Here is a 119443-nt window from a genome sequence, read left to right on the forward strand (position 1 = left end):
CTTGTTCTCATTTCATGGGTCTACTGATCTACAAGACCTAGATCACCCCCTCAAGGTTGATACATATTCATCTCTAACTAGTGAGGAGAGGGTTTATGTACAGGTCTGATGTTGCTGTGTATCATTGTGGTAGCGAGCACAGTAATATACAGCTGTGTCTTCAGTCTGCAGACTCTGTCCTGTCAGAATCACTGTGCTGCTGGAGGAGTCTAATTCGATGCTGAACTTGTTTTTCAGTGAATCTTTATAGTGTGAGTCTCCCGTATATTTAATTCCAATCCACTCCAGTCCTTTCCCTGCAGGCTGTCGTATCCATGCTGTATAATAGCTACTGACAGCGTAGGAGACCTTACAGGTGATGGTCAGTGCTTGACCTGGCTGAACAGTCATAGAGGCTGGCTGGGTGAGTTGTTCACTGTTCACACCAGTTGAAAGACAACAGTAACACCAAAATGAGGCATAACAGCACCATGGTATCCTTAAAATAACAACTTTACTCCTGTTTATTCCACCTGTTTACAGAGACACTCACAGGAAGCAGCTGCAACCAACAGCAGCAGCAGGGAAACAGAGAACATGGTTGATGGTGTTAAAGATGAACTGGAGAGAACTGGTCTTCTCTACTCCTACTGAGAAACAGAGATACTTCATGGCTCACACATTGGAACAGTTTTTATAAGGGGAGGTGGGGAGGGGAGAGGGGGAAATGTAATTTGCATGGTGAAAGGTGTCAGGTGGGCATATGAAAGGATGATCAAATGATGGTGTTAAAGTCCACTTTTTTACTTGTCTAAAGCTCATGGGTTCTTTGTGTGAACACAGGTCATGCATGTATGTATAACAGCATGTTTCACTTTGTTACATCGCAATGTGGGGTGTTACATGTAATCTGTAATCACTTATAGAGGTTCAAGTAAAGTCACTCTGAGGATCAACTAATTCCCCTCCAATTGTTCTAATTTCATGGGTCTACTGATCTATATTTTATTTGAAGCCCTAGACTGCCCCCTCCAGGTTGATACATATTAATCTCTAACTAGTGAGGAGAGGGTTTACATACAGGTCTGATGTTAGTTTGTATCAATGTGGTAGCGAGCACAGTAATATACAGCTGTGTCTTCAGTCTGCAGACTCTGTCCTGTCAGAGTCACTGTGCTGCTGGAGGAGTCTACTGTGATGCTGAACTTGTTTTTCAGTGAATCTTTATAGTATGAGGCTCCAGTATATTTCATTCCAATCCACTCCAGTCCTTTCCCTGCAGGCTGTCGAATCCATGCTGTATAATAGCTACTGACAGCGTAGGAGACTTTACAGGTGATGGTCAGTGCTTGACCTGGCAGGACGGTCATAGAGGCTGGCTGGGTGAGTTGTTCACTATTCACACCTGTTGAAAGACAAGAGCAACACCAAAATGAGGCATAAAGGCACCATATTACCCTTGAATAATATTGTACTCCTGTTTATGCCACCTGGTTACAGAGAGACTCACAGGATGCAGTTGCCAGCAGCAACAGCAGAGAAACAGAGAACATGGTTGATGGTGTTGAAGATGAACTTGAGAGAACTGCTCTGCACTACTCTCTTGTACTCTGACAGACTTAGTGGCTCAGACATTGAAACAGTGTTTATATGAGGAGAGGTAGAGAGAGAGGTAGAGAGAGAGAGAGAGAGAGAGAGAGAGAGAGAGAGGAGAGAGAGAGAGAGAGAGAGAGAGAGAGAGAGAGAGAGAGAGAGAGAGAGAGAGAGAGTGAGAGTAGGAGGGGAAATGTAATTTGCATATTGAAATGTGTCTGGTGGCCATATTAAAGATGTGAAAGAAAGATGCAATTTCACTTTTCTGCATGTCTAAGGTTCATGGGGTCTTTGTCTGGAAATTTGTCATGCATTTATGTAGAACAGCATGTTTTACTGTGTTACATTGCACTGTGGGGTGTTACATGTAATATGTCATAATTTATAAAGATTCAAGTAAAGTCACTCAAAGGATCAATTTAATTGTAACTTATTTAACCACATGCTCTTATGGTTCTTCCCTTTGGCATTTATTTTGGTTGTTCACAATATGTGCTTCATGTTTTGGCTACCCGCAATGTTTTTTGGGGTTATCTTGCTGTTATTATCAGTGACCAATGCACTTTGAAAAGCTCTCTCTCGGAAGTCGCTTTGGATAAAATCATCTGCTAAATGAATAAATGTAAGATGTAAATGTAAATTTAACTAGCATTTAAATCCGAGCATGAGATTGATTACCCAGCTTGGCTGATTTGATAGATGTCCTATAAATCAATGAACAACAAATTTGATTCACTTTGTCGAAGTATTTGAGTATGATTAACTCTTTAATATGCTTTAAAAATACACATCTTTACACCTGCATTTTAATTATCTGTAAATATGTTGGTCAGCTGGTGTGATGACTCAGAGGGTCCACATGGGAGGGTGCTAGTCTTCCTCTGTGTGGAGGCCGCAGCAGCAGCAGCAGGAAAACAGTTTACGAACACGCCGGAAGAATCCACGGAAGCCTCCTTTCTTAGGCTTTTTCGCAAGGTCCTGACTGACATCTGAAAAAGTCAACTTTTTGATTATGCATGCCACAGAAAAAACACATATATGTCATCACAAGAAACGATTTGGATGTTGAGGTCAACAAGGAGGCCCACACTCACTTCTCCTCTGCCACATCTCTGCAGACATCTCCCATAACCTGAATGTTCTAGAAACACAGAACCATATAAGAGAACAGAAACAATATCTACCCTACAGTAGGAACCATAAACATTATCAAGAGTGAATAACAATATGTTGTAATGCTATTTAACATTATACAAAAGTTGATACAAAAATAATCATGATATTTTTTCAGAACATCAATAGATTGTTGTGTCTCACCATGGGGTGCTGGAGACCAGAAGTGGTTGCTTGGACACAGCCGATGACCATGCCGGGTTTCTTATGTGACAGTTCAGGCTCCACCTTAGGAGCTTCCACCTCCAGGAGTCTCTTCTGAGAATCTGGATGCAGCAGTGGTCTTCGGAGACCTTGGGGAAGGCTGAACCTGGTCTGAGGTGACCTCAGTGATAACTGCCTTCATCACTTTATTATTGTAAGCCATGACTAGTTCCTGGAGAACTTCCTCCATGGAAACTGTAGGACCTCTGGCCTGGGCAGACACATTAGGGATAGGCTCAAGAACTTTGGCCTGGGCAGACATCTCGAGGGCAGTTTCATGACTTCTGGCCTGGGCAGATATTTCAAGGACAGCCTCAGGACCTCTGGCATGGGCAGACATCTCGGGGGCAACTTCATGAACTCTGGCCTGGGCAGATATCTCGGGGGCAGCTTCATGACCTTTGGCATGGGCAGATATCTCGGGGGCAGCTTCATGACTTCTGGTCTGGGCAGACATCTCGAGGGCAGCCTCGGGAAGGCCATTTTCCACTGTTAAGTCTTCGCTGATGTTGTTCTTCTGGTAACACATTATAGTATAAAACATTTTGGCACATATTACACACTGTGTCTGTCAATACGAGTCAATGGATTCACAAGGAAATAGTGAGATGTTTAACTTCTACAATTGGGGCCTTTACCTTGAGAACTCTAACGGTTTTGAGGAGGAGAAGATCTTTCATGGAAGCTTCCAGGGTAGCAGCTGTGGTGGCGATCTCACACATCAGGTTGGAGAAGTCCTCAGGTACATAATTCCCCATGTTGTCCATCTTCAGCAAGTATATTAGGAGTATTATTAAATTGTTAATAATACAATTATTAGTATTAAAACAATTATATGTGCTGCAGGTTTTTCTGAATTTAACGCAAATGCCAGGAAGACCTTGTCTTGAGATTTATTTACAGTACATGTATGGCTCTTTGGAGCAGCGTTGATGTACTGCTTGTTTGGAGCCCCTGCATCCCCAGCAGGTGGAGAGGAATCTCGCTCGCCCTTTGTGTCAGGCGTGGTGCTGCATGCCAGGTTGGAAAACAGGGGGAGGAGGAGATTCCTGACCTTAACTTCGGCTGATTGCCTTATCTTACACAGGAACATCTTAAGTCCCTCCAAGGTGACCTAGAACAGAGAGAAATAAAGAGAGAGAGAGAAAGAGAGAGAAATCAAATACCAGGATTTTCCAGGGTGTCTCATGAGAAAAGTCATGATGTAGTCTCATAGCCTACCTTCCTCCCAAACTGCTTAGAGAGACGTCGCTCCTTCTCCAGTTCTGTAAGGACCCTTTTCTCAACCTCCTCCAGCATAGGATGACTGCGGACCTGTTGAGGTCTACAGAAGAGGACGTGTGACTGGACACAAATTTCCACTGAATGTTATAGAATTGTCAAAAGTGAGAAGCGTAAAGCTTGCTTACGCTGGTCCGAATCCTTCCAATCTCAACAGCAAATCAATAACATGTTCCAAGTTGACCTGGTCAGGAACATCTCCCAGATTCTTGACGATCAAGAACTGTCGTATGATCATTTTCTGCAAGATACATACTGAATTTACTGGTCTATGGGGATAGTTGTAGTGATACTCATGCTACCAGTTCAATAGTACAATCTTACCTGTCCTTAACACAAATTCATCATTGATTCATCATTAAGCAGACTGCCCTAGAGAATAAGATCATAAGGATGTTTTGAATCAAAATTTGTTCCAGAAAAGTTAAACATCAGTATACCAGATGTAGGCCTAGAAATATACACATTGACGATATGAAATTTTGGAAATCCAACGTAGGTCAAACCCAACCGATCACGCAGGTTATAGGCTATGTTGAGCGCGATAGAGAAATGTTTGAGCCTGTCTGAAAGATCATCCTGCAGGCTATGTTAACCACGCCTAAAATATTGGGAACCGACTCGAAATACCTCAATGAAGTCAAATCTTAAATGTATGTGAAGTCAGAGTAGTCACGTGCTAAACCTACAATAGTCGACAGGTGAGAAGTAGTTTGTTGTGTTCGGCTGCCATAATTCCCTGTTTTTAATTGTCCTTTGATCAATGACACCGCGCAACATAAAATATTATTCAGTGTTACATTACGTGATTAATGAGAGTATACGTACCTCACACTAAGAAGCAAACAGAAAGCTTTGATTGGGGTAACTTTTTTCAATTAAATACAGGTATCGCACTAAATATGTTGTTTATCAATTTTGATTCGCCATTGAATGATTATACCGATTCTTATCAAAGTTCTAGATGCAGTTTTTGGAATGTTGAGTAACATTGTGACACTTTTATTTTGATCCGTATGGCCTTATGCGACGATGTCAACATTGTGGATAATGTCAGTATTCATCCAAATGTTATATCAAAGAGGAAAAGCATGCAATATCCTGATTCCTCTGTGTTACTTGATAAGAGCAGGCATACGTAAAATGTGGTGGCCCGTGAAATACTGGTTCACATTATAATTTGTTATACCCTGTTCAGTAGGATTCCAAGCACCTAAACTGAATAAAACATGTCAATGATTAAGTGATTTATTTGGGGTTCACAGTAACCCCATAAGATTCTAGGGGTCCTTCGGGCATGTTGATTGCGCCTCCAGGTAAGGACTCAGCAATGTCCCCATTCAGGGAAAAATGGATATCACTGTATCATTTCAGTCAGCAGACCTGCTCTCTCCCTCTTCCAGACTTCCATTAAGTGCTATGCCCTTATTCCCTTCCAATTGTTCTTATTTCATGGGTCTACTGATCTACCTTTCATTTGAAGATCTAGATCATCCCTACAGGTGAAGACATCTTCATCTCTAACTCGTGAGCAGAGGGTTTATGTACAGGTCTGAGGTTGGTTTGGATCAGTGTGGTAGCGAGCACAGTAATACACAGCTGTGTCCTCAGACTGCAGATTCGGTCCTTTTAGAGTCACAGTGTTGCTGGAGGTGTCTCTACTGTAGCTGAACTTGTTCTTCAGATTGTTATTTTCATAGAAGCTTCCACCGCCCCACATGTGAAAAATCCATTCCATTTGCTTTCCTGCAGGTTGTCGGATCCAAGCTGTGGCGTAGCTACTATCACTGACAGAATAGCCAGACACCTTGCAGGTGAGAGTCAGAATCTCTCCTGGCTTCACAACCATTGATCCTGGCTGGCTGAGTTCAAGACCATGCAAAGCTGTGGAAATGAAACAATTTTGGCAATTTGTATTTAGTATATGAAAATGGTAAAAAATAATTCTGTCCTAATGCATTTTATACTCAGAGACTCACAGGAAACAGCAGCCATCAGAAGCACCAGAGAAACAGAAAACATGGTTGATGGTGTTATGTTAAGATGAATTGAAAGGGAGCTGCTCTTCCTCCTCCCCTGGACACAGAGAGACTGTTTATATGGTGAGGTGGAGAGGAAACAAAGTGGAATATGTCATTTGCATAAAGAAAAGTTGGATGTGGGCAGATACATAGCCTATATCTGAAGAAATATCTTGATAATAACCTTCTGACAACTATAGTCATTTTTTAGAATGAAACTAGGAACTCCTTTTGACTATTGTATGGTAATATATATATATATATATATATATATTTTGAGCATATGTTCACTGTCTAAAGAACTTTCCTGATTTATCTGTGATGATATGCTTGGTACGTTCTTTTCAGTGAAAAAATAAAGGTTTTGTCTCTAAGATTCAAGATTTAATTGAATACTTTTTAATTGTATTCAATTCTCTGGTGTTACACGTAAACTGTAATCATGTCTTGATATTACTGTCATTACTGTAACATGATTTCAGTTTTACTTTTTATTTGAAGACTAAGGTCGCCCCCAACAGGTTGATAGATGTCAATCTATATTAGAGATGGGATGGTTCATGTACAGGTCTGCTGTTGGTTTGTGTCATTGTGACTGTTTAGCACAGTAATACACAGCTGTATCTCCAGACTGCAGGTTCCTCCCTTCTAGAAACGCTGTGCTGCTGGAGCTGTCATATCTGGAGCTGATCTTGTTCTTGAGTGAGTCTACAGTAGACTGGCTGCTAGTGCAGGTATACCCAATGTAACCCAAAGGTTTGCCCTCAGGTTGCCTTATCCAGCCAATGCAATTAGAGGACACAGAAAACCCAGACGGTTTACAGGAGATGGAGAAAGACTCTCCTGGCTTCACAACCACAGGTCCAGACTGGAAGAGTTCAATGTCACTGTAAACACCTGAGAATATACAGGTACAATATTATGCCTATGGATTGTTGAACTGAGAGAAAATGCTTGGAAAATAAAGTGATGTATCATTCCAGAAATCACTTGATCACACAATTGCACACCTCTAATACTCACAAGAGGCAGCTGCCAGCAGCAGCAGCAGAGAAACAAAGAACATGGTTGAAGAAAAACTGAACTACTCTCCTGTACTCTGAGAAACTTGATGGCTCAGTCATTGGAACAGTGTTTATAAGTGGACAGGTGGAGAGAGAGAGAGAGAGAGAGAGAGAGAGAGAGAGAGAGAAGAGAGAGAGAGAGAAGAGAGAGAGAGAGAGAGAGAGAGAGAGAGAGAGAGAGAGAGAAGGAGGAGGAGGGGAAATGTCATTTGCACAGTCAAATGTATCAGGTGGGCATATTAAAGAATGATCAAATTATGATGTGAAAGAAAGATGCAGTTCTACTTTTCTGCATGTCTAAGCTTCTTGGGGTATTTGTCTGGACACTTGTTGTGCATGTCTGTAACAGCATGTTTCACTTTGTTACATTGCAGTGTGGAGTGTTACATGTAATTTGTATTCATTTATAGAGGTTAAAGTAAAGTCACTGTAAGAATCAACTAATTCCCCTCCAATTGTTCTCATTTCATGGGTCTACTGATCTAAATTTTATTTGAAGACCGACATCGCCCCCTGAAGGTTGATACATCTTCATCTCTAACTAGTGAGGAGAGGGTTTATGTACAGGTCTGATGTTGGTGTGTATCAATGTGGTAGCGAGCACAGTAATATACAGCTGTGTCTTCAGTCTGCAGACTCTGTCCTGTCAGAGTCACTGTGCTGCTGGAGGAGTCTACTGTGATACTGAACTTGTTTTTCAGTGAATCTTTATGGTGTGAGCCTCCAGTATATTTCATTCCAATCCACTCCAGTCCTTTCCCTGCAGGCTGTCGAATCCAAGCTGTCCAGTAGCCACTAACAGAGTAGGAGACCTGACAAGTGATGGTCAGTGCTTGACCTGGCTGGACAGTCATAGAGGCTGGTTGGGTGAGTTGTTCACCGTTTGCACCTGTTTGAAATACAACAGTAACACCAAAATTAGGTATAACAGCACCATATTATCCTTAAATAAAAGCCTTACTCTTGTTTAGTCCACCTGATTACAGAGAGACTCACAGGAAGCAGCTGCCAGCAGCAGCAAAGAAACAGAGAACATGGTTGATGGTGAAGATGAACTGGAGAGAGCTGGTCTTCTCCTTCTCTGGTCTACTCCTACTGAGAAAGAGATACTTGATGGCCCAGGCACTGGAACAGTGTTTATAAGGGGAAGTGGGGAGGGAAGAAGGGAAAATGTCATTTGCGTAGTGAAAGGTGTCAGGTGGGCATATTAAAGGATGATCAAATTATAGTGTGACATGGTTGATGGTGAACTGTAAGGTGCTGCTCTTCGATTCTCATTGATATTTATTAGGACTCTCACATAGAGACCATTTATAGGTGGGAGATTGTGGGAGAGAATGTGCAGTTTTTCTGCATCCACAATACCAGGACATTTTTGACCATGCATCCATATTGCTACAGAAAAACTTTTGCATGTTTGACACACATATAGTTTTGTCTGACCACACATCTGGGGAAATGTACATTAGCTATGTTTGAGCTTGAGTATGATTTTGTCAAATGGGAGAGTTTTTCCTGTAATAGTCCTCCACTAGCCTCTCTCCTTTCTCTGCCTCAGTAATACAATTCTGTGTCTTCAATGTTCAGCCATAGATATTGCTATCTACAGTACTGGAGTAATCTGAGAAGAGTGTGAATGTACCCTGAACATACATGGAGTACTACATTCAGACACTACATTTACTAAATGGCTGAATGTGAACCCAGAGGTTGAGTGTTGTGAACCCAAGTCAGTTTGTGAGATTCTCCAGTCTTCTTGATGTGTGTCTGACCCTGAATACCTGCTGAGACAAATTAGAGACAGGTTTTCAAAATATCAGACAACTAATTCATGCTCATTGCACTGTGTCTGAGCCTGGCTTTTTATTACCATTGATTTCACAGGATAATACATTCTCCAAGACAGTTCTGTGACCTTCATTTACATTTTACATGGACATGGAAAAAAGATACAAATGTAACATTAAATATAATAAAGGTCTCAAGGTCTTAACTTTTTGCTAATATATGGTAACAAGTGTTGCACACTTGAAGAAAGTAACACTCAACAGTGTGCTGGGAAGGATTGTCTTCTTTTATTCAAACTTTAGAGTTCTTACAGTTCACTTTACAAACGACGACTGCTTCCTTTTGCTCTCACGCGACAACTCCGTTTAGCTTAGCTTTTCTTCTTCCTAACAGTCATGCAACTGCAGTATCATTTCTCACTAACAGCGTCATCTAAGGCCAAAACATGCAACAGTAGAGTAAATTAAGAAAATAAAAGGCCACAAAATCATGAAACGGGACCAAAGAAAAGACAAAATGGGGGTATGCCACACAAGCATTTAAACTATAGTTTACTTTAGACAAATTACACCTAGGTGAACAGATTAAATGTCAGATAGGTTAGGCTTCCTGTACCACATTATGTATTTCCAGTAATAAGGTCAGGGTTAGGTCACTGCCCACAACTAAATGGAACACTCCACTCCACCAAAAAATAGGGCAGAGAGATTCAAGAAAAACAAGAGTGCACTCTGAATGTTAACAGTGCCTATATGTACTGTGTGCAGCACCGAACATCAAACTATTGAAAGGGGGTAGCACAGGCTTACTTTGAACCTGACAGGTGCATTATCTTACTTTGTATTTCTATTTGTGTTTGTATTTGTTCGCATTGATTTTGAGTGATGGACATGCAAAACATTGAAATGTTTGTAATAGAAACTGATTATGACTTGGGTTGGGAGATTTCCCCAGGCACCGGGAATGTTCAGGCATATGAAGGAGAGACAGAAACAGATCAACAGGAAGCTGTTGTTGAGCTAGAGCAGCTAGATTTTGATATTCCATCCCAGGAAGAGAGGGTCCAAAACCAGGGATTCCATTTCAAGGACCACCTCTGTTGCTCCATATTCAATCTAATTTTTTGCAACTGTCTCTGCCTTGGATTCCTGGCTCTACTCTGTTCATTGAAGGTAAGACAGTTTGCTTAAAAAAAAGGTTGAGCTTATTTTTGTTTCATCTTTTGAATGTGTCTAATGGTACCAAAGTTTCTAAACTCACAGTCAACCGATTAGGAGAAAAAAACATTGCTGTATTTCACTGGTGGTCCTCTGCTAGTGGGATCAGATTTATTCACAGTACATCCTAACTTCTGTCTCAGGCGAGGAAGAAGATGGGGAAGAGAGACGTCGAGGGTGCACTAGTGTGCAGCCGCCACGCTTGCAGGACCAACGTAGCTGCCATCCTCATCACATGTCTGCTGACTTCTCTCACCATCTTCCTTTTCTATCAAGGACTAAACTACAACAGCAGCACCTATACTACTAATTCATGAAACAAAAAGAAGCCTAGTCAAGTCCTTGTGAAACCAGAAGTCCCATATCAACCGTCATACGACCACTACATACCACGATACCACCCACCAACATTTAAATCAAGTGAAACTTATAGAAATGTCAAGGTTCCTGTCTGGAGGAGAAGAGGCTGATTTTAAATCAAGATAATATGATGATTGTGTGTTTATACATTTAGCTTGAAATAGAATTTGATCCAAAAAAAGGCAACAACAAAAAGATTTTACTTGAAAAAAGTATAAAAAGCAAGTTATTCTGTGTTGTTTCCTGTACAGCAATCAGTCTAGCATGAGTTATATTACATAATCAAGTATCGAATCTTACAGAACATTTTGCCATGCTTGTGTTGTAGTTATGTGGATTTCTGACAACCACATGCTTTTGTAGAGGTGCTTTCTAAAATCATTGGGCAATTCTGTATCGCCTTTCTCTCATGTAATATCAACATTAAAACTAAACAGGTTTGTTATATTTGTAGTATCAGCCATTCATTTTGGTGTAAATCTGGTTGTGTTTTATCACTGTGTTGATTCTGGATGATTCGATTTCAAAAACTAATAAAGGTCATATTTTTCAGAACTCAGGACAGAAGATTAAGGTCTAAGGATCAGAAAAATATTTGAGTGACACATGTGTAAGTGTTTCTGATACTATACACTACACTCTGAAAGTTCAGTAGGCTACACAACTTCGGACAAGGTTGTAGGTTTCATTGGGACATGCCTGCCCACTTTGAAAATGGCAAATCATTCCCCACCACTTTTTATATGGGAAACTCATATTTAAGGTGCAACCCCAGTTATAAAAGAAATGTCCCACCCACATTTAAAAACATTTATGCCCTTGACTTCAGATGCCCCATGCTGTTAGAGGTATCTCTGGTGATTTATATCCTAGTTTAAACACTTTTTGCAAGGATAGCCCTTAGGAATGTGGTTAGTTGCAGCAAGTGTGTGTGTTTTTAAGTGTGTGTGTGTGTGTGTGTGTTTGTGTGTAGAGACTTCCCCTTAATGGATTCTTAATGGAGTTTTTGTGCATCTCCTCCGCTCGCTCACATCACTGTGAGTCTCTAGCACAATAGTAAACAGCAGAGTCCTCAAGTCTTAGGGCAGACAGCTTCATGTGCGTCACACTTTTGGAGTTATCTTTGGTGATTTCTATCCTTCCTTCAACACTTTTCGCATAAGAAGTTCCACTAGCATCACTCCATATGGCACCTATCCATTCCAGTGTTTTTCCAGTTGGTTGTCTTATCCAGCGCATGCCATAGCTACTGAAAGTAAACCCAGCTCCCTTACAGGACAGACTGAGAGTTTCTCCTGGCTGTTTCAGTACTGGACTGGAGGGAATGGACTCCAGAGTCTGTCCACTCAGACCTGGGGAAGAGAGCAAAACAACAATATTGATCAAGTAAGCAACAAAAGGGGATACAATGAAGGTATTTAGGTGGAATATTAGTATGTCAGTTGATGAAGCAGAAGAGTCCGTCAGCACTCACAGGGCAGACAGAGAGACAGCAGCAGGAAGGAGAGTTTGTCTGTCATACTGAGGGAGGAGATGTCAGCTCAGCTGCTCAACATGAGACATCAAGGCAGCAAGACAGCAGAACTTAAGTAGACACTCAGAGCTGGATTTGCATCAAAATATCATGAAGAAGGAGGGACTGTCTGGATTCATGGGTCAAGAATCAATTAATACAGTAACTGATCAGTTCATCCATCTATCCATCTATTCAATGATCAATCAATTACCTATAATGTATAAACATTTAAGGAAACAGTTTAATCTGATAATACAGGGACTTCATGAGAATGGGTCATTTTGTCTATACATGGGTGAAAGAGCAATAAAAGAAAATCGCCTATGAAGGTGAATGATTGTCTGTGTAACAGAAAGGCTGCTCTCCACTAGTTTGAGGAAATATGAACCTTCATACTGTATGTATCTTTTGTTAAGGAAGGACAGTTGTTTTAAACCTCTGGGGAATGTGTTCCGTAGACGCAGGGACGAACATGTGTGTTTGTGTTTTAGTACTTGACTGATACTATGCTGCCCTCTGAAGGTTCTACTGATAGAATCCCTGAGTGTTTATGTGCAGGTCCTCCACTCCCTCACATCACTGTGAGTCTCTAGCACAATAGTACACAGCAGAGTCCTCAGCTCTTAAGCCAGACAGCTTCAGATACACCATGCTGTTGGAGTTATCTCTGGTGATTTCAATCCTTCCTTCAACACTTTTTGCATAGATGGTTTTGCTAGCATCATACCAGATAGCTCCCATCCAGTCCAATGCTTTTCCTGTCGGTTGTCTTATCCAGTGCATGCCATAGCTACTGAAAGTAAACCCAGCTCCCTTACAGGAGAGACTGAGAGTTTCTCCTGGCTGTTTCAGTACTGGACTGGAGGGAATGGACTCCAGAGTCTGGCCACTCAGACCTGGGGAAGAGAGCAAAACAACAATATTGATCAAGTAAGCAACAAAAGGGGATACAATGAAGGCTGTCAGGTGGAATATTATTATGTCAAATGATGAAGCAGTTGAGTCCGTCAGTACTCACAGGGCAGACAGAGAGACAGCAGCAGGAAGGAGAGTTTGTCTGTCATACTGAGGAAGGAGATGTCAGCTCAGCTGCTCAACATGAGACATCAAGGCAGCAAGACAGCAGAACTTAAGTAGACACTCAGAGCTGGATTTGCATCAAAATATCATGTAGAAGGAGGGGTGGTCTTGATTCATGGGTCAAGAATCAATTAATACAGTAACTGATCAGTTCATCCATATATCCATCCATTCAATGTGTCAGAGAAATTTAGGATGCAACCTTATATTCTGAAAATACTGGTGCTAGCATTCCTTGCCAGCAGAGAACCCCCTCCTCACCTGACTTATAGATTAAACTAGGTTTACAGAAATAAACTGACCTAGGTCGACCATTTTAATCTTAATAGAGGTGTGCAATAAATGTGTTAAACCTTATCTGTGTTGGTTGAGTGAATCATATGGTCAAGCCTACGGTCAGAAAACTCTGTAAGTTTCCACGTGCACTCGCATTCTGGGATCGATCACATTGACAGCTGATAGGGGAGGGGACTTCTCACCAATTGGTTTAAATGGTCTGACATGATAACTTTTGAACCAGACAAACTTTGTATTGCGATCAGACTGTGTCTCCTTGCTGGGAAGCATTAAACTACTGTACTTACTTTGAATCCGACGACTGTGCATTACTGGATAAAGAAATTATCCTAACACAATGATCAATCAATTACCTATAATATACAAACATGTATGGAAACAGTTTAATCTGATAACACAGGGACTTGAGGACATGAGAATGGGTCAATTTGTATGTACATTGGTGAAAGAGCAATGAAAGAAAATCTCCTATGAAGGTGAATGATTGTCTGTGTAACACAAAGGCTGCTCTCCACTATAGTTTGAGGAAATGAAGCAGCAGGAAGGAGAGTTTGTCTGTCATACTGAGGGAGGAGATGTCAGCTCAGCTGCTCAACATGAGACAAAAAGACAGCAAGACAGCAGAACTTAAGTAGACACTCAGAGCTGGATTTGCATCAACATATCATGAAGATGGAGGGGTGGTCTTGACTCATTAGGGTAAGAATCAGTCAATAAAGTAACTGAACAATTAATCCATCCATCTAACCATTCACTCAATGATCCATCGATTTCATGTAATGTAGAAACATGTCACCAAAAATGTCACGTCATCAGCTGAAGTCAGACAAGCAGTCAACAGCAAGTGAGTTAAATGAAGTTCAAAGACCTTTGTCCTCCCTGAGGGTTTAGATTCTATGAGTGGGTTTGTTCAGCTGCTCCACTCCATCACATCATTGTGTCTGTCGAGCACAGTACACAGCAGGTTTTTGCAGGACTGAACTGACTGGTGTGGTACTACTGGCCATTTGCACCTGATGGAGAACATATGTTTTATTAATATCCTAAATTGATCAACTTTGTGACCAGGAGGAGGTGTAGTTTGACTAAGAAGTGTAGTTTGCCTGAGAAAGAGTCATAAGTACCCATGCTGAGGCTGTATGATTTGCATGACAGTGTGGATTGGGTTGTACTATCTTAACAGCTCACATAGAAGACTTGTTTAGAATTGGATGGAAATAGGGGAACGTCCTTTAGGAAAAAGTGCAGTGTCAGCGTCCCATGGAGTGAGTCAATAAAAACTGTCATTGAAGGTATACAGAGAACAGAAGAAAATGTTTGAAACTATAATGAAACTATAATGTTTGTGAGAAAGCCTTCATGGGAACCGTGGTCTCTTTTACTGCTTATATTTCAACATAGGATATAAATTAAATAACTAACAATACATTTGAGTATTGCAGTGGAAAATGAAACATAATTAGGCCTGTGTTCAAAAGCAACAGTGTCTACAGTATTTCTTGAGCCTTGTAAGGGCCAAGGGGTTGCCTAAATATAGGCAACAACAAAAAATCCTTTAGGAATGGTTTAAACTTTCTACACTTTTATGGTGTCTATTCTGTCATGGACCAAAATGAAAACGTGTTTTGCTGTACTAATGATGTTATAATTAATAGTTCTAGAATTCATTCATATTTTTCTAATAATCATTCATGTAAATTACATCAATAAAGGGAATTTGAGTAGGCCTTCAATGATGATTCTATATGGCACAATTCTCCCCCATTTTACTCACGTAAATGCTAGAAATAGATATTGAATGTTGTTGATATGAACAACGCTAAACATTTAAACAAAAAACATCAGAACTAAATATCTACAGGGGGAATTGATGAGGATCCACACTACTACCACAATAAACGTTCATGTTACATCAATCAATGAAAATAATAATGATGTATTTATTCAGTTTTGAGAAGCAGTAACTATTAGGAACACATGAGGTACTTTTTTGCTCGTTTGAAACGTTGTGGTAACTAGCTGACAATGCAAATCCTTGCAAATGCAAATAGCCTAAGTTTCTAGTAAACGAAATATGGTAGAATTTAGATTATGAAAATGAACAGGAGCAGTCTTTGTCATACTGATATTATATTTTGAAACGACTCACAAGCTGGAGTTCATGATGCATAGCACTGTATCACCATGGGGAATTTCCTGAATGTGTGTGTGTGTGAGAGAGAGAGAGCGAGAGAGCGAGAGAGGTGGAAAGAAAGAGCAGCCACCTGCAGCTGAGGCTCTGTATGTTTGTATTTGTACATTAAAGATGATATGCCCTGAATTAATTGGTCTAACAATAAGTACTATGTACACTATTAGCACATAATGTGACAACAATATGCTTAATAGACAATTAAGTAGCATACACCTTTAGGCCTACTTATGGTCTTCCTGGGATAGGTTAAAGGCTCGTCTTTCTAGTTCAACCAAAAAATGTACTGCTGTTTCCTTTCCACACCCAACTAGCATGACTAGTCATGATTTTTTTTTAAGAAAGGAAAATCACCCGGTAATCTACTCCATTTTCTTCCCAAACTCGGACACGACCTGGTTTGTTGAGACATAAAGGAAAGGCGTCGAAGTAAGATACCTTGCAGAAGCACGTGAGTTTAATGTTGTTGATGTAAACTTTTAAGCAAGAAGGGGAACTACAACCGATAAAATAAACTAATTGTATAAGATTGCATAAGAGGGAGCATGGGGACATGATGGTAGGTGTCAATTTGTTCCTCATAATATACTGTAACATTATTTATATACACATAGGCCGACCCTACGGTAGACTAATTGTTATGAAAGTAGCTTTCTTATTGAAGTCACGTCAAAATTCAAATGACATGGCAACGCCACAGATTTCACTTCTCCATTGTGAGGGACAAGTCGTTGGACCGATCGAGTTGCAAACTAGCTCAACATATACAGCTGCAAGCAATCAACCGTGATCACTTGGCGGTTTGGTGGCTCTGTCATTTGCATACGCTAGTAGGCTACGAATGATTGATTTCACGACGTCGTCAATTTCGGATTCGTTTTTTTTTATGGGGAGGGGGAGGGCCTTCTCTTCATACTCGGTATGAATTGTTTAATTGTTTTAGACACTGGTACTTTTGCGTGGGTTCCACTTGGGCGCAACATACAATTTTCATAAATCATATGGCATTTTATGAATGGCACTTCGGTCAGTGATTTCTAGGTCAGTGTTTCTCAGCCTTGGTCATGAGGACCCACTGTTTTAGATGTCACTCTTTCAACACTCCTGATTCAAATGAATGGGTTGTTATCGGGCTTCTGCAGAGCTGGATGACAACCCATTGATTTGAATCAGGTGCGTTTGTTGTAAGAAAACATCGAAAACATTTGGAGAAATCCTGATCTACTTTAAACTTGCTGTGCTGTCTTTTGAGTTTTTTTTAATCTACTTCTGGTAACTACCCTTCCCCAATGCATGTCTGTGTCATTTGTTTGCTCATTTTCAACAGCCTTGCAGAGATGGACAGCCAGAGTAAAATTATGGATAGGCTGCGAGCTACCTTCCGCTCTGGTGTGACTGTTACAGAACAGTTCCGTAGAACCCAGCTTAATAACCTTCTCTCACTAGTAACAGAGAACGAACAATTGATTGTAGATGCACTCCATAACGACTTGAATAAGGTGAGGCTTCACATATTAACCTACCTGTAAAAAATAAGTGGGAGTACTCTATACTATGCAATGTAAATGTAAATCTATTATTGTCTTTCATAAGGAAAATGAAGAGAAACATGTCTACTTACACATTAGTGCGTATGTACTGCAAATGGTGGCCTGTTAATGGCAGCCTTAGATCTTAAACTAATGATGCACATATAATTCCCCCCAGCCCAAGTTTGAAGCCATTCTATCAGAAGTACATATGGTTTTGAATGACATTTACTATGCATTGAACCACCTGAAGTCCTGGATGCAGCATGAATATGTGGGCAAGAATATGGTAAGGCCTAGTCTGTCGTTTGTTCAAAGTTCATGAACGTTTCACGGAAGTTCATGTTGGTTATTCACTACAAACACACATACAAACGTTCTTTAAGGTTAACTAATGCCTGGCAAAGTGTGAAACCACAGTTTTTGATGCATCTGTTTTTCTCTTTCTCTAACCATCAACCCATTTCAAGGCCACAAGGCTAGATGACTGTTTTATCCGTAGAGAACCCTTAGGAGTGGTTTTAATCATAGGAGCATGGAACTACCCCCTACAGCTCATTATCCTACCCCTCATAGGGGCAATTGCAGCAGGTAAACTCTATACTCATCTTCAGAGGCTGCACTAGTACCTCCAGTGTAATGTAGGTGAGCTCTGATTCCTTTTATTTGTATGTAATGCTGTGATTACATCATCGACCAGGGAACTGTGTTGTGCTGAAGCCGTCGGAGATCAGCCAGGCTACAGAGAAACTCCTGGCAGAACTCATCCCCAAATATTTGTCTCAGGTAAAGACAAGATTGTAAGATGACACAACTGCTGCTACACACTTGTCTGTGCTGATTTCGTGTCACACTACCAGACAGCGACCATTTCCTCATTCTTCAAGCGGTCGTTAAGTTTAGTTGTGATTTATATCAAGTACATTTGATGTGATTATGTCAAGTGGAAGTTTGTGATTCATCAAGTGAAGCATATGTGCTGTTCCAAGTTTTCAAAGGGGTTGTGAGACTTGTATTTCCATAAGCACATAGGACCTGTAGTGTCAGGGTTTGTGTTCTGTTGAGTCACTGAGACGTGAGTTGCATTAACAGATAATCTGAACACCACAGGATTGTTACGCAGTGGTGTGTGGTGGAGCAGATGAAACCAAGGAACTACTTGAGAAGAAATTTGATCACATTTTCTACACGGGTAAAGCCAACCAGAGAATACTTTTAATAAAGTAACACAAGGACATATAACTTCTTTTTTTCTACTAATGTTTTGAATGTGGAAGGTTTGTGTCTCCTTGTGACAACCTGCTTAGCTACATGAACTCCACTTTTGCTCTTGTCAATTTCACCTCCGTCTGTAACCCCCCTGACCTTCCTGCTGCCTTAGGTTCCCAGGTAGTGGCACGCATTATCCTGCAGGCAGCCTCGGTGCACCTCACTCCCGTCACCCTTGAGCTGGGTGGTAAGAGCCCCTGCCTCATCCATGGGGACTTGGACATCCCATCCGCTGCGCGCCGCCTGGTCTGGGCAAAGTTTTTCAACGCCGGACAGAGCTGTGTGGCACCCGACTACGTGCTTTGCTCGACGGTCATGCGTGACGCCCTACTGCCCGCCCTCCGCGAGACTTTGAAGGCGTTCTACGGGGAGGACATACGGACTAGTCCGGACATGGGGCGCATTGTGACGCCACGCCACTGGACTCGCCTGAAGGAGTTGCTGGGCAAGAGCAAGGGCAGGGTGGTGATTGGAGGAGAGAGCGATGAGGGAGACCGGTACATTGGTGAGTTGGGTATGGAGCGGAGGGGACAGTAGAGGAAGAAACACGTAGATTAAGTCACAAGTGTGAAACGGCATTGTGAGTGCATACTGCCACCTGCTGCTTTTCAGGGTAAACTGATCATTTTGTTGAGGTATGAAATTGATAGTTTTGGTGCTTTGTTTCTAATTGAAATATCTTTTGGATTGACAGTTTTGCTCGTTGGATCATTTTCAATTGGACTTGCCCTTTAATGACATGTTAAAAGCAGTATAGTTGTCAAGTCTATGTTTTGAAGTCACTTTATTTGGAACTAAAGTTTGACTCGACAACCTCCACCTCCTTTTGCAGCTCCCACAGTGCTGGTGGATGTTCAGGAGAGTGATGTCCTGATGCAGGAGGAGATCTTTGGGCCCATCCTCCCTATCATCACCATTGAGTCTCTGCAGGAGGGGATAGACTTCATCAACCGCAAGGAGAAGCCATTGGCCCTTTACGTCTTTTCTGACGAGAGCTCCGTAAGACAGAGCTGTTTGCTGTAATAAGGAAATGGAAACACTTTTTGAAGGATTTGCATGTCATCACTGTGGCCTTTGGACTGTTGCCATTTTCTTAATCATGGAAATTGCATTTTTGATTTTCAGGTGGTGAAAAATGTTTTGGAGAACACCAGTAGTGGAGGCTTCTGCTCAAATGATGGTATAGTCCACATGACCCTACCAGGACTGCCCTTTGGGGGAGTAGGTAAGTGTGTGTTCAAGTAGCTGAGCACGAATAAGCTAACCTACTCCCTATCCCCACACTTGTCCATGTATTTCCCCTCTCTCTGTCTTTTCCCCACCATCCTCTCTCGTCCCTTTCCAAGGAGCGAGTGGCTGTGGCAGTTACCACGGGCGCTGGAGCTTTGAGACGTTCAGCCACCGGCGGGGCTGCATGATGCGAAGCTGGGGCCTGGAGAAGATCAATGGGCTTCGCTACCCGCCCTACCAGGAGCGCAGCCTGAGCTGGCTCCGCTGGGCCACCACCGCCAAGAGCAGCTGGACAAGCTGCTCTCTCATGTGAAACTGTGTCAGTGGAACCAACACATGCGGCTGATGTTACAGTTCTTCAGTCTGTGACTCATTGACTGTTACATTTCAAATCAAATATTTGGGTCAAGTGTAAAATGTGATTTCTCATCAAATGTTTATATACCTCGTATGAAGACCCAAGTCAGGTCAAGGCATGTAGTTGACTGTTCTGATTAACCTGTTTTGTTTTTTGTTTTAAGTCAAGACACTTTGTTGGTTCCTGTTCTGCTGGGACTGGTTTTGCAGTTGTTCCTAATGTAACTCTTCATCCAATGACACCTGAAGAGTGAAGAAGTAGCACTTGTCGATCTGGTTTGACCAGCTTACGCAATCCTGGATTTTCTTCCCTGTACCTAAAATGGATGTTAAGCCACCTTTTCGATGTATTCACTTGAAATGCCAAGCTCTAAAGTTTGACCCATACATGTACATCTGTGGGGAAAGCTGTTGTCGAATATTGTAGTGTGCAACAGAAATAAACTTGAACTATCTCTAACCCTTGGACTTTTGACTCAGGGATACATTGACACATATGCACAAATGCCCTCTTGTGAAAATTAGGTGGTTTGTCCTGTTGGTGGATAAGGGGGTTTTGGTTCACTTATTACTTTGGGGTTTCACAATTTATTGCAGGTTTTTCTATATAATTGTCCAGTGTGGAGACTGGTCTTCTGTTTTTACCAAGTGTACATTAGATGTCTGTGTAAATAAATGAAAAATAAAATAAAAAAATGTGATCAATAAAATCACAATTCACATTTAGTTTGTACTTCTAAACATTTAGTCATTGCTAATTACCATTTTCAAATTAAAATGTCTTAAAACAAAAAGTTTCACAATTGTAATGCAAATGCTGCATACAGTCAGGATTCGTTGGGTGTTGGTGTTTCTGGGCTAAAACAAAGTAACACTATCTGGTTTAATCAAGATGTCAAATTGCATGTCATGTTGGGTTTGAGCTCAAAATACCAATGAAGAGTACAGTAGGTATCCATTATCATGAATTCACTAAAGTCACAGTAAGGCTTAATTGTGAAGATTTTTATAAGATAGGCTTTAATATAACCCATCGCTCCTAAATCAGATCTAGATACTTAAATCAAAAAGAAAGGCACACAAACTAGATCTTGAATATTTCAACTTAAGTTGTACCATATCAGATATAGAAAATCTGGTGTTCCATTTGTGATACATAAAAACCTAAATTACAATAGGTTGTCATGTTGGCTTCTACAAGTAACCACAGGTCAGTGCCATAATCATGGTCAGGTTGGGCCTCAAAAACTGATTTATTCCAATTTGAAATGGTACACACAACTGATGACTGTGTGACTCTATGTAAAGTATATAGTTATTTTATAGCCTAGTGTAAAAGTCTAGTATATATATATCTCTTAAAACAGATGAACAGTTCACATCAAAATATCAAATTCTTAAAAATGTTAATATTCAAATGTTGCTGTTGCTGCCTTCCATCACAAAGCCTTTCCAGGACAGATATATAGAACAGAACACAAATGGTGCATCTCGATAATCTAGTAGCTTCCTCATTGTGCATCTATCAGGGTTATGTTCAGTAGGGCAAGACTTTGCAAAGCAATCTGCATCTCCGCTATTTTACATTTTCCCGACATTTGTTGCTTCATGCCTACATAATGACACCCCAAACTGTGTCTTCACTTGTTTTTAAAGTTTTAAGTTAATGTATAAACGTTTTTTCTCCTATGGACAAGAAGAAGCCAGTTTTGACTATCAACATGCACCCAGCGACTCCTGTCTCAATGGAGTCTCAGTTCAGGGTTCAGGTTTGTAGGAGGAAGGGGGGTTGGTCCCAGAAGGTGCCTGCTCAGGAGTGGGGGAATCAGTTGAAGGGGAGGGACTGGAAGCAGTGGAGAGCTCCTTCTGAACCAGTTCAGGCTCATCCTGCCCTGCCTGGGGGGGGTGTACCAGCACCCGGTCTATAATACCGAAGTCCTGGGCTTCCATTGGGCTCATGTAGCGGTCTCTCTCCATAACACCCTCTGGAAGTCAAAGACAAAAAGGAAGGCAAGATTTTGGGATAGCAGTTATGATCCGAATGGCTGTAGTATGAGACGTTCCCCCCCGCCCCTTAACCAACAATAAAGTATACAAGAGGAGATGGCAATATGCCACACAATCATTTAAAACAAGTTTATACAAATTTTCAGATTACATTTCTAATCAAGCAGACATGAATTAACCAAATAATAGCTCTGTCAATTGGCTAGTATCACTATAGCATATAGGCAAAACCTTGATAGTGAATAATAGGAATAACAAGGAAACATGGGTGTCAGTCGGTCTTGGAGGCCCTTAGTTCATGGACAAAGGTTGACAAATGCAGAGAATCAATGATAACCATCAAAAACATAGAGGCTCTAGTTTCTGTACTGATGTAAGCCTTAGTAGGCTTTGTTATATGACAACATTCATGCTGAACACTTAACTCACCTATTAATTTCAAATCTTGGCCAGTGTGTTTGGCGTAGATAATGTTGATCTGTTTCTTCAGCTTGAGGATCTCTTCAGCCTGAATGGCAATGTCTGTGGCCTGACCCTGAACACCAAAACCGCATGTCACAGCCAGCATCATTAGTCTAAATAAAGTATGTCGATTTAGCATTCACTCTTTTTTGGCCACCTTAACCTGCAAAACAAAATGAACCCCCATTCACTCAACCCCTTGCAGCTTTCCCTCCCCCAAGTCCATTGGCACTCACCCTGGCACCTCCAGAAGGCTGATGCACCATAATACGAGCATTGGGCAGGGAGTGCCTCATGCCAGCGGTGCCTGCAGCCAGAAGAAGGCTGCCCATGCTGGCCGCCTGGCCCACACACCAGGTCGAGATGGGGTTGAGGATGTACTGCATGGTGTCATAGATGGCCAAGCCTGAAGTCACCACACCACCTTGGAGAGAAAAGGCATGGGCATGCGGATCATTAAAAACGAATGGGAACGGTCAGGTTTTTCCATCCCAAAAATCTTTCATGCGGATCTCGGCTTCAGAGAATTTCCCTGCGGTTAGACAGTCTCTAGTGTTAGCCCTCATATATTCTAGGAATTTGTCACATTTTCCCTCATAGACCTCTGCCTGTCTTTCTATCCCCACACCTGTTTCTCACCAGGGCTGTTGATGTACATGTGGATGGGTTTGTTGTTGCTCTCTGACTGCAGAAAAAGGAGCTGAGCAATTACCAGACTTGCCACGGAATCGTCAATCTGAAGAAGGGAGGGAGTGGGAGGGCGGAAGAGAGAGATAGACAGAAGAGAGGAGAAAAAGACAGTACAATAAAAACATATATTTCAAAATACACACAAACTGTGCCAAAATTAAAGTGTATATGATAACATGAATTAACAGATCAGAAGAGTGAGATGTCTGGTGAGCCATGCTATCCTTAAACAGGCAAACTCTCAGGCCATGCATGCAACATGGGGATGTGACAGGTGATCGTGTTGATGCCACAATAATACTCCACAGTTACACAGCAAAACTTACCGGACCCATTACACAGATTATTCTCTCCCTAAGGAGACGGGAGTAAATGTCGTATGCTCGCTCTCCTCTTCCCTGCAAAATGAACAGAAGGGGTGAGTCTAGCATTTCAAAAGTACAATGCTGTGTCTTGTATGGAACTCTGGGGAAGTAGCATCCTTACAGTCTGTTCCACTACCATCGGTATGAGGGGGCTCCTCCATGGTGGACTATGATGGATGGATCTCCTGCCCTTTAACACCGACACCCCACACTGCAAGACCCTCTGACAAACAGATGGATGGAAACGAAGGGCAAGAATGAGAGAGGGAAGGATCCACTTGCAGGAAAATACATTTCAACCCCTTTTTTGCATTCACCCATTTAATTAATTGAGTCGATACCAAATAATTTAACTATGCTCATCACTGGTCCCAACATGTAGGCTTTATGAGTTATTTAATAAGATAATCTACTCTTTAAAATGGAGTTGCAGAGTAATCAGCAAATAATATTGGCTATATCACATTTGATACATCCCAAGCAGACAATATGCTGACCAGTGATGGATGACATTAACTCAATTTTAACGTTTTTGTTGTGGATCAGCTAAGCAGCAAACACAAGTTAGCAGATACAAGCTTTGGTAGCTAGTGTGACTGAGTTACACAAGTACATATCTCATCATCGTTCATGTTTAACACGTAATTGACGTTAAAATCAACGCTTGCGAATGAGAGCATTGCATCGTAAACCATCGCCCCTTTCATTTAAATCGCTGAAACATCGTTGAAATGTGTTTATACTGTTTCTTACTCGTATAAGCATAGTCAAATCCTGTAACGTGCAATCCCCTCTGTCTGACCCCGATACTACCGGAAGCAGATTTTTGAACTTTCAACTGTTGTTGAAGTCGCTTTGAGGGAATCGTGTGTCACGTGACAATTACATTAGGTACGTTCGACTCCATGCAGCGCCGGCGTCGCCTGCAGCCCGGCTGAGTTGAAGCAGCCAATGACATTCTCAGCCGGCTGTCGGGCCGCCGGTGCTGCTTGAAGTCAAACACACCTACTGAGACGTGGGCCCTTCTCATGCAAGTAAAAATGTAGCAAAAACACAAATTTGCATTGATTGAACAACAACACAATTCTGACGAACAAATGACAATGTATTTACCGAATTGCACTGCTGTTTTTGTTGAATTAATAAAAAGCTACCAATGCCTAGGCTACTATGAACAGTAGGAAATCAAATCAATTCAAAAGCAAGAAGGGTCTCTGTTCATGAATTTAATGCGTAATAGCGGGTCTACATAGCCTATGTAACTTGACAAATTGAATGATCATCCGAAAAATATGTAGCCTACATACGCTATATGTCCTCTCCCTAACCTATTTTCTCAGTTAAGTTGAAAAATAGCATACATAATAATTCCTTTGTAGCATAAGGATGCCTGATGGACAATAGACAGCATTTGATTTGTTAATTATTTTAATTATTTGACTGATCGTTTCAGTGATGGAAACGTTTCACGGAAAACTGGTCAGGAGAGGGATAATCTCCAAAAGGGGGAGCAGTTGAGGCAAACTGGTCCCTAGAGTTTTTCGCTTCTGTCTTTGAAGTTGTAAACCACTTTCACTTGGTCGATGAGTTGCAGACATGTCGAATAACAGCGCAAATAGTAGCAATTTAGTAATCGCTCAGAAGACCGTCAAACAATTGCGCCTTGAGGCCAGTGTTCGTCGAATCAAGGTAAAATTCCAGCTGCTATTCTTCTGATAAACTTTTGGGTGTGACAGTTCAATAGTGACTCACTCCACATAAGCAAAGTAGGCTATAGCCTGTCTGGAAAATGTGTTTTGAAAAAGAGTTGTCATGAACTGTAGGCAAAATTAATATCTGCTTCTTATGAAGCTAACTCCCTGCAGTAGACAAGAAGTAATATTACCTTCACAATAGTGTCATAAAAAGCTCAATTAAAATTGTATTTTAACCTTTGTAATAATGTGACCGTTTTTATAATGAATTGATCAAATTATAGTTCTAAAAATAATCTTAAAGAATGTGAGTTTATTTCGCTAGGCTCTGTAATGTAATGAAAGCAAACAGCTGGTTGTTTCCGTGCTAGTGCTGCACAGTGGTGGGCTTTGTTGATTGTGGGCGTGTGACAGTGGACCGATTGTTAGCCCTGCTAGATTAGCCTCTGTCGTAGACAAGGCCGCTGTGAATAAAAGGACAAATTAGATCATGTATGTAAGTCATGAAGAATAGTGTTATAACTTAGGTCCGTATGAGCTCGCAGGGTCCACAATGATTTAGCTATGCATGATGTTGAACACTTCTGATGGGACCAAAGGACGCAAAAATGACATATTAGAATGATATGAATATACACAGCTCAAAAAAAATAAAGGGAACACTAAATGAGCACATACTACATCTGAATGAATAAAATTATCTAATTGAATACTTTTTCTTTGATTCCAGTGATAATTGATGATTTTTGTGTGATTGTGTTGTCGGCACATTCAACTATGTAAAGGACAAAGTACTTAATGAGATTATTTCATTCATTCAGATCTAGGATGTGTTATTTTAGTGTTCCCTGAATTTTTTTGAGTAGTGTATATTGGGGCAAAATCGGTTTGAGGATTGCCATTTTTCAAGATTATCAACCTTACACAATATGTTTTCAAATACAATGCCTGTTCTTTATTTAACAGGACACACTCATGTCAGAATAAAACAATGCATAAAAATACAGAAATTATAATCATAATATATTATTAACAGTGGCACAGTTTAGCATGATTATGGTTGACTACGTTCTGACCTCTCTTGAAAAGGTTTTCTTCTCTGTGGACAAGGGTGTCCAAGTAAACACATCTAGGGGAATGTTTAATCTGTTTTTATCTTCCAAAGGTATCCCAAGCAGCAGCCGACCTGAAGACTTTCTGTCTGCAGAACGCCCACAAAGACCCTCTCCTTATGGGGGTTCCTTCCAGCGACAACCCCTTCAGACCTCCCAAATCCTGCGCCCTATTCTGAGGTAATAGATAATGACCAGGAGGCTGCTATCTCTCTTTTACAAAAAAAGTCAATCACATCAAATAACAAAGTGTATTCTTTAGAAATGTCATTGTGTCCAATCCATGTTCCTTTGTATGCTATTAACAAGGATCCATTCTGTCTTCTATAGGGAATGCAACTGGTTATAGAGAAGCTCACCCTCAAACATTTCCCAAGCCCCTCTTTACACTACCTTACCATGTCCAGACACTGAAGGTCACAAGGCCAGAACAACACAGTCAGCTGTGACACACTACACCCTGTCATACCAAGTAATTGTAGGCTGACCTGAACTCGGTTAGCTATACTTTTTCCCAAAAACTCCAGATCATGGTAATGCTGAATGGTGAATGAGTCAATTGTATTACAGATACGTTTTGGGACAGAGCATTGACTTGTGCATTTACTGTGCAATATGTCAAGATAATTTAAAACAAGCAACAGGGCTCAATCTCAGGTTAGTCTCCACATTGGTTTGATGTTGCTCACTGTAGGAGATAAGATATGAAGGAATATGACATGATTATATTTATTGTTTGAACATGTGCCATTGCTGTTTAAGGTCACTGAGAAGATGAATCAATGGCTGCAGTCTGTGTTACTCAGTTGGTGCATCTTCTACAAATTGTGATATGTATTATGCTACATAAATCCATGATGTCTCTGGTCCTTTCATGCCTTTGCTGTTAAACCAACTGTCCAAGCAAAATGCTTTACTCTAAAGCATTACTCTAAAGTGTTTTAAAGTATTTTTTCATGATCATCACTGACATGTAGCTGGCTCTTTGAAAAAAAAGTTATAATCTCACAATGTAATGCTTTCAGTATTTTTAATAGTTGTAGGTGGTAGTTTTACAACAAAAAAACAGCATAAACATTAGCTTTTTTTATCTGCCCAATATTTATATGGCAATACAGATTAATTAAAGTACTTCCACAAAGCCAGAAAAGAAGGCATGTTAAAGACATAGTTTTGAAAAAAATTATTAGCAGTTTCTTGTTTAAAATTGTAAACAATCTGGTTATTGGATGCCAAATGCATGGGTTACAATTATTGTTTCAACTCTAGTTGAATAATTGATTAAATGTTTTTGACCCTTCTATACCATCTTTCATCATTGTCTCCTGTGTAGACTTGGTTGTCCATGTATTCTGCTGACGCCTTCTAGTAATTTTTGTGGATATCAGAGGGGAAATTCTAATAATAACTGATAACTTGGTAATCACTGGTATATATAGTTGATGTAAATGCTGCTTGTGTGTTAATATGGAAATATATTATTATTAATATTATTATTATTATTATTCTTTGTGCATGGCGCCAACTCCGCTAATATTGATAATATACTTCGGCCAGAAGGTGGTGGTAAAGACACGCATGTTATTTTTCCTTGTGATGTGAGTCTAGCGGTGAATAGAGTGTTTGGATGTGAGCGCGACTGTGAGCTGTCTCTTCCCCCAGATCGAAGATGGCGGTGTCGGTGTTCCCCGGCGTGCGACTCCTCTCAATCGGAGACGCGAACGGAGACATTCAGCGTCACTCCGAGCAACAGACTCTACGACTGGAAGTAAAAACCACACAAGACGCTGCCTTGATCAATTTGTCCAACGGTGAGTGTATCTGTGAGATGGCTCATCCCCGGCTCGGCCTGTGCTTCCTGGCTAGTGCTAGCTAACGTTCGCTAATTTCTGAGAAGCTAGCTAGGCTAACGTTGTGCTACCTGACTGATCTAGCACACCTAGCCAGCCTTTTACTTTGTCTATGAAGTATGGCATGTTTATTATATGTTCTATGGTAGAATGGTATCCTGCTTGAGAATTTAAGACATATAATGTCAAACAAAGAAGCAAGTGTACTGTTTGGCCAGTCTCTGTAGTTAGCTTACGTTAGCTGCTGACCACGTTGCTTTCCCTGTTTGTCTTGACTTGAGAAAGCCCAATACACTAGTCTTTAAATTTAGCATCAGCCAGGGATAGCAAGTTTAGTTGTTCGCTATCGAGCTAGTGTAATGTAGCTACGGTTAATTAAGGGTGTCATCCTACCACTCCAAACTTAATAATTGTTGTCATAATTTCGGTAGCTATGTTGAGGCTCGCTACATTGTTTCAATCGCAATTATATAGCTAGCTAGGTACAGTAGTAGAATGCATTGCAAACCTACCACATACCTACGCATGTATTCGCCCTTCATGCACGACTACCATTAATTGCGTCACTTTAAAATATGCTGTCGTTTTGGCTACACTATTTACAAAAGACCACAGAAATCGGATCTAGGTAACTAAAGTACTCCATCATACGTTTTGTTTTGGAGTGATCGGCTTTGCAATCGGATGGTTGTTAATTAGCTGACTAGCTAGCTGCCTGCACTGTACACCGTCGCTGAGCCAACCTAGATAGATGGCTAGCGCGTGCACTTTTATGAGCTTGGCGATATTCAGCTAAATTGAATATGTTTGAAAACTATTGAAGAAATAATATATGATGGAATAAGTCAGTGTTTTTCCTCCTAGCCACTTCAGGCCTGTATTAGTTTGCATTCATCTTTGTTCTCCCACGAACAATAGCCAGTTCCCCGCCTCCCTCTCTTGTGTGCTGGTGGCCCTCGCGCTCGTTCAGCTTTGTTGTGCTCTGCCATAGATTTGCATGCATGGATAAATATCATCTTCATTTTGCGTATATAATTTTCCTCAATTACAGATTTTATCTGATGCGGTATTTTTAGATATTACTATCTCGGACAACTTCAGCTAGAATTTAAGGGGGTTGCCAGGCCCAGAAACGTAATATTCCAGTTTCGTATGATGATGCTGGGTTAACGTTTCTATACTACATGTCTACAGGATGGCCAGCTATTTTGAATAGTGCCAACGGACACAATTTGTTCCACCCTCTTGAAATAGCATCTCATTAACCTCCACAATAATATACATCACAGTCATTATAGACTGGCTGTTGACAAAACTATCAGGCCCACTGATATTACCCTTGTGGTGCTGCACAGCTTTTCTGAATGCTTTTAACAGCACTGTCCATCTCGCAAATTGCATAGTCAAGTCTAGGGCAGGGGGAGTTTTCAGTCAGTGAGGGGTAATGATTGTAAATATGTTAACACATGGACACTCGGCACAAGTTCTGAGCTGTCCCTCATACAGTCTTCCTCTCTCTCACTCACTCACACACACACACACACACACACACACACGCCATGTAAAAACACACAAGTGCACACTGTCATTTGTCCTATATTTGCTGTCTGAAGATAGTTTGAGATTGTAGTGGTTGGCAGTGTGACATCAACATGCTTCAGGCTAATCTAAGAATTGCTCTTAATCCCAGATAATGGATTAGCTAAAATTAGATTATAGGAAACACCCGGGACTGACATCGAGCTTCCCATCAAAGTAAATAAAATGCAGACAAACAAAGGTCACTGAGCTAATAAATGTGTATGACACTCCCCCTGCAAGCACACAGTGAGGTCATTGATTTGATGAGACACTCAAGAGTCGGAAAGGTGACCTTCCTGTTTACCTTCCTGAACCTCATACTCTGTTCTCCCTCATCAGTCCTTTTCGAAGGGAGCACGGGCAGATAGAATCTGACCGTGTTCCATGATGGGATGGGTGGATGGGCCTGCTGTTGCTTCTGCACTCACAAATACTCAGTTGCCTTTAATGGTGCCCTCCGAAATGGTCATGCAGCTTGTCTGAAATGAGGAAAGAGCTGAATGCAAATGGTCATGGAAAGGAACAAATCAGGCTTACTGCTCGTGTCAATTTTCCGAGGTCAGGGCTTACATTACTGAAGCAGGCTAAGGCAAATGCATAATTCGTTCTTAAAACATAATGACATATTTTACTGTCCATGTTGTTGGGATTGATAGCAAATCCATTGAACTGTGGTACTATTGGTGTCATGTTTTGATTTCCCCACACACACACACAGCGGAGGAGACATGCGTGTTCAAGTGCTCGGTCTCCAGGGAGACGGAGTGCAGTCGCGTGGGAAAGCAGTCCTTCATAGTCACCCTGGGCTGCAACAGCGTCCTGCTCCAGTTCTCCTCACCCGCAGGTATCCGCCGGCAACGGTTTACCCTCACACACCATCACCCAGCCACAACTGTCCATAGCCTGACTTAGCTGGGACCTGTGCCATTAGTACTGAATATGATCTGCGCCTTTGTACCTAATGCACCACCCACAGGTCATTATTCTTTCAAATTCTATGCATATGGAAAGTTTTGGGAAAGTAACTGATCATCTGGAGGGGGAAAACTGAATAGGGGAAAATGGCTTTCTTGTTCCATTTGAATCAGAATGGGTTTTATTTGTCATGAAAGTTTGAACAGTCAAGGAATTTGCTTTGGTAGGAAGGTGCATACATTAAACATATAGGAATCTTGAATTTAAATATGAGGACTAACTATTTCCAAGGGTACTAAATAGCAGTAACTAAGTGGAATTAGAATTAAGTAAAATGTACACTAAAATCTAAGATAAAATGTGCGTTTCATAAAATAAAATATACATTTAAAAAATATACGTTAATGGGTTAGAGAGGATGTCTGTGGTGTGCCGGCTCTGTGAAGGTCAGTTTCTGATACATGTTGACTGTGTTCTCTTCAGACTTCTCCTCTTTTTATAACCTGCTGAAGAACTGCCGTGGTCACAGTGGTGAGCGGTCTGTCTTTAGCGAGAGGACAGAGGAATCCTCAGCTGTACAGTACTTCCAGGTACACACACACACGTTACACTCTCACGAACACTGTACGGTTGGTATTGAGAAAAATATCACTCTACTGGCTGGTACACAAACGTTTAAACGAACCAACTCTAGAATAAATCTCGAGGGAGGGGGGTTCCACGCACACACAAACGCACACAGAATCTATGCCAGGCAAAATAGTTTCATTTTACGTAATTGTAAAGTGTTTTTATTTTGTATCTCAGTGACATAAAAAATCATCTTGCTTTAGAGCATGGCATCCCCGTTTTCATGCTTCCTCCTTCTCCTCGTCCTGTAGTTCTATGGCTACCTCTCCCAGCAGCAGAACATGATGCAGGACTACGTTCGGACCGGAACCTACCAGCGGGCCATCCTCCAGAACCACACAGACTTCAAAGACAAGGTATCGAGACGTTTGAGGGTGGTACTGTAGTACTGAGGGTGGTACTGTAGAGCCCAGTTCCATTTGAACTCTTAGAACCGTAACTTTCTATCACGGACGTAGATAGATGTGGGTCAATGACTGATGGAAGGCAATCTAAGATTCCCGGTTCTTTTCAGTTTGGTCATATATTTCCTGTCAGTTTGCCTTTTATTTTTATGGAAGGGAAACCAACGACATGGAAGCACCTAGAAGCTGAGATGGTGAATTGGGCGTATATCGCCGTACTGCATCGCCATTCTGTAATCAGTGACTCATTTGTCTCTCTCCTTCTCTCTATCTGTAGGTGGTTTTGGATGTCGGGTGTGGCTCTGGCATTCTGTCCTTCTTTGCAGCCCAGGCTGGGGCCAGGAAGGTGTACGCCGTGGAGGCTAGCACCATGGCCCAGCATGCAGAGGTGAGACACACACACAGCCTTCCCCTGACTTAGGGCTGGGCGATATATTTTTTTAATCGATTTATCGAAGTAAGGACTTCCTTCAATAAAGACATAACATTAATTTGTTTTCAATAATAGCGATAATGTTGATAGAGAATAATTAGGAACAACAGTTCATTTAATTTCTGGGATGCAGCAGGAAGTTGTGGAGAAATGGTAGCCTGCGCTCACTAAAATATACGGACTGAGCACCTCGAGTGGAGTAGCTCATGTTAACCGCGGAAAATGAGTCTTATTGCCGAAAACAGTGGCAGCAATAGCCATGGCGAGGGAGCAACTTCCAATGAAGAAATGATTGATAAAAAAGGGTTCGTCTTCTTCAGTTATTTGGAAGTGGTTTGGCTTTTTGAAATCCGACAAAGAGCATAGCAATGTTCGGTGCAAATTGTGTCGTAAACAAACAGGTGGCTACCAAGTCTGGTTATATGACAAACCTTTTTTACCACCTGAAGCAAAATCACTCGTTGGAAAATGCAGAAAGTGTGAGTTTGCGCCAAGGTCTTGATAAAAAGCGAGTTTAAAATGCTTATGTTACTTGACCCCAGGTACGTGCTCCCTGGTCACAAACATTTCTCACACCGCGCTGCCTAAACTTTATGCCGAGTGTAGGGAAAAGTTGAGAAAGAGACTTATTTTGCTACTACTACGGATCCGTGGTCTATCGTCTTAATTATCGTTATCGAATGTAAATATAAATATCTATCGTGATGATATTTTACCCATATCGCCCAGCCCTACCCTGAATGCCAATCTCCAGGTGCTAGATAACGATAGCAGGTCATCTTCCCAACACACAGACACACACACCGACAAATCTCTCCCAGTGAAACCTTGCTACAGATCGCGCCTCTTTCTCACACGCTCTGGCGTCACTGTCGCACGCAAACCCACTCCCTGCTGAGCTTGTCCTTTGCTGTGGTCCCAGGTGCTGGTCAACAGTAACCGCCTGGGGGATCGGGTGGTCGTGATCCCAGGGAAGGTGGAGGAGGTGACCCTGCCCGAGCAGGTGGACATCATCATCTCGGAGCCCATGGGCTACATGCTGTTCAACGAGAGGATGCTGGAGAGCTACCTGCACGCCAAGAAGTTCTTAAAGCCCAACGGTGAGAAGGGAAGGGGGGACGGAGGGGGAGGCGGCAGCGGGAGCGCGCCGAACGGAATCTTTGCACCACGAACCGTGGCCTTATTGGCCGACTGACTTGCTTCTGCTCCCGCCGCGCGCGTCGCAGGTAAAATGTTCCCCACCATCGGAGACGTCCACCTGGCGCCCTTCACAGATGAGCAGCTGTACATGGAGCAGTTTACCAAGGCCAACTTCTGGTGAGGACTGATGGAGGGTGGGGAGGAAGGGAGAAGGGGGGCGGGGGGGGCAATGTAAGATTGAGGAGGAGCAGGGGGCTGGTAGAACGGGGGATGTTTTTTCTAAAAAAAAAAAAAACCATGCCCTGTTTAAAGGAAGGCAAGGTAGCTGAATGTGATGCGTGACGGTGTAAAAAGGGGGGGAGCCAATAAACAACCGGAGGCCCTCCGATTCGCTGGTTCTGAAGTAAGACGTTTCTCTCTCAGGTACCAGCCCTCCTTCCATGGTGTGGACCTTTCTGCCCTGCGGGGGGCAGCAGTGGACGAGTATTTCCGCCAGCCTATCGTGGTACACACACCCACCCACCCACCCCCCCACACACGCACACACACACACAAACGCACACTCTATTTCTCGTCCTCCGAGTGGGGAGTGAGAAGGTTAAGTAGTTGAAAGAGCACATGAGGACAAGTCATGTTTATGAAGTGTTGGGTTTCGTTGTGTGCGCGTGCAGTACAAGAGCAACTTGTTTATCAGCTGTAAATAAGCTAGATGCTTGGAAGCCGGTGTGTTTACTCTGCCCTCCCTGCCTTACGCCACAGAATCAACACGACCAGAATAGCTCAGAATCCCGTTCTGTCAGTTAGACCCCCCCCTCCCTGACCTCCCAGGTCCGGTCGTACACCGTTCCCCGCACACTCCCACGCCTACCCCGGAGAGGATCCAGGTATGGACCCAGCCGTAGTCCTCTGTGCTGGCGTCTCCCATGCCCGTTCAGGTGTGACTGTGCTGGGAGAGTACCTCTTGGGACAGCGGGTCTGTTCCTGCTGGAGCTGTTTTAGAGGCTCTGCAACAGCAGGCCCCTGCCCAGTCCCCCTGAGCGCAGGCTGCACTCTCTTCCTATTCCCCCCCCCCCCCCCCTCCTCATGGGACAGCCTCAGACAGGTGGCCACGCACGCACGCATCCATTCACGAGAACACACGGAGTACCCTGTTGTCCGTCAAACTCATATTAGCCATGTATGGTGTTTGTTTATGCGTCTCATGTCAATATGTGTTTTAGCGAAAGCCAGGGAACTGCCAGGATGCAGTGAGCCAGCACGGCTCCTCAGAGCAAACGGGTTCGCTTTGTGAATGTCGGAACGATTTAACCACGAGACGGCGAAAGAAGAGGGCTCTATGGTTTGTGTTCGCATGAACAAGAAACTTGATTCTCTGTGCACCTCTTCCCTTTTTATTATTTAGGACACGTTTGATATCCGTATTCTGATGGCCAAGTCAGTCAAATACACAGTCAACTTCCTGGAGACCAAAGAGGACGATCTGTACAGGTGTGTTTGTTTACTTGGACGATGTTCAATATGATTGCGTGTGTGTGTTTGTTTCAGACCCACAAGTGGCAGTGTTCCACAGCGCAAAACGTGTATTTCCTGCCTGTCAACTTTTCCTCATCGACTCTGTTGTTCCCCCCCCTCTCTCTCTCTCAGGATAGAGATTCCCTTTAAGTTCCACATGATGCACTCGGGACTGGTCCACGGCCTGGCCTTCTGGTTCGACGTTGCGTTCATAGGATCAGTGTAAGCAGTCAATCATCAGCCAATCGTTGACGCGCGGGCCCCTCGGGCGGCCCGTCGCAAGAGCAGAAACGCCTAACCTCCCCCCCCTCGCACCCGCTCGTGTCCTCCGTCCCCCCATGCAGGATGACGGTGTGGCTGTCCACGGCGCCCACGGAGCCCCTCACACACTGGTACCAGGTGCGATGCCTGCTCCAGTCGCCCCTCTTCACCAAGGCCGGAGACACGCTGTCCGGCACCGCGCTCCTCATCGCCAACAAGAGGTGAGGGCCAAGAGTGGAGGGAGCCCGCGGCCATTGGGGTCCGCGTTTCGCCGCGTTTTTTTTTCGACGTGTCGAATGCTAATAGCTCCCATGCTAATATGTACCCGTCGATCTCTTCAGCTCGCCTGTCTGTGCTTTTCTCTCCTGCCCCCCCCCCCCTCCCCCATATTAAAACCCCACTATCTTCCTTCCTCAACAGACAAAGTTATGACATCAGTATTGTCGCCCAAGTGGACCAGACAGGCTCCAAGTCTAGCAACCTCCTAGATTTGAAGAACCCCTTTTTTAGGTGAGTTGGTAGCTCCCGCCGTGCTGCTGGTTAGGCGGACCGGTACTATTGAGGATTAAAGGAAGGAGGAGGAGGAGGAGGAGGGGGCAGAGAGGAGGAGGTGCCCTCTCATTGGCGAGTCTGCTGTATGTATGTATGTGTGTGTATGTGTGTGTTTTTGTAGGTACACAGGCACCACCCCCACCCCCCCTCCTGGGTCGCACTACACCTCCCCCTCTGAGACCATGTGGAACACTGGGGGGGCCTACAGCATGAGCCAGGGCATGGCCGTGTCAGGTAAATACACACACATAGAGAACACAAACGCGCTGTCGAGGCTCACTGCATGGGCGCACACCAGGGTACAAAGAAAGCACCCAGACACGCACACACACACACGCACGCACACACACAAGGAGAAACTGTGTCAGGTTTTGCAGTGTTGAACGTACACAGATGCATCCAGATGACCAGGGACCGCAGAGCGCTCGTTAGCCTCCGCCAGTCTAGCGGTGGCTTCTCGTGAACGCGCGCCATAGATCGACACCGTAGCTAACGGGTGGGGGGGGGGGGGGGGGGTGCATGCGATGAGGGGACTGCAGGTTGTGTTGAGGAGGACTCACACTTCTCTTCTTTGTGTTTTCCCTCCATATCTTGTCCCCCGTCCCTCTGTTCTTTGCTTCCATCTTTTCTTGGGGGGGGGGGGGGGGGGGTCTGTTTCTCTCTCTTTTTTTCCCCTCGTCTTCCTCCAAACAGGGATGCCTACAGCCTATGACCTCAGTACAGTCATTGGCGGCGGCGGCTCAACTGTGTCCCACAACAACCTCATCCCCCTGGGTATTTGCACTCCTCTACTTCGGTTCCCCCCCCCTTTCCATTGACGTTTTGGTTTTTTGTGTGTGGCGTGTCATTCGAATCTCTCGACATGCCCGTGTATGTGAGTGTGAAAGAGAGCGGGAGACTGGCTGTGTGTCCTGGTATAGTCCCCTGACCCCTGTGTCCTCTCCTCTGCTGTAGTGAACACAGGGATAGTGAATCACACCCACTCCAGGATGGGCTCCATCATGAGCACAGGCATCGTCCAGGGTAACGGCCCCCCTTCTTTACTACACCCGCTCGCACCTCTCTGGCGTTGCCTCGTGTCCTCCCTCCTTGCTGCTTCCTTCCAACTCTGCTGCTCGCTTGCCCTCCCCCTCTCTGCCCGTCCCCCCCGTCGCCCCGAGATGTTAGCATCCAGTAGGTGTGGAGCAGGAAGCAAGGGGAAGAGAGGACACAGGAAATGTCTTGGGGAGAGGCTTGGCCCTCTTACGTTGGGATCTTTTGTTTAAGCGGGACAAAGACCTAGTTTTCTCCCACTCAATCTCACACTCACACACACTCACACACATACACTTGCTATTGATTGTGTCGGTCTACCTCATGTCCCTCTCTCTTTTTGCAGGAGCTACGACTGGCCAATCGGGTCCAAGCAGCAGCAGTACTCACTATCCTGTCACCAACCAGTTCACCATGGGCGGGCCCGCCATCTCCATGGCGTCTCCCATGGCGATACCTAGCAACACCATGCATTATGGGAGTTAAGAAGACTTCTTCAGAACCACCCCCCTGCCCTGCATGTCTAGGCCCCCACCCCTCCCAAGCCCCTAACGACCATAGCCAAAACCAGTATACCAAAACCAGTGCTGCCCAAACCCCTTCAGCACCACCGTTTCCCCTTTCCTGTTCCCCCTCCTCCGTCACTGGTGTAATGCTCTCGTATCCGTCCCTCCAGCCACCACAGACACTCTCTATCCGTTATCCGAGAGCTCGATCCCTCCCTCCTCCCTCTGTCGTGCAGTAGCTATTATGCTATGGCCCAGTCCAGACAGCAGGTGGCAGCACTTCCTCGTTTTTAAAATGGATAGGAACAAACGTAACGGAGAAGGTTTTTGTGAATGGAGATGTGATCTTTGTTTGACTGGACCTGTGTATGCTTCACACACACACACACACACACACGCGCACTCTCTCACACACACTCAGACTTTTCATTAAAAGAAGAACTCGTTGCACGACTGTACAGCAGCTGTCATCTTACCCCCCTCCCTTCCTCCTTCTGCCTCCCTCCGGATTGGAAGTTTGACCGCCTCCCCACACCACCTGTCTCCCGCCTCCAACTCCCCTGCCTCATCCCTGGACTGGTCATGACACAACCCCCCCCACCCAAACCTCCTGTACTGAGCTGCGCTGCGAGGACAAAGGGCGTTTATTCACTTGTCCAGTAGAACACTATCAACACCCACAAATGGACCTCGATCTTGTTTTGTTTTCATATCACAACTTCAAGGCACTTCTCCAACTCCCTGTAGAGAACACTTCTGTCTAGACAGACTCATCCCATTCCGCTCCCCCCCCCCCCCCCCCCCTTCAGCCAAGTACGGTTGACCATTGTTGTAGTCTTTTAGAAAGGAGTACTTAGGCTAGATGTCTGTTTTTAGGATCACCCACTAGAACTTGAATCTCAGATGAGAACATCTACAGGACCCTGAAAGTCGTATCCTGACCTCTCCACTGGTAGGACTTGCTGATTTGGGGCAATTGCCCCAATTGGCTCAAAGGACATGGCAGCATCCTCCCAACCTGAAGCCAAACTGGATGGAAGTGCAGTGGGAAGGTCTGGTGGCATTGGTGGAGGATATAAGACACACAGACAGGCAGAGGGATGGACTGTAAGGACCAAGGATAATTATGACGGCGTCTGGAGCAAGAGAACTGTGTGGATCAACTGTATCCTAGTTTACATCCTTGCTTCGTTCCCTTCCCCCCCCCCCCCCTCTCTCCGGCTCCTTCCTTCACCATACTGAGACTGTGAGAATGTCACTGAGACATTAAGGTGAGATAGGGGAGTAGAGTCACCCCCCTAGCCATCTTTGAGCTCCATCATATCGTTAACCCCCCCTCCCCTCTCTATTACATCCACTATCAGGCAAGCAGTTGCCCATACTTTGGACAAAGACTTATCGGACATGTATGCATCGCTTCCAGTCTCACTTTTTTCTTTTTTTTTTTTTTTTTTTGGGGGGTTGAGTTAATTTTGAATTCATGATTTAGCAAGTTTTTAAAGAGAAGACAAAACTGTCTCTTGTTAGTTTGTAGGGTTAACTATCTTTGTCTTGTTTTGGTTTCTTTTTTTTTTCCTTTCACAAAAAAAAACTAAAAAAACACTAAAAAAAAAGGAGGAAATTAAATGTTGGTGGAGAAGTTCCCAAAAACCATCCACGACCACATTGTCTTGTAGTATTTTGATTTTTATCGTAATTAGCATTGGGTAGCATGACGTTACCTGAACATGATGTTACCGTGTAGTAGCTAGCCTAGCATTCGCATAAACTTGTCAACAACTTATGCTCCATGTCCTCAAATAGTGGCATTGTTTTGATGGAAAGTGTATGAGAAAGACCTTGTTTCTCGTGCTGTTTGTCCCTTGTTCATTGTCTTTTTGTCAGCAATAACACCTTTCTCTCTGCCAGACCCTGTGACTCTTCTGAGACAGATTCTAGAATATAACCATGATTGTTTCTGATAGAGGTATAATGACTGAGAAAACCAAGGCTCCTGGTTGTCTTGGACCAAAGCATATGGTGTCACATTGATTAGTCATGGGAGTAGCCCCCGCCATTAGACTTTCTAGTTGAGTAGCAAACAGTGCCATAATTTTGCACTTGGTGTGGTTGCAAGTGTGAATGTGCACCATTCCCTCATGAATTCACACACCTCTAAAACAAACACAACAGCACAAACAACCTTAGTCTGGTGTTTCTCTTTCACAAACATTGTACCTGTGTAAGCGCTGGGCCATAAATCTCAGGGATCATTGCCGAGACTACTGGAGAAACTAAAATCCCTGACCATAACAACAAACCACTCATTTGAAGATTTTGGGATGGATCCCATTCTTAAATACTATGGACCAGTCCTAAATAGACTACAATATTTGAACCTCCTGATGAAGGCGTTTTGAATTATTTTTAATTTTTTTATTTTTTACATTGGAAGTATTATGTAGGATGTACACATGTGTAGATGAATTTTTCCAAATTAACCATATATACCCATTTTGCACTCAGATTTGAGGTTATATGGTTCACAAGCACCTCAGACAGGATTAGATAATCACTCAGATATTAAAGTGGTAGGTGAGGTGGATCCCAAATTGTGGTTACGTAGTTGAATCTTGTTGATGGAACAAAAGCCATTGTCCTACAGCAGCATATCTTGTTCTACAGACCAGGACGCACAACTTCACACTGAGGAGGAATGTTTATTCCCACAAACAAAACGAAAAAGGGAAGAAAAAGGCAACAAAGAATAAATAAATAATTATACTGACAAACTTTTTCCTCTTAATTTACAAGTCACCCACATAAAAGGAAAATCAAACTAAACGGGTAAGTAAATAACCGATTCGGGTCTCAGGAGTGGTTTGGGAGCCAGAACAACCCCGTACAGTCACAGTTACATCAGTTAAACATTCATTTAGCATTTCCCCTTCATCATAATGGTCTGAAATAGCTTCCTCGATCCAGTTGCTCAAGAGACAAAGATGTGTACACGTGAGCAAACATGGAGAATTATATGCCTATAAATGCGTCTCTGTAGATTAAGAGGATGTCATTTTTTACCAAACAGAGTATAACTAGAAATAATAATTTATTGCAGCAAACAAGTGCTGAGTAACATACTGGAATAATCTGCATAAATTAGACAATCATCAATTTACCCCAATGTATAAAGTTTCCCCATAATTTATATACTGTATTTCACTGACCAACTGGTCAGTTGGCGTCAGATGTAATTAAGTACATAGCCTTGCGGTTTATTTATTCATTTCATCCCTCCATCTTTTCCCCAGTTCCACTTGGTCAGTGGCTGGTGCTGGTAATTGGTGCTGTGCTGTTAGGGAACAGCGTAGGAGCAGTTAGGATTGTGTGAACCTCCGTTTGGAAAAAGTACATCTGGGGGGTAAAAAGAAACAATTGTTTAAAGACAAAAGGCATTCAAGTCCACTTGTGTAACACAAGTTTCTGAGTTTGCATAGCGTGTATTTATCTCTTACTTTGCAGCCAATAGCCAGTAAGGCATGTAGAACAACTATGGTGGCCACAGTGGAAAACGCTGTCGCCTTGGTGTCGTCCCGGACAACAGGCCAGAAAGTGAGGACCAGCACTGAGCCAGAGATCACCATGGCAACCAGGATCAACAGCCAGCGAAGCCAATCATATGGTATGATCCATAACACCTGAAACAAGAGAATGGTTTGTTTATTGAACAGTTCTTAACGCCCACAGAGCAACACAAGCGAAGGTGCATTTAAGTGAATATTAAGACAATAATAACATCCAGGAAGTGTGTACGATCAAAAGGCATCCTAGCAACACACCGAGGTAGGGATGTATATGAAGAGAGAGTATCCGTAGACACACACGGTCTCTAGAAAAGAGTATCCACCAATCTGCCTCTCTGTTCCCTGCCGCCAGGTTAGGAACCCCCATACACCCAGCGGAACCAGCCAAGCATACAAGAAGATCACGACAGCAGCTATCGTCACTGTGGGGGAGACAAGTGCACAATAACACAAACTGCACTGGAGCAGACCAAACGTGCTCAAGAAACCTTAACCCGCCACCCAAAATACTATCAAGTAGAACTAAACTCTTCAAAAAAAGTTTGGAAACGTGTTTTCGGCCGATTATTCCTCCTCTTCAGTAATACCAATTGGTATTGTATTTTGGTATTCACTCTCGTTTTGAGCTTCAAGCGGGATCAGCTTGGGCGTGCTGTACGTGCCAGAGTGACCAACGCAAACATGTTGGCTGGCTTGCGACAAATCCTGGTTGAGGAATGGGAAGCCATCCCACAGCAGTGTGTGACCAGGCTGGTGACCAGCATGAGGAGGAGGTGCCAAGCTGCGTATGGATCATCCACACGCTACTGAGGTCCCTGACAGTGTAAAATGAACAAAGTGTAAAAATGGCCAATATGTGATGTCTTTACCTTATTACTGTGGGAGAGTGCAATTATCCAATCCACCAAGCAACTCAAAACGAGAGTGAATACCAACAGAAGAATATTGCAGGGGATTTTGGAACATTTTTGGGGGCCACTAGCCACACGGTTAGCTGTGTTGCTCATTCCACGAATGCACGATCCTTACCTCGTTGTAAAGGTCACTAATCAGGCTTTCCAATTATATAAAATACAATACAAATTGGTATTATTGAAGGGGAGGAATAATCGACCGAAATAACGTTTCCAACTTTTTTTTGAGGGGTTTATTTGAGGTGTGAAGTGGTTGATGTCCCTCCCTCCTGTCCATGGTGGTGTCTTACCTCTGTGGAACTGGGGTCTGTAATGATACTGGGGGTCTCCCATCTTGCTGAGGAAGGTGGACAGGTTCCCACTGATGGCTACTGAGAACACCAGAGTCACACAGATCCAGAAGGGACCTGCTCACACCACGAGAGGGCAGAGCATTCTTTATCCTTGGGTTGAAGTGGGCGAACCTGAACCTTGTTTTGATGTCGTCTAGGACGTTATGACAGTGATGGTATTTCCTTACCGTATAGATCTGGATTTGTCCGGAGATGGTGTTTAATGAAGTTCCTCCCTGGAATTGGCATAACTGACCCCTTGACTCGGTCTAACACCTGCATTATATGACAACAGGTCAAGGAATGGTAGAAATTCACAGCAATGGAGGATATTATTAGCCCTTCTGTATGTCTTTAATGCATATTCTGTACCTGCATTGTGTCCACATTGAAGAATGACTGATAGTACTCAAAAGTCCAGAAGCCACTGGTCTCTTTTGATCCTCCTAGGAGCTATAGCATATTTAATATTTGAATGAACAGGGCTGTTTTAAAGCAAGTTATCACTTGTTTAAGAAAACAAGTGACAACTTAAAAGCTTCAACTGCTTGAGGATGTGATTCATAAGAAAAACGTTTTAGAGACATAGCCTAATATTTGCTGACCTCTGAACTTTCTTCTTGGCCTCCCTCATCATCTGACAGGTCCAGTTTGATATCTCCTCCGGATGGGGCTTTGCTGGGACCATCTGACACACTAAGGGTGGAGGCCCCTGGGTCCGCAGACAACAGGTCTGCAGCCTCATCAAACTCTGTCACCAAATTTGAGGGTCAACAGCAGAGATTAGACAAAATTAGGAAGGGATGGAGATAAAACAGAAGGAACAGGCACATAATAACAGTGAAATAAATGGGCTAGTAAACATTAGATCACACTTCAGGAAACTTAGTTCAAAGAGGCGAGTAGTAAGGGTAGAGGCCCCAAATTAAAGCAGGGTGCAGGATGTGAAAAGGGAGGACAGATTTAACACTCACCTTGGAATTTCAGATCATCTGGAGTTGCCATGGCAGCTCTGGAAACTTGACAACCTCATGCACAGCCTGTCAAATAAGTGAAATGTGTTATCCTACCTATGTGGTACAGGTAAGGAACTACAAGACAGTCAGGAACGTGATTATCAAGGCAAAAAGCCAAACATATGGCAGCAGTTCAGCGAGCTAAAAATCTCACAAACATGTCCATGCGTGTTGCAAGTTCCTACAACAATAGAGAACACCAGAACATATTTATTTACAATTTGTATGCTTTATTTTCTGTTGAATTCGACCTAACTAGTATTGAATGTGGTATTTTACTCAGTGCTCATTGCAGTCTCCTGTCACACAGGCCAACGTGTTTTTTGGCCAGAGGCTTAACCGGCTGTCTTGACTGATGATGCAGTTCCCTGTCTCTGCTAGCCTTCAAGGTTTAAGCCAGCTAGGTATCACAACTGCACAGTGTGATGACTCTCTAACTAGTTAGACAGACATATTCAAGCCTGAGTATATTAACTTACCGGTGAATCACAGGATACACAGCACTTGTCGAGATAAGTCAGTTTACGGCCAAATATACAAAAATTATGAGTCCATTTCAGCAAGAACGCACTCGTGTTACACGTCACCTATGTACAACGGTTGTTTTGTGTAGCAAAACTCGGATAATGATCACGTGATCGTTGATTACCCCGGAAGAAATATTTTCGGTGACACATGCTCGGATGACTTGAACATGGTAACACATAATTATTATTATAATACAGTGACACAAAGTCGTGTAATTATTTATGAAATGTAACAAATATTTGTATAAATAGATTTTTTTATATATATATATATATATATATATGCTGTTACTACCAATTTGGTTACTAGCAACACCATTTCCGTTTTTGTGAATTTGCTTTCAAAATAAAAGCAAAGTATATAAAGTGACTAAACGTGGTGCCCATAACCACCCGGGTATGGGTAGTGATTCACCTGGATCGACTTTTATTTTGAAGATATTGGAAAAATCTACCCGGATTTCTTTGACAGTCTTTATTGAGGCTGCTATTGCATCTACTCAACGAACATGGCCGCCTCGTGGGTGGTTAGAAGATTGTGCTCTACTGTAGCAGAAGTAGCAGCGCCAGCCAAAACCACCAGATGGGAAAGGTTAAAAAGCAGTAAAGCGGGTGAGATATCTTTTCTTTTGGTTGTGTATATATTGCGTTTGTTCCCCGGTCGCACGATAGCCAGCCTAGTGTCTTATCCACCTTTATAAAATGCCAGCCAGCTAGCAATGCCATTGACAAAGTCATTTCCAGATGACGTTACGTTATAGATCTGTTGACTTCTCATTAGATGTGTCAATCTAATGTTAGTCAGGAGGAGATGTATGTCCGCTTCCCTATTTTCTGCAACTCTTTGACAGCTATGGACATGTGACCAAGTGATCCAAAGTCAAAGAGGTTGTGTGACCCGTCCAAGGATGGTTTGGAGTTATTCATTTGTTTACAGTACTGCTGTGTTCAGGTTACAATGTTCCTCTTTAGAAGTAAATGGTGAGTAGGGGTCATACAAGCAATACATATTATACAGTATAATATTCTCTTTGTCTCTCAGCTATGTGGTGCCGTGGCCTCTTGACTGACTACAAGGAGGCCTGTCGCGAGGCAGTGGTTGGTGCTTGGGAGAGACCAGTCAAAGCTTCTGTATACATGGGCCTCATCGGAGGTACCTGTGCCTGCATCTATACCAACCCTGACGACACTTCCTTCAAGACCAGCCTCTTGGACCGGTCCAATCAGCTGGGCCTCCTGTCTCCATGGATACGAAGCGGCACCTCTGACGGCCATGTCCAGAATCTGGTGAAGCTTTGTAACGAGGGTCGTGTGCGCCACCTTAGCCTAGGTGTCGCTTCGCTTACCTACTGTGCTGATTACGACCCAGACTCAAGCCTCTATGAGGCCCAGTGTTCCAACCTCTCTGTTCCCTGGAGAGAGCTGCCTCAGCGGATACTGGATGTGGGCTTTGCTGGGTATTGGTGGATCCTGGACACTAAGATGAAGGACTACGACGTGAACGAAGAGGAGTTCAAGCATCTCCCTGTTTCCATGGCCTCCACAGCGCCCCCAAGTGTGCAAGAAGTGGAAAGGAATGAGAGTCTGCACAAGGAATCATGGCTGCCTCTAAAAATAGAGGAGGAAGAAGAAAAGGACAAAATGTCTCCAGCAACAGAAAATGAGGATGTAAAAGAAGAGAGTCTGGGAGAGGTAGAGCAGACTCCATCAGAAACACAGCAGACTCAAGCTCAGGCCTGAGTGTTATGAACTCTGAATATTGTTGGTAGATATTGGTGGTTACATAGTCAAGATGATGATAGGTGGACAATGGCATGTTAGAAAGATAATTATTTATGGACATGTTTATCTGAATGTTGAAGGTTTGCAAAAAGTGGTTGGTGAGAAATGTATGAAAGGAAATGTTTGACTGATATTCAAATTCCGTGCACTTCTGTTTACAAATGGTAAAGATAAATAATTTGAACTTGGTGTATATTCTGTTGAACTTAACAACATTGGAAAATCTGTAGTGATTTATCATGAATAAGGATATTGTGTAGCCAAATGTATTTGTGGTGGACAAATTAAAACAATCTTATATTTAAAGTGATACAGAATTATAATTGAGGATGTTATTTGACCTGAAAACGAGGTGATGTCTTGGTTCCTCAAAATTCCCCGGAATGACTTCAACTAGATTCCAGCATTTCTACAGGAATCCCTGTGCGTAGACTCTGTCTACTGTGATGATAGTGTCAATTTTGTGGCGACCAGGCAGTGTCTATGCCCTCCATTCCTCATTGACTGTTGTGACAGCCATGAGAGGATCAATGCTTTTTTTTGTCTGATTTCTCCAGTTGTGTGTGTGTGTGTGTGTGCGTGTGTGTTAGGTAAGTTAATCAGTCCTTATCCCTGTCCTTTCTTTAGGGATTAGAGATGCAGTGTTGGCCTTCTGGCAGAGAGAATGAGCATCTTTTCAACCTAATGAGTGAGGTTAATTATTCTGCTAATCACATTGCATTTGACTGCCCCCCACCCTGTGTCATTGAAGAAATCCTCTTAAAATTAATCTTTCTTTGCCGCTTTCTCCTCCATCTATTTCTGTAAGTCAATGGCTCCCTCCCGTCTCCATCTTTCTCTTAACCTCTGGCTCCCTTGTAAAAAAAAAAAAAAAACTTGATCTCAGTCAGTCTACTTTACCCTCATCTCTGTCTCTCCACATTCATGTAATTTATTGATTCTGTGGTTCTCTGGACACCGAGGCTGCAGTGGCGTCCGTTTCTGCTTATCTCGTGCGCAGGACAGGACCATTCATCCTGATCCATTCATCCAGGGTGGAGCCCGGGAAGAGACCAAACTGTAGATGCAGTGGAGGTCTACAAAAGAAGACAGGTCAAACAGGACATCAATGTGTGCACAATGATTCAAAACATACACTGTGCTAAATCTCACACACACACAACAATGTTAGACATCCTGCTGTATGAAGTGCCTTAGAGTAGCCATGGCTCCCGGATTGTGGGAAAAGGGATTCCTTTCTCCTTACACATCAATAGAAGGAGGATGGGGCCATAAGAAGGTGTAATTCTGCATGTAAGGTTCAATTCAAGTAAGTAGCAGAATCCTGAAGAATGGCAGAAGAAAGCTTTCTCCCTACTAAGTCAGGTGCTTTCCGTTTGCCTGGTGCAACTCGTAACTTACACGCCCTTTATGGAAGGAAAGGCGAACCTGAAACTGACCTTAATGAGGTCAAAGGTGAATCAATGATGTCACAAAGGTGCATTTACAAATCACTGGTGAGGACTATCAACTGTCGCCAGGACGAGATATCGGGTTAATGGCAGCCCCATCACTGAGGGACTACTGTGCAAAGTCTTTCAAATAGGCCTCACCCTAAACTGTCTACTAGGCAAGCCATCTATTATTGATTCACTGTTATTGATTGATTGATTTTATCCAGTATGTGCACACAGTTGTATCATGAACAGTACATTTAGTATCGGAGTATACTAGTATGCTATACTAATATGAAAATAGAATTGTGAAGAGTGGTGATACATGATGTTATATGTATGAAATACTGCTGTATGTATTGCACCTACTTTTGTTTGTATCAGTATTTCTGGGATTTCTTTGTCAGTCAAAGTCGGCAGTTAAGCCTCAGGCATATATTTTCTTTCATCCCTAGAACCACTTGATTTAATGCACTCTTTTTGCCATTATAGGTTTGGCTGTTGCACATTGTCTCATTATCAAGAATAATGTCAGAATGGACGTGAGTGCACATGTCCGAAAGTACACACATACACAGTTTGTGATTATTTTCTCTAATGAGACAAAAGACAGGACTAACACTTCATAGTTTAAAAATCTAAATGTCAGTACACTTAACATGCAACAAATATACATAGTTATTTCAGCATCTAATCCAGCATCTAATATAACTATAAACATATATCCCCCTCTATTCAACACTTATTACCCTCTCACAATTATTTTCCCTTTCTGTCTCTCCACAATCTCACATTTTTTGTCTATGGCCTCCATCGACCCTCAATCCTTACCCATCCCCCTCTCCTTACTTCCCGCCCTCCCTCCTTTCCACCCTCCATTGAGCGCAGACGGTCATTCTATCTGTCGAGAGGTCAGTGTGGTCATTGTCAGGTGGTGGACTCGGTCAGACAAACAGACCACTGCTGCTCCCCTCTCAGATAAAGAGGGTTGGGATGAGAACTATGGTGTCACACATAGCCCTATAGCCCTATTTTTCGCTCACTCTTTTCCTTTAACTTTCCAGTCCCGGCAACAACAAAGATCTGTCCAATCTTTCTTTCACCTCATTCTAGGTAATTGCCAGGCCTGGCTCCTGAAAACAGTGGGAGAGAGTAGCTTTGCGGAGGGGTGAGAGGAAAGTGGGGGAGGGTGCATGTCTGGCCACCATGTTGACCTCATTGACCACGGCAGTACTAGCCCTGCACACACACACACATAGACACACACACAAACACCCAGGAGGTTAGACACACACACATACTAGCTAATCAATATGTAACTAAGGAAGGCTGGAGGATGAGGTTGAGAGAGTGGCGGAGCAAGGAACACTATTGAAAAAAGTGTGGATTATCAGTATGCAAGATATTATTTGGCTTTTCGATTTAAAGACTGTTTGATCTCGGTGAGCACAGATTTTCAATTTGGCACGTACGAGCAGCGGTTTTTCAAAGTAAAGGCACCACAAAGCATATTAAATGCATTCGTAATAGCATTTCAATCCATCCTCGTTGTTCCTTTGTTTGAATTGAGAAACCAAGAGGATATATTCTTGGTCTCAATTTCTATCTTTTGTTTCTCTATGTGACGAGCGAATTGGATAGTGGCACAAAGTAAATACTAAAAAGATGACCACATGGGGCACATTATGCTGATGAAGGAAAGGGTTAACCTCCTAGGTGAAGGGAGTGTGAGAAGTGTTTCTGTGTTTGTTTATGGGAATGTATAGAGAAGGGAAGACAGCAGAACCACAGCCGTTGAGGCAGGCAAGTGTATAAATATAAATGTCTGTCTGTGCAAACATTTTAGAAAGTGGGATAAGACAAGAGAGGCAGACAGAGAGAGAGAGAGAGAGAGAGAGAGAGAGCATGCATGCATGCACACCAGAGGGTGGGAGCTAGAGGGTGGAGGAGGGGTAGTAAAGGGGAAAGAGGGAGAGAGGGGGAGGAGGGACAAGCCGAGCGTGCACAATTTTCATTCAAACTGACACAGGCTGTGTGTCCTGGTTTGCACTCCCTCTTCTCTCTCTCTCTGTTTCTCTCTCCTTCCTTCTTTCTCTCTTTCTCACACAGGCACGGAAACACCAGACAGCCTGCAGTTAAGTTTACAGCAGTGGGAAGAAGACATCGGAGATGTGGAGAGAGAGAGAGAGAGAGAGAGAGAGAGAGAGAGAGAGAGAGAGAGAGAGAGAGAGAGAGAGAGAGAGAGAGAGAGGGAGAGGGAGAGAGAGAGACTGGTAGACGAAGGACGGGAAGGAAGAAAACACAAAACAGGGAGAGGCACAGGGGAGGGTGGGATTTGAGGGAGGCGGATGGGTGAAAGATGAGAATAGAGACAGAGAGCGAGGGAAGACTTTTCAATAGAGGATGGAAGGGGGAGAAAAAAGGGTGGGATAGAAAGAGATAGAGGAATGCAGGACAAGGGAGGGAGAGAGGGAGCACGTACAGAAAGGGCAGAGAGGAGTGAAACGAAGTGTTTGCATCAGGGGCTGGACACGAGGACGGAGGGGGTAAGTGACGTTTTTAACTCAAATTAATCTTAAATCTTTTTCTGAAAGCATCCTTCTTGGTACTGTACTTGGTGTAGATGTATGTTTTGTCAGGACTAGGGTACATAAATGGGATTTGACATGTGAGTGCACAGTCTTTCTATGGGAGAGGCTCTTACCGGCAGACATAAATATGTGACAATGTGTCATGGGCTGTTTGTGGATGCAGACATAAATGCATGATGCAATGCTGGGGGGAAGGTCTACTGTGGACTCATACAATGGCAATGTTTTATTTATATATAAATACATCGACAGACATATAGATGGGTAGATCCATGTCAGGATCCTTATTTTACAATGAGTTCTATTGAGGTCATTTGCAGATTTTAATTTGTATTGAATAACCCATGATTGTGCCCTGTCATGTGATAGTGGTAGGGATTATTGTTTGGTATGTGTGAGAGAACATTGATTGTATTTGTGTGAATGTGTGTACCCAAAGTAATTGTAGTACATGCTGATGTTGCCTACCACATACCATAGGATTGTGTGTGTCTGTGTGAGTGTGTGTTGCAGACCCAATAGAAGTGAATGACAATTGGATTAAAGTATTGATCCAGTCTGGGGCAGGTAGACATAGACTCAGTCACCCAGACATGGGGGGATGGGCCATTACCATTCCCATTACCTCTGACATCTTCATCAATAACTCACACAAAGACACATGCACACATACTTACAAATAAACAAACACATTCAACCTAACACCCATGGACAGACTTGGAATTCACCGGAAAACGTCAAGGCACTCGTGCAAGCGTCCATATTCATGGCAGCACACTGTGCACACATCCCAGAAGATTAAAATACCACTCACTCGCTTTCTCACTTCAGAGGTAAACGAACAAACACGTGGCTAACTTGACAACCAACCCATCGCTTACATGTAAAAGCGCTAAGAAGCATGCACAACAGCAGTTCACAGTCACGGGAGTGCCTCCCTTGAACTCATTCACCCGAGGGTCATGGGTTCAAGTCCCAGGTGGGGGAAAGAGGGAGGGAGGACAAGGAAGGTGGTGGAGGAGGGGGGAGTCAGGCAGGCAGGCGGCAGGCCTGTCCTTCCTCTGTCAACCCCCTCCCCCACTTTTCCGCACCTCACGCTCCAGCCAGCACAACATCAGTACTAAGACCATCATCAAGGGTAACTTGTCTTCTCACTTGCTTAAAAAGCAAAAGACACACACACACCGATTATATGTCCCTAAACGAACAACTCAACACATTCAGATAGGGCCAAATACTACAAACCTTACCATGGTTAGGTGTGTGTGTGTGTGTGTAGGTCAGTGGTGCTAAATGTTTATTTTGGTTGCCGTTACCAGAGTTGTGCTAACAACAGGGTGTTAAGAGTCCCTCCACTCCATCACCGTCAGTGTGGACGCAATTAGCATGCTCACTCTGTCAAAAAATCTGTATGTGTGCTTCTCAGTGCTTGTGTGTGACTGTGTCTATTTGTGCATGTCAGTCTGCATGTCTATCTTTGTCTGCATACGACCATTCATTGTGTAAAAGCACACGTACCTAAACATAGAAATGTTCTGTTCATCGGTGAAAATATATGTGAATATGCATATCCATGTTTTGGAGTGTCTGTATGGGAATGCCTATGGATAAATATAAATATGTACGTGTGTATATCAGTGTCTGTTTGTTTCTAGTGACTGTCCATGTGCTTCTGTTACGTGAGCAGTCCTGGCCACAGCCCCGCTGCAGGGGGAGAGAGAGAGAGAGAGAACACACAGAGAAACGGACGGACAGCCAAACCAGACAGCCACAAGCACTCCATCACTAACACACACACACACATATATACATGTATAATAACACACAGACACACATATTTACCTACACAGTCGCAGAGACGCTCACACGCACACACAAGCGCACACACAGACAGCCTCTCTTTCATAGGAAACGAGACCCGGTGGCCTCTGACCTTTACCATTCAGCCTGTCTGGAAATGCAGAGTCTGGAATCGATCAACAACCCCCTCCGCCCGACCCACCCACCCAGACAGCCTCTCTTCATCCCTCCCTCCTTCTCTCCTTCCTTCCCTCCCTCCCTCCTTCCCCCTCTCTTTCTCTTTCTCTCAACCCCGCGACCCTCCCTCAGCATTCCCGCTCACCCTTGACACCCATTCTCCCCTCCCCCACAATCAGAGAATGGAGCTTACGGTCTGAGGCTATGCTATGGCTAACTCAAACACAGAGGCAAAGCAGCCCTCAAACCCTTTACCCCGGTTTAACCACATTCTGAACACAAGCCAGCTCCCTGAGGTAAGACATAGTTAGTCTGTCAGTATGAAAGTAAGATAGATTTGAAAAGGATTCCAAATTAGTAGCTTTATTGCTCACATAATAATTCCAAACAGTTATTAATGCATTTGTAAATTAATAGAGATGCTATGTAGTAGCTTGTTGATTCAAAATATACAGTATAAAAGGTGTACAGTGTATGTGTACAGCTGTTAGTAATCATTATTCCTTCTTTATTTGTATTAATATTATTTGAAAGCCGTTGGCCAAGATATTTCATCATTGCCTAGCCCAGTCCAATTGCAGCTTATAATGTGTATATTAATACAACACAGCAGTACTAAAATAGTAATTCACTGTGAATGTGAATTTTTCACTTTTGCCAATTTTGAACATCACACAGTCTCAGCCTTTCGAGTCCCAGTGAACATTCAACGCTGTCGGTGAGTTTGTGACTCAGAGAAACCATCGAGTGTTGAGTGTACCCTGCTGCTTGAGTTCACATCCTTGCACACGTGCAGGCACATCATCAGCATAGACCTTTGGCATATCCACAATGAGACATGCACATGGCCATCGTGGATATGCCTACAGTCCTTCCCAAGATGTCCACCAAAAAGGACCTCCGCTGTGCTATGATGCTACTGAACAAGGTGTGCACACGCCCTGACAGAGAGGGGTCCCGGTTCACATTCATCGCTGTCGGTGGGTTTGGATGGCTCTGACTCGCCGGAAGATGAATGACAACCGTGTCCAGGTGTGACCCTTTTTTCCTCTGATACTACATCTGTCATGTCAGCTGTGACAGAAGAAGAAGAAGGATTTCCAATGCTGGAAATGTTCCTGTCTAACTCAAGACCGTTCTGTCAAACACTGATACTTTGTCAAAGGTGTACAAAAAGGTCGATCAATAAAAACTTTATTAAGTAGCCAAGACCTGGAAATTGTCATGTCATATTTCATGAAATATGATGATGTTTTTGAAAAAGAGTTTAATTCAAATATTTCAAAGCTGCTTGTCAATATGATGAGGAGGAGTTTATGTGCTCATTTAGGTCAAGATTTATCCCTAAAATGTTTGTATGTATGTAAATGTGGTCAAAAAAACATGTGCCAGAAAGAGAGAGAGGGACAGACAGAGAATTAATTCAAAGTATTAAAGAGAGAAATATATAGTGTGAAGAGCAGGAAGACAAATAAGTATTTATAGAAATTCAGAAGGAAGCGAGTGAATAACAAACCAAAAGGGAGAAGAAGGATATTTGAGTTGGCAGGTGGCACAGAGCACTGTGTTCCACCCTCAAGGTGTATGAGTGTGCAGCCTCCAGAGTCCATAACATAACAAGGTCAAACAGGAGGCATTTGTTGTGACAGACACCTCTGACAACCAGGGAAAAACCAGGCTACCAAGAGCCTCTTCTACCGACCACAAGCAAAATACTGACAATGGCCCACTCGGCAGAATTCCATATATGAAAGTGAGGTGCTTCCTTTTTGACTGTGTATATGAGAACACACTACTGAGCAGAACAGATTAACTCATTTCAACCACATCAACTTGGTACAACTGATGATACATACCAGGTTTTAATTTTAATATTTAAATATATAAAACATGCTCAGTATCTACTTTGTGGGTATATGCACTACATAAAGGAAGCATGCAGTTTATGGTATTGAGATTCAGGCTTTGCCTACTATAGTCACAATCACAAAATTATTCCTATTCTTACTTCATACATGTTTCACTAAATCCAGTGTTGAAAACAAAAAACATCCGATTCCCACTTCATTAGGACCCATAATGGCGGCCACTGGTCATTACAACAATACCATTCTCCTACAGCGTGAGAGATAGAGAGCCGCATCGTTAAGGAAATAGCCTGGGGTCATAAGGGGTTATGGCGGTTCCTGGGTGAGACAAACTGCTAACGCTGTCTGGTCTATGACCTATGACCTGTTTGACCTTTCAACTATATTGGTTATCTGCCTCCATCTCTAGCCCAAGCAGCCACCAGGGCCCAGGAGCAATTAGGGAGAGCGGTGGTGATCACGCCACCACATGATTGGATCTTGACAGTCAGAGATGGAGTGATATTTTGAAGGAGAAGAGAGAGCAAAGGAGAGCAAAGAAACATGTGAAGTGGGGGGTGGAAGAAATCAGGAAGGGAGGCAACAATGGAGAAGAGAGAGAGAGAGAGAGAGAGAGAGAGAGAGAGAGAGAGAGAGAGAGAGAGAAATGAAAGAGACAGAGAGAGAGAGAGAGAGAGAGAGAGAGAGAGAGAGAGGGTACTGACTTGGAGGTCAAAATCATTATCTTTATAACGTCTGTCTCTCTCTCACTTTCATTCTCTCTGTCTGTTTCTTCCTCTCCTTCTTCCTCTGTCCATATATTTTCATCAATTTTGTCCCAGTGACAGAAAATGGGGTGGACAATTGAATTATGCTGAAGTCCTCCAAACCAAGCACGCTTTATCATTTTCACTCCTACTGGTCTTCTACCTACACCCTCGGTCATTTCTTTTTTATTTAGCTTTCTCTGGCTAAGAATCGTATTTTTGTATTATCTTCACTTCTTTCTTTCTTTCACTCTCTCTCTCTCGCTCTCTCGCTCTGTGTCTTTTACTTTCCAAATGCTCTTCTCCTGCTCTTCACACCCCCTCCCCCCCACACACCTTGTTAGGCCTTACCCTTGTAATCCTCATTTCACACCTGTGTCTATCTTTGCTACGTTCCTGTCTCTGTTTTTCACCCTCCTGCCCACCTCTTGCTCATTTGCCATGCTCTGTGTCGCTTCTCTTTCTCCCTCCTCTGTCACTCTTCTCCCCTTTCCCCTTCCCCCTCCCTGTCCCTCCTGCTCTCCTTCAGTTTTATGATGTTTCGAGGGAAGGTCCACCCTAGTATCCCAGACCCTGGAGGTGGACCAAGAAGTCATTGTCATGGTCAATGGCAGCAGCTTCGTCCGACTCAATACTGTCGGATTCTCTTTACTTCTTCTCCAAACAGTATGGTGGTTTGTATGATGGGCATATGCTGGGAACTGCAGTAGAAAAAGTAACCTCTGCACTTGAGCAGGGAAACACATTTTGTACAGTTTTCTGTTTCTATATTTTCATACCCTGTCACACCAACCTCGTTGTCTCAAGTTCTTTTATCAAGCCCTTTAGTCAATACTCAAAGTAGCACCACCCATAAAAGCTGCCACCATGCTCTAAATCTGCCACACCAGCCACATACCCAGCTCTGGAAGGCCTTTGATGGCCTGGGTCTCTGCCAGTGGCGTGAACCACACTGAACACCCAGTAAATGGCTTGCTCTTGATTGGAGTCATAACCCCTGAGAATTGAGACCACAAATCCCATACCGCCTCTGTACAACTGTTTCCCATACAGAAACACACAACAATAAGAGAAGTGAAATGTTTTAATCAACACCATCTTCGTCACGCTCTGTGCAAAGCTAAATAAACAAATATAAATGTCACAGAATAACAAATATTTACATATTTTTAAGAGAAAAAACAGCATTCAAAATATTTATATTTGAGGGAAGCGAGTAAATATACTAATATATTAATAAATGTGTAAATTTGCAGAACAGGAAGCTGACAAATTTGCTGGTGGAATTACAAAGGGTGGTTTAAATACATCAATATTATCTCACGTAGTACAATTTGACCTGGTGTTATTGCTTACTCTCCTCCTCTCCTCCTCCCGTCTTATTGTGTCAGTGTGAAACTTAATAAACATGTTGTTGTTATTTTGTGTGTGTGTGTGTGCGTGTGTGCGTGTGTGTGTGTGTGTGTGTGCACGCTAGGTTTGGAGGACAGAGAGAGCAGACAAGCCATAGACACACACAGAGAGAGAGAGAGAGAGAGAGAGAGAGAGAGAGAGAGAGAGAGAGAGAGAGAGAGAGAGAGACAGAGAGAGAGACAGAGAGAGAGACAGAGACAGAGACAGAGACAGAGAGAGCAGGAGAAAGGGAGCTGGAAGGCTATTATCCCAGTCTGCTCCGATGATGAACAGTGTATTGGTCATCCCTAGTCTGCACACGCACATGGGACCTGCATCACAGAGCAGCAGTACAGTTGAGCCAGGCCACAGCAGCCATTTCAGAAGCTCCTGGTCGTAACTCACCTCCCAGCCAGTGTGTCAGGTGGGGGTCGTCTGGGAGAAGACGATACATATGGATGCTGGGGCACGACAGTCTGCCTGAGGCAGAGAGACTACTGCGTCAATCTCATTTTAAACTGTAGCCTACAAGATAAGACACACACATACACGTGCACACAATCACTACTCATGCACCACACACACACTCGTGCAATAATTCAATAGATCATTAGGCCATCCTTTTTCTTCATTTCAAGAGGCCAGGGTGTCTTCTGTCATCACAAGAAATGGTTTCAATGTTTTAAAAATGTTTGACTTAGTTTCAATCACCCAGTATTACTGGGTATTACCCAAAGTATCAATTAGACAAACATTTGAGGTAAATATCGGCACAGAATATGAACATGACGAAACGTTCATGTTCATTTTCATGTTCCCTGCGCACAAAGGACGAGTTTCCTTTCAGACCAATTTCTGATTGGTTACCACTGTTACCATTGGAAACAGAAAGTAGCAGGAAGTAGATTTCAATTATCGCTGGAGAACCTGGTAATCCTCACACCTGTTTACTTTAAACAGACCTACAAAACCGTCGATTTGAAAGGTAGAAAGAGACCGGCATTTTCTTCTGGAGTCGCCCAGTTAGACTGAACGCAGTTTACCAGGCGAGGTTGTAATTGTATTTTCATGCAAGTGTAAGCTAACAGGTGAGCAAGTTATACAATACTGCACAGCTAACTAAAGTTACCTAACATTGATGGACGTTATTTATGAACTGTATACCAATGCAGAGTCTTGATCCAAATTATGATTTTCACTAGTTAAATATGTATGGAATTCATAATCATGTTATAAAGACATACAATTGGATTTTAACATCATAACGGTTTGACATCTCATCTACGGACCCAGTGTGCCGCCCTTCGACTACTTGGTTATTTGGTGTGTTGTCCTCAATTCTGGGCTGTCTTCTTATCTTAATTGGTTGTTTTACCGAGAGACAGATTGAGCTGGTTTAGAGCTGGCAGGGAGCCAGACAGTCCGCCTTAATTACACATTCTTATCCAACAGCCAGTTAAAGTGGTCACTAGTAAACTTTTAATTTCATAGTAGTTATGAAAATTGAAACAATCTTTGCCACCAGTGTATTAACTTCATAATTACATATCTTAAATAAACAACACAATGAAGTGAAAGTACATTTGAAACTCAGAGAGAGAGAGAGAGAGAGAGAGAGAGAGAGAGGAAGAGAGAGAGAGAGAGAGCCTATATAGGCTGGTATTAATGTATGTGACGCGTGTGACCTATTTTCCCTTTTAGCTTGCGTGTTAGCAGTGGGTCTGAGTCAGTGCTGCAGTCTATTAGTCTGGATGTTAAGTCATCCCCTGGTGTGACTAACATACGACTAGGACTAATACAGTGTCTGCAACAATCAGCACATCTCTGCTCAAGTGTCTTCATAATGGCCAGATATCTTCACTTCGAGTCAAGAGCATTTACAACCAAAGCATAATACTACGTCAAGGCCCGCCTGTCAGTGTTACACCCCCTTATTTGACCTGGCTCCTGTCCTCTCCTCACAGTGCACAAACCTTCTCAAGGACATAATGCGCCTTCAGGTCCATGTGAGACACACGTCACATGCGTTGCTTTTCAGTTTTGCTGATCTTTTGTGTGGCATTCCACACTGCTAAACCTCGGCCCTCCAGGCCTAACCTTCATTGGGAACATTGGGTATGTCATGGAGTCATACACACGCCCTCTGCTATCCATTGCGGTTGGAAGCATCTCACAGTGGGTTTTACACATCCATAAATGAGCAAGCTCCCAGTCAATACGTTGACCTGAGGTTAACTACTGTTATCATTGCACATTGCTTAAGACCACTTGCCAAGAAGTGGGGTACAGGAGAGCTTATTTGCAGACCATTTACCAATAACTTTTTACTTTATGTGTATTTCTTCTAAGGAGACAGAGCAAATCTTATGAGAGCTTTCCCTTTGTGTTTTACCATCTCCCCGTAATTGTAATGGAGATGAGAACCTGTATGCAGAGCAGAGTGGCTGTTGTCCAATAGGTGCTGTTCGCCGAACAAATACACACGCACAAGCACACCCACACTCAGGCTGCGTAATGAACAAGCTACTTTATCATTGTAATTTGTAATATAATACACAAAATATGCACCATAGAAGTAGAATACAGTGTTGTCTGTATCAATTGCTTTGTGTTCTTTCTTTGGGTAGGCTGTTACCCACTCCTGGGTGTAATGGTGCATTAAAAAGAAAAAGTCATCATCCTCAATTGTTCCTCCCCACCATCTGTCTCTTTCTCCCCATCCCTCTCTTCCCCTCTTCTCTTCCTCCAACGTCCTTTGCTCTTGTCTTCTCCACCTTAACCCCTTCACATACTCCTCCCTCCTGATCCTCTCCTCCTTTTTTGTCCTCCTCCTGTTGATCCCACCCTTTGAGTTTACCTGACCCAGAAATCTTTTTTCCCCAATACACTTTTCTGTGTTCTCTGGAGAGAGGTTCTGTGTTCTCCGGTGGTTCTGTGCTCCCCAGACGTTTTGTGTTCTCCAGATGTTCTGTTTTCTTCTGGTCCAGAGTAGTTCATGGACTGGGGGAACATGGCTGCTGTGAACGACAAGGAGGATGAGGAAGTGAGGCGATAAAAATAGAGATCAAGAGGCAGATTCGGAACTATTGGTAAGTTCAGACAAGGTAGAAGAAACTAGTCAGTCACAAGATAGGGGGCTGAATATCATAACAATCAATGAACATCAGTGGGAAATGTTTTTTTTTAAACAAAAATGTATTTCAGTACTTACACTTTTCTCTAATCTACTTGTTTCAGACCCAACTGAAGGAGTTAATGGGGGACTTAAATAAACAGGTGAACTCAGATGACAGCACATCAAATCCCTCTACCTCTGCCTCTATTGGCTTATCTGCTCTGGACTCCCGCCTCCTATAGAATTGACATGTATGAGAAGGCTCTGCAGACCTCTAACATCAAGAGGGCGGAGCAGTAGGAGTCTGCAGAAATGGGAAAAGACGGGGCATGAGACAGCTATGACCTATGCACTTATATCCTGTGTCGCTAAATTGGTTAAGTATGGTGCTTAGGTTAGGGGTTGGAATCTCACCGGACCACCTATATTGAAAACACATGAAATCTCACGGTTCATTTTAGGAAAAAAATATATGTTCATTCATGAAGGTATTAAAACACCAAAGTATTATTGTAATACTCTCCTCCTCGGTATGCTCACCTGAAATACATTTATTCTGAACGTTGCAAAATTACCGCCCCACATCCCCGCCACCAAATACTTAGAAATGAGTGAAGCCCTTAAAGGTATCACACTGACCCCCTATATAAAGTAAACGGTGGAGGCTACAGTCTTGATCTCTAAGAGCTCCTTCCCCCTGAAATGTTGTTGAAAGGAACTTTATGCTGTAAATCAACCATGTTTGATAACACACCTACAGCAAACATCATTTCACTTACACTTTATATGACGGGGTATCTATTGATTCTTACGTGTGAGACACTTGAATTCATTTACTTATCGATAAATCAATTGAAAGTAATTATGTCTGTAAGATAGATTGGCTACTTCACTGTATAAATCTTTATTATTAGGTTTTAGAGTTGTAGATTATTCAATAATAGTACATTCAGCTGCTTTATTTGACCTCAGTGTAAACATGGTTATGTGCTAGGTTTACAAATCACATTTCACTGTAACTATTGTATTATTTTACTGTCTGTCCCAGACCTTGCAGTCTATGTTGGCATCTGTAAAGATGGGCAAGCCAATCGAAGAAGAAGAAATCCCACCGCCAGTTGCCATAGGCTGCAACTCTACTGCCCTTCAAGACTCCACTGCACCAATCACAAAGGGAGGGCTAAGGCTCCAACTGCCCTTTGTGGCTGCTTCATCCAATGACAGTGGCCTGCTCGGTACTGAGCCAGTCTCTTCCCACACATACAGCCAACCAGAAGTCAGTCTCTCAGGTACAGTTCAGTAGCACACATCAACTGTAAAGCATGGCAAAGGATCAAAGACTGCTATCATAACTCTCAGTTGTTTTATTGCACAGTTTATAGAAAACAGTAGCGGATCCCTCGTTAAAGTGGATTTCACCCTTTACACACACCTTTAGGCTAAATATAAACTTCAATAAAAAACTTCACAGACACGTATACACACCTTGCACCAGTGCCAAAAAACTGACAGATTTGGCATCAAACAGTGTTCAGCCAGCCATACTTGGGAGTTGTTTTCTGAAAACCCCACTGTTCTTTATGATCCATTATACCCGTATGACTGCGCCTTCCTTTTCATAATGAGACAACTATTGGCTCTCAGAGTATGACCACCTCCCCCAACAGACATACACACACACACACACTTATATCCTGCAGTGATTTATATGTCTCGAGTCCTGTATCTGTGCAGGCTGAGAGTGAATTAGCTATTGATCCTGGCCTAGCCCTCTCCCACTGTGCTGGAAGACTGTGGCACTGACTGGCTGCCTGTGGTTTGTGGGGTGTGAAGACTCTCCTGGTTAAAGTAATGGAATGATGCTTTCCTCTCATACTTAATGAGGAGATGATGAATGGATGCTGGGATCTATGCAGGTTTTTTAGGACCATGCAGGAAATGGATGGAAGCTGTGAGAGTGATATTGTTAGTTCTGTGTTTTTTCCTAACTGACAACACAACCTAGTGTGTGTGTGTGCGTGTGTCTGTGCAGGTGTTAAGGACATGGTCTTGAGCAGACAGAGGGAGTTCAGACTGGCAGCGGTCCAAGCCAAACGGACTGGAGACGTGGAGTTAGCCAAACGTTACTATCAGACAGCCAAGGTACAACACACGGCACATCCAAAACACAAACACACACATTCACGTAAACACCCATCTGTCCCAACAGGCTGAAACACAAAACGCCCTTCTGTGCCAAGTGTTACACTGTAAGACTCGGTCTATGAGCCAAGATGCCACCAGCATGCTACCAACCAACTGACTTCTTGGCATGGCACTGCCAGGCTGCCATGCCAACCTGTGCCAAACCACCTTGATGAGGATATATCTGCCAAGGTTCTGGGTCACAGAAATAAATTCTGTCCGGTCACTGAGGGCAAACGCCCCTCGTAACTCACCTGCTGTCTCCGAGAGAAGGAGTGTGTGTGGGTGTGTGTGTGTGTGTGTGGGTGTGTGTGTGTGGGTGTGTGCAGTCCTCTGCTAGACTGGCCTGATGGATAGGTTCAACAGCATGCAAAATAATAGAGTCAATAATGAGGGCCATAAGTCAACTTAATGGTTTACGTGTTTGTTTTCTTGTGCTCTTCCTTTTTTTTCCTTCCTTTTTCTCTTTCTATCTCTCTCTCTCACTCACTGTATTTGTCCCTCTCTCTCTCAATCTCTTTCCTCTTTTCAGAAATTAGATCTGATGGTGGAAGCTTCTATCAAAGGAGAAAGTGTGGACATCAGCTCCTTACCTCCCCCTCCTGGTGAAGCATTATCAATACAGCTATTTAAATATAACCGCAACCCACAGTTTACAAAGGCTGTAGGCTCCCTCAAAGCTTATTCTATATGCATTTCAGTGCGTCATGGGATATACTGTTGCGCGTGGTCCTATGAGATGAGCAAACCTTTGACCTTTGGCATTTCATGTAAGCAGTTGAAAGAAACCAAAAGTTGGTAGCTCGAGCGGGTCTCCCTCTCTTCTGGCCTCCTCCTGTCACAGCGGCCCCAGGGAGTCTCTAACGAGAGGAGAGCAACGCTGTTTAATGGGGGAGAGGGAGCTTCTGATCAGCAGGGCCTCATCCTCTCCTCTGATCTCCCTCCCTCCCTCCCTCTTCTGATCTCGCTCGCTCCGGCGCTTGTGTCTCTCCTTCTGATCGCTCCTCTCTCCCTCACCCATATTTCTCCTCTCTCCCTCACCCACAGACGAGGGTGATGTTAAGAGCCAGTGTTCCCCCAGGTCTTTCACTCAACCTCTCCCTCAGGGCATTATCTCTGAGACTGGTAAGAGAGCTGTTGGTTTATGTGTGTGCGCGTGGTGTGTCTTTGTGTGGGTACAACATGTAAATGTTGCTCTTCCTAACTCTCTCTCATCTGCTCCCTATAAAGCCGTTGAACAGCAGACTGATTGTGACAGCAGCGTCAGTCCCGTGACCGACACCAACTTTGAGGGCTCCCCAACCCCCACAATCACGGTCTGACTCCCTCCTTCTACTGTCACCTACCCCAGGCCAGCTCAAGATTCGCGCCAACACCAATATTCAGGCACCACTTTGTGGTGTGTAACCTTGTTTGTGTGCCTGTCGGCCTGCTTGTCTGTCTGTCTACACGTAGGTGGCCGGCCCAGTAGTTCTGGAGCAGGACCACTTCCCAGACCTGTCCCCTTCCCTCCCAGTATGTTCTGAGCCCTCAGACCAGTACAGCCAGATCCTGGAGGTCCTGGATCAGCAGCATAAGGTGATTACAAGCTCCTGAACACCCACCATAACTCTAGTGAAATATTACTAATCCAACATTATCAAGGACTCCATATGACAGCTCATGGTCCCTGGATATTTCTGGTCCTTCCTTAAAAAAGTGAACGTAAATAGATAGACAATACAACATTGTGGAATCCGCCTTTTCACGCAGTTGCACCTTGTTACTGTAAGTGACTGTACAGTCGTTGTTTAGCAACAGAATGTTCTTGAACAAAGTTGCCCAAGCACAGGCTGTGCTGGTCACACCCCAGTGCTAGTACTGCAGTGACAGGTGTCTCCTCCTCCAGAGGTGTCTGTGTTACTGTCAGCAGTTTACCCACATGGGGAAGGTCACAGAGACGGCCAGGTCAGTGCTGCTACTTTGTTCCCTTCACACCCACCACACCGTAACCAAACAGGCCCCAAAGAGAAAAAGATACGGTTCTCAATTGAATTGCCTGCATAAGTAATGGTCAAAAACACCATTTTTTTCTCGTGTTCTCCACTGCGGAAAACACTTTAGTATAAAAGAGAAGTCTTGGTGCACTGATCTGACGTTGAAATGCAGTTTTTTGTGTGTGTGTGTGTGTGTGTGTGTGTGGAGGTTTGAGTCCTTGGCCGAGGAGTGTGTCAGTCACATGGAGGTGCTGAGGCAAGCGCAGGCGAGAGGGCAACCTGTTCCACAGTACCTCACGCAGCGACGCTCCTTCTCCATCTACAGGTTACCATTAAACAAGACTATACCACACACACGCCCATAAAAACACACAGACACTGATGAAGAATGCCCCCTCCTTTCTCAATCTCACTCAGGTGTGCTAGGCAGGAAATTGCTGAGGCCCTCTAGTGGTGGAAATGAATAATTAATTCATTTGAAATGATAATGAAACACTACACAGCCAAAAAGTTGTGTGTGTGTGCGTGTGTGTTCGAATGTATCGACTGCTGTAGTCAGAGACTAGAGCTAAGAGACATTGGCCCACTCTCTTCATCATCCTGCCATTGATAAACTACTTGCATATATCATACCAATGCTCCCTGACTGATGAATACCAGACAACTTTCTGTCACACACACACATCTTTATAAATACACACAAACACACCACACATACACCCACACACTGTGTGTACATTATACATCCACGATACATGATTCATCCAGTTTTTATCCAATAGGATCATTCCAACTCTAACAGGAAGTGACATGATATTGACGGTCATAAAAGGCATCAACCTTCCTGTTCCAGCAGGTACTTTCCACTATGACCACATTCTTGTTTACATGGAATCAATCAGTTTTTAGCATAAATAAATAAAAATAGTGCTGGCCCTATGATAGGCAAACTTAAGCCAGTACATTCAAGGTTACATCTCTAATTGGGATTGCAGCCTTTATGTTCTATGCTGAGTAGCTAGAGCGAGTTCTGGGGAGCACAAGGCACAAAGGAGGTAATCACACCAGCAAAAGTCTTAATCAGTTTGGTCACATCACTGAAAGAATAAAAGATTAAATTCAAATTTGCATCCTTTTGTTGAATCCGTATGATTGATTAACTTATAATAACCTCGCTCTAGGTGAGTTGAAATCACTCAGTTTGTGTCAGAGTGGGTTAAACTCTGTTCCATTTTCTTCAATCATTGTTTCTCCCTAACAGACCTTTCTCCTCATGACATGGACGTAAGTGTGCGCTTCGAGTTTGCCTTCCCTAGTTCGGTAAGCAAATACAATTCTACACGCACACACACACACATACACAGACGCACACATAGACACGCCAGTATGTTGACCGCTGCATACGTTTATGTCTGTTGGCTGTAGGAGGATGCTCAAAGGGACCAGACACGCTCGGTCAGAAACAGCAGCTGTCCAGGTACTTCTGTACCATGCTATCACCCCTCACCTCCTTTCACACCGTCCATCTCTCTGACACACGGTCTTTTGATCTCTCTTTCTCTCAGAATTCAATGAGCATTTTAAACTGCACATCAAACGAGGTCACCGTGGCTTTAAGAGGGTCATTCAGTCTAAGGGCATCAGGTTCGAGATTATACACAAAGGGTCAGTACCAGTGCCTGTCTGATGCACGATGCTAGCTAATTCTTTCATTTGAAATGTGTCGGTTGCTTTACCTTTAAAGCTAAGTGTCTTAATGGCATTTGTGAAAGTGCTTCTATGTTCTTTTTAAAAGTTTGCCCCTGTTTAATAGCTTTTCTCTCTTTCCGTGTTTGCAGTGGCCTGTTTAAGACCATAAAGGTAATTGGAAGTGCAATTATGAAGCTGGACTCTTTGGAGAGCCTATGCGAGACCAGACAGCTCATAGAGGTGATATCAGACATAGTGTATCTGTGTGTGTGTGTGTGTGTGTGTGTGTTTGTATTAGGCCATGTGCATCTGTGTGGGCCATCTGTGCTGTGTGATTGCCCACGCATGTACATGTACCTGTTACCATCTGTGTGTTTGTGTGTGTTTTCATCGTTGCAGTTGACTGATTTGTGGTTCCAGAATAAGCATGAAATAAACACGAAATAAGCATGAAGTACGCATGCTAACCGTAGTGAGCCTAACCATGCAGGTGCTGAGCAGAAGGAAGGCCACAGGAGCGTTCCTGGAGGTGGAGGTGAGGATCCGAGAGCCCTTGGGGGGGCCGCAGCTCCACACCGTGACGGAACCATGGCTGATCCTGCACCCCCTCAGCCTGCCCACCATGGCCGCACCCAAACACACGCCCCAGACCAGCACTGGCGGGAAGGTCAACTCCAGGTTAGTGTGTGTGTGTGTTTTTTAAAGTCCATTTGTCTTTGTTATTTATTTGTCTCCTTTACTTCTTCTTTAGTCTGTTCATCCTGTGTCATTATGTTTTTTCGTTGTCTGGCAGCTCCTCCATTTGCAGGGTGCTGTAACCCGCAGCTCCTCAGAGACCACTGAAAACCCCTCTCCCACTCAACATGGCCTAACCACTATGGAATACCTTCGGGCCACAAAGAAGCTTCAACACATACCATAACTGATCATGGAAAAGTCTTTAGATAAAAATGGAATAGGCTAGAGCCATCAAATAAATATACCTTATTTTTCAGATACTTAATAAGAGACGTATCATTTGATTTTTTTTATGCAATAGCCAATAGACATTTATGCACCTTATTTTTGTTTATAAAAATGAATTTGTGCACTAATTTCTCAATAAATTCGTTTTCCAAATACAATTATTTGCATGTATTTTCTGTAAACAAGAATCTTTTCCCAAATTAAGAATCTTTCTCTGTTTTATTCTCTGCTGTTCAGTTGTCAGTGAGACCTTTGTCCGGCCAAGAAAATTCTTCATCATACTCTACAACAGTAACCCCATCGCCGAGCCCAAATAGAAGCGTACTTCTACCACCAATACCTCATTGACCGGCACTTCTGTCACTCACAGTTAGTTTATGATTGTCTCCATTGAAACCCCATTCACACGGTTACCTGGCAACTCACAGCTTATGTCTGAAAAGACTTGTTAAAGCAGCATGTTGTGAAACGTTGGAGACAAAATGGGCAGAACTGATGGAGTTATGAAACACATAGTGTTCCAATTCGCTCCCTTGTTGGTCCTATGCATGACGAGGGGGATTGATTGATGATGAATGATGATGACGGCTGACAATGATGAGTGTGATTGGATCGTTTGAGGTGTCACAGTTGGTTTTGATGTGGAATAATGATTGCCCTTTGAAACCAAAAACAGCTTTAATCTACGTTCAGCTGCCAGCATGCCATATCTTTACATTATGTGTGTGTGTGTTAGGGGTGTAAGTGCCCATGTGCCTGCGTATGTGTAATGCCACTTGCTATAAAGCACTGTGGGATTCCTTTATACACTTTGGGCTCAGTGTGTTCCTGGAAAGTGGTGAGATGAGCTGTGATCACAGTGACACTCAAAATGGAACAAGCACAATGCTATTCACAGAGTGCCCATGACAGCGAGGAATCAACAGAGAGACTGAATGACAGAGAAGAGAGGGGGAAGAGAGAGAGGTGGTGCTGGGGGGAGGGGGGGGTGGCATCTAAACAAAGTTAGAGAAAAATGAAAGGAATCGCAGAGAGGACAAACGTGCCAGGATGAAGGAGTAGGTGGAAATTCACTGAAAAACAAATGTGCGATGAGGAAGGAAAGTTGAATGATAGGCATGCTGGCACTTACATGTGGTGCTTTTGGGACACTTGTGAATGAATGCCCTTCAAGTAACATTACCAACAAGTACAGGTTTATGACACTTTTCCCTTAATAGGTGGTCTAGATAGACGCTCAACCAAATGTCAAAAAGATCTGCTCACTATCCACCCAAAACTGACATGTTTGGACACATTCTACCATAGACCCTTGTGCCAGGTCTCCTGTTGGCATCTAACAATCCACCTCTGTGTCGTTTACTTTGGACCTGGTCCCATACACACCAGTTCCAGTCCCTCAGATGCCAAACTAACAGAGTTGTCTGAAAAGGGAAAAATAGTTTCCACTCACATTCTTCTCCTCTGGGTCCAATCAGGCGTGAGGTTTGTCTGTCATGCTTGTAGGGAACAGCCTGTGACAACCATTGCCAGAGCCTCAGGATAAGGTCCTGATAGGGTTGGAGTGCATCTCAATAGTTTAAACGGGTTTTCTTTCCTCAGAGTTTGCTTCACAACAAATGTCTATGAATGATATTGAATGAGGTAAAGTAAATACATCATCACTAGGAATGGCTACGTGTGTGTGGTTGTGTAGCGACTATGACTGCACAACCTGATCAGCCTAACCTGATATGTTAAGTCAAGTCTTGTGAGGCTGACGCCAGCACAGTCTTCTTTGAATGTGTTCCCTCCATTCACTTCCACGCTGCCAGGACAGACAGAGGGCGCGGGCCCGGCAGAAGGGATCAGCAAGGATTTGAGGAAGAGCAGCTGCAGACGGTCACAGTTGTTTCTTAGGTGATGCATTGTGTGTGTCTGTGTGTGTGTGTGTGTGATCTGTCTGATCATTCTCAGATTTGTTTTTAAAAGTTGTCGTCTTAAATACAACTGCATAGGCCATACTGTAGGCCGAGCCTATAAACTAACCCGCTCCCACTGTCTCGCTCCGTAATCTCTTTCTCATATCCTTCGGTTGCTGAGCGAGCGGTTTCCATTCATCACAGTACGGTACCCGCGTCACGGCACGCAAACCTAATTACAGCTCTATTAATATCCAATAAGAAGCTATTAGTGACTTAAGTTCAATGGGGACAGTCCTCATTTCGAGCAAGACATAAACATTTATTAATGATGTGTCCTATCTTATATATACACAGTGTAGGTAAATATATAGGCCTTATGTATCATATGTGATGATGAAATATTAAAAACTATCATTTCAATCGCCATAATAAGGATATTACTAAAGGCCTAATTCATAATTTGTTATTTGGAAAGAGTTTTCCCATATTCCCTCTTGGCTACCCAAACTCAACTGTGCACCTGATTTATTCAGTCATTGCTTGCCTTACGGTCTTTAGTGTAAATAAACAAACAGACATAACTAATTAATTTACAAAGTATCCCTCAATGTGTCAAATACATTAAAATAATACTCTAAACCAGACCAGCTGTGGAGGAACGTTAAATAAGACCAACTGAGTGACGAATTGGAAGAGACAACACTTCACTTTCTCTCTCTGACTATAGGCTACCGGCCTCTTCATCCAATAGAAAGCCTGGCCTGCTCAGTCATGAAATGTACTGCATAATGTTGGTTTATCTGTATACGCGCTGTACCTGCACCAGCTCGACAATACTGAGGAAGGTGTTACAATCTGGAAGTGGAGGAGGAAGGACTGACAATCTATTGGTGCATTTATTTTTTACACCATTATAACGCTCTGGGCATGAGGAAGAACTACCTATCAAAATAAAAGGCATTACTCACATACATACCGAACTGAATAACGCCCATATTACGGCATCCCCATTCACGCGCACAAGCAGTTTAACGAATCGCACGTAAAATGCGGTAAAATTGCACGGACGCCGGGAGACGATGCTGTAGCTTTATCTGACCTATCGACAAATAGCCAATCCCGTGCCATGACGAAAACTCTAATTCATTGGAATTAGTAGGCTACATGGATTTCTACGGACCAATGTCACGGCACATGTAACAGATCCAGGGGTTGATATCAGGCACAAGAGCTCGTTTCGACAAGGCTACATCTCATTCGTAGCCTAGATATATTCGGCTTCTGCATGATCATTTACACCGGTACCCGCAACAAGACCAGCTGATCCCCTACGAGGCGACTAGTTAGCCTGCCATATAGGCTACTACTCCAGTGCAGCAGTCGGCTTCCCTGACCGTGGGTCCAAGAGCTGGAAAAGACCTTTGCTGGTTTTCCGGTGTTGTGGAAACTAATTCTGCCAGAATTTAACTTTTCTGACCACGAATTCTGACACTTGGACGTGTGTTCCAATTACGCCTGTGTTAGGATTGTCTTTACAAGAAGACTGTGAAATCATCATATTCACATGGGCGAAGCCAGGGCTCGGTTCTGCTTTGGCTGGACCCGAGCTCACTGTCAAGACAACGGTGCGCTTTTAGAACCTGAGAGAGAGCGAGAGATACAATATGCCGAATTATTTGACCAGTTGGATCTCAATAAAGACGGGAGGGTCGACTTTAACGAGTTACGAATCGGACTTGCTGCCAGGGGGTTACTTCTGAGTGACGCGGAGGAGGTAAACAGCGTTCTAAAGAAATGTTACAGTATAGCTCATCAACCAATGTGCACCTATTGGCTACTTTATGTGTGTAGGCTATGTGTGAAAGAGCGATGGTGTGAGTGGACCTCATGGAGCCTGGACTAAAATCAGCTTTGGACATCAGATCAAATCCAGAGGTCGTAATCATGGGACAACATTATCATAACTGTACACGTTAGAGATGTTGCTGTCTGCGTTACTTCGTCTAAGGACTTGAGCAAGTCCCCGAAGGTTTAGTCTATCCGGTGTGTCAGTGCACTAGTCTAAACCTATTTTGAATGTGATGATGTCATTACACAGAGGCAGTCTGTAATGACATCTGCGGAGTTGTCTGCGGAAGGAATTTATCTATGGATATTTAGAGATCCACTTTCTCTTTGAAGGGCAACTCAACTCAATTAAAAACGCATCTGACCCATTTAAAACGTGAGCGCTCCCACAAAACAACAAAATACTGACCAAAGCATCTTCAAAATGCAGGACTGTCCTAGTTCAGCGCAGGAAACGAACAGTTTCTTAGATAAATATTTTAGCTGGCTGGTTGTAACACAAACCTGTTGCACCAGTGACCCATTCGGGCCTCAACGTCGGAGTAGCCTACTAGCACTGGGGCACCGGTCTATCCAATGCTGATGAAGACTGACATATGATAGAGCACAGCTCTTGTACAGTAGACTTTGGCTCACCTCCTTAAGTTTGCTAACGCAGGTTATTCTGTATGCAGTGACCCAAAGCAACCTAAACCCCGCAGGGAACACCAATTATTCGCATTCTTTGAAAAGCTTTTGCCTCACATGATCCGTGAATCTGAAGTTATGGAAGTCTTGTAAGAAAAATTACAAAGTTGTAGACATTGTATATAGCCATGGGCGGATGTAGAGATTTTCATTCGGGGTGGCAATGGGGTGGCAGAAGAAAGTTTTTGGGAGGCCTCCTGGAGGCGAATCAAACCCAAAGTAAGGGGGTACAGTACTCCCTATGGTAAATGATTAGGCTATAACATTTTAGTTTAAATTAAACAGTAACATTAATATTATTTATTAAAATGTTCTGTAATGTACAAATAATATTTTTCCATGGGAAGATTGAGGTTCATGTTGTTTAATTGTAACTTGTTTCACTACATGCTCTTATGGTTCTTCCTTTTGGGACTGTTTTTTCACAATGTATGCTTCATGTTTTGGCTACCCACAATGTTTGGGGCTATCTCGTTGTTATGATCAGAGACTATGCACTTTTGTAAAGCTCTTTCTTGGAAGTCGCTTGGATAAAAGCGTCTGCTAAATGCATAACAAATAATATATATATTTTTTTTAAGAATTGGGGTGGCAGTATTTTTTATTGGGGTGGCAGCTGCCACCCCTTAGATCCGCCACTGTATACTGCCGATGGTTAACAAATGTTACACTGAAATAGATAAATCAAACAAATTAGCCACAAATGTAATGAGGGTTGTGCAACCTCTGAAAATAATTGTATTTTGTCCCCTGCCATGGACAAACTCCATTTAAATAGTTTCATGTAACTTCATTCTATGAAAAAAAGCTCCCTAGGCTACAGACAGAACCAACCTTGCCCAACAGTCTCTTTTTTCTCTCTCTCTCTCTCTCTCTCTCTCTCTCTCTCTCTCTCTCTCTCTCTCTCTCTCTCTCTCTCTCTCTCTCTCTCTCTCTCTCTCTCTCTCTCTCTCTCTCTCTCTCTCTCTGTGTCGGTCTCCTACTGTCACATATACACATGTACAGGACCATGCTACTTCTAGATAGAGAATCACCCTTTGAAGTAGATTACAGAGTACAGAGAACTCACAATCTTTATGACTTGCCAGTGTAGAGTTGTCCAGCACATGTAACACACAGGGGTCCAGTGGTTTGACGAGTCGATAAGATCTATTATTGTTTAACAGTTTCTATGTTTTCATTCTTTTTTTTTTAACATATTTTGACACTGATCAAACCGAATATATGGTTGTTCCAATTCAGCTGGGTTTTTGTGAGAATTTGGAAAAGATAATCTGACAAAGTTTATTTGTCAGATTGCCAAACTGTAAATAAGCGTGGCTGAAATACTCCACACTTTACAGATCTTGTACTGGTTCATGAACTATGAACTGACCGAACTTGCACTAAGCCAATGCGAGCAGGTGAAATTGTACTACCTCCATTGCATCTTTGTTTTTCCTCAGCCACTCTATTTGCGTGAGCATGTGTTGTAATGTTCCTACGCACTATAGTGTCCCTGCTAAGAGAGTTAGCCTAGTTGATGAATGACTACAGAATCCGCCAGTGCTTTATTGTTTTATAGTCCACCACTCTCAGTTATCACGAAGGGATGAATGTATGTTTGATGTTTGAACAATATTTTCATTACTGTAATGGGCCGTCTGGTCAGTTTAGCACAGTTGAAAGGTCAAACTTCGGTGCTAACATTTCACCAGATGTCCATCTATACTCTTACATAATCGTATACTGTGGTACATTCATCAGCTTTAGTTTTTTCGGACTCATTTGCCCGTATCTTTATATTGTATCATGCACAGTCATGGCCTTAGCTTAGCCGCCACGCTCATATTCTAGTGTCTTTAGCTTTCCATGGTTTTTAGAAACAAACGTTGAGCTTGGTAGCATAGCTCGTTTCAGGTACAACAGCAGCTTGGCTTAGCATTACCATGTGCAGCTGGGGCTGTCCTCAACCTGTCCTTAGGGAGACAGAGATGTCCTGTGGCGACATCAGTCATCAGACCCTTGCTTAAATAGATGCTCTGATTGTGTTGGTGTCCCAGTGGACTACCACCATCTGCCAGGTTTAAAGATATACTGCATAGAAACAGCTATGCTCATCACCTGCATGTGTAGTTCCTAGCCCTTAACCAAGAGGTGGTATTGAGTGAAGAAATGTATTTGCTTATGCACCAGTTTGCTCTCTTGAACAGTGAGGGATTTTGAGATTTGATGGTCATTTCAAGTTGGTTGTGGCTTATTCAGCAACAAGGCAAGTTTCATAATAAGGAACGATGACCTTAATTTGTGTGCGTGCGTGTGTGCGTGCGTGCATGGTCTGTGTGTTATGTAGGTGCGTGTTTGTGCATGTGTGTGTGCATATGTGTGTGAGTGTGTGTAAATCATGTGCCTTGGTTCAGGTAGTCAGATTACAGCAGCACTTGATTGTTCCTGGAGATTGGCTGGGCAGTGAGTGAAGCGGATTATAAAGGAGCTCTATTAGTCAGTGTTGACTCAAATTTCTATCTTTCTGTCTCTCTCTCTCTCTCTCTCTCTCTCTCTCTCTCTCTCTCTCTCTCTCTCTCTCTCTCTCTCCGTCTCTCTCTCCTTCTCTCCATTTCTTTGTCCTCTGTCTTGTTTGCTCACCCACCACATAATAGAGGGTGAGCATAGACCAAAAAACGTGGAATCCAAAACAATACTGGATCTTAAAGATGATTATAGTAACAATACTTTCTCCTTCTCCTCCCTGGGCTCCTTCTTGATCCCTCACAACAACAAACCCCCCATCACCCTCACCCCCTTTTGTCTCTTGTACCATTTCCCACCCTCTTGTCCTCACCCCCAACCACCACCGGCTCGTCCCTGCAGATAGTGCGTGAGAGCGACACCAACCACGATGGCCTGTTGGACTTGGAGGAGTTCTCTCAGTACCTGCGGGCCCACGAGAGAGAACTGCGGCTCATGTTCCATAAACTGGACCGCAACAACGATGGTGTGCATGCCACTATACCATGCACGCACGCATGCACGCTCACACACACTCACTCACACACACACAAATACACACATACAGACATGTAAAGAACTACTTACGCAAACACATATATACTTACAGTACATTGAAACTCACACACACATTATGTACACAGTTGCATCAATTGGAGCTGCCCCTGCATGATCGATTTGGCATGTTATTGTACATCCTGTACACAGCCATGTACGGTACATCAGTAACTGGTGTGTCATGAAACTTGCATATGTACGGTTGTGTTTCGTGTTTGTAGGACACATCGATGTGGGCGAGATTCAGCAGTCACTGAATAACCTAGGAGTGAAAGTCTCAATGGAGCAAGCATTCAGAATCCTTCAGAGGTATGTGAGTGTTTGTGTCTTGAAGTCAATCCTATTGTGTGTCTATGTGCATGCGTTTGACTCTCTCTTTCTTTCCCCTCTGTGTGTGTGGGATGTATCAAAGCATGGACAGGGATGGCAACAGGACCATTGACTGGAACGAGTGGCGAGATCACTTCCTATTCAACCCCCTACACAACATGGAAGACATAGCCCACTACTGGAAACATTCACATGTTAGTGTTGCCTGTCCATCTCTGAATCCCCTACACAATTCACTGATCTGTAGAGGTACAGGCCACTTTTGGATAAACTCTACGATGCATGTTTCTTGACATTCTGGCAAATAAATAAGCAAGAGTTTCAAACAAATGAACTTTTTACATTTTCCAAGATCAGGAAGGTTTTACAAGGCTAACCATCTTTTACTACAGTAAAAACATGTTTACGTAAAGCAAACTCTGTGCTTCCATCAACAGATAGGTACAGAATATACTGTATAATAGTTTTCTTGTGGTGATCTAGACCTGTTCTCCTTGTTGTTTTCCAGATGTTTGACATTGGGGAGCACCTGACCATTCCAGATGAGTTTTCTGAGCGGGAACGGCGCTCCGGGCTGGTATGGAGGCAGCTGGTTGCCGGGGCGATGGCCGGAGCGGTGTCAAGGACTGGGACTGCGCCACTTGACAGGCTCAAAGTTTTCCTACAGGTGAGAGGTCAGATTTTACAAGGCTACACCCATGTAGTATGCACATACATTTGTAATTGAATTAGTATGGCTAAATCAAGCCATGGGTTTTGACATAGTTTACATATTGTGTCCACCTTTGTGCTTGTGAGTGTCTCTAACATCCCTACGTGTTTTCATGTGTATATTCCCCTATTAGCATAGATTATTTGTGCATCAGTTTTTGCTCGCATTAGCAAGTTCACTTTGTTATGCATGTAAGCACAACTAACATCTTGTACATGCAGGTGCATGGCTCCAGCTCGCGGGGGATCAACATATGGACGGGCCTGAAGGGGATGGTCCAGGAGGGGGGTGTGCGAGCCCTCTGGAGGGGCAACGGCATCAATGTGCTCAAAATAGCCCCCGAGTCAGCCATCAAGTTCATGGCCTACGAACAGGTTAGTCTACAAGACTCTGTATATTTCCCGGCTTTGATGTCACCTGACATTAAAGAGTACTTTCCTTGAAATCCTAGTTTCCTTGAGGCAACCACTGATCTAGCACAGATAGATTGCCAAATACGACAGGGTTATGTAACAATGCTTTTATCTATCCAGGCTTCTGAGATTAGGAATGACTTAAAGGAAAAGGGTTCGTGTTTTTCCTCTCTAACGTACTTGGTAAAGCCCTGCCTGGAAAAGTACCAAGGGGCAACTCTCATTAATCTATGACTAATCGTCGGGTATGATATAAAGACTTGCAATTATTAAACACAGGAACGGAAACACAGGCGAGCTCTCTGGCTCACACACCCTGACACACCCCATCTTTCTACGTGTTGTGTCTCTGACTGTTCTTCCCCACCCTAGTGTTGCTCACTTATTCCCAATCTCCCCCTCACTCCTCCTGCCTGTCTTCTTCTCCCACACTATCTATTTCTTCCTCTTTTAATACACTCCCATTCCATCTCTCTGTGTCTCACTTTCCATCCCTCTCCCACGTCATGTGCTCTCTGCCCACATTGTCTACCCCTGTTCCCACCACGCCTTTTTCCCCCTCTTCCTGGTATTCTTCGACCATCTCTCTCTCCCTCTGTCTTCCTCTCCTTTCAACCATAGATCAAGTGGTTCATTCGTGGTAGTAAGGAAGGGGCCAGTCTGCGGGTACAGGAAAGGTTCCTAGCTGGTTCTCTGGCCGGAGCCACTGCCCAAACCATCATCTACCCTATGGAGGTTTGTGTGTCAGTGTGTGTCTGTGAATGTGTAATACAATGTTTTAATACAAGTTTTAAGAGTGCACATATCAAACCTCTCTCTGTTAATGCTTAACTTCACTGTCGTTTTCCCCATCGGTACTCCTCCCCCTTCCAGGTCTTGAAGACTCGTCTGACCCTCAGGAAGACTGGACAGTACTCAGGCATGGCTGACTGTGCCAAGCAGATCCTAAGAAAAGAGGGGGTACGAGCCTTCTACAGGGGCTACGTACCCAACACACTGGGCATCATCCCCTACGCTGGCATAGACCTGGCTGTCTATGAGGTGTGTGTGTGTGTGTGTGTGTGTGTGTGTGTGTGTGTGTGTGTGTGTGTGTGTGTGTGACAGAGAGGGCGAAAGAGGGAGGCCGAATGATAGAGATATTTGTGTGTGCAGTTGTGATGGTTGCCAGCTGAATCTGACAATCTGGACAAGCTTTAAGAGTAATTTTTCAATGCCCTGTAACTTGTCCTTGGGAAATCTGTTATGAGTAAATAACTGCATTGTTCTAAATGTCCTACCTCCTAAAATATTATTTTTTATGCAATATATGTTTTTTTCTAATTATAAGCAATGAATTAACTGTAATTAATTAATTGACTAATCTTCCTCTTTTATTTATCCTCCTCCAATTCCTCCCTCTCTATCCGATCTGCTGTATTTCCCCCCACCTCCCTCTTCTCCCTCTCTTTCTTCCCTGCCACCCTCCCCCCCTCCCTTCTCCGCTCCTCCTTCTGCAGACCTTAAAGAACGCCTGGCTCCAGAGGTACAGTATAGGCTCAGCTGACCCTGGTGTGCTGGTGCTGCTGGGCTGTGGAACTGTGTCCAGCACCTGTGGCCAGCTGGCCTCCTACCCTCTGGCCCTGATCAGGACACGCATGCAGGCCCAGGGTAAGGCTCTGGGGCGATGAATGGGGAGTGGAGAGGGGAATGGAGATGGAGAACAAAGAGATGAATGTTAGTTGTAGTAGAGTTAGGATGTTGTTGTGGAAAATGAAGGCTGAGAAACACATTATGAACATACACTGCTGACAAGAAGAAACATGTTTCTTGTTCGCTTTCTGTCTCTTCACGCTCTCGCTTTTTGGTTTTTCTCTCTGACAGCAACAACTGAGGGAGAACCCAAGCTGTCCATGGTTGGTCAGTTCAAACACATCATGTCGCATGAAGGGGTACCTGGGCTCTATCGGGGCATCGCCCCTAACTTTCTGAAAGTCATTCCTGCTGTCAGCATCTCCTACGTGGTATACGAACACATGAAGAAAGCCCTGGGTGTGGGCTCGTAGACAAAGACGTGAGAAAGTGTGGAGTTGAGAAAAGGAGAGGGAGAATCTGATTGAAGCAGTGTGGTAGCAGGTTGTCATTAAGACCATCAGGAAACACAAGATAAGACTATGATATAGCCATATACGGTAGGTACGGTGACCGGAAGCTACCATCTTGCCGTATTTAGACACAGTAAGCACCCCATACCTAAGTATTCTTATCTCTCAGCCAATCCCATTAAAGTAAGTGAAGATCCAGGGATTTAATTACACTGACCTGTGGTCTGCAGAGGAGAAAATGATGCGTCAGAGGTAGCTTGGAGAAAAGAGAGGGAGAGGGGAAAGAGAGTTTCAAAAGACTAAAGAATCTGGGCCATTCCATCTCTCTGCACCCCCTCCTTCCCCCATGTTGTCTGTTTTCTATGTATGCCCCATCACCTTACACTGTATGTTTTGCACCAACCCAAAAAGCAGAGGACAGTCTGTTCCATAGATGGTCTTCTCTGTTTCCATTCATTATAAATAGACTGTAAATGGAGAACAAATGCTAGAAATACATTTCTAATTTAACAGTGGCAGATTCACATTGACAATTGATTGATTTAAGCTATTGTGTGAGCCTCACTGCCCAGTCCAGTTCTCAATGTGTTAAATTTGTTTAACTCCTCCAAGCCAAAGTTCCCCTTTGTTATTTCATCCATTAAGACGTGTATTGTCAAATGAGATTTGGAATAACTGTACTTAAAGAATGTTTATCTTGTGCACAAAAAAAGAGACATTCTTGAAAGCATTTTGGCACAAACTATTTCATGTTTCAATGTAAAGGCCACAAATGTGTATTTTTGTAATGGTCCATTCCATGTTTTTTCAAGAGCTACAGAACCTTTATCCTGTAGGTTTCTATCCAGGCCTTCTACGCTGAGCCATGATGCAAGTCAATTTGCACTTTTTGGAAAATGTGAATGTATAACTCAAAGTGGCACTAATACTGTACACACGCACAGCTTCGTGGGCTGCTGTGAATTTGCACACAGATCTAGGATCAGCTTCCTCTCCACAAACCCCAACCTCTACCATACAGCAGGAAAACACAACAATAACCCCAAATCAGGAACCAGGGGGAACTTCACCTTGGTTCTTTATTGCAAGAGCTTTGCAAAAACGACTTTGGTAATATACTAAACCTGCAGTCATGTGATGGCTCTTTTAAATGTATAAGAACATAATCATGCTCTGTGCGGATCCATAGAGGTGTATGGACCAGCTACAATATAACACCAGAGCAAACCAATAATTGATGACCTCATTGTGGGTGTGGCGGGAGGAAACAAATCAACATTATGCACACCTCAAGTGTAGATCTGGATATGTGTTGAGAAATGAGATGAGAAATGTAGTGTACATTCATTATCATTCATCTGATACCCTTATTAAGGGTAGTGAGAATGTGCTTAGAGTAGTTCTTTTCAATGTAATTTGTGTTACAAAATAGAAACATTATGGAGCTGTCATTCATTGGTTTGTCCAACCCACTTTACATGTACCCTTAGAAACTAGTATCTTTGTTTTTCTCTTGACACCACTCTGTTCCGTAGACATATTTAATTATTCTTTTGGGATTGCACCGGAAAGGATTGTTTACTAAACGTATTAGTTCAGACTGCAATCCAAAACGGATTCGTGAACCTAAATCAAATAAATAATTTGTGTCCGCTTTGTCAGTTCTGTAGTAAGTATGTCATATTTTCAAAACTATTCCTTTAGCTTGCCCTAAATCACCATGAAGATGACGTTCAATCTTGTATTTTGTGTTTACAGGAAAAAATGATTATGCAAATTATAGCATTAACGTTGTTTTTCTACCCAGCAAGGCCCTTACAATCGAGAATCTGCATTTAATCAGTACAAGATGATTTGTAATGACTTCATGTTTAGAACTTAAAAGAAGGAAAAAAGTCAATGGACTGTCAGACTGCAGCTATACTGTGATGTACTGGACATGGCACGATGCATTGTAGCAGATGCTGTTCTACTGAGTGAATCAGGCATGCATGTACTAGCTAAGGGCCAGGTGACTGAACCATCCTCCTGGTATTTCTTATGAAATGTCCATTTGTGAATATTCGAAGGCATTTGGTTTTCTAACTTTTAACCAATTTCACCAACCTTTTTTCTGAACCTTGATATCTAAGATGACAGATTGGACACACTGTACATTGGATTAATACATTTAAAAGGGATACATTTTCATACTGTTATAGCTATAGCCTCAATGAAGGATGGACAAAAAATACTTTGTTTAGCTGAATCTGAAACCCCATGATGCTAGTATACCTGGTCCTGCCATACATTTTGGGGTGTTTTTCCACTTTGAAACCATTCCTATATTATAGATAAGAAAGGTTGAGGAACTCAACAGAATGTTATTTGATATTAAAAGTGAAATTTTACTATGGTACTATATTGATATGCTTTTAAATCCCTGCTTGTTAAACAGAGAAACATATGCCTACAGTATTGGGGTTAGAGGCCTTGTGAATCAACTTATCCGTGGCATGATGAACGCATGTATTTTTGCAACATATGATGTAAACAGATTACTGCTGTGAATATGCATCCTGCTTTGCCTTTCATATTTTTGCATACTTTTACAGCCTTTAGAGAATGATATTCACAGAACATTTATTTTTATTACAGTTAGGAGAAACAATAATTTTGCTGCTCTGAAAGATTCTCTACATTTTAGATTTTGGACATCAGTTGAAATCCATCTTGTGTCTGCACATTACAATAACATTAAATTGAGTGCTGTCGACTTCTAACAGCTGAATGACCCATGCTCTCAGTGTGTTAGAATACTATTTTGTTGTTATTATTTTTACCCCATCAAGGGGCTTTATAATTTTCAACATACTGTATAGCTGTCATTTAGTTAACTATATTTACCATATATTAACAACTCTTTATATAATTGTTTTTTTAATTGGGGGGGGGGGGTGGCATGCAGGTATGATCAAAGTTTTGTTCAAGCTTTATTTCCTACATAATGGGTGGGATTGTATCTTGTACCTTGTGTTCTCTTTGGGTAATTCTGACCCATCAGTCATGGTGACCCACCGTCGTTTGCAACAACTTTACCGCATACAAAAACAAAATGAAGCATTTTCTTTTAACCGTTGGGCTGTCTCAGACCCCCCACATTGCGAAGGTTAAAATAAAATTATTTTGATGTGCTTTTGTATTGGGTAAAATTGGGTAAACACAACGATGGTTCGTTATGAACCTTTTGGTCATGTGACCCGAAGGCAGCACAAGGGTTAAAGGTTGTGTTTTTTGCTTTTTTTATTATTTGCAATTTAGAGGGTTACTTGAATATAGATATTTTTATTCTGAGGGGATCTCCTCTGGACTCCAGAATGGCACACTACCACAGTGCCACAGTGACTCACCCATGGCACTGAATGCAAGTGCTTTTCTACTTACAAGTACAAGTATTATGGTTCATTATTGCTTCTTAAATTCAGAAATCATTTATTGTGAATTTGCAAGGTATGATGTGAACTTGTGATGATTTCAACCTACTGTGAAGGCAATGCACAAATATTTGCAAGAAATGCTTCTCTAACTGGGTTAAAGTGATAAGTAATTATTACACAATGATGCCGTCTTAGATTGCATGAAATAATGCAAGCAAACTTGTATGACTGTGCTCCGTGTATATATATGAATAAATAAATAGAATGTGGTCTTATGGTGTACATACAGTAGTTTCAAACTCTGCAATTCTGGCTTTCAACAGAATAAAGGTATTTTGAGTCATGTTCAGATATTTATTTACTAAATTTACTGTAAAACTAAAACTGGCATCCAAAATAGACTGGATAGATCATGTTATATGAACAGATGATACAGATATGTATGGAGGACCAAACCTGCCATAGTTAGAAATGAATTAATGAATAAATAAATATCCACATCCATTCATTTAGACAGATATAAATGAATTAATTTATTAATGAATGCACAATTGTCAATCAATAGTTACTTATAATTTACATTTATTTGGTTATGTATTCATGTATTTCTTTATTCATTCATTCATTATTCCTAATATGATAATGAGAGGAGGCCAGCTGCCGAAACAAACGTTCTGATGAGTTTAGAACAACCCACATGTTCCTGTAAAGCTCTTATCACAACATCACCAGACTATTTTAACCAACACAAACAAAACAACAAAAGATGGAAAATTCCAATTGCTTGAATCAAATTGCTTCAGAACAGAAAGGTGTCAGCCAGTGTTTACCAAGATTCTACCCAATCTGACAACATCCCCTCCATCATTACAGGGGTACAGTATCTTTCCTGTGTCCTGTCATGTTGGACTGTAGAAGTTCTCTCAGGTGGTGACTGCTGGGACAGCTTGTCCCCAGACATCACTGCTTTGTTTTGTTTTCTATTGTGGTACGCAGGTGACTCTTCAGATTGCCATTTGTTTTACATGAATAGTCACAGTGTGGGCAGCTGTAGGGCTACTCTCCAGTGTGGATCCTGCTGTGAACTGTTAATTGGCCTCTCAGTCTAAAGGTTTTATCACAGAGGTCACAGCTGTAGGGCTTCTCTCCAGTGTGGATCCTGCGATGAACTTTTAAGTTGTTAGTCTGGCTAAAGGTTTTACCACAGAGGTCACAGCTGTAGGGCTTCTCTCCAGTGTGGATCCTGCTGTGAAATCTGAAACCAGAAGCATCTCTAAAGGTTTTACCACAGAGGTAACAGCTGTAGGGCTTCTCTCCAGTGTGGATTCTGCGGTGAACTGTGAATTTCACTCTCTGTCTAAAGGTTTTATCACAGAAGTCACAGCTGTAGGGCTTCTCTCCAGTGTGGATTCTGCGGTGAACTATAAATTCCCCTCTCTGTTTAAAGGTTTTATCACAGAGGTCACAGCTGTAGGGCTTCTCCCCACTGTGGATTCTGCAGTGAACTGTGAATTCCCCTCTCCGTCTAAAGGTTTTACCACAGAGGTCACAGCTGTAGGGCTTCTCTCCAGTGTGGATTCTGCGGTGAGATCTTAAACTGCAAGCCTGGCTAAAGGTTTGACCACAGAGGTCACATCTGAAGGGCTTCTCTCCAGTGTGGATCCTGCGGTGAACTGTGAATTCCCCTCTCTGTCTAAAGGTTTTACTACAAAGGTCACAGCTGTAGGGCTTCTCTCCAGTGTGGATCCTGCGGTGAACTGTGAATTCCCCTCTCTGTCTAAAGGTTTTACTACAAAGGTCACAGCAGTAGGGCTTCTCCCCAGTGTGGATCCTGCTGTGATCTCTGAAACTGGAAGCATGACTAAATGTTTGACCACAGAGGTCACAGCTGTAGGGCTTCTCTCCTGTGTGGATCCTGCTGTGAACTCTTAAATGGGCAGCCTGGCTAAAGGTTTGACCACAGAGGTCACAGCTGTAGGGCTTCTCTCCAGTATGGATCCTGCTGTGATTTCTAAAACTGGAAGCATGGCTGAAGGTTTTACCACAGAGGTCACAGCTGTAGGGCTTCTCTCCAGTATGGATCCTGCTGTGATTTCTAAAACTGGAAGCATGGCTGAAGGTTTTACCACAGAGGTCACAGCTGTAGGGCTTCTCTCCAGTATGGATCCTGCTGTGATTTCTAAAACTGGAAGCATGGCTGAAGGTTTTACCACAGAGGTCACAGCTGTAGGGCTTCTCTCCAGTGTGGATCATCATGTGCAGCTTGAGGCTACTGGATGAGGAAAGGCTCTTCCCACAAGTGTCACACTGATGTGTCTCCATAACACAGGTCTCTCTTTGTTCTCTGTCTGGTCTCTCAGGATCCTGTCTGGTATCTAGTCTCTGGAAGCGTGTTTCTCTCTGGTTGAGTCTCTCTGTAGTCTCTCTGCTATTCTCTGGAAGAAGTCACTGTCTAGTCCCACGATCAAGTAAGACTGGCCAACAGACGATCTGGAGAAAACAGTTCCAAGTTAGTTAACATTCAGACTTCACATATAAAGGACATATTTTGTCCATCATAATGTCTACTATGCATATGTGATGTTGATCATTTGGTGAGGAGTGTTTCTCTCAGGTGTGTTTTGTCAGGAGAAACACAACACTGTGGTGACAACTTCATGGCCGGCAACAACTCCTCTTTATAGTCATTTACAGTAATAATACATATACACAATAAAATTTGACAATATGATTACACAATAAGTATTACACGCAAATTAAAAATGCTTAATTGTTAAAATGACTTTAGATTGCAGCTGCTAATATTAATAATTAGGATACTCTATTGTACATAGTAGGCTTAAATAATACAAAACAGTAATAGCCAAGCATTATCCCATAACTGTCATCTAAAATGGAAAACATGAAATTCCAAACCTATTTCTCAGGTTTTGCAGGTACCAGCATGAAGGATATGGAATAATCAAACCAACGATTAATGTCTTGTGATAACATTTGTGTTATATGGTTATTTTATCATAATAATAAAAAAAATTAAAAAAAACAAAAGCTAGTTGAAGTTACACTTAAATGTGGGTTTGAGTTCCTAAACAGAGCTGGCCCGTTTTTGCATGTTCAACATGGATTATAGGTCGAAAGTTGAATGAACGAGTACTTATGTCTTTTCGATGTCTTACAGGGTGAGCCGTTGTTGCCCATAACATGCTGGCATTCTGCTAATGAATACTGATTGGTTAGTGAAGGACATGACTACGACCAGAGATCCCGCTTGATGGCATCCGAAGCAGAATCAGAATGTCAGAGCATTAGCAACATTAGCAACAGCAAGGCAAAACTCTTTCTAGCATGTGTATTGACAGGGAGAGCCTAACCTGCCAGCTGTGTTGTCGATGCCTCGAGAGAAAAAAGGAAGAGACCAGAGCTTGCCGTAAAGCAGTCTCTCTGGTCGTATGATGTGTATGACGTCATTGACATTTTAAAAGGCTTTTTAGAACAGAAAGACGACTTCATGTCTAATATGGGGAGAACTGCCACTCTCAGGAAACGTCCGGCTTCTTAACTGGTTGCAGTTCCACTCTAGTTCCATTTGAGGGCACTAACGGTCGAGTGCAGAATGAATGAATGAATGAGATGAATTATCATCTCTCATTATTTTTTGTCTAGTAATTTGAATGTTGAATTTGAAAGGGGCGTCAAAAAAAGTACACACTGCTGGGTTTTAGATTTTTGTAAAGTCACCTTTTGTTCTAAAAGCCTTTCAAAATGTCAATGACGTCATACACATTGTACGGCCAGAGTTAATGCATTATGGTAAGCTCTGGTCACTTCCTTTTCTCTCTCGAGGCATCAACAACACAGCTGACAGGTTAGGCTCACCCTGTCAATACACATGCTAGAAAGAGTTTTGGTTTGCTAATCTTGCTAATGCTCTGACATTCTGGTTCCGCTTCAGATGCCATCAAGCGGGATCTCTGGTCGTCGTCAGTCCTTCACTAACTAATCAGCATTCATTAGCGGAATGCTAGCTTGTTATGGGCAACAACGCTAGGCCTATAATCCATGTTGAACTTGCAAAACTACAATCAAATCTGAGATTTCTGAACGATTTCCAGGCGAAAGAGACCGATTAAGCCGTCTAGCTCCATAGACTCCCATTCATTTTGCACTCGCCCGCGATCACCCCCAGTGGAACTCTGGTTGAACTGCAACCAAATTTGGTACAATGGGGCTTAATAGGGAGTGGACAGGCTCTCCGTACACAGACTCTGTTCTCCCCATATTAGAAATTCCAGAGCCATCTCTGACTGTATCCAGGGGTGGCGCGTCACATTGGGCAAGTAGGGCAGTTGCCTGGGGCCTCGGCCACCAGGGGGGTCTTGTCGTAAAGTACAGTTTTTTAAAAATAATTAAAATAAATCACTTGTCATTGTAAATGAATGACATTTCAAATCAAGCATGAAAAAACAATTCTTTAGTTATATTCTTTATAGCTAAATTTAATCTTAAATCCAGCATGAAATATATGATTCAGGTCATGATGTTTCTGTCAGGAGAATTTGTCGTGAGGTGGAGTGTGTATGATTGAGCAGATCTATGATTGAACGGGGGCTTATTACTTGAAAGAGGAATTATTTACTGTGTCGTCTTAGTTACATTATCAGGGCTTGGAAATATAGTGACTTGCTAAAGTAGGCAAATGGCTAGTAGAACATAAACTTTCACAATCATTTCAGTTAATAAACAGCTGCAAGACCCAGTGAAATGTTAGGCTATAGGCTAGCTAGCAAAATAACGCTAGCATCCCTAGCTAACAACATTACTAATTCAACTTTGGTAGTGTAACCAAGCTCTTTGTAAGTTTGTTTTAGATATGATTGTGTGGACAATAAGACACGGTCGCAGTGTCTTTTCATAACTTGTATTTTACCACTGCTTTTTTTTACATCACCATTCGAACAGCCGTCACTGATTTCACATAATGGTTTCAGCAGCCTACGGCAACTCCCGAGGGACAAAACACCTATGTCCATTGCCACATAGAAAGGTCTGCAACAGTAGGCTTTTCTCAGGATTTGCAAGCTAGCTAAACTTATACTATATTGAAAATAATTTTGTAGATATAACAATGGATTCTGCCACTTAATGAGTGACTTGGCTTTATTTCTGGACATACTATCCACAACCGAAGTGTGTTATACAATGCTGTAAGATCGCCTATACTCGTGCATTGCTCTTGGTACCCAGAATGCCCTGCGGCAAGCTGAAAAGCTACTAAGTTATGGGCATTAGTTTAGTTAAATAAGCGTAAGGGACAGACATATAGGACAGACATTGACCCTCCCCCGTCGATACCGGATCGCCGGTTTAGGGATCCGGTGACGGGGGCGGGTCGGAGCGGTTGCCTGTCTGGGGGCTTCGGCCCCGACGCCAAGCGGGACTTGTCCCCATCCTTCTGAGCGTTGGGCATTTCAGCGTCCAGCGTTGCTGGTAACCCAGAGGTGGGCCAGGCCACCAAAGGGATTGACAGTTGGACGGACTGATGGCCAGAAAACAAAGGATTGGGAAATCCTCACCGAAGGGCAGCCTGGGAGAAATAGCAAAGGGATGGAGCCTTCCCAGGGGCCGTCGCGACCGAGGGCAGAGGGTCAGTCGCTCGACTACCACTAGCGAGGACGACAACGGGAGGAGAGGGAGACGGAGCCATCGGGGCGAAAGCCTGGATCGACCCCGTCGAACTCAGACTTTCACTTGTAACCCCCTAGGGGGTAATTGTAATGTGCGCCCCCTTGTGGGGCTATTGTCCTGTATTCTTGTGGGGATTCTGTATGTACCACTGTCTTGTTTGATTGTCTTTTATGAAACGCTTTAACAAGTTGATCAATGCTTCTTTTTTCTTTTAAGAAAAAATTAAATAAATAGTGCAGCTTATACTCCGCTTCACATACACGAAGAGCTCATTCTGGGGGCTTATGGGGGGCCTCAAAATTGTTCTTTGCCCAGGGCCTCCTATTAGCTGAAAACCGCCCCTGACTGTATCCACCTTATTCAGAGCTCCCATGATATCTTTCGTGAATTATGGGCACCCATAATCACCCCCCCCCCCCCCCCCCCCCATGAATAAATGAATGAATCAGATGTTACACGGACCTAACCTATTCCCCATCCAGTCAAGTCCCATATTATATTTACAAGGTGGTTGAAACGCCCATATTGTGTAAATGTATGGTACGATTTTAAAACGTTAAAAACCTGCAAAAACGATTTAACCATATACACCTCCATTTTAATAGTAGTAAAAGCCTAAGTAAAGTCAGAAAAAGGAACAGGCGGGCTAGCTAGCATTCAACAACGTGGTGATCTTTTAACACAAAGTTACAAATTCAGGACACAATGGTTCCATTAGCAAAGCATAAAATGTTATCATTGGTTGCTTTCATATTTGCAACTTTGAACAACTAGCCTATGTAAGCCACATAATAAATGTTAAAACCTGAGGCAAAACATGTACGTACCTCTGGCATGATAAACAAATGCAGATTGAGCGAAAGAACACATATCCACTCGTATGGCGTCAGACTTGGGTCAAAAGTCGCGGGCGTATATATTCTTTCACATGCGCATTTTACTTTAATAATCTAATAACCGAGAGTTGTACAGTTAAATGCGAGCGCCTAGCACGCACTCATAAAATCTGCTTCCGCGCAGTGAAATTCTACTCGCGAAGTGAATTTCTGCTCGCGGAGTACATTTCTGCTCACGCGAGTTTACATTACTTTTGCCAGTTAGGGGGCTGAAATCTGAAACCTTTGGAGGCACTGACCCTCTTATGATTGGTCGTTTACGTATTTATCTCCAAAGAACGCATTGACTTAAATAAGCAAAGTAACTGCGGCCAAGTCTGATGCTTGTGGTAGGCTACATTATAGTGTTGGTGACGCTGAAAAGTGTTGCCAGGGCAACTCTATTGCGGGAAATAAGAAGGATATACCTTGCACTAAAGCAGTAGCCTACCTGAATATGTTTTTCAGGTCATCTGGAAACATAAAGAATCAAGGAGACCTTTCTTTAAATTACAGGTGTCTGACTGTAGTTTTTAAGTAGCCTCCATGTAGCCTGGCTCTGCCCTCCTACGCACTTCCGCTCAGTTTGGATTTTGCTTCTGTACTAGGTCTGGGAGTTTGACTTAGAAGTCGGTTTTCAGAAACAATTGTTTTGTAGGTCCAATCAGCGAACAGAGGGAGTGGCTGAGAACGATTACGTTAATGTTGTGCACTAGTTTGAGTAGTTCAGTAATGGCGGCGGAGAAAGATGCGAGCAAAGTTATTCTGCGGTTGTGGCAATGCTGCCGAATATAAGTTAAAGCCGGAGCAAGAACATTCCTTGCTGAGGTTTGTAGGTGGCCATGATGTTGTAGCCCTCCTCCCCACGGGGTTCGGGAAAAGTTTGATTTTCCAGCTACGGCAGCTAGCTCCGTTACGGTAGTGGTGAAGACGAACGCTTGCAATTGGTTATGGCAGATCAGAGTGGCTCTGGGCAGATCCAATAGTTTTAAACTTCAACAGAGGACCCGCCTTCAAGGAAGTTAACGCTTGTCAATGGGGCGATCCCAGACCCTCTGTGCAAATGAAATGTACGAGGGTCTGGTTAGGACCAGGCTAATTGACAAGCCCCTGTATTACTTAATCCTCTCCTTCAGGCTTCCCCAATGCTATAGGTGCAATGTCCCCATGTGTGTATCCATCTGGACCTGTGGAGGCAGACGTGAAATCTATCCACAGCCCAGATGTACAGATAGGCTATATACTGGAGCTGCTGTCCACCCCACACACAGTCAGGCAGAGAAGTCATTATTGGATTTGGATGAAATGTGCACCGCTGTAACTACACTTTTAAATGGTAAATGCAACATGTTCTTGAAAACATATATGTTCTTAGTGTGATGTAGCCTTGTTGATGTATGTTTTCTTTATAAAAAATAAAAACTTGTGTTGTGTTGGTTTATTATTTGTTACAAGATTGTAGGAGGTTTCCAAAACATTATAAATGCAGTTCACACTAAATATCTGGCCCAAAATACCTTTCCTTTGTTTAGGCAAGTGATGATAACAAGATGCATTTATCATTGAATAATAATAAATCAATAATAATCAACCAAGCCTTCGGCGAGCACAACCGTTGTTCTCTCTCATATATATTTATTGTTGAATATTTTTGTGTTATTTTCCCAATTATTTTTTGAGTATTTGCACTACATAGACAACGTTGGTGTCAAAATGTTTGTTTTGGTCCCAATTGAGTTGCTTGTATTCGTGCGGTTTAGGCTTGAACTACGTTTTTGTGGAAAAAAGTGCCTTGTTTGGCACAAGGGAACTCAGGGCTAGTCTAATATACAAAGTCATCACACGTTACCAATGACACAAAGATACAACGTTCTAGTAAGACAGACAGCGATATCGGCGAGCCCTCAGCATTAGTAGCTAGGAAAGTTGAGGCTATAGGTGGTGAGCAGTCTTACGAGCCCTGATTACCCTCACTATAATAAAGCACATTAAGTGCAGGGGCAGAGTGCTCGCAGGTAGTTAGGAAGACAGACAGAAAGCTTATCCAATCATTAGTCAGGGTAAGGCTTAATGAGTGTTTTTGTTTATTACATTTACATTACATTTACATTTATGCATTTAGCAGACACTTTTATCCAAAGCGACTTCTAAGAGAGAGTTTTACAAAAGTGCATAGGTCACTGATCATAACAACGAGATAGCCCCCAACATTGCAGGTAGCCAAACATGAAGCATACATTGTGAAAACCAAATAAGTCCCAAAGCGAAAAATAATAAGAGCATGTAGTTAGACAAGTTACAATTAAAAGGCAAAAACCTAAAAAGTGCACGAGTGTACCTGTGGAAAAAAGCTAACAAGAATAATATATTTCACGGCGACTACAGTAATTTTAAGACAGTTACAACAAACCAACAAGAGCAACAAGTCTTTCAATAAGAGTCATTGTGATCCTGGAGGAAACTAACATCAGGTCCAGCCAATCATTCCTAAGTGCCATTGTACTCCCGGAACAAGTGCGTCTTGAGCCTTTTCTTGAAGGTGGGGAGACAGTCAGTGTCCCTGATGGAGGTGGGGAGTTGATTCCACCATTGGGGGACAGGAGAAGAACTTGTTGTGTTGGTAAGAACTTGTGTTGGGACCAGGCGCTCTTGAGTGGTGGGACCACCAGACGGTTGTCAGAAGAAGATTGTAGGTGGCGGGTGGGGATGTAAGGCTGGAGGAGAGACTTGATGTAGTTGGGTGCAGTCCCATTCACCGCTCGAAAGCACAAGAGTCTTGAATCTGATACGGGCTGTGATGGGAAGCCAGTGTAAGGAGATGAGGAGCAAGGTTACGTGAGAGCGTCTGGGTACATTGAAGACCAGACGGGCTGCTGCGTTCTGAATCCTATGGAGAGGGCGGGTTGTGCATGCTGAGAGACCAGTGAACAGCGAGTTGCAGTAGTCCAACTTTGAGAGGACAAGTGCTTGGACTAGCAGCTGGGTGGAATGTTCAGACAGGTATCTCCGGATCTTCCGGATGTTGTAAAGGGTGAATCTACACGACTGGGAGACTGCAGCAATGTGGGCTGCGAGGGAGAGCTTGTCATCCATGGTAACTCCAAGGTTCCTGGCAGAGGATGTGGGGTCACCACGCAGATCCCAGGGTGATTGAGAGATTGTGGGAGATGGAGGGTTTGGCCGGGATGATGAGAAGTTCTGTTTTGCGAGGTTCAGCTGGAGGTGGTGCTTTGCCAGGCAGAGATGTCTGTGAGGCAGGCCTCAATCCTAGCTGATATCCCCGGATCAGTCGGGGGGAACGACAGGGACAGCTGCGTGTCGTCAGCGTAGCAGTGGTAGGAGAAGCCATGGGAGGTGATGATTGGTCCAAGTGAGGAGGTGTACAGAGAGAAGAGGAAGGGTCCAAGGGCGGAGCCCTGTGGGACACCAGTGGAGAGCTGGCGAGGGCCTGACAGTTTGCCTCCTCAGGAGACCTGGTAGGATCTTCCCGACAGGTAGGATGAGATCCACTGGAGTGCAGTGCCAGTGATGCCCATCTCAGAAAGTCTGGAGAGCAGGATCTGGTGGTTAACCATATCCAGCAAGGTCCAGCAGAACGATGACGGATGACCTGGAAGCTGCTCTGGCAGACTGGAGGGCAGTGGTGACTGACAGGAGGGCAGTTTCTGTGGAGTGGCCAGTCTTGAAGCCCGATTGGTTGGGGTCAAGCAGGTTTTTCTGAGAGAGAAAGTTTGACAGTTGGTTAGATCTAGCGCATTTGCAGCAATTGTTTTAGAAAAGAAGTGGTAGCACTGATACTGGTCTGCAGTTCTGGAGGACTGCTGGGTTAAGGAAGGGTTTTTTGAGTAGAGGGCTAACTCTGGCCTGTTTGAAGGCAGAGGGGCAAGTGCCGGAAATAGGAGAAGAGTTAAGGACATGGAGAAGAAAAGTTATGATGGAGGGAGAGATGGTTTGAAAGAGAGGGGAGGGGACTGGATCAAGGGGACAGGAGGTGGGGCGATGAAAGCGAATGAGGTCAGAGATCTTTGACAGGGGAGAGAAAAAGTTTAGACATTTAGTTGGGTCAGTCATAGTGGGTGAGTGGGTAGGAAAGGTGGGTGCAAGGAACTGACTGCTAATGTCAGCAACCTTTTTTTCGAAAAAGGAGGAGAAGTCGTCTACTGTCAGGGTGGGGGGGGGTGGAGGAAGGGGGTTAAGAAGGGTGGAGGTTAAGAAGTTTGTGAGGGTTTGAGGCAGAGTTAATTTTGTTCAGGAAGTATTAGTAGTTAAGGTTTTAGCATCAGTTATGCGGGCAGAGAAGGATTTGAGCAGGGAGTGATACATATCAATGTCCAGACTGTCTTTGGACTTGCACCATCTCCTCTCAGCTGCCCAAAGGATGGACCGTTCTTCACAAATAACATCCCTGAGCCACGGGTGGAGAGAGTCACGTGATGCAGTTAGTATGGATAACAGGGTATTGGTGGCAGTGTCAGTGAGGTGGGACATTAACTCGTCAATGAAAGGGAGGGAGGATGTTACAAAGGAGGAGAAATGGGGGGGGGATAGGGAGCGGAGTTTGCGGCGGAAGGTTACAAGGGCAGAGGCGGTAGGGGGAGTAGGAGGGGGAGAGACAGAGAATTGGATAAAAAGTGATCATAAATGTGTAGTGGGTGGGAGTACAGTTACATGTCAGGATGAGGTCAAGCTGTTTTCCTGCCTCATGGGTCGCCGGTGTGTTCAGCAGCATCAGGTCGAAGGAAGTCAGAAGAGACTTGAAGTTGATGGCCTGCGTTTCTTTGAGGTGGATGCTGAAGTTTCCAAGGCCAATCAGCGGTGTTCCATCATACGGGAGGACGCTGAGGAACATGTCCAGCTCCTCCACAAAGTCGGCTAACGGTCCTGTTTGGCAATGGGGGACAACAAAAAATGCTTTGATAGAATCAGTTAGCATCACATAATGGTGTTCAAATGATTTGGCAGTGACAGAGAGTGGGGTGGATGTGTATTTAATATGTGGGGAAAGAAGCAAACCTGTCCCACCACCTCGCCCGGATGAGCGGGGTGAGTGAGAGAACGAGTGGTTGACGGAGAGAGCAGCCAGAGTTGCAGTGTTCTCTGGGCGGATCCATGTCTCTGTCAGCGCAAGGGCGTGCAGAGACGCCTGGGATGCAAACGCCGGGATGAAGTCTGCCTTGTTCACAGCAGACTGGCAGTTCCAAAGCCCTACAGAATGAGAGAGGGCAGGTGGAGGAGATCTGGATAGGTAGCCAAGATTAGAAATGTAACGTAAATACTTTGTGACATATCTACGTCTATACGTCTGCGTCTTGAGACAACAACAGATGTTGGACCAATTTCATATTACCGTCAAACCTTTATATGTATTGGTTGCCATCAAGATGTGAAGTTTATTTAGGCAATTATGACAAAAAAAATGCTTCTCAATAACATTGCCTACCCTGTCGTTAATGTTAATAAGCATCTTATAAGTGATTTATTACATATTAACTAACGTTTATTACAAGCACCTGGATCTAAAGTGTTACAGATAATGCCAATGTTTAGATTACACACATAATGACCAGCATGGAAGCAGATAATGCCGGTCGCTTAGCCTTAGCGTGTATGACCGAGGTACTCTGACTTTCCTTCTTATCCCTGTAGGGAAGAAAAACAGAGATGAATAGTTGAGTGAACCCTAATCAGAAAGACACAGAGAGTATCCTGATACAATGTGGAGATTAAAACGATAATAATTATGAGTGGAACATATGATGGTATGATATGATCGGAGACTTTCTGAGTCTCCTCAGTCCTGTACAACCTGATGGTTAAGATGGTGATGATGGTGGTGATGGTGATGATGGTGATGGAGATTATAGTGATGATGATGATGATGATGATGATGATATTGGTGATGGGGATGGTGATGACGGTGACCCTTAATCATACTCACCCGCAATCCACACTGGGGACCACACTCATCCACACTACCCGCCAGGAACTGACAACCCTAGCTATCACATCCACAAACATGGCCTCACAACCCTGGTTATCACATCCACAAACATGGCCTCACAGACTGCCTGAAAGGTTATCTCTTTGACCCTTCTCTCATATTTACAGACTCATTTGATTGATCCAACTCCACTTCTCCTCTGCATCAAGCTCACTCTCCAGCTCACGGACCTATGCAAAAAAACACACAAAAACATAAACGTTAGTAATCTAACACACGTGTGAAACAGGATAGCTTGGACACACAGGATCCTAACAGACGTGTGGGAAAAAAAATCTGATCCAAAAATTAAAGGTTCGGCAATTCAGCTAGCTCAAATTCGAGCCAAACAAATCGACCTTAAAATGTTTTAGATGGCTCGAATTTGAGCAACCTGCATTTTATTTTACATTAAAATATATTTATATGAGAATTTGGTGTTGTTTGAATTTCAATATTAGATGTTCAATGCTTTTTAAAATGCAAAAAATGTCACTGATTTGCTTCCATATTATTGAGGTCTAGCTTGAATTAGCGTTGCTTGTTAGTGGAACGCAACGTTAGTGGAACGGCTTGAGGCTAAAGTCCAATTTCAGCAGATCAGGCCTATAGTTGCCAATATGGCCTCTACACGGAACAGTATAGGAAGTCAGGACATATTAGTTTTCAACGAGGTCGAACAGCCTGACAAAGTGTCTGGCATTTGCTCTATTTATTTTGTCTATGACAGCAAGGCTAACATGATCGGATACAACGCGTTGAAAACGATTCCTATTTTTGATTGACACATCTCATTAACAGATGAAGAGATTAAGAGATGAAGAAATAGTCTAGAGAAATTAATGAATGAATAAATGAATGACGTTTTTTTAATGAATGTAGCCTATAAATGAATGAATAAATGACTAAATGCAAAAACAAACAAATATAGAAATAGGTCAGGAGTCAGGTGGCTGAGCGGTTAGGGAATCGTTCTAGTAATCAGAAGGTTTCCGGACCGATTCCCGACCGTGCATAATGACGTTGTGTCCTTGGGCAAGGCACTTCACCCTACTTGCCTCGGGGAATGTCCCTGTACTTACTGTGAGTCGCTCTGGATAAGAGCGTCTGCTAATTGACTAAACGTAAATTATCTACAATCTTTTGTACATTTCCTTACTCAAAAATGTATTCTTTACATTGCTTTGGTTTAAATTTAAGCAATAAGCCCCAAGAGGCCGTGGTTTACGCTGATTTTAGAACAGGTAAGGGAGTTGTTAGGCACGACGCGAAGCGGAGCTCGCGGGGCTTATTGCTTTTCTAAAACTGTTACTACAAATATTTGATATGGTTTCATAAATAAAAACAATTAGAAACAAAATAGTTTAATAATAAACCGTAATTCTTCCGCTACTACAAAGTATAGTTCCTACATAAATCGTTGCCACGCAACAGCCAGATGGACATCTTTGCCGTCTTTTTCAATTTGAAATATTCGATGCGCAGTAATATGGAATGTTAAAGAATGTTATGAGGACAACCTGTGAGGTTATGCTGGATTTTACAACGGCATGGAACGCAATATAGCCAATCACAATCAAGGATGGGAACAACCAGTTTTAGAATGATGTATAGTCATGTATCATGTTATTTATGTATTTATGCATGATTGTGGACATGTATTTATTTATTGATTCATTTTTAAATATGGCACAGGTTTAGTCCTCCATAGATAGGGATTGTTATAATAATAAAAACCTTAGGAGTGCCCGGACTTGTGACGTTAAGAAATCTGCATCCTGAAAAATTCGTCTTTCAAGGGCAGTTGTTGATCAGCTTCATGAATTTGTGGTCCGTCTTTTCCAGTGCGCTTGGCCAATAGAAATGCACAATGATGAAGATGAAGCAGCTACGTCAGCCCTGCCAGCGTGGAATACAGAGCGCAAGTCCAGGAAGTAAACTGACAGTTGTGCGAAGGAAATGGATATCTAATATAACGACGCGTGAACATCGTATATATTCATATTCCTCTCTCAGTCACTTGGTCTGTTCACAGGGGATAGGTGGCATAGCCCTGCTTCAAGATTTTTTTCGAAACGGAGTCAAAGAGCATCAGAAGGTAAGCACTAGCTGTCATTTGAGTGCATCCAAGGTAAACCCAGTAAGTGCTACGCAGTGCTAGCTTAGCACCAGCTAGTTAGATTGGATTGGTTGACATCAAGAATCACGCAGTAGCTGCTGGAATAAAATGTATCTTCTTTTGAAAATTATAATTGGCTATTCTCATTTTGATGTCATTGCACTCGTGAATATCTGTAGGTAGGTGGTGGTGAGGAGAATGTCATTCATTCCAGCCAAAGCTCTATAGTCGAAATCGAGGATGCTGCAGCCAGCTGACTTAGCTGACAGTTAGCTAGCTTTACAGACGTGCATTGGCAGAAAGATTCCCAGTTCAGATTGCGAACATTGTTACTGTCACACATTAAAGAAAGATTAACCTAAAAACAGATCAAATACACACAAGCCATAATCACTTAATTCTTGGGATGCAATTATTGCGTCCATGTATGGGAACTAATCTTCCCAATGCATTTGTTTGATAATTTCACATCATATTGATGATCTTGTGGGGGAACTTCCAAAACTGCAGAGTCAAAAGCTGAGCAGGTATGGACAAGAGGAAAAAGGGGCTTTGGGGCTGCCACACATGAAAGCCCCTCCAGAATTTGCATGTAGGCCAGGATTTGGTTTCCCATTGTCCATTGTCCCAAACTTGCAGTTCCAGTTATATTGGCACTACAGTGACTCCTCCATAGCCAGCCAGTCTACCTAGACAAAAAGCTAGGGCTCTTTAGGGAAAAATCTGGTTAGATGAACAAGACTGGTATTCCAACTCCATCACAGATGCAGAGATTGTCAGAAAATTAAACAGGAGCAAGTGTCCATCAATGGCTACAGTAGATTTCTAAAAGGCTGTAGAGTTGGCATTTTGTGTTCTATAGAGTGGTAAGCCTGCCTTGTCCTGCCAAAGTCAATATTTGTAATATGTAAAACAATCAGGCAGGATCTAGAGGCAGAGGCCAATCTTACTTGAGTCTATTAAAGAGTCAGCACACCAGGTTTCTCTTCAGCATGCTGGCCCTCTAGACCTCCACTCCTGCAGGCAGGATGCTGCTCTGTCGTGTCCTTAACCTCCAATCTTCCACCCCAGATGATGGTGGACCCTACGCTCGCTGAAATGGGAAAGAATCTCAACGAGGCCGTGAAGATTCTAGAGGACGGCCGAAGGTAAAAGCGACACCGTGTTTTTGAGAATATGAGCCCACCTCCCCTCACACACACACACACTCATACCTTGTCACCTGGTGAACTTGCGTAATATACAGGAAGGGGTGTATAGTTTGCGTGTGTTTATTCTGTCGGTCCCTCCTCTACCTAGGTGGTCAGAGCCGGGCAAAGAGAGAAGATGGTTCAACAGGAGCAGTATTCCTGGACCCTTACAGGGAGAGTAAGTGAGACGGCGCACACTCCTCCAGCCACTGTTTCAACACAGACGCACACACACACTCTTTCCTTCATTCTGTGAAACACACATTTGAGTGGTATTTCTCATTGGAGAATCAGCGAGTCGGACCACTGACTCTGACTAACACTGTGTAAAATCAGTACTTTCCTGCTCTTAAGGAAGTTCTGGAGGAAAACTATCAACTCAGCATCTGTGCCAAGATCGATTTCCTCACACTGTTAAACAAACAATTCTTGCACAGAGACTTAATCACTTAGTTCTTGTTTGTTCTTGTCGGTTTGTGCATTTGCCCCACTTCTCCAGTGGGCAGGATGTGGCCAGTATACTCCAGCTGGTACAGAATCTCCTGCATGAAGACGACGAGGAGGAGAATGACAGACCAAGCCACCGGTAGGTTTAATCTGCATTCTACCTCCAGACACACCTGTGGAGGATTGTCACCATATACAATAGAAACTGTATCTGTCTAGTCCATTCAGATACAGTACCTTTGTACACATAGGCTCTGTGTGGGTGTGAATGCAGTGTTTATGTCAACATTGCCACATAATGTGCTTGAAACAGCTGTTAGTCTGCTAACCCGACACTGGAATGTCTTGAGTACACTGGAATGTTGAAATCGCAGAGTCTTCTTTTTGGGACCTTAACCTCCAGTGTGTGGCTCCTCCCTCAGCAGGATGCAGAACTTTGGGGAGCAGGGTCACATGGCGTTGCTAGGACACAGCCTGGCGGCTTACATGTCTGTGCTGGACAGGGAGAGACACAGGAAGCTGACCACACGCATACTGTCGGACACTACCCTCTGGCTCTGCCGCCTGTTCAGGTTTGTGTGCGTGTGTGCGTACGTGTGTGGGTGTGTTTACTACATTTGAGCCTGTTTGTGTGGGTATGTGCCTTGTATCTACCTCACTAGAGCCCCCTGTCATTTACATTTCCCCAAATTCACAATTCACATGCACACGTTCTCACACGCACACAACTTCTCATGAGGTCTACCTTGTCCCTTTGGGTCAGGTATGAGAATGGCTCAGCGTACTTCCACGAGGATGACAGAGAAGGGCTTCTGAAAGTGTGTCGTCTGGTCATAAACGCACGCTACGAAGACTACTCCACAGAGGGCTACTCAGCTCTCACCTCCAGACAGCCGGTCATCTACCTGAGCACCTCCTGTAGGCCAGGCCTGGGTCAGCATCTCTGCAGCCAGGTAGCTACGATGGTGGACACACACACATGCTGCTATTGACATAAACGTACATTTATGTACAATGACTGGAGCATAATAGTCTAATATACCAAACTCAACACACACTCAGTCACTCACACACTCTTTTATACAGACGCACATGCTCGCGACAACACATTTTTACGATAGGTGTCAGATGTCGTTTAATACAGCGTGTAGTTGAGATTGGATGTTTGTGTTTTGACTCCAGCTGGGACTGCCGCTCTCCAGCCTCTGTACTGTCCCATGTAACACCATGTTTGGCTCTCAACACCAGCTGGTAGGAACCTCAGCTCTGTGTATCCATATACTCGTTTTGATATGAGTGCTCCATTACTGCCATCCAGCCATCTTTTTGTCCGTTTCTCACCGTTGTTAATCTTCTGCAGGACGTTGCCTTGCTCGACAGGCTGATCAAAGAGGATGTGGACACAGGGAAGCTTCCTCTGCTGCTGATTGCCAATGCAGGTCAGTGTGAAATCTAGAAAGATCCGTCAGAATACAAAGGGGTTGATATGGGTTTTTTGACGGAACATTTCGTAGGGTGACTGTGTTCTTTCATTCCCAGGGACCCCTGGGGCAGGTCACACAGACAAGCTGGGCCGTCTGAAAGATCTGTGTGACCAGTACAGCATGTGGCTCCATGTAGAAGGGTGGGTAATACACAGACATACACACACATACTCTTTGTTAAGGTGCTTAAATAAAGTGTCTGTATAATTAAAATGTTTTGAATTTTTTATTTTTTATTTTCTTAGGGTCAACTTGGCAACCCTGGCTCTGGGCCAGGCCACATCAGCTGTAATGGTAAACATGAACATGACATTCGCCAGACATATTTCAGATTCACAATGTTTTATGTCTTATACCAATGTAGTCCTGGGATGCATGCAACCAGCCTATAACATGTTATGACTTTTGTGGCTGCTTGTCATTGTTACTGTTGTCAGTGGATAATATCTGTGTGGTGCCTCCTGCAGGCGGCCACCAGGAGTGACAGCATGACACTGACCCTGGGCCCTTGGCTGGGTCTTCCTGCTGTGCCCGCTGTCACCCTCTACAGACATGAAGACCCAGCTCAGGTCTCTTTGGTCATTTAGTTTTTCTCAATTTCTGTTGATCTGTCCCCTGTCCCTCTTTTACTGTGTCTATCTGTCTCCCAGTGGCCTTTTTTGGTCTCTCCTGAACCCTGTCTCCCTTGTGGTCTCTCCTCACCATAGTCCCTGGCAGCGGGGCTGACGTCCAGTCAGCCTGTGGAGAGGCTGCAGGCTCTGCCCCTCTGGCTCTCCCTGCAGTACCTGGGGCATGATGGGATAGTGGAGAGGATCCGTCACGCCACTGCACTCGTGTGTAGCCTCCTTTAATAGTTGACATCCATACCAGTGCACTTCAGTTCTAGCTTCATACTTTTACACTAATACTAGCAGCCGATATAGGTTTTAAATGTATGTTACATGTTTTAGATGTATTTTAAATGTACCATTGTGGTTCAAACTGTGTTACCAAAATATCCTAAATGTCCCGTGGCAGCTAGCCAAGCCTTGCTATTGCATGCAAAACTTTCATTATAAAATATATACCTTATATAGTTGATTTTTTTGGTAAAATTGTCTTTTACCCTCTACCCCTCATTGTCTATCTGTAGAGCCAGCTCCTCCTGACGAGACTGAAGACCCTTGCTTCCATCAAGACATCGGTAGGTGCTTCAAGCACTTTTCTTCTTCTGTCCAGTCTAAACCCTTTTGGAACACTCCCTCTGTAAACTCAATCAATGCCTCCTTGGAGCTTGTACCTTACATTTAGACATTTAGCAGACGCTCTTATCCAGAGCGACTTACAGTGAGTACAGGGACATTCCCCCCGAGGCAAGAAGGGTGAAGTGCCTTGCCCAAGGACACAACGTCATTTTTTTGGGCCCGGCCGGGAATCAAACAAGCGACCTTTTGATTACTAGCCCAATTCCCAACCGTTCAGCCACCTGACTCCCCACCTTATACTTTATGTACATGATATGTATTGGAACGGGCACCAAAAGTCTTTCAAAACGGCGATGTTGTGGGGTGTAGTTTTACAAAAGCTAATTGAAATGTGGTGTTTCCAGTGACATTTTATGTGAAAAAATATATATATATCACTAGGATTATGTCAAGATGAGGATTGTCTCTGTTTTAGGATGTGCTTGACACTGAGATCTCTCTCCTCGAGGCTCTCGCCATGGTAACAAGCACTGAGCCCCTCAAAGTGCACGAAACGCAAACAAGGGGCCTGTTCACTGGCTTCAGCTCAGGGCAGTTGCTGCTCAACTTCCCAGATCTCCATAACACTTTGAATGCCCACACACAACATGATAGCTGACGTGCTGTGTGGAGATCAGTGGAGTTGTTCCGCAGACCCGCTGAGCGAGTGAATAAGCACCAAACGTGTGCGTGGGGATGGTCGCTTACAGTGTCGTGTGGTGCAAAGGGTTCTCAAACTCAGCTCGCAAGTTCTCCTTCTTAGTCACGATTTCTGCCGGAGTAGAAGCTTTAGATTTTTCATTTGGCAACATCGTCGTAGGTCAATCCATGGAATTAAAGTACTGTTATACTGTAGTGTACTGTAATGCAGAGATCTCAATGATGGGGTTGCTTGAAGTTAAGAAACACAGAAATAGGATAAAGTGACAACAGTTTCTGTTAGGTTGCTGTTGTGGTCAGTCTTGTTTCTATACAGGATGGATAGATAGCTTTTAAACTACAATATTGTAAAAGGAGACAATGAGGCCAACATTTCCTGAATTTCTTGAAAGTTCAGAAACTACGGTCACACATTTCAGAGAACTTTGGAAATGTAAGCAAGCATTCAGCAACCCTTATCAGAATGCCGCCGCAGCCTGTTACCAGGAACTCGTACCACTTAAATTAACGAGGGGAATGCGGTGTGACTTTGAGTACCTTTGAGTATAGTTGTTGTTGGGTGTGGTGTGACTGGCCGACTGTGTAGTTAGAGTTGTGGGTTGCCTTGGTTGCAGGGCGCGGTGTCACATGTTCGGATCCCCCCCATATCTGGGGGCTCTCTGCGGGACGTGCTGGGCTCTCTCATTCTCTCTATTGTAGGTGGGACCGACCCTCTGCCTGCTCCCTCCTTCCACTCCTGCTTTTTCTTTCTTTCTTTTTTTCCTTTCCATCTTTCTTTTTTTTCCTTGCCGCTATCCTTTCCGGTCTTTCGCCAGCCCTGACCATGTTTGTTCACCCATAAGCGGAGCCTGACCTCAAATGGAGGGCCCCTCTTCATTGGCTTCTTGACTGGCTGGTCAGATGGTTCTCATGCCTGTTCCTCTAGAGGGGTCACCGCCACAGGCATGTGCAAGGAGCCTCAGAGTATGATGTCACACAAACCCATCCACTTCACACAGCATGATGACTCACAGGTTCAATTTTGACCCTGGTGTCATCAATGATGGACCTGACTGTGTTGGCACAACTACGTGTCTTGACCCTTATCTTATCATGTCATAAAATGCAAGCACATACATACATACATACATACATACATACATACATACATACATACATACATACATACATACATACATACACATACATATGTAGAGACACACACGCACACACTTTGGTACACGCCTCTGACAGGCCAAGTCATAAATAGTGTATACTGTATATTGTAAGTAGTTCCATGTAGTGGAAAACACAGAATTGTCCATCATGTGTAGAATTCTGGGAATGTGAATGCTGCAATTACAATTCTGAGAACCTAGTCATTTGATATAATGGGATTTTTATGAAGGTAAACAAACATGAATACCAATTACTGGTAGTCAAAGGACTTTAAAACCCTATTTAAATGTGATCTCCTGTGTGTGTATATATATATATATATATATATATATATGTACTGTATATAGGCATATACATAGATGCTTAACAATGAGGGGATGATGTAAAGGTTGATGTGTCCCTTCTTCTCAGACTTCCAGATGGACTGTAGCTACTCAGGCTAGGTTTGGAATTGGAGAACTCTGCAGCATTAGAAAATGCATGGACCAAGTAGAAATAGCTCATGCAGGCTAGTTTGAATACTCAAACAAAAATTGTATGTCACAGTCCTTTGGGCATGTCCCATTGCATCACATCACACACTGCTTTCACTAACCAGGCCTGTTCTCACACTTCCGCCCCCCTTTACCTGGTAGCGGCACGGTCACACACACATCTGCATGCTCTCAGGGTCAAATGTGTGTTTGTTGTGTTACACTGCTTTATGTGAGGCCGTTTGTGTGCACAGGTGGAGGATGAGCTGAACTCACCTGTTGTAGTGTTCAGGTTCGCTCAGGAGACCAGTGCAGGTGAGTGATTGGTAGCAGTCTCCTATTTTAAAGCATAATAATAGATACCACAAAATGTCAAACAAAGTGGCTTTGAGTAATGTCATGTTTCTGTGCTCCGCCCCATACCAAGCATCCAGTGGGGGGTCTGTGGAGGGCTATTTCCCAGGGGAACAGGAAGTGCTCGATACCCTCAACCGATGGGTGAGTTAATTAAGTCATTCACATATTGTTCGATGGGTTAACTGATTTATTGATCATTCATTGACTAATTGGCTGATTGGTGGGATGTCGACATGAGTAGCTGGGTGAGAGGCTGGCCAAGCTGGTGCCTGCCAGTGGAGTGGATGTGGTGGAGCTCGAAGACGAGGGTATCTGTGTTCGATTCACTCCTCTCATGACTGCTGCAGGTGAGATACACACACACACACTTATTGTGTACAGTTTCATTGGCAACGTAACGTACAACGTGGACTGCGTATTTCCGCTGAGCCACCAAAGACTGTTCTTCTGAACTCCTGGCGTTCCCTGACCTCCCCAGCTCTGGGCACCCAGTGTGTGGACGTGGAGGCCCTTGTGGAGAGGCTGGCCGAGACAGTTCCTGTGCTGAGCAGCACCCTGTGTCTCAGACAAGACTTCAGAGAAGAGGTCAACCGCCATCCCTCTCTCTCCTACATAGACAACCTCAGCTGGCCTGGACTAGGGGCTGTGAGGTGAGGAGGGAATCAAATTGGGAAAACCTTATTGTCCATACTGCATGGATTTACTTTATCTTCATGCAATGTAGAAAGCGCATGTGCGTCGACAAAGTGTTTTTTCATCACAACCCTCCTGAAATATTTCTGTGTTTGTGTACACTAAGGTACGAACCCAGGAGTGAAGGCATGGACGACAGCAAAAGACAGCAGGAAGTGGAGAAGATCAACAGTGAATTGCTGAAAAAGCTTCAAGACTTGGATGCTGACCTCAGCTTCACCGCTGGTTAGTACATGCTCATGACCCGGGGTTTCTGGGAAGAGAAGTGCAGTTAAAATGCCCATTCTCAGTTCTCACTCATCTCTTCATTGTTTTCCTGTCCCCAGGCCCAGAGTTTGACCAGGAGAGGGACATTATATTTGTTGGCATGGCAACAGAAGACCTGGATGTGTCAGAGCTGGTGGATACCATTGCTGCACTGGGGAGAGATATCGAGGAGAGCGGGAGGGTAACAACATAATCTGTCGCTCACAGAAATGCTCTTTTGCCTACTGACAGATTTTTTACTTTTAGACCATAATCATTTGAAGACAATATACAGACCAGGGTAGGCCGAAATAAGACACAGTTTAGAAGAACTCCACCAGCTTCTCTTTAGTTTGCTGTGCTAAAAGTCTGTATTCTTGTTTCATTTCTTTTTTGCAGCTGTTGGAGAACATGACAGAAGTAGTCCGGAAAGGTATTCTAGAAGCTGAGCTGCAGCTACAGAAAGACAGTGAGGAGAAACTTATGGAAGAGGTACAGGCATGTGTGTTTGTGTCAGTATACATGTTTTTGGCACATGGTCATGTATAGATTTCATCCTCAGTTTCCTTTCTCTCTACCAGGGTGTATTGAGGCAGATTCCTTTAGTTGGCTCTGTGATGAACTGGTTTTCTCCAGTCCAGAGCTCTGTGAAGGGGAGGACTTTTAACCTGGCTGCAGGTACTCAACTGGAAAATAAAAGTCACATTTGTGTGTGTGTGTGTGTGCATCGTCTACTGTATATGAATATACTCAGAAATAATTCAGCAGTTTTTATTTGTGTATATTTACATCATTATTATTATAATCTTTTTTTTATACACACCTCAGGTTCACTAGATTCTACAGAGCCCACCTACACCATGAAAGCACAAACTGACAGATTGGACCAACAAGACACACCCACCTCATCTGGCAAAAGACTACCAGGTTAGACCAGACAGAAGCGCCACTTGCATTTCAGAACTCCATTCAATTTGATTACAATTACCTTAAGTCATTTTTTATTCTACATAATGTTTTGCTTGTTTTATATTATGATGTAACATTTGCATATTATCATTACTTCATTTCATTATTTGACCCCCCTCTACTTTTTTCCACGTCTCCTCCTACAGGCCAGAAGTTGTTCCGCCGCTCGGGGGTGGGCTATGACTCCCACAGCGAGACCAGTTCCGTTGGACATGCTGATATGCCAATCAGAGATGGGGCTGCCACACCCACACCGGTACCCACCCCCTCCCCAACCCCCCCTCTCCCAACCCCCGAGGAGGAGGTCCTTGAAGCCCCTGGACCACCTATGGAGACCGCCCACTGCCTCGCTGAGCCTGCGCCCACAGAGAAGGCGGCCCTGGCAGGTACCGAGGAGGACAGGCAGCCTGAGGGTCAGGAGGCAGAGGAGACCAGCAGATAGGACAGCTCCTGGTGGAGGGGTGTCTTGGTACAGGCTCTCAAATTGCACCAGTACCAGGAGTTGTTTAAAAGAGCCTCATCCGGTTTTAGAATCTGTAAATCTATCCCTTCTTGCCTCGTTTTCCTTTGCAGTGCTGTTTCTAAATAGATGTAAGTGGGAGAGAGCAGCATAGCTTGATAGTGCTATTGTCGTATCCGTTTCTCCTTTAGTTTCCAACCTTTTGAAAATGTACGGGCCGTGTGAAGGGAAGAGGTTGTAAAGAGGAAGATTTCAGAGTAGTAGCCTTGGTCTGTGGGGTTGTATGACACTCCAATCCAATGACTGTATGGTGGTGAATAATAAAACATGGGTGGGGGGACGATGGTTCTAACCACCTGGTAGGACCTGGACATGAGAACAGCAAATGTGGCAAACATGAAGGATTAGATGAGGATTGTAACCATAACCTCAGGTGGATATCTTGTCCACCACCTCCGTCACCGAATGGGTTAGAAATGAAGCGGCTATAAAATATGCAAGTAAGGTAACTTACCTAACACTGGAAATACATTCTTATAATATAATTCTGTATCTACTGTAAATACTGTACACAACTACACCATATATTTTTTTTAGAGAAGGGATTGTAATCAGAAGAGAAACCTAACTGGTATTTGACTTGAATTGGGCACAAAAAAAACTCCCAGTGTATGCACTACCCCAAATATCTCTTCACATCATATGTAATTAAGATGCCAACCACTGTCAATATTTGCACATTATTTTGGGCGTAGATTATGCACATTATATTGGCTTTCTGTTTATGTAGATTTTCAAAATTGGAGAAACAGTGGCCTTTTATCCACTAGTAAAGAACTGCTTCGCATTCACATTGGAGAAACATTTGTTCTTTACCAAAAAAAAGATAGTTTCTTCAATGTGCTGTGTCATTAGTTCACGATATGGAATAGACGTTATAAAACTGTCTGTTGCAAACATCACTGAATGAATGCAAAACTGTTTAGCTTTATTGCACATGTTCTGAAGTATATGACTACTAAACTACTTTATTTAATTTTTTGTATACCTTGTATTGATTTAATCAATCTTTTCATGATTAATTTATTTGTAGTGTCATATTACAAGTTAAAACAAATCATTAACTTTTGTTGCAATAACTGCTTTGATGAAGATTTACAATTACTCCTGACACATTTATATCCGTCCTGCCTCCAGAAGAAACTTCTCAGTTAATTTACTCAATTTTCTGTGTTACGTTCAAAAGGGAAAAATGATTAGTACCAAGCAGGTTTATGACATATTTATTTACCATTGTCTTTTATGAAACACTGACTTTGTCTGTAACACTGTGCCATTGACATGTTGTTTATCCAAGGCAAAAGCCTGGGTATACTGTTCTCAATGTCTTAAATATTATGGTTGTGCCCTTACCTGTGTGAAAATCAATTTATTTGTTTTGTGCAGCCTACTTTTTTTTTTTTTCTTTAAATGTTGGAATATCTAATTTGTATGTATGGCATATTGTGTCAGGAATACACAAAATCATATTTTCTCACTTTATTTACATTTTCATTGAAATGTGATAAATCTACACAAAGGCTTTTATTCTGTTCCAAAGCACTTTTTTAACTACTTGTTCTGGTGCAATAATCCATTAAAATGTATCAGCATAGAAATTATTTATACTGTTTAACATAGTATGTTCCTAATCTGCGAACGTTCTTTTTTAAATGCTGTAGATTTCATTTTATTAGGTGTAGTGTTCGGCTGATATAGTTCACTTTTAACAGTGCTGTCCGCCAACAAAGTGGTATGCATACAAAAAAAATATATGATTACTGATGCCTGTCTTTTTTCTGTGAATTTTAATTCCAAGTGGAAAGGGGGTAGATGTATTGGACTCCAATCACATTTATTAAAACACGAGAGCGATTATTTGATTTTGGGTGTAATCCTTCCATGAACCCTTGTAGACCCTATGGTTGCAATACAAGGCCATTATTCCACAATGTATAGAGCAATTTTCACCCTACGTCAAAACGAAGTCACACAGGTTCAACTGCGCAAGTCGGTTGCAAAAGACGAACGTCTCCCGGGTATAATACACTTGGAGTGTTGATCAAGTCATCATATATTTCTGGCCACTGGATTTCAGTGCTTGACACGTTTCATTTGTCAATGCACAAAAGTCACTTGACCCTGATACCTTTAAAATCCCGAATGAAACAGGCTGTTAAAGAAATCAGAGATGCTGGCTATCTTCAGCAGGCTCGTATCTACAAAAGGCAGTCCTCCCTGACGTTTTTAGTGTAGAATGGAGTGAACGGGCAAAACAAGCCTGGCCAACCGAGGTCACTTTCTCAGGCAACGTTTATAGTGAAGAATGAAGTGAAATACCACATTGTGCACACTGCCAGTGAGCGACCGAGTCTGACTGAGGCTAACGACGTCAAAACAGTGTATAATGGGGAAACGTCTCACTCAGATTGCCAGTTTTACACAAATCACAAAAATAATCGGACCAGCTGGCTAAAAGCAAAATTCCCATATCTCTTGAAAGCTGCCCCGTTCGACTTTTTAGGTGAAGAATTTACTGTAAAAATGTAATTTTTGGTATTTTTAAATCAAACTATTTGATCTATTGTTTGCCTCTATTACCATGTTGATTTTACACAACACAGTCTCCCTCGTGTGGAAGACAAACGTACATGCATTATAATCTGAGCACACGGAGTTTTAATTAATTTTGTAACAAAATGACACAGGCAGGCTCGGTTTTGATAAATCCCGTGTGATTTAAAGGAAAAGTTTTTCAAAACTGTTTAAAAACAAAATTCGAACATTGATACTAAACTACTGCTGCCAGTACCGACTGCGCCTATATCCGCCATGCATGAACGCTACAGAATGGATACAACATTTTAGGCGCATTAATACAATTCAGAACGTGACGTAATTCAGATAGCGACATTAGATTACAACCGGGCCCTGTAAATCGCTTAACTTTGCTCTTCAGCGGTTAGTCAACAAAAATGTTGAATGTGCGGTTATTGAAAAGGAGTAGGAACTCTGACGTAAAACTCAGTTTCTAACGTGTATGGAAATGTAGTTTTCTTTATGCCAACAGTGTGCGTGCTCGAACGAAGGCAACGTTTGAGTCGCACAGCATATCCCAGTACACACCAGGATGTGGCTCCCATCGGTTGGGGAGAGTCAGCAGCACACACGAGGACTCACTGGAGTGCTGAGTCGAAGACCTCTTTTTCGAGTCTCCCCACCGAGAGAAACCGGCAGTTTTATTTCAAGTAAATTGGGCACATATAAGACGATAGAGAGGGGTAGTTTTACCAATTTTTAGGGGTGACCTCAACATCGGGTTCGCAAGGGGTGGACACGTAGATCAACTGCGTAACGCAAGTCTTCACCATAGTTGTGAAAATCTAGCAAAAGACACACGATGGACCCAAGAGACACTGCCCCTGATTCCTGGGAACAAGAGGACGATGTGGAGGCCACGATCGACGGAGAACTTGGATCAGCATTAAAAGCCCTCAACGTGAAGGCCAGACCATTTGTACCCAACGTAAACGCCGCCGAATTCGTCCCGGCCTTCTTTATGAAAGGGCCCTCGGAAAATCCTGATTCCGGTGGTAAGTTCGCAGTCACGTTTGCATTTAGCCTGCTAGCTAGCTAGCTTCCCATCTAGTTGTAGGCTGTCTGACCATACGCACACAAGACACGCATGCATACATTTGAACCGCTCAAACGTATGACATGATGTTCGTCCAGATACAGTAGCTCTAACTGGTCCGTAAACTTGTTTGTTCACCACATCGGGTTCCTAGCCAAAGTGGAAACCGTGTGCTAGCCAACGTAATTTTATGCCAACTCGCTATATTATTTGTGATCAGCGAGCTAACAAGTTATCATCTTGACACCTGTGCTCAGTTCGGTAACGTTAGCTTGCTAGCTAATTAGCTAGTGAATCATTACTAGCCGGCACAGAAGTGGCTAACATTAGCCAACAGTTAGTTAGCTAATCACACTCGCCGGACAGCGCCTGGTTGTCAGCTGTGAGTGAAGTTTAAAATGACTAGCATCGTGTGACATAATTATTGCTAGCTAGTTAACTAGCATTACATACTATAGTAGGCTAGTATAGCCACATGCAGTATAACAAAGCAACAAACTTGGTTGTACAGTACCAGCTCTAGTTCACATACTTGCGAAGTTCTGGGAAGTTTAATACAGCATATCTGCCTCTGCCTAAACACATGTCAGGTACATAGCTTAACTAGCTAAGCTATACTTATTGTAGTTTGGCGTGTCGAGTTTGTTGACGCGGATGCGATGGTTAATTTAACAACCAGACTGGCAAAACTGTCATAATTTGATACTTTTATTTTCACGACATAACTTGTCTAGCCATGATAGTCAACGTAGCAGGCTAGCTAATAACTTGTTGAGGTCGGAACTAGTGTAGTGTCATTTTTGGTGTGACGTGGTGTTAACGTAGGTAAGCAACCCTGTCCCAGAACACTAAAACGGAACCAGATACACTGCAGAAAAGTACTTTACTAGAAATTAACTTCATTACATTATTCTGGACGCGAATTATTCGGGATGTTCTTACATCGTGTTTTGCTTTCAGTTTTTTTGTTTGCCATTGGCAGGACCAAAGTCGATTTAGCCTACTGACACCCAAAAACTCATCTGTTAAAACCGTATTTCCTAATGTTCATACACACATTTACCCATGGTTCTGTTGAGCAAGAATGGTATAAGCATTGTTTGGTCTTTTACTTAAGTTTATCCTTTAGCTCATGGAACTGGTTTGATCACTTACTGCAGCACTAGCTTCATCTGGTATAGGATATCCTGAAGAAGCAGCAACACCTAAACTCTCTTAATAGGTTATGTGAGATCTGGCACACCGGAGTAGTGTTGTGGTCAACCTATGTTCTGATCTACAATGACCTTGGACTTCAGGGGCCTACAAAAGTTTTAGGTTGAATGATACACTAAGAGATAACTTTGTCCTTCTTTCAGTTGATGTTGAAACAGTCGCCACCATGGAGGTCTCCGAAACGGCAGGTATGTCTTGCCTGCTAGCTCTGTCTGGTGTGTGTCTGTGCTCGCATATATGTGCTTGTCTCCCTAATTCCCCCTCTCTCTCGTGAATGTTTTTTCGCTAAATAGACTGTTGCCTATTGGGGGCCACCATTGCTTGGTATTGTCCTCAAATAGGTGGCCTCACACTCCATTGACTAGTACAACAATGACCAGCAATGCTGTCATGTCATGATGTAGAAAATAATTTGCTCATTAAAACTATTTTCTTTTGGTTCTATTATTTACAACAAGGAAAAATAGAAAATGGCAGTTTTTTTTTTAAACATTATTTATTGTAGACTAGATGCTGGGAGTTTAGTGCCGCATTGGATGACTTATATTCCCTATGTTGTTTACAAAAAGTAGTAATTAACCGGTGATGTCAAGGAGACATTTGTAGATACCGTCATCTGATGACGCATTATGCAGTCTTTGCTATGCTTCCCCTTAGCCCCCCCCCCCCGCACCCCTCTTTCTCGCCCTCTCTCTATGGCGTCATGCCAGCAGTAAAGTCTGAGTGTGATTTCCAACTTATCATAATAAACAGTTCACCTGCCTGTACCCATAGCAAACCCAAGGTCTAGTAAAGAAACATTGTGTTTTATCAGATTAAGTTGAACCATGTCTACCGAGGAAGTGAGTAGCATTTGTCAAAAACTCTGATCTCATTAATCTAAAGAGAAAAGTTTTGAATACTAACCATTCTAGGTAACTAGTTAAAACTGGTAGTCAATGTACCAATGCTATTAGTTTCTATTTGCATATAGATGCCAAGGAGACATTCGACTCATCTTTGGATTGATTTATCATTACTGTCAAATGGTGATTTTAGCTCTCTACAAAACACTGCTGTATTTCATTTACATTAAAAGTTTTGAATATGCAAGACAGCGCAAAGGGCCTCGGAGCCTATCAAAAAATACCGGCCCAAGGCATAGCCATAGAGCTCCCCCCTCTAACCTATTTTCCACTGCACATTTTCACTGTCTCATTGTTTGAATGACAACCCCTGCTCTGCTACTGCCTGCATTGTCAGTCGTTGTCACAGCAGTCCAAATTGAACCTGACACATCCACCAAGTCACTCAGTCGCCCTGAAATATATTGTGTAGTGTAGACTTGTTCAATGTTTTGAAATGACACTTTCACTGACGAGAGTTCCAAGAAAACAAACTACCTTCAGTGAAAGATGGCTCTGTACTGTTTGTCCCTCTGCAGCCCCGGTGGAGAACGGTGACTCTGAAATGACCCCAGAAGAGACGTGGGACCAGAAAGGCACTGAGCCTAACGAGGCGGAGCCAGGAGGCGGCCCAGGTGGCGACGAGGGACCAGTGGTGGAAGAGATCCAGCAAGAAATAATGATGGAGGAGGACGAGGAAGTGCCAACGCCTAAGATGGCGCCCGCCCAGCCAGACGCTCCCAAGAAGGAGCATGTGAACGTGGTGTTCATTGGCCATGTCGGTGAGTGTCCCTGTGGTCGCCTGTTGAACCCTTCAAATGTCACCTCAGTTTTGTTAGAATGGTTAATAAACGGGGGCGCCCTGGTGGCTCACCGGATAAGTGTGCACACCACGTAGGTTGAGGCCTTACCGTTGCGGCCTGGGTTTAAAGATGGCAGTGACTGCCTTTTGCTGCATGTCTCACACTCTCCCTTTCCCTGCCTTTCATGTCACACTTCACCTGCAAACACCTTCAATAAAGTTAAAAATAAAATAAAAAATCTTTCAGATGACTAATAAACAACACAACCCGTCAGTGTTATTATGAATAATTACTAATTTTGATTTATTAAATGTCAAGTGGCTGGTGTTCACTCTCAGGTTAATTTTGCTCAGGTTAAAACATTTTGCTCTCTCTGATTCTTAATTCTATTTCCTCTAGACGCTGGAAAATCGACTATTGGAGGACAAATCATGTGAGTGGCAGCACTCTCAATCATTTTCTCGACTTACTTGAGATGCATAGTCCAAATTTTAACACCTGTTGCTTTTCATATCCTCCTCCATTCTCTCCCTGTTTGCCCCTGCCTCCCTCCTGCTCTGCCCTGCCTCACAGGTACCTAACAGGCATGGTGGAGAAGAGAACTCTGGAAAAGTATGAGAGAGAGGCCAAGGAAAAGAACAGGGAAACCTGGTGAGTTTGAATCTCCTAGTATCATAAATACTTTCAGATATACTCAAGGTCCTTATCAGGGCCCTGAGATGGGTATTGTGGGAAGAACCAGCTAATGCGTTTTGTTCTGAACATGTGCATTTAGCTTGTGCTTCCGGAATAGAATATGCATTTACAAGATGATTATTTAAATTTAGTATGTCATATGGAACTTGATTATTGTAAAAACCTCCACTTGTATAGTGACTGTGGCCTTATTTTTTTACTCTGCAATTGTTTCTCCTCCCCCTCCTAGGTACCTGTCCTGGGCCCTCGACACCAACCAGGAGGAGAGAGACAAGGGCAAGACTGTGGAGGTGGGCCGAGCATACTTTGAGACAGAGAAAAAGCACTTTACCATTCTGGATGCCCCAGGCCACAAAAGCTTCGTACCCAACATGATCGGGGGCGCGTCGCAAGCTGACCTGGCCGTACTGGTGAGTCTGTCCGAAATGGCCCCGGGGCGTTCATCAGACTGAACACCTCCCCCACACTAACCACCAGTGTTGTACCAGCTACATTTCAATTTAGGTTTAACCTGTCAGACCCATTTAGACGAAACCTCCATGAATTCCCATGTTGTCACTGTTCATAAACAAAGACCTGTTTAGCACACATAATCACAATGACAGTTGTGCTTGCTCGCTCTTATTTAACAGTTGCATGTCATTTAGAATCAAAGCACATTGAGACAGGGGTTTAATACACACTGGGGGATTTTGTAAAAATAAGGGTTTGCATCAGTGATGTATTTCAACACCTAAAAATGCGTTAAGTGCTAAAGCCCCATCCACAATCTTTGCTCTTCCCCAGGTCATCTCAGCCAGGAAAGGCGAGTTTGAGACGGGCTTCGAGAAGGGGGGGCAGACACGGGAGCACGCCATGCTGGCCAAAACGGCCGGGGTTAAGCATCTCATCGTCCTCGTCAACAAAATGGATGACCCCACAGTAAACTGGAGCCTAGAGAGGTGGGTTGTTTAGCAGCTGTCTCTTCATAAGACCTGAGATGATGTCAGTAGACCAATCTCTTAAGTACATAGTAAAATAAATAAATAAAACATTCCTGGTGATGGTAGTTTATAGATAAGCAGGCTAATGTAGGAGCACATACCCTCCTTTGACTTCCCAACTCATCAGTAGCATCACTGACGCCCTTGTCTTCAGGTACGAAGAATGTAAGGAGAAACTAGTGCCATTTTTGAAGAAAGTTGGCTTCAACCCCAAGAAAGACATTCATTTCATGCCCTGCTCCGGGCTAACAGGAGCCAACCTCAAGGAGCCCATAGACTTGTGCACTTGGTATACGTGAGTATCTTTTTCTTTCTGAAGCGCAACATCAAAATAGGTTGTAGCCCTAGAACTCAAACTAGAAGCTATCTCACTGAATTATGATTGCTAGTAGAATCTATTTAGCCACATAAAAGGACATTCTAGAGCCGTGTTTCTCCACTGGTGGGTCCCGACCAAGGTTATAATCGTAAATGAAAACAAAACAAATGAAATAACGAAAACGAGGTTGTTAACTGAAATAAAAACAAAGCATTACAAAAAAACAATAACAAACTGTATTGTCCGCAAAACTAACTTAAATAAAATACAATTATAGAGTAAATGTATTTTGTTTTTGTCAATGTCTCATAGAGCAAATGAGTTTACATTTCTGACTGGGGACCCAGAAATTATGACATTCCATGTCAAATTGAACACAGCATAGTCCATGCTCCTCGCCAAGCATCATGGTGGTACCGATAGTCGGAAGAAAGCGGTCCTATTTGGGATTACTTTGAATATGACGTGTGTCAGATAAAAGCAAGTGCCTTGCAGTGGAAGTTGGTTAAATATATGGAGAATTTATTAAAGGGAAAAATCCCACAAATTTGAAAGTACATTTCATAAGCGCGCACAAGGAGGCTAACCTAGCTTACCTTAATAAGGTAAAGGCCAACGCCAAGCCCCCCGAAACAGAAGCGAACCCCTGTACAGGGCTAGGCAGCATGACGGAGACATGTAGGACAGAGAACACTACAGCAGTGCTTTCACCGGCGAACCGATAGTTGCTGTTAAGTAAATACGCATAGCCTGGCTTCCAGTCCAACTTAGCCCCGCCCACAACTAAAATTTGGTCGGGAAGTTGGGTCTGGAGGGGCTCCTATTGGGGACAAACTATATAAAACCAGGAGCTGGGCGGACTAATGAAATTGCCAGGGTGGGCTTTATACGATGATGGACAGATGATCAACAGTAACATAATCAACAACGTCACGAAAGAGCGTTGGTTAATATGGTTGGTTAAGCATAAAAAAAAATAGAAACTAAACTAGAAAAACCCGCTTTAAAAACTAATTAAAACTTAACAGAATTTGAAAATAAAAACAAAATAAAAATTAATGAAGAATGCAAAACTATAATAACCTTGGTCCCGACCCAAAAGTGGGTCGTGAGCTGGTGTGGAGAGGGTCGCTGTGTGTGCTTCGGCTCCGTCAAACTTGAACCATCGAACTTCCGATGGTGTGCTTTTATTTTGAAAAGTACCTAGGGTCACACTGTGCTGCCCACATTCTAGAACACAAATGATTACTGCACAAATTGTTTGGTGAAATACATTAGAATGGTTCGGAAAGACCAGTTGAGAACCACTGTTCTAGACACTGCTCCGGTCAGATCAATTGAGTGTTCGATCAAAACTCACATCACTTGTCTTGCTGTTGCAGAGGGTTACCATTCATTCCACATCTGGACAGTTTGCCAAACTTCAAGAGATCGAGCGGTGGCCCTGTCAGATTACCCATTGTAGACAAATATAAGGTGAGCACCAGGACAAGTCCTCCCCTGAGAAGGATTGGTTATTGGGATGGGTGTTTGTCAATGCTAAGTGCTAACATTTTAAGAATTCCTGTGGTGGGCAACTGACTGTATCGGGTTCTTGGTTCTGACCAATGTCATCTTACTCGTGCTGACATCACATTTGTCATCAGGACATGGGCACCGTGATCCTGGGCAAACTGGAGTCGGGCTGCATCAGCAAAGCACAGCAACTTGTCATGATGCCAAACAGGGTAAGAGATTCCCCAGACCTTTGCCATGAAGCCACGCCTATGGCCTCTTATTAAACCTACTGCTAGTCTTAGCAGACCAGCTTCGAAGCAAGCGACATGTCTGCAAGTGTTTTGGTCCAAGATTTTAAGATTTTTTTGTTAAAATATACAGTTGTGCTGAAATTTGTTGGTACCCTTACAGCTCTTTGAAATCATTCTTCCTGAAAAGTGATGACATTAAAATCTGTAGCATCATGTGTACTTGCATATCTTTGGTATAGAATAGAGCAAAAGCTGTGAAGAGATAAATTATTGCCATTCTACAAAGATATTCTAAAATGACCTGTCCATGCTCTTTTCATTTGTTTTATTATTAACAATATTATGTTGGAAAACAAAATCAAAAACAATGTCTGATTTCTATTAAATATGGAATAATCGATGGTGGATGCCAGTTACATTTACCAGTTTCAAGTTATTTAACTTTAACTGATAACAAATTAGAGCACGTCTGCATACTGTCGGGTAGGCTACAGTATATTTTTGTCTGCGTACAATTTGTTTTCACTGGTCTGTAAGAAAGTATTATAGAAGACCCTCGAATGTTCTATACCTCTCTTGGTGTTCCCCTGTCAACTTATGGGTCCTTTCTTCCTCCCTCTCCTTTTCCCCCCCAGCACACGGTGGAGGTGCTGAGCCTACTGTCAGACGACGTGGAGACGGACGACGCATCCCCAGGGGAGAACCTCAAGCTGAGGCTGAAGGGCATCGAGGAGGAGGAGATCCTGCCTGGCTTCATCCTCTGCAACGCCGAGAACCTATGTCACTCAGGGCGCACCTTTGACGCCCAGGTTAGTCACCACGGCATGCTTGCACCTGCACGTTTGACCCACACCACCCAACCGAGTCCTTCGACGATTCATTATTTATGAACGAGAGACCGTATAATGGCTTGAGTAATTGTAACGTGTGCTTACGGCTGCCCCAGCTGTTCGTAGTCTCCAGCTGTGGACTGATATCAACTGCCAAACTGAGGTGGAAACTGCTAATGCAACTAGCTAGCTAATGCCTTCTACCGAAACACACACAACTAGCTAGCTAACTCTTATGTTCTCCAAGACTGAATTGTTGTTTTCTTGCAACATCACAGCTGGAGATGTCAGAAGATCACTCACTAGGTGGCGCGTGGACAAGGCAATAGCTTCTTTGCAGTCGCATGACTATTTGGACTCACTATACTGCTAGCTAGCATGCTGGTGGTCCATATTTTGGCAGAAAAATGTATTGAAAGCGTATTGAATAAATAGTGCAACCAAACCTTCCACAAAACAAGAACAATACAGTTGGGAACAAGACAAATACTGGGAGGAGTAGTGGTGCCTGTAAAAAATGTGTGGTAACAGCAGGTGGCAAGAATACTAATTACTGCTCTTCTAAAACCATTTTCATTCTGTGTCTCTACACACAGTGTACTTATTGTGGTACTATGAATATGAGGATTTCGTTTTTATGATTCTTTCCAGGGTTGTCTCTTCCAGGTGGATGAATGTTTTTTCAAACAATGTTTCTGTTTTGTGTTTCTCATAGATAGTCATCATTGAACACAAGTCAATAATCTGCCCGGGTTACAATGCAGTCCTTCACATCCACACTTGCATCGAGGAAGTGCAAATCACGGTAAATCCACCCACCACTTTTATGCCCAGTTATTAACTTATGGATACATATTTATTGTATTGGTCCTACAAACATCCCAAATGTCTAATGAACTGACAATAAAACAAATGTATATGTATCTAAATAGTGCTTAACATGTCATACCAACAGTGTAGTGGCTGTTGGCAGCAGGCCATATTAACATGTGTCTCGTCTGTCACAGGCCTTAATCTGTCTGGTAGACAAAAAGACGGGAGAAAAGAGTAAGACGCGACCGCGCTTCGTCAAACAGGACCAAGTGTGCATCGCCCGCCTGCGCACTGCTGGAACCATCTGCCTTGAGACCTTCAAAGACTTCCCCCAGATGGGACGATTCACCCTGCGGGATGAAGGTATGGGGACCGGTCTGGTTAGGGGATTGGTGGGGGGGGAGTGGGGGGTCGTGAAGTAGCTGCAAGCCAGCATAAGTTGTTATTGGGCATTGTCCAGTGTTATTTGACCTGTCGCATGAACATACCTTACTAGTTTGTCCAGTTATTTGCATTTACATATCAGATGTTTGGTTTGTCACCTTTCCTTCTGTGTGTCCTCCATCCAGGTAAGACCATTGCCATCGGTAAGGTTTTGAAGCTTGTTGCCGAGAGGGACTAAAGCTGTTTCATGGGAGTCCCTGCGCAGACTGGCGAGAGACGAAGTGGGAGTGGGGGGGAGGGGGAGCTGGAGTTGGTCTAGATGTCCGTCAGCGTTGTCGGTGACAACGAAGACCCTTCTTGCGCCTCTCTTTTCTCCCCCTCTCACTGTCGAAGATCAGCTTAAAAAAAACTTCTGTGAAAAAGAAACCTGTTTTTAAGCAAGCGAAAAACAAGATCAAGTCCACACGAGTCAGCTTTCTCATATTGAGAGCTCAGCTATGCCATTTTTGGGTCAGGTCCCCCCCACCCTTTTCCCATCCACCTATGCTGGTCTACTCATGATTATTAAAAGCAGATTATTTTTTTTCTTCCTCCAATTGTTTATTTTTTATTTTGTTTTTTAAATTGTTTTTTGCTTCCATTGATGAAAAATGAAAAATGGCAGCAGTTGTATCTGTAAACAGATGTGGACCAGTAATTGCTTGGAATACAAAAATTATTTACAAAAGAACAACAAAAATGTTTGAGAGAATTTAACTAGTTGAAACCAAAACGTTGATATATTGGTTGTACATGTCTCCCATTGGTTTTACCCACCTTTTGGTTTCTCATAGAACGTTCTGGCAGTGTGCTTGAGCGTGTTCACATGTTATTAAAGCAACTACTATGACAATAAAATATTAAATTGGGGAAACAGTTGTGCGTATGCTTTCATGACATTAATACAGTTGCGATGAAAGAAAGGATAGTACCTTGCATAGATGATTCCTAAAAAAGTATGTATACTTGCTGTGGTATGGCTAAAATGTGATGAAAAATGATAAAATGTATGTGACTGCAGTGGCTAAATGTTTGTGTCGTCAGGCAGACATCTGCACATGAAGTAAATTCACGACGGCTCAATGACATACGATTTAATTACATACGTTTTATTGAGTTGCTTTGCAAGTACATTTTTAAAGAATAAACATTTATATTGTATTTGGTTTTTTATTAAAGCTGATATTTTTTCCACTCAAAGTGATCAGAGCATCCAATGTGTAAATCTACATTTCACCAGTTATTACTCACTAGAGTTGAACAGTCACACACTGTATAGTCGCACTCTTAATTAGACAGATTCCGTGAGGATTATTGTCGTAAACTAATCGATGTCTCATTTAATCATAGTGTAATCCATTGGTTCTAATATAATCTTGTCAGCGTACTGGGCTGTGATACATCAATATTCCATCATCTGTATTTGGAGTATTGGAATGGCCATAACTAGATTACATGAAATTCCTGTTAAAATGTGTGTCATGAGGGTACAAAGCAGAGCTGGATTTGTTGGATGATGTTGGACAGAAAACTATTGGGTGGGGCCACTAACTCGTGTGGGCGTGGCTTTGGCCCGAGCAGTGAGTTCGGCAGCAGTAGGGCAGAACATCCAAATATCACTTATCTGAGCACAGGACCGCCACTTATTAACGCGGGGTAAAAAGACGAAAAAGAGCAGCATTCAGATTACTGAGAAAAGGTAAGAAAAGATGGGATTAATCTTTATGAGAAATCTTTCTTAATCTTTCTTGCTGAATCGCATTATTGATTTGAGTTACATGACAAATGGGTTGATAGAACCAATTGATAATTGATTGAATTTGTTGTACTTATTATGTGTCTGCTACTCTAGTGACGTGTGAGTGTACTCTTATCTCTTGATTTGTCTATAGCACTCAAAGCTCAGGATGCTCTCCACAGTGGTCACCATTTCCGAAATGGAGCGCTCCGGGCAGGATGCAGAGGCATCTTCGCCGCTGAACCCCAACCCTGCTGGGCTCACCCTCCAGCCCCATGCCCCTAACCTCCAGTGCTGGTCCCACTTCCATAAGCCCATCTTGGCCATATTGGTTGGAGGGTTGCTGTTTGGTTCAGGCACGGCTCTGTCCCTGCTATACTTCACCCAGATGGGAAATGTGCCCTATCTGCTAGGGCCTCTCCTGCTGTCGGTGGGTCTCATGTTCTTGGTGACGGGGCTCGTGTGGGTGCCCGTGGTGAAGCAGAGTCTGGAACACAAGGCACTGACTAAGGTCAACGATGGCAAGGGGAGCCAGCTGGAGCAGCAACAGCACTTATAGCCTTTGACTGGACTGAATGTCAGTGTGTGTGCAAGTGTGTGTGCATTTGTGGGTTTCATACCAAATGAGTTAAGTAAATTGGGCTTCTCAATACGCAACAAGCTGAGTGGATATAATGCTGACTGGAGTGTTGTCGTTATTCTGTGTCCACCATCACATCTGTCTAGATTGTTTCTAGTCTACATGAATAGAATGTACTCTTTATTCATTGTAAATAGCGTAGAGAATCTTATTTTCTTAATATGGGCAAGTACAATCTCCTCCCTAAAACAAGGGAACATCCCGTGATTGTTCTGTTGGAGTATTAACATCATTTTCTGCTTCCCATCTGTTTGATTGTGATCTATAAGGGTTTGCCCTGTTTTATTTTCTACCATAATCTGCTGTTTTCATTGTAGCTGCTGTTCTGTGGTGGATTTGTAAATCCTCGTAAATAGGATTAGGGGAGCAGAGAAATGCAACTGGACATGACTGGACTTGATTGCTGAGGTTATGATGGACACATGTCCATGTCCACGTCCATGTTCCTATCTAAGAATTTCAGGCTGGGAATTATCTACCCTTTTATGTTTCTAGGTCACAATTATTGTGTTCCCATCTGTCAGTGTTTAAAATGCAATCAGATATACAGCCAAATTATAATTATGTTATTAAGTTAGTCCGAACATTTCGCAAACCTAACATAATGTGTTAATCTGGTTGATTTGTCAATGTCCTTTTGTTTGTTTTCAATAGTTCAACATATTGTAGTGTTGCATTTTTCACTTTACTGTAAAATCCTAGTCTGCTTAAGTTACTGTTTATTTATTATCTTACTTCAACTGTGAAAATTAGATTTGTTTTAAATTTAACTTAATCTCCCTTTTCCTTAAGTGGCGACATGCATTTCTCTGATCAACTTTGTGAGCCAAATGCATATCTGGCTTCAATTGTGTTAA

The 119443-nt window shown here is 43.2% G+C and overlaps 14 protein-coding genes, 1 long non-coding RNA gene, 1 pseudogene and 1 gene segment (V, D, J or C); 9 read left to right on the forward strand and 8 right to left on the reverse strand.

Annotated features, from left to right (window-relative positions):
* Positions 1 to 2663: 2663 nt before the first annotated feature.
* On the reverse strand, positions 2664 to 3445 carry LOC146253424 (uncharacterized). The gene is made up of 2 exons (XM_084677325.1): positions 2890 to 3445; positions 2664 to 2713 (listed from the first exon to the last, which is right to left on the reverse strand). Exon 1 carries the CDS (start codon positions 3404 to 3406, stop codon positions 2975 to 2977), a length of 432 nt encoding a protein of 143 aa, XP_084533451.1. The 5' UTR covers positions 3407 to 3445; the 3' UTR covers positions 2664 to 2713; positions 2890 to 2974.
* A 191-nt stretch (positions 3446 to 3636) lies between these two features.
* Positions 3637 to 4604, reverse strand: LOC146253425 (uncharacterized). 2 transcript variants are annotated; one of them, XM_084677322.1, is made up of 5 exons: positions 4555 to 4604; positions 4359 to 4471; positions 4171 to 4273; positions 3856 to 4063; positions 3637 to 3716 (listed from the first exon to the last, which is right to left on the reverse strand). In XM_084677322.1, the coding sequence occupies exons 2-5, from the start codon at positions 4466 to 4468 to the stop codon at positions 3688 to 3690; spliced, it is 450 nt and encodes a 149-aa protein (XP_084533448.1). In that variant the 5' UTR covers positions 4469 to 4471; positions 4555 to 4604; the 3' UTR covers positions 3637 to 3687. The 2 variants fall into 2 exon arrangements, with proteins under 2 accessions (XP_084533448.1, XP_084533449.1); XM_084677323.1 differs by lacking the exon at positions 4555 to 4604 and having other exon boundaries at positions 4359 to 4550.
* A 1166-nt stretch (positions 4605 to 5770) lies between these two features.
* LOC146253426 (Ig heavy chain V region 5A pseudogene) lies at positions 5771 to 8406 on the reverse strand (annotated as a pseudogene). Its single transcript, XR_014731672.1, has 3 exons — positions 8312 to 8406; positions 7993 to 8204; positions 5771 to 5888 (listed from the first exon to the last, which is right to left on the reverse strand). The product of XR_014731672.1 is annotated as an Ig heavy chain V region 5A pseudogene (transcript).
* LOC146253427 (immunoglobulin heavy variable 1-18-like) lies at positions 6838 to 7317 on the reverse strand. The segment is given in 2 exon segments: positions 6838 to 7148; positions 7275 to 7317. Coding segments are annotated over 2 exon segments (354 nt in total).
* A 7700-nt stretch (positions 8407 to 16106) lies between the features above and the next one.
* On the forward strand, positions 16107 to 20609 carry aldh3b1 (aldehyde dehydrogenase 3 family, member B1). Of its 3 annotated transcripts, none has more exons than XM_084677318.1 (10): positions 16107 to 16215; positions 17092 to 17263; positions 17472 to 17582; positions 17764 to 17884; positions 17994 to 18079; positions 18404 to 18485; positions 18675 to 19067; positions 19395 to 19561; positions 19688 to 19787; positions 19909 to 20609. In XM_084677318.1, exons 2-10 carry the CDS (start codon positions 17102 to 17104, stop codon positions 20103 to 20105), a joined length of 1419 nt encoding a protein of 472 aa, XP_084533444.1. In that variant the 5' UTR covers positions 16107 to 16215; positions 17092 to 17101; the 3' UTR covers positions 20106 to 20609. The 3 variants fall into 3 exon arrangements, with proteins under 3 accessions (XP_084533444.1, XP_084533443.1, XP_084533442.1); XM_084677317.1 differs by lacking the exon at positions 16107 to 16215 and adding an exon at positions 16672 to 16805; XM_084677316.1 differs by lacking the exon at positions 16107 to 16215 and having other exon boundaries at positions 16895 to 17263.
* Positions 20610 to 21139: 530 nt separating this feature from the next.
* On the reverse strand, positions 21140 to 24548 carry clpp (caseinolytic mitochondrial matrix peptidase proteolytic subunit). Its single transcript, XM_084677320.1, has 7 exons — positions 24427 to 24548; positions 23795 to 23896; positions 23635 to 23706; positions 23258 to 23354; positions 22855 to 23042; positions 22586 to 22691; positions 21140 to 22134 (listed from the first exon to the last, which is right to left on the reverse strand). Exons 1-7 carry the CDS (start codon positions 24436 to 24438, stop codon positions 21908 to 21910), a joined length of 804 nt encoding a protein of 267 aa, XP_084533446.1. The 5' UTR covers positions 24439 to 24548; the 3' UTR covers positions 21140 to 21907.
* Positions 24549 to 25190: 642 nt separating this feature from the next.
* On the forward strand, positions 25191 to 27782 carry LOC146253430 (guanine nucleotide-binding protein G(I)/G(S)/G(O) subunit gamma-5). The gene is made up of 3 exons (XM_084677326.1): positions 25191 to 25362; positions 26533 to 26659; positions 26810 to 27782. Exons 1-2 carry the CDS (start codon positions 25270 to 25272, stop codon positions 26656 to 26658), a joined length of 219 nt encoding a protein of 72 aa, XP_084533452.1. The 5' UTR covers positions 25191 to 25269; the 3' UTR covers position 26659; positions 26810 to 27782.
* Positions 27783 to 28102: 320 nt separating this feature from the next.
* On the forward strand, positions 28103 to 38955 carry carm1 (coactivator-associated arginine methyltransferase 1). 4 transcript variants are annotated; one of them, XM_084677307.1, is made up of 16 exons: positions 28103 to 28290; positions 30629 to 30754; positions 31309 to 31415; positions 31707 to 31811; positions 32137 to 32247; positions 33215 to 33392; positions 33519 to 33609; positions 33856 to 33937; positions 34835 to 34920; positions 35077 to 35166; positions 35289 to 35426; positions 35626 to 35715; positions 35879 to 35991; positions 36451 to 36531; positions 36712 to 36825; positions 37136 to 38955. In XM_084677307.1, exons 1-16 carry the CDS (start codon positions 28149 to 28151, stop codon positions 37273 to 37275), a joined length of 1794 nt encoding a protein of 597 aa, XP_084533433.1. In that variant the 5' UTR covers positions 28103 to 28148; the 3' UTR covers positions 37276 to 38955. The 4 variants fall into 4 exon arrangements, with proteins under 4 accessions (XP_084533433.1, XP_084533430.1, XP_084533431.1 ...); XM_084677305.1 differs by having other exon boundaries at positions 28104 to 28290; positions 36712 to 36780; XM_084677304.1 differs by lacking the exon at positions 37136 to 38955 and having other exon boundaries at positions 36712 to 37118.
* Positions 38956 to 39978: 1023 nt separating this feature from the next.
* Positions 39979 to 43751, reverse strand: yipf2 (Yip1 domain family, member 2). Its single transcript, XM_084677319.1, has 9 exons — positions 43600 to 43751; positions 43079 to 43144; positions 42710 to 42855; positions 42477 to 42557; positions 42293 to 42380; positions 42063 to 42179; positions 41114 to 41280; positions 40790 to 40972; positions 39979 to 40688 (listed from the first exon to the last, which is right to left on the reverse strand). The coding sequence occupies exons 2-9, from the start codon at positions 43107 to 43109 to the stop codon at positions 40596 to 40598; spliced, it is 906 nt and encodes a 301-aa protein (XP_084533445.1). The 5' UTR covers positions 43110 to 43144; positions 43600 to 43751; the 3' UTR covers positions 39979 to 40595.
* A 361-nt stretch (positions 43752 to 44112) lies between these two features.
* timm29 (translocase of inner mitochondrial membrane 29) lies at positions 44113 to 46210 on the forward strand. Its single transcript, XM_084677321.1, has 2 exons — positions 44113 to 44259; positions 44690 to 46210. The coding sequence occupies exons 1-2, from the start codon at positions 44157 to 44159 to the stop codon at positions 45385 to 45387; spliced, it is 801 nt and encodes a 266-aa protein (XP_084533447.1). The 5' UTR covers positions 44113 to 44156; the 3' UTR covers positions 45388 to 46210.
* A 10116-nt stretch (positions 46211 to 56326) lies between these two features.
* Positions 56327 to 65511, forward strand: LOC146253434 (coiled-coil and C2 domain-containing protein 1A-like). Of its 3 annotated transcripts, none has more exons than XM_084678001.1 (19): positions 56327 to 56524; positions 58424 to 58525; positions 58674 to 58712; positions 59600 to 59840; positions 60584 to 60693; positions 61268 to 61340; positions 61437 to 61505; positions 61783 to 61860; positions 61966 to 62051; positions 62191 to 62313; positions 62624 to 62682; positions 62920 to 63036; positions 63494 to 63567; positions 63973 to 64031; positions 64137 to 64188; positions 64277 to 64376; positions 64550 to 64640; positions 64891 to 65078; positions 65194 to 65511. In XM_084678001.1, exons 3-19 carry the CDS (start codon positions 58692 to 58694, stop codon positions 65216 to 65218), a joined length of 1566 nt encoding a protein of 521 aa, XP_084534127.1. In that variant the 5' UTR covers positions 56327 to 56524; positions 58424 to 58525; positions 58674 to 58691; the 3' UTR covers positions 65219 to 65511. The 3 variants fall into 3 exon arrangements, with proteins under 3 accessions (XP_084534127.1, XP_084534128.1, XP_084534129.1); XM_084678002.1 differs by having other exon boundaries at positions 58429 to 58525; XM_084678003.1 differs by lacking the exon at positions 61437 to 61505.
* A 3180-nt stretch (positions 65512 to 68691) lies between these two features.
* slc25a23b (solute carrier family 25 member 23b) lies at positions 68692 to 79310 on the forward strand. Of its 2 annotated transcripts, none has more exons than XM_084677806.1 (10): positions 68692 to 69044; positions 72656 to 72779; positions 73072 to 73159; positions 73263 to 73374; positions 73689 to 73847; positions 74114 to 74266; positions 74927 to 75040; positions 75179 to 75346; positions 75802 to 75952; positions 76166 to 79310. In XM_084677806.1, exons 1-10 carry the CDS (start codon positions 68835 to 68837, stop codon positions 76345 to 76347), a joined length of 1461 nt encoding a protein of 486 aa, XP_084533932.1. In that variant the 5' UTR covers positions 68692 to 68834; the 3' UTR covers positions 76348 to 79310. The 2 variants fall into 2 exon arrangements, with proteins under 2 accessions (XP_084533932.1, XP_084533933.1); XM_084677807.1 differs by having other exon boundaries at positions 68692 to 69022; positions 72628 to 72779.
* Positions 79311 to 80033: 723 nt separating this feature from the next.
* On the reverse strand, positions 80034 to 86591 carry LOC146253436 (uncharacterized). Its single transcript, XM_084677805.1, has 2 exons — positions 86315 to 86591; positions 80034 to 82292 (listed from the first exon to the last, which is right to left on the reverse strand). Exon 2 carries the CDS (start codon positions 82122 to 82124, stop codon positions 80859 to 80861), a length of 1266 nt encoding a protein of 421 aa, XP_084533931.1. The 5' UTR covers positions 82125 to 82292; positions 86315 to 86591; the 3' UTR covers positions 80034 to 80858.
* Positions 86592 to 88442: 1851 nt separating this feature from the next.
* Positions 88443 to 93707, reverse strand: LOC146253437 (uncharacterized). 3 transcript variants are annotated; one of them, XR_014731848.1, is made up of 4 exons: positions 93425 to 93707; positions 91919 to 92533; positions 91031 to 91567; positions 88443 to 90079 (listed from the first exon to the last, which is right to left on the reverse strand). It is a non-coding gene; the product is annotated as an uncharacterized LOC146253437 (long non-coding RNA). The 3 variants fall into 3 exon arrangements; XR_014731849.1 differs by having other exon boundaries at positions 91031 to 91243; positions 91376 to 91567; positions 91919 to 93707; XR_014731847.1 differs by having other exon boundaries at positions 91919 to 93707.
* Positions 93708 to 93946: 239 nt separating this feature from the next.
* pdxdc1 (pyridoxal-dependent decarboxylase domain containing 1) lies at positions 93947 to 105736 on the forward strand. 2 transcript variants are annotated; one of them, XM_084678342.1, is made up of 23 exons: positions 93947 to 94440; positions 95533 to 95609; positions 95761 to 95829; positions 96151 to 96237; positions 96524 to 96670; positions 96862 to 97051; positions 97281 to 97349; positions 97459 to 97537; positions 97638 to 97722; positions 97828 to 97876; positions 98050 to 98151; positions 98290 to 98415; positions 98715 to 98765; positions 101351 to 101411; positions 101524 to 101594; positions 101695 to 101800; positions 101932 to 102103; positions 102253 to 102371; positions 102473 to 102594; positions 102792 to 102884; positions 102974 to 103070; positions 103221 to 103319; positions 103508 to 105736. In XM_084678342.1, exons 1-23 carry the CDS (start codon positions 94213 to 94215, stop codon positions 103801 to 103803), a joined length of 2595 nt encoding a protein of 864 aa, XP_084534468.1. In that variant the 5' UTR covers positions 93947 to 94212; the 3' UTR covers positions 103804 to 105736. The 2 variants fall into 2 exon arrangements, with proteins under 2 accessions (XP_084534468.1, XP_084534467.1); XM_084678341.1 differs by having other exon boundaries at positions 93948 to 94440; positions 96521 to 96670.
* A 1243-nt stretch (positions 105737 to 106979) lies between these two features.
* On the forward strand, positions 106980 to 117082 carry gspt1l (G1 to S phase transition 1, like). Of its 2 annotated transcripts, XM_084678044.1 has the most exons (14): positions 106980 to 107453; positions 108853 to 108897; positions 110133 to 110375; positions 110796 to 110829; positions 110970 to 111047; positions 111322 to 111502; positions 111879 to 112033; positions 112230 to 112370; positions 113777 to 113870; positions 114041 to 114121; positions 114778 to 114951; positions 115688 to 115777; positions 115980 to 116148; positions 116355 to 117082. In XM_084678044.1, the coding sequence occupies exons 1-14, from the start codon at positions 107261 to 107263 to the stop codon at positions 116405 to 116407; spliced, it is 1731 nt and encodes a 576-aa protein (XP_084534170.1). In that variant the 5' UTR covers positions 106980 to 107260; the 3' UTR covers positions 116408 to 117082. The 2 variants fall into 2 exon arrangements, with proteins under 2 accessions (XP_084534170.1, XP_084534172.1); XM_084678046.1 differs by lacking the exon at positions 108853 to 108897 and having other exon boundaries at positions 107120 to 107453; positions 116355 to 116550.
* A 1033-nt stretch (positions 117083 to 118115) lies between these two features.
* Positions 118116 to 118505, forward strand: LOC146253440 (phosphoinositide-interacting protein-like). The gene has a single exon (XM_084676824.1). The coding sequence runs from the start codon at positions 118116 to 118118 to the stop codon at positions 118503 to 118505; it is 390 nt and encodes a 129-aa protein (XP_084532950.1).
* The last annotated feature ends 938 nt before the right edge of the window (positions 118506 to 119443 follow it).

This window comes from Hypomesus nipponensis, chromosome 17, assembly GCF_054491055.1.
Source record: "Hypomesus nipponensis isolate SF chromosome 17, ASM5449105v1, whole genome shotgun sequence".
NCBI classification, from domain to species: Eukaryota; Metazoa; Chordata; class Actinopteri; order Osmeriformes; family Osmeridae; genus Hypomesus; species Hypomesus nipponensis.

What these genes read in the sequence shown, in the direction of transcription:
- LOC146253430 (XM_084677326.1), top strand. Translation starts at nt 25,270, where the DNA reads ATGTCGAATAACAGCGCAAATAGTAGCAATTTAGTAATCGCTCAGAAG. An exon ending in CCAGTGTTCGTCGAATCAAG is followed by an intron (nt 25,363 to 26,532) that starts GTAAAATTCCAG and finishes TATCTTCCAAAG; the next exon opens with GTATCCCAAGCAGCAGCCGA.
- slc25a23b (XM_084677807.1), top strand. Translation starts at nt 68,835, where the DNA reads ATGGGCGAAGCCAGGGCTCGGTTCTGCTTTGGCTGGACCCGAGCTCAC. An exon ending in CCATCATCTACCCTATGGAG is followed by an intron (nt 75,041 to 75,178) that starts GTTTGTGTGTCA and finishes TCCCCCTTCCAG; the next exon opens with GTCTTGAAGACTCGTCTGAC. An exon ending in GACACGCATGCAGGCCCAGG is followed by an intron (nt 75,953 to 76,165) that starts GTAAGGCTCTGG and finishes TCTCTCTGACAG; the next exon opens with CAACAACTGAGGGAGAACCC.
- aldh3b1 (XM_084677316.1), top strand. Translation starts at nt 17,054, where the DNA reads ATGCATGTCTGTGTCATTTGTTTGCTCATTTTCAACAGCCTTGCAGAG. An exon ending in TCCCCAAATATTTGTCTCAG is followed by an intron (nt 18,080 to 18,403) that starts GTAAAGACAAGA and finishes TGAACACCACAG; the next exon opens with GATTGTTACGCAGTGGTGTG. An exon ending in ACTGCCCTTTGGGGGAGTAG is followed by an intron (nt 19,788 to 19,908) that starts GTAAGTGTGTGT and finishes TCCCTTTCCAAG; the next exon opens with GAGCGAGTGGCTGTGGCAGT.
- carm1 (XM_084677304.1), top strand. Translation starts at nt 28,149, where the DNA reads ATGGCGGTGTCGGTGTTCCCCGGCGTGCGACTCCTCTCAATCGGAGAC. An exon ending in ATTTCCGCCAGCCTATCGTG is followed by an intron (nt 33,938 to 34,834) that starts GTACACACACCC and finishes TTTATTATTTAG; the next exon opens with GACACGTTTGATATCCGTAT. An exon ending in CCAGGGCATGGCCGTGTCAG is followed by an intron (nt 35,992 to 36,450) that starts GTAAATACACAC and finishes TCCTCCAAACAG; the next exon opens with GGATGCCTACAGCCTATGAC.
- LOC146253436 (XM_084677805.1), bottom strand. Translation starts at nt 82,124, where the DNA reads ATGGAGACACATCAGTGTGACACTTGTGGGAAGAGCCTTTCCTCATCC.
- pdxdc1 (XM_084678341.1), top strand. Translation starts at nt 94,213, where the DNA reads ATGATGAAGATGAAGCAGCTACGTCAGCCCTGCCAGCGTGGAATACAG. An exon ending in CCTGGACCCTTACAGGGAGA is followed by an intron (nt 95,830 to 96,150) that starts GTAAGTGAGACG and finishes CCACTTCTCCAG; the next exon opens with TGGGCAGGATGTGGCCAGTA. An exon ending in TGACCTCAGCTTCACCGCTG is followed by an intron (nt 102,372 to 102,472) that starts GTTAGTACATGC and finishes TCCTGTCCCCAG; the next exon opens with GCCCAGAGTTTGACCAGGAG.
- LOC146253425 (XM_084677322.1), bottom strand. Translation starts at nt 4,468, where the DNA reads ATGATCATACGACAGTTCTTGATCGTCAAGAATCTGGGAGATGTTCCT. An exon ending in TTGGAAGGATTCGGACCAGC is followed by an intron (nt 4,274 to 4,358) that starts GTAAGCAAGCTT and finishes CCTCTTCTGTAG; the next exon opens with ACCTCAACAGGTCCGCAGTC. An exon ending in TGCTCCAAAGAGCCATACAT is followed by an intron (nt 3,717 to 3,855) that starts GTACTGTAAATA and finishes TACTTGCTGAAG; the next exon opens with ATGGACAACATGGGGAATTA.
- LOC146253440 (XM_084676824.1), top strand. Translation starts at nt 118,116, where the DNA reads ATGCTCTCCACAGTGGTCACCATTTCCGAAATGGAGCGCTCCGGGCAG.
- gspt1l (XM_084678044.1), top strand. Translation starts at nt 107,261, where the DNA reads ATGGACCCAAGAGACACTGCCCCTGATTCCTGGGAACAAGAGGACGAT. An exon ending in AAGCTGACCTGGCCGTACTG is followed by an intron (nt 111,503 to 111,878) that starts GTGAGTCTGTCC and finishes GCTCTTCCCCAG; the next exon opens with GTCATCTCAGCCAGGAAAGG. An exon ending in GGCGCACCTTTGACGCCCAG is followed by an intron (nt 114,952 to 115,687) that starts GTTAGTCACCAC and finishes TGTTTCTCATAG; the next exon opens with ATAGTCATCATTGAACACAA.
- LOC146253434 (XM_084678001.1), top strand. Translation starts at nt 58,692, where the DNA reads ATGGGGGACTTAAATAAACAG. An exon ending in CGCTCCTTCTCCATCTACAG is followed by an intron (nt 63,037 to 63,493) that starts GTTACCATTAAA and finishes TTTATCCAATAG; the next exon opens with GATCATTCCAACTCTAACAG. An exon ending in AGTTTGCCTTCCCTAGTTCG is followed by an intron (nt 64,032 to 64,136) that starts GTAAGCAAATAC and finishes TGTTGGCTGTAG; the next exon opens with GAGGATGCTCAAAGGGACCA.
- timm29 (XM_084677321.1), top strand. Translation starts at nt 44,157, where the DNA reads ATGGCCGCCTCGTGGGTGGTTAGAAGATTGTGCTCTACTGTAGCAGAA. An exon ending in GTTAAAAAGCAGTAAAGCGG is followed by an intron (nt 44,260 to 44,689) that starts GTGAGATATCTT and finishes TTTGTCTCTCAG; the next exon opens with CTATGTGGTGCCGTGGCCTC.
- clpp (XM_084677320.1), bottom strand. An exon ending in CGATGGTAGTGGAACAGACT is followed by an intron (nt 23,707 to 23,794) that starts GTAAGGATGCTA and finishes TTCATTTTGCAG; the next exon opens with GGAAGAGGAGAGCGAGCATA. An exon ending in CCAAGATTTGAAATTAATAG is followed by an intron (nt 22,135 to 22,585) that starts GTGAGTTAAGTG and finishes TTTGACTTCCAG; the next exon opens with AGGGTGTTATGGAGAGAGAC.
- yipf2 (XM_084677319.1), bottom strand. Translation starts at nt 43,109, where the DNA reads ATGGCAACTCCAGATGATCTGAAATTCCAAG. An exon ending in GCCAAGAAGAAAGTTCAGAG is followed by an intron (nt 42,558 to 42,709) that starts GTCAGCAAATAT and finishes AATATGCTATAG; the next exon opens with CTCCTAGGAGGATCAAAAGA. An exon ending in TACTGGCTATTGGCTGCAAA is followed by an intron (nt 40,689 to 40,789) that starts GTAAGAGATAAA and finishes TTTACCCCCCAG; the next exon opens with ATGTACTTTTTCCAAACGGA.
- LOC146253424 (XM_084677325.1), bottom strand. Translation starts at nt 3,406, where the DNA reads ATGTCTGCCCAGACCAGAAGTCATGAAGCTGCCCCCGAGATATCTGCC.